A 144,179-nucleotide genomic window follows, 5' to 3' on the forward strand; every position below is an offset into this window, starting at 1 on the left:
AAGCAGCAAGGAGTAGCAGCTGAGGTGGTGGTGGCAGCAGCAGCAGTACATGTTGGCAGGCAGCAGCAGCTGTACGGAACATGAGGTATGCAGGCAGCAGCAGAGGCATCAAGGAGGCAGAGGCATGATGAAGGCAGCCACAGCAGCCTTACGGAACATGATGGTAGGCGGGCAGCAGAAGTGGCATGATAGAGGCAACAGCAGTCGAACAGATTATGATAGTAGACAGGCAACATGATGATAGGAAGGAAGGCAGACAGACAGCAACAATGGTAATCTGGGGCACCGCTAGCAAGGCCAGATCTATTCATCGGCCTTAGCCAAAGAAGTGTGAAAATCCTCCCCAATCCAGACTTGGTTCATTTTGACAAAAGTGATATTTTGGACACTGGCGGAGGATAACTTGGACCGTCTGGGTATCACCACGCCCCCTGTGGCACTAAAAAGTCTCGCCAAGATGACACTGGAGACTGGGAGAGAAAGAAAAAAAGAGTGTACTGTGCCAGTTCGGGTAACTGTTCCAATGTGAAAAAAAATCACATATGGCCACACAATAGTAAAGTATATGCAAATCTACTGTGAGCCAGCCATTTTTTTTCAGTTTTGCATACCTAATCACTAATTGCATCCCCGATATTTGTTATCACTGCTCCAATCAGCCTGCCCATAAATCCATGGGTTTAGAGAAGAGGATATACGCCAGAGACAGGCCAGAGTGTAGGTAGCATTGGACATTGAGCGGGAGGTCTCGACTTTCTGATTTGCCTCAACCTGGTGAAACACATTTTAAAAACTGCTCCATCATGTTGAGGAGGTTGAACAGGCTGATACTGCTATGGCTTCTGCTGCTTGTGGTAGCAGGAGGTAGATGATTCTGCAGAGAGGGGTCTCCTTTTCAGACATGCTGGTGACAGGTGGCTGCTTGCCGAAAGCTGCGTACACAGTGTTTCCTGGTAATAACCTAATTTGGCCTCTGTTGGTGGGAGATAAACATTTCCCCATTTTCCTTTGATACCGAGGGTATAAAAGCATGGCTTCCCAGTAATCATACTTTTTACTTGAGGTCAATAATACTCCTGCGAGTATACAGCTTGCCATTCTAGCCAGCGTGCCTGAGGAGCCAGTTTTTTCCAACTACGCCCTGAAACGAATTCTCCTCCATTTGAGTTTCTCCTTGTTGGTCTCCAATAACTACAAGGCAGACACCATGATGCGTTAGCTGTTCTTCCTCAGTTGCCCCCTGCTGTATGAGTGTCAGCGTCTGCTCTAAGATAAATATGAGGGGAATGAGGGACAACTGCATCATGAACGGCATGAGATGCCCGACATGGAAACAACACATGCTCCCTGCTGAAGCGGTCTGGTGGATGACTAAATCATTCACAGCTTTATGCTACTCATACAGACGCTCTAGCATATGCAATGTTGAATTCCAGCGAGTTGGAATGTCATGGATTAAGCTGTGTACCTGCAGACTATTTTGTCGCTGCAAGTCCAAGAGTGTGTTCATCACCATGTAAGTATGGCTGAAAGTATCCTGTTTATTGCCAGCACCTTGCATATGCCAGTGTATTTTTGTAAAAAGCATTGCACGAGTAGCTTAATTATGTGTGCCATGCAGGCTCCCCCAGTTCAGGGTGGCTATTATGTCCTGGCCATTGTCACTGACCACCTTGGCCAGTTGGAGTCAGTGGGATGTTTGCTGGTTGATGTACTTTAGCAACTGCTCACCTGTGTGGCTACTCTCGCATAGGTTGATTAGCTCCAACACAGCATGACAACGCTTGACTTGACAAATAGAAAGGAGGGGGAGAGGGAGCGATGCTGTGACCTGCTGCTGTTGAGGACTGGAGTGTGTCCATGAAGGAAGAGGTTGATAAATAACTGGTGTGGGAGCCAGCCCGACACAAACGGGGGTGAGGGGTTAAAAAAGACCTGGCCATGTTGCTGGGGTGCTGGTTTGCAGCTTCCAGAAAAGACATTGACCCAGTGGGCCGGGAAAGACATGTACTGTCCCTGCCTGTAACAGCTGCTCCAGTTGTCTATCATGGCATGCACCTTGGCATGCAATTGCAAAGAGTGGCCCGCTTTCTCTGCCACGTGAGAGTACAAGACACTACTTAGTGGTACAGCAGTGACTGCTCCTCTTGACCAGATGGGGGTTCAGCTCGTAGACAAGATGAGTGCTAGTTGCGAAAAGTTTTTTTATGGCCACACATTCCGCTATGGATGTCTCATGATGAAGCAAATGACAAGAAAGAGGAGGAGGAGTCTTAGCATAAGAAAAAAAAGCTGATGATGATGACAAGGACACTGTATTGCTTTGGAATGTGGGTTGGCTGCCACAAAAAGGACTAGGAGAAGGAGGATAGACTTGTTCTGATTGGGAATGTTGTCCAATTGTATTTTCCTAAAGAATCCAGTGATGCCGTCTCTTGTGCTGCAATATAGCTCTGGTACCTATGTTTGTGTTTGAACGACCACGGCTTATTTTAATCCTGCAGATCTTACACAAGCTGTGGTTTTGTGTGCCAGCCTTATCACTTCAGATATAAGGTCCTGGAAAAGGATATACACATAGTGCTAACCGTATTTTTGGTAATATTAATAGTTTTTTTTAATGTACTTACAAGATATAAAACTTGCTTTATTCATATAAAACTTCATAAATTCTTATAGCCCTGAGAGCTATGAGATTTTATGAAGTTTTATATGAATGAAGCAAGTTTTATATCTTGTAAGTACAATCCCTATTAATATTACCAAAAATACGGTGAGCACTATGTGTATATGCTTTTCCAGGACCTTATTGCTGAAGTGAGGAGAGATATGTAATATCTAGAGGAACACTCGTCATTGACGAAAGGTTCCTAACATTTGGACCTGGAGTACCCCGAGGGCTAGAAAACATTGCGTAATCTCACAGATTTATATGAAGAGAGACTTTGTGGGATTACACATCACATGTAATTATCTTTTAACCTTAGCCAAGACTGCGCGGAACTATTTTTTATTTTTCTGGTTTTACAAGTGGAGTTTTGGGATTACTCTTTATTAGTTCCTGCTGCAACTGGCACACTCTAATTAGGATATTCAATTAACCTGGATCAACCTGGATTTCCAGATGCCGGTGCCTGATGCAACAGAATAAATCCTGTATTTTGAGAATCCATAAGGCCTCTTTCACACGGTCAGTAATTGTAAGCCAAAAGCAGGAGTAGGTTCAAGACACAGATGAGATGCAAATACTTCCATTACATTTTATCTGTTTTGGGCCCACTTCTCTTTTTGGCTTACAAATACTGATCAAGTACTGATGGGAAATACTGACCAAATACTCACCATGTTAAAGAGGCCATTAAAGTCTTGAATGCAGGACTTTTTTCCCATGTTATTTCAGATGTAAATGGCCACAACGGATGCAAATTGAGCATATGGCCTGTTTCAAACTTTCAGTATTTTGCATCAGTATTTGGAAGCCAAAAGCAGAAATGGGTCCAAAACACAGAAGAGATGCACACATTTCTATTACATTTAATTTCTGTTTTGGACCAACTCCTTGTTTTGGCATAGAATTACTGATCAAATACTGTCTGAAAGAGTCTTTATGGATTTTCAGAATATCGGCTTTGTTTTTTTTTCCAGTTTTCTGTTCTTCTGAGGGCTCAGTGGTGCGAACACAGCCTTACTGCCACTGCTGCCACCCTCCCCACTCAGTCATGGGGCCACTATTGTCACTGTTACTGCCACCCTCCCCACTCAGTCATGAGACCACATTTGGCACTGTTACTGCCACCCTCCCCACTCAGTCATGGGGTCACTATTGTCACTGTTACTGCCACCCTCTCCATTCTGTTACAAGGCCACTATTGTCACTGTTACTGCCACTGCTGCTGCCACCCTCCCCAACTCTTTCATGGGGCTACAAGTTGAATCTTGGGGCACTGCTCGGTTAAGTCCACTGTGATAAATCAGACCTGACTGTAACAGTGACCTGTAATACTGACACACATTAAATCTACAGCTTACAGAAGGGATTAAAAAGCATGTGTTTGGACTGCCACAATATGCATTAAAATACCTTTTTTTCTGCACTACTTTACTGGCACTACCTCCATTTCTTTATTTTGTTCTACTAAGGAGCCATTGCACTACAAGGTTTTCTGCTTTACTGAAGGGTGCTGTATGCTTTTCTTATTGTTTAACAGAAGGGATTAGCTATAAATCTTGGTGCAATGCACAGTGATTTAGACGGTGATAAATTATAACTGTAAAACTAACGACATAGTACCTACAGAATCAACAAAATAGAGAAAATCCGGCTCTTGAACAACAGGAGACACTTTATTTAGCGGTAAAACGTCCAATCCTCATAGGCAAGGGTATAGTCAACGCGTTACGGACCTTCGTGTATCAGTCCTTAATCATGACGTCATGATTAAGGACTGATACACGAAGGTCCGTAACGCGTTGACTATACCCTTGCCTATGAGGATTGGAAGTTTTACCACTAAATAAAGTGTCTCCTGTTGTTCAAGAGCCGGATTTTCTCTTTTTGTTGATTTGCTGTCACGGCCATGTCGAGGCTGGTACCGTGCTCACCACAGGTGCAGCAGGTGAGAGCTGCTCAATCTTCTCATTTACTCCCAGTACCTACAGAATGGAGCAACTATGAATGTGGGTGCACTAGAACGTAATGCGCACGGCGATATACTCTCCCTGCAGTTTAACTTCCAAGTCTTCATAATAAGATTGGGCCACCAAGTGGGATGAATATGATTAGGCAGAGTGGCCTGGGTATACCTGTCTTATCACAATTCGTGACAAATTAATTCGTAACTAATCACATTTTTTGTCAAAGTTCAGTAAATCGACTGAACTGACTTTTTCAAAACTTCACTCATCTCCATCTAAATAATAAGTGTGAGTTTGGCCCTATAGAGAAGATATTTTTGTGCCATATTAAAGCCACTGACAATCACTTTAATGGCTGCAAAATATTTGAATTAACATTCAATTGGTTGTATTAACAGGTCATTTATTTTCTACATGATTCTAAATGAAAACAAATGCTAAAATAATAAACTATGAACGTCAGTCACAACAGAAATAGACTTAAATAAAAGCTATACAAATAAAAGTTTCTTTTATAGGCACAAAAAGCTAGTCTAGATCAATTGTTTAAAATGTAATTGCTCTATAACTTACCATATACTTGGCTATTGTGTGCTTTTAATTTGTGCTATTTTCATTAAGATTCCAGAGCACAGTTTTAGGCTATCTGCCATCTTTTATTGCTTTAGTAAGCGTGTTGAGTTCAGAAATAGAAAAGTTAACCATTTTACCATTTTTGATGTTTCCAGAGACCACAAACAGAGGACCGTGAGAACATTTTCATTAGTGTGCTGCAATGGATCTGTCTGTCCTGGGAAATCTAAGCTGAATATACCCCGTTCCTGGGAAGTTGGCCAAAAGTTGTTAGTGTTAACCACAAAGGATTTAAATCCCCCACGCTCCATAATCCGCAGAGGGCCATGATTGTGTTTTCTAAGTTGGAATGTGATATAAAGAATTTCAAATGATTTACATAAAGAATAGTGTCATCTCTAAGCTTACAATATGGGATAAAAGCTGTGATGTTTGGTGAGATATATTAATGCCTTGTATTAAGTTAAGTAAACTGTTCAGATTTATTTGCAACTCATACCAATCAGATCTACAGTACTTAAATTATTGATCACATAGAATCCTCTCTAGTTATATGTAGTCAACTGTGTAATATTTTTTATTGAAATACTATTCATTGCTAATCTAGTAATTTTATACTGTGAAAACTGTTGTGCATCGCAAACCGCTGTTTTTCTATGGTCATTTCTTTTTTTATGTTGGTTAACTTCTGGTTTTCCTTCTGAATAATATTTAATAATTAAAGATTTTAAGTCTGAAAATGTGTTGGCCTTCTTAGTAGAAAAAAAACCTAAAAATCTGTGAAGAATAGAGGGACGATCTACGGATTTCCAGTTTGTCAAAATTGGAATATGTGATAGATATTAATAGTGACAAAACCCAGATGTTAAGTTCTTTCAAGATAATTCTGAGCTTCACATAATTTGTCTAGTCAATGAAATATCTCATTTAAACCAACCTAAAAAATAAATAAACATTTTTATGCCCCCTAAATTCTTTAATAGTTTGCAATTTGGGAATGGCACCAATTATATCTATGGTGGTGAATGACTCCATATATATTATCTAGTTTAACCCTATACTTTAATTATTTTTTATTGTGTGTACAGTATATTTTCAAACATATACTTTCATTTGAGAACGTTTATTCCTCAATTACTGCAGTCGCTGTATGTTTTCCCTGTGGGTATCAGTGATATAGAATATAATTTTTTAACTATATATACTTGTTTTTTTCATTTATCTGGGATCACTCCTCTCCTTGCATTGCTGTGTATTAACCCCTTCCCTGTGTATTAACCCCTAGCGGTTTTCAGTTTTTTGCTTCCTGCCTTCCCAGAGCCATAACTTTTTTTTGAGGGCTTCTTTTTGCAGGACAAGTTGTACTTCCTAATGCCACCATTTAATATTGCAGGGTGGAATTTCAAAAACCAAACGCAATTCCACCACGGTTTTCCAGGTTTTATTTTTACAGCATTGACTGACTTGTGCTCTTCATTCTCCAGGTCAGTACCATTACAGCCATACCACATATGTGTCATTTTCCATGCTTTTTAATACTGGAAAAAAAATTGAATTTTTTTTCCCTTTCATCGCCATATGACCCTATAATTTTATTATAGTTATGTTTGTGCGAGGGCTAATTTTTTTGTGGGACGATCTGTAGTTTTTGCTACTACTATTTAGATGTGTGTATAACTTTGATCACTTTTTATAAAAAAAAATTTGGGAGGCAAAGTGCTGAAAAAATGGCAAATCGGACATTAAATTTTTTTTTTCCATTACGTCATTCCTCGTATGGTATATATATATTTTTATATTTTAATGCATTGCATGCAGCGGGGAGATGGGGTGATTTTAATTGTAATAATTCTTTTATATTTTTTTTACCTTTTTTTTTTTTAAACTTTTTATTAGGTCCCCAAGTGGATCACAACATGCAATCATCAGAATGCAATTTGTATAGGGTAATGGGATTTTTTCCATTATGCTATACAGAAATAGGTATATTACAGTTCAGTGCTGCCATCTGCTGGTCTGAACTGTAATATACAAGAAATAAGCTTGGAAGCCTAATAAAGGCTCATTACTTTGAATGAAAACCTTCCCCAATCTACATTGGGGGAAGGCGTTCCAGTCCGTGAAGCATGTGCTTTAGGCTTCTCAGATGTCGTGGCCACATTTGACCACTGCATCTGAGAGGTAGAATGTCCGTGATCAGCATTTCCGCCAGTCGTGGACATTAGCCTCGGGTGTCTGCTGTGTGAAACTGTTTGGTATATTAAAACAGCGTAATGAAAAAAAAGAAATCAAAATGGCCAATTCAATTTTTTTTTTTTTAAGTGATCAAAAAATCTTACAAACCTCAAAATGGCATTAATAAAAACAACTGATCACTTCCCCAAAAATGAGCTCTCCTACAGCTTCTTAGATGTAAATATAATGGGGGTCAAAATGTGTAATCTAAACGGCTTTCAGTAAATTTCCTCTGGTACAGTAGGCCTCTAAACAAGTTTGTTACTTAAAGGGGTGAACCATTACTAAAGTTATTTGTCTCAGCAGTTGTTTGACATGTTTTCTCACTGGTTTAGTAATCTGTACTTTATCATCATTCTGACCTTGCTGTCATGGAAATCAGCTCTCCAAGCAGCGGCTTCCTGATGATCCTGTGACAGACTTGTGTTTACACACAGCAGCCAGTTTATGGAGGCACATTTGCAAAGGGGGGGGGGGGGGCAGCCTGACCTAATAATGAGACAGAGTATGTGTATCAGACTACCTCAAGCAGTGTAGTCACAGGTCACAGCTCTGCTTGATGTACATAACATTTTTGAGATCATGATTGGGCAGTCACTTTAAGTAGCATTTGTACAATAAGAGATTTTTTATATTTTTATATCACTAATACTACTAATAAAAATATGTAAACATGGCAACTGCTACTTAAGACAAAATAAAAACGAATAAAACAAGCTATGAAATAGAATAAAAAAACATTTATTGCTAGGACATTTACACTTTATAATATGAATTTCAAAATTGAGCTTCATAAACCTACAAAGCACATATTGCTTGATGTTCACATCCAGTAAGCCTATGCTTGTCTCGTAACAAGTACATTCTAGGGAACAAAAGTAGAAACACATTCTAGCGGTGATATTATAGCTGACAAGTTCTTGGTGACATACATGTTATGCAGAATTGCCTGTACTGCAACATTATACCATATAATAAGAGATATCAACATAATTACATAATCACTTGCTGTTTCTGAAAGACTTTCCAATTAAATACCTCTACAAACTGAAGAATCAACACAGTAACATAAATACAAATTATTTTTGGAAGCTGCTTATTTTATCAGTTTTTGGCAAAACCAGCAGGAAGACTTTGTTAAATTTCTATATGCATAATCTCTGACACTGACTACATATAGATAATAATATTCAACAAAGCTTAACATTTATAAATTACTATTTTTAAAATATACTTTCTTTATAGCATGCAGGTAAACATGTATTTATTTGTATATATAGAAGTGTCAAATATTATAAATAGATATAAGATCACAAAAATATATTACACTAACAAATGAAGACCAGCTTTAATAGGGTAATTTTCAACAAACACCCAAAATCTATCACCTTATTATTTAAACATAAGAGTATAGTGTATCATAAAATAAGGTACTTTTCATGTTTACAGTACAGTTACAACCTATATTATAGTCCAGAGCTACATCCACAATTCTGCAGACTTCAGAGCTTAAATAGTCTGATATTCCTTGATTATTCAATGCTGTACAAAGCTAGTTCTGGGGGGTTTGCATTCTGAGAAGTGGTATCTGTACACCAGACACACCATATAGTTATCTGAAACTAAATGTGCTCCTTCCCTACAAAGTTTAGCTAAGTCTACTTTAACACTCGTGTTTTGGCTTTCCATTTGTGAGATCTGTTCAGGGCTCTCACAAGCGGTCCAAACAGATCATTTTGCATTCTAAGTGGAAAAGGATCCGCTCAGAATGCATCAGTTTTCATCAGTTGAGTCTCCATTCCGCTTTGAAGACGGACACGTTTTGGTGTCTGTCTGATGAAACTGAGCCAAATGGATGCGTCCTGGCACACAATAATGAATGTAACTTTAGACTATAATACAGCCTGTGACTGTGTACCAGTATATAATATATAACGTAAAAAGTATTTACAAAAGTATTCAACATTTTATACAGATTAGATACTGTTTATCTAAGGTAGGGTGCAAAGGACTAAGGCTTTTAAATAATCTTGCAGTTGTAAAGTTAACCATACACATTAGATGTATATCAGCCACAACTAATGATTTTGGTGGGACCAGCCAATCATCTACTAAGGATGGGGCTCCCCGGACTCTCCCCAGGAAGCAGGGATCAGGAAAGAGAAGGATCGGGCTAAAGGATTATTTTGTTCTCAAAGAGATAACCTACTGCCAGAGGTGTTTGGCATGGCTCTCCCTCCTCAGGACACACGCATGCATGTTTATGGAGGGGTTGGGAGAGACAGTTATATTGGATGCCTAAATGTTCTTAACTGTAAACTGAAGGGTTTATTTATATTGTATATGACTAGCACCAGATGAATTAAATGTAGAAAAACTGATAAATAACAACATAACCTTAGTTTAAATTTAAATTGGGATTTAGAGATACGTTTGAATTGATTTCTTACTAACTTTGCCTCTTTTTTGGCAACCTAAATATATATATTTTCCATTAAGAGTGTATAACTGAAACTGATTACACAGAAGGAAGCATTTCATATGCTTAGAATGTACAGATAGAACAATGTAATAAAAAAAATCAATATAAAGAAACAATATAAAGCTAAACATTCAACAATTCAAATTGGTGTGATTTCTAAAATATAGGAAAATGCTAAGAATATTGTACATAACCTTGTATGTATGCGGGGTTACAGTGGATATTAAAAGTTAAACAGATCATAGCAGGTATCAAGATAAATGGACAGTTCCAAGGATAGTAAGAAAAATAGTGGGCTTACATTAAGATTTTTGTGTTTTGGAATATAAAATGTGTACACTCAATAAAATATACTGTCTTGCCTAGATTACATTGTCCATGGGGGAACAACTCGATCTAAACTCATTTACCATAAATGAGTGGAGCATGGGGACTTTTAACGCTCTGATGCTTCACCTTTCCCTGCAATGCCTAGTCTAGCAGTGAGCCCAGTGACGTCACCGGCACTAATGGACGGTCTTTAGGTGTTTACAGGCTAGGGCAATGCTAAAGACCACCCATCAGAGTCGGTGAAGTCATTGAGACCACTGCTTGGCGGAAGCCCCAGCTATCAGTGTCCAAATAGGAACAAACAGCCCTTGTCCAGCACAATGCAGCGCAGGGCAAGGGGGAGCATCAAAGTATAAAAATCTCAGATGTTCCACTCATTCATGGTGAATGAGTGCAGATAGGGTTGTGTCGGGGTTCAGGTCTGAATCCGGACAACCCCTGTAACATATTCCATACAAAATAAGAGATTTGTTTTAGTTTCTCTTTTTTTCTCACTGGGTAGACGTCAGCTTTGTTTTTTGTACTGAACTTTATATACTATAAATTCATCATGCCTGTAGTTTGTACACTGAAAGGACTAATGTTTCTTTGTAGGTTCATATTTTCTATTTTTGTAAAGTGAAAGATCTCAGTGATATGATAACTATGACAATAGTTTGTTGATTATCTCTTTGTCTTTATATGAATCAATAGAGCAAAAAAAAAAAAATATATAATAATAATTAGTTCATATCAATAGAGTTTTACTTAGATTTTAGACCTGCTAACTTTTTAATACTGTGAATTTAAAGAAAATGAAAACGATGTTACATAACTTAAAAATCTGGATTGGATAGGGCTTTGTTCTCAAACTTTAAATATGTAACATTGTTAAACATATTTTTTTATAATATTAGTTTCAACAGTGAAAACATTTTGTTTTGCCAAAATCACATTTTGAAAATTAACATAAACATAATGCAAATACACCACCAACAACCAATATCTACCCGACATATAACCTTATTGAACATGAATAAATACTTCTAATTTTAATAATAATATCTAGCTTAGAGGAGGCAGCTTCCATATCTGATCTCTAGAGCCCATTTCTGTGTGCAACTAAGCAATATTGTGATTTACAAGCACGCTGGAATGGAGATGGTACTTAAGAATGTCATTTTAAAGGAAGACAATGTCATGTAAAGAAAGTCTGATACACAATATACACAACAAGAATAGATAAAATTGGTCTATTTAGTTTTGCTGAAATATAAATCCTCTGCCGGCTTTGTCTGGTACCAAGTCTTGGTCAACATATCTTGATCTAAAGCCTCAAGAAAATAACAGATTCCTGGAATTTCAGCTGGAAAGTTTGGTGGAAGATCTTCTCTTGATCGAGGTATAAATTGAAATCCTTTAAAATCTTTAAGCAAGCTGGAAGAATATTTAATAATAAGAATCACAAAATAGTATGCATATCATATAAATACTATAATGTTCACCAGTGACTAGTACATAATGTTAGTGTTTGCAAAGCAGTGTGCTCTCCTTGATTACATCTCAGGGACAAATTTCATATTGGCAGGCATAGGTGAAACTATAGCCATAACACTTGCTATGGGATCCAGAGGTGAAGGGAGCGCAATCACGTACATAGGTAATAACAATATGATAGCTTTATGCTATAATGTAGATTTTCTGATGTATGGTACTATTATGCATACTTTTGATTACTGCTACTTATTCTGCTATTTCACTCTCTTACAATAGGTGGTGGGAACTACATCTTCTTTTGCTATGGGGCCTTATGAATTATACTTACACCCCTGTTGTTAGAGTAATCTTTTCTTGTAACCTCCAAGAATTCCTAATCATACAGTATTCTTTTCAATTTACAAAATGGAGAATGTGAGGGTACAGGAGTGAGGATGGAGTTCCTGATATCCCCATCTTACTACGGGTCCTTTCCAGAGGCAGGCAAATCCCTTACTTGTTTTGTTCTTGTCATTGGACAACAGATTCTATTGTGATGTTGTCCAGTTTGTGTGGGATCAATAAGGAAATTACTTCATTAAAAAATATAAAGGTTATAGAATATGATTAAGGCCTTTCTTTCTAAAGGCAGGGGCGGATTGGTCATAGACCTTACAGGAAAATTTCCCAGTGGGCTGATGTCCAGGGAGCTGCCTGTGCCTTCCTCACGGGTGGCCAGTAGAAGTTTTTGGGGATGTATTTTGTGCTGCTGGCAGTATTTTATGATGGGCTGTGGTATTTTGCTCTGTTGGGGTGGAATAATGTTCCACAATATGGTATTGCTGTCCCCTCTACTTGTGTTGCCCCTGCCTTCCATGAATTTGGGCCCAAGTACAAAATGGGGCCACTTTTAGTATTTTTTGCAGGGCCACTTTAAGTTCCTAGTCTGCCCCTGCCTAAAGGACTATCCAACAACCCAGACTATGTGATCACATTGCTACTATTAGGTCCCAGGAATTTTAAAGTACAGATGTAGATAAACTCGACTCTGATAACACAGTGTCACAGTGTTATCTTGGTTATCTCGTGACAAAAGCCATTGAAATCCATTGAAAAATTAAGTTATCTTTTCCTTGCCATTATTTACTTACTGTGTTAACCATCAAGTTTAGCTTATAGTTACATAGTTAATACGGTTGAAAAAAGACATAACTCCATCAAGTTCAACCAAGGGATAGGTGGGGACGCGAATCCCAGAAGGAAGTGAGACTCAGATTTCTACACATTTTCATAAGAATTAATGTTGTTTACTTTAAAGAATTTATCTAAACCCTTTTTAAAACTGTCCACGGTTCCTGCTGTGACCACGTCCTGAGGAAGTCTATTCCACAGATTCACAGTTCTTACCGTAAAGAAGCTTTGACGCTTCTGGAGACTGAACGTTTTCTTCTCCAGTCGGAGGCAGTGCCTCTTTGTCTTTTGAGGGCATTTTACATGAAACAGTTTTTCACCGTATTTTTTGTATGGCCCATTTATATATTTGTACAGGTAATCCTGTCCCCCCTTAGACATCTCTTCTCAAGACTAAAAAAATTCAATTATTTTAATCTTCCTTTATAACTAAGACCCTCCATGCCCCTTATCAGTTTACTCTGTCTCCTCTGTATTTTTTCCAGCTGCAGAGCGTCCTTTTTATGGACTGGTGCCCAGAACTAAACTGCATATTCCAAATAAGGCCGCACCAACGCTTTGTAAAGTGGTAATATCACATCCCTGCCCCGCAAGTCCATGCCTCGTTTAATGCATGACAATATCAGCTGATTGACATTTTATGCTGTTATTCAATCTATGATCTACAAGAACACCCACATCCTTCTCTATAAGTGACTCCCCCAGTGTTACATCACCAAGGACATACGGAGCACAGAGATTATTACTACCAAGATGCATAACTTTACAGTTATCCACATTGAACCTCATTTGCAAGTTGATGCCCAATCACTCAGAGTGTTCAAGTCAGTTTTCAGTTTATGGACATCTTCCATAGACTGTACAGTACTACACAGCTTAGTGTCATCTGCAAAAATAGAAATGGTGTTATTAATCCTGTCCTTAAGATCATTAATAAATAAATAAAATAATAGAGGACCTAGCAATGAACCTTGGGGTACACCACTTATAACATTCTGAATAGGAATCATTGACCACAACTCTCTGGACATGGTCCTTCAGCCAGTTTTTACTCCAATTACAAACTATACTTTCCAAGCCTATAGACCTTACTTTACCTATTAAACGTCTATGAGGGACAGTATCAAAAGCCTTTGCAAAATCCAAAACACTACATCCACAGCCGTCCCTCTGTCCAGGCTACTACTCACCTCCTCATAAAAACAAATCAGGTTAGTCTGACAATTTCTGTCCTTGGTAAACCCATGTTGGTTATCACTTATAATATTACAGTCACATACTCCTGTATATAGTCCCTTAACAGTCCTTCAAACATTTTACCACAACAGAAGTTAAACTAACTGTTCTATAATTACCTTGTTCACATTTACCTAATTTAACTTATCTTGGACCATATCTACAGTTAGCCAATTGAGTATATTACTGGATGTACTAACAGCCCCAGCACCACACCGCTCCTTTCTCTTCTTTTGTATATACAGAGCTATAAAACCCATTTAGTAACTCTTCCCTTTACTTGTCTTCAGTGACTAACCCCCCTTTACCATTATTTAGGGAACCTACCTGCTCAGACATTGTTTTTTTAGCATTTATATATTAAAATAATTTTTGGGGATTTGTTTTGATCTCTTTTGCCACCTGCTGTTCGTTTTGTATTTTTGCTAATTTTATCTCCTTTTTACAGATTTTATTAAGCCCTTTTTAAACTTCAAACGCTACAGCTGACCCCTCAGATTTGTATTTTTAAATGTCCTTTTTTTAGTAGCTGTAAGCAGTGAGTGGGTTTAATTTTAGCAGTTTATATTTGATACCTAAAGGAATAAAAATTTTACTGCAATTGCTCAATATGAATTTAAAGCTCTCCCATTTATCCTCAATATTATTGTGTAACAGTAGCTGCTCCCAGTCTATGCCCTGAAATGCTGCCTTCAACCCAGGGAAATTAGCCTTTTTAAAATTCAGTCTTTGCTCTGCCTGACAGTTTCCTTCTTATAGTTTAGGGGAATATAATTATATTGTGGTCACTATTACCTAGTGTTTCTCGAACAGTAACATTTCCAACAAGCTGTGCGTCATTAGAAATTGCCAGATCCAACAGAGCATTGCCCCTAGTGTTGCCTACAAACTGGCCCATAAAGTGGTCCTGCAGCAAGTAGAGGAATTTTCTCCCCTTTGCGGTTGAGGCAGGATCATGACCGCAGTCAATGTCTGGGAAGTCAAAATCTCCCATTTTGACCACTGTGCCAGCCTGTGCAGCCCGCTCTATTTGGTTATACAGTTGCGTTTTTATCTCCTTTGTGATGTTAGGGGGTCTATAGCTTGCACCAAGTATTATTTTTTATGTGTTTATATCCCTTTGAAATTCCACCCATAAGGGTTTAACATCCTCACCCATAATTGCCTATTTCACACTTGTCATCAGATCACTCCTCACATACAGGCAGACGCCACCACCTTTTCTATTGACCCGGTTTTTCCTAAATAGTGTAAAACAGTCAATATTTACAGCCCAGTCATGCGAAGAGTCCAACCATGTCTCAGCCACACCAACTACATCTATGTAACATAGACTCCAGCTTCACCATTTTGCTAGCTAGACTTCTGGCATTTGTGAAAATACATTTTAAAATTACTATTACTTGTAAAGTGAATATCTGGGATTTTTGGGTTACCTTGGTTGATGTTTGTATGTAACAGGTTCTTGTTACCAGCATTTCTATATTTCATCGGTGTATAGTTCTGCCCAGTCTTCTCCCTACTTTCCTCACTAACCACAGCACCCACTTAATCCCCACTGTCCCCTACTATATCCCACTCTCTATCTACACTTTCGACCCCCTTATTAGTATGATCCTCCACCCTCCCCCAGATCCTAGTTTAAAAGCTCCTAGTTTTTTTCGCCCAGGGCAGTTGCACCCTCCCCATTAAGGTGGAGCATGTCGCTACTGTACAGCCAGTAACCGACTGAGAAGTCGGCCCAGTTCTCCATGAACCCAAACCCTTCCTGCACCAGCTTCTGAGCCACTTATTTAACTCCCTAAGCTCCTGTTGTCTCTCTGGTGGCGCTCGTGGCACTGGAAGTATTTCTGAAAACACTATCTTGGAGGTCATGGACTTGAGCTTCTCTCCTAGTTCCCTAAAATCATTTTTAAGGACCTTCCATCTCCCCCTTTGTCATTGGTGCCAATGTGTATCATGACCGCCGGGTCTTAAACTCGGGTCTTAAACCCCACTTATTCAGAAGCCCACTTAGTACAGCAAGCCCAGTGAGAGCTCTGCCTCTATATATTGTTACAGATTAAAATACAAACAAAAAGTTTACCTATATGTTGTAGGGCTGATATTTATCTTTCTTGGTATACTGCAAGATTCAAACTTATTGGCAAGTGTAACATTATTTCCAAAAAGGCAGTAACGTGGCATTCTTACACCTACAACACCAGCAAAAACTGAACCAGAGTGCAGACCTATGCGCATCTATAAGAGAAAAAAGAAAGACAAAACTACTGATAGTCATTACAGCTATAAGCATTTTGTATTAACAAAGCAGAAAATATCAGAGACACTTGGGCAGATTTACCAATCTAAAATGCACAAGACTTTTGGCTTAAATTGCAACAAAAACTGGCACATATGATGTGCGCTTTATTTATTATGTGTTTTAGAAGTTTTTGTGCCTCACTAGACAGTTTTGAAAGTGTCTAGAAAATGGGAGCATGGTTAAGAGGATTCATAAAATAAGCCACATTTATTAACCCCTTTACGATTGCCATACGGCTATTTACGTGCTATTTCCACATACCCCGTGCAGATAGCATGTATATAAACGTCATGGTAGCTCTTTAATCCAAGCTCTGCAAAGCGCTTGGATTAAAGCTTCTGCCCCTGAACTGCTGCCGTCACGGACAGCGTACAGTCCAGTAATGCCGACAAGGGACCAATCAAAGTGGTCCCTTGTCGGCGATCGCTCCAATTGGTAAGTCTATGCAGACTAACCAATCGGGTCGAGGCAGTGTAAAAATGCCGGTTTCAGGCTCTGATCTGCACTCTGCAGATCAGAGCCTGAAATCAGGCATCTGCTGATTTGTGCCCCAATCGCCGTGCCCCTTCTGTGCCGGCCGTGCCCCTTCTGTCCTGGCCGTGCCCCTTATGTTCTGACTGTGCCCCCTCTATGCTGGTCGTTCCCCCCCCTTTCCAGCGCTGCCTTCATTTGTGCCTCCTGCTCTCTCTCTCTATATATATATATCACATGATCCATCCCGTCTGATAAACACCATAAAAAAAATGAAGTCAATGGGGACCCGAGCTTTTGAGCACTAAAATGGCTGTTAAAATGTCATGGAAAGAGCTAGAGGGCGGCAAAAGGCAGCAAAATGTGCTTAAGAGCATGGCAAATGCTCTGCAAACAAATGTGGATAGGGAAATGAATTAAAAAAGCATAAAAGACCTTAAAAAAAATTAAAATTAGGAATGATGTAGGAGGAAGAGGTTGAGGAGGCGGTGAATGGGTGGATGTGGCCGTTTAGGCTCATGTGGCGGTCTAGGTGGAAGCGGCGGCGAAGGAGGAATAGGTAGCCAACACAGATGTGTGTTATTTTGAATTTTTACATAGGGGTATCCCCCAAAATATTGGGACATATATATAAAAAAAAAAAAAGGAATAAGTGCACTTGAGTACAAGGATGGATGGTTGAGGCTGTTAGAACTGTCTATTCTGCACAAGGTACAGACAAGTCCTGAGGGATCTAAGCCTGATTAATTTTAATGAACGTGAGCTTGTCCACGTTGGCTGTGGACAGGCGGCTGCGTGTGTCTGCAATGACGCCTCCTGCCGTGCTAAACACACGTTCAGAGAGTACACTGGCTGCAGGACAGGCCAGCACCTCCAAGGCATACAGGGAAAGCTCTGGCCATGTGGACAATTTGGAGACCCAGAAGTTGAATGGGGCAGAAGCATCAGTCAGTACGTGTAGTCGTGTGCACAGGTACTGTTCCACCATGTTGTTCAAATGCTGCCTCCTGCTAACACACTCCATATCAGCAGTTGGGGCCAGTTGTTGCGGCGAGGTGACAAAGTTTTCCACATGTCAGCCATGCTAATCCTGCCTTCTGAAGTGCTGGCGCTGACACAGCTGCGTTGGCGACCTCTTCCTCCTCCCCTGCCTTTGCCTTGTACTTCCACTTGTCCCCCGGCGTCAATCGGGAATGCTCTCAGGAGCGCGTCTACCAGCATGTGCCTGTAGTCGCGCATCTTCCGTTCACGCTCCAGTGAGGGAATTAAGGACGGCACATTGTCTTTGTAACAGGGATCCAGCAGGGTGGCCACCCAGTAGTCAGCACACGTTAAAATGTGGGCAACTCTGCTGTAGTTGCGCAGGCACTGCTGCATGTAGTCGCTCATGTGTGCCAGGCTGCCCAGAGGTAAGGAGAAGCTGTCCTCTGTGGGAGGCATATTGTCTATCCTCTTTCTGAGCCACTTCTAAAAGACTGGCCTGAAAGTGTTAGAGATGACCCCTCTTCCTCCTCCTCGTCCTGGGCCACATCCTCTTCCATCATCGCCCTAGGTGTTTTCTCAAGGAGACATAGAAGTGGTATTGTAACGCTGATAACGGCGTCATCGCCACTGGCCATGTTGGTGGAGTACTCGAAACAGCGCAACAGGGCACACAGGTCTCACATGGAGGCCTAGTCATTGGTGGTGAAGTGGTGCTGTTCCGCAGTGCGACTCACCCGTGCGTGCTGCAGCTGAAACTCCACTAAGGCCTGCTGCTGCTCGCACAGTCTCTCCAGCATGTGCAAGGTGGAGTTCCACCTGGTGGGCACGTCGCATATGAGGCGGTGAGCGGGAAGGCCGAAGTTACGCTGTAGAGCAGACAGCCGAGAGGTGGCAGTATGAGAACGCCGGAAGCGCACACAGACAGCCCGCACTTTACGCAGCAGCTATGACATGTCGGTGTAGTTGTGAAAGGATTTCTACACCACCAAATTCAGCACATGCGCCAGGCAAGGGATGTGCGTCAAACCGGCTAGTCCCAGAGCTGCAACGAGATTTCACCCATTATCGCACACCACCAGGCCGGGCTTGAGGCTCACTGGCAGCAACCACTCGTCGGTCTGTTGTTCTATACCCCGCCACAACTCCTGCGCGGTGTGGGGCCTGTCCCCCAAACACATCAGTTTCGGAACGGCCTGCTGATGTTTACCCCTGGCTGTGCTGAAGTTGGTGGTGAAGGTCTGTCGCTGAACGGATGAGGAGGTGATAGAAGAGGAGGAGGAAGCCGAGTAGGAAGAGGAGGCAACAGGAGGCAAAGAATGATGCCCTGCAATCCTTGTCAGCGGAAGGACGTGCGCCAAACAGCTCTCCGCCTGGGGCCCAGCCGCCACTACATTTACCCAGTGTGCAGTTAGGGAGATATAGCGTTCCTGGCTGTGCTTACTCGTCCACGTATCTGTGGTTAGGTGGACCTTGCCACAGATGGCGTTGCGCAGTGCACACGTGATTTTATCTGATACTTGGTTGTGCAGGGAGGACACGGCTCTCCTGGAGAAGTAGTGGCGGCTGGGAACGACGTACTGTGGGACAGCAAGCGACATGAGCTGTTTGAAGCTGTCCGTCTCCACCAGCCTGAATGACAGCATTTCAAAGGCCAGTAGTTTAGAACTTCTGGCATTCAGGGCCAGGGATCGAGGGTGGCTAGGTGGGAATTTACGCTTTCTCTCAAAGCGTAAGCAAGCAAAAATATGTATTTCTGGCCTAAATGTGACAGTCACTTATTCACGTCTTATCCAGATGTGCAGTATATCAGAGTTTTTTTCACCCCAGTAACCAAAAAGCCGTATTTCTGGCCTAAATGTGACAGTCACTTATGCACGTCTAATCCCAGATGTGCAGTATATTATAGGGTTTTTTCACCCCAGTAACCAAAAAGCCGTATTTCTAGCCTAAATGTGACACTCATTTATACACGTCTAATCCCAGATGTGCAGTATATTAGAGGGTTTTTTCACCCCAGTAAGCACAAAGATGTATTTCTGACCTAAATGCGACACTCACTTATGCAAGTCTTATCCCAGATGTGCAGTATATCAGAGGGTTTTTTCACCCCAGCAACCAAAAAGCCGTATTTCTGGCCTAAATGTGACAGTCACCTATGCACGTCTAATCCCAAAAGTGCAGTATATATTAGAGTTTTTTTTTTACCCCAGCAACCAAAAAGCCGTATTTCTGGCCTAAATGTGACAGTCACCTATGCACGTCTAATCCCAAAAGTGCAGTATATATTAGAGTTTTTTTTTTTACCCCAGTAACCAAAAAGATGTATTTCTGGCCTAAATGTGACAGTCACTTATGCACGTCTTATCCCAGATGTGCAGTATATAAAAGGTTTTTTTTACCCCAATAAGCAAAAAGATGTATTTCTGGACTTGCAGACATGCAGATAGCCTATGCTGGTGCACTATCGTTGCATAAAATGGCTGCTGATTATGTATTGATATTGACAAACTGAAGTAAAAAAAGTTCGTTTTCAGCAGTAGTTGGCTCAGGGCAGACTTAAAAAAATTCTGCACTGCACCCACAAAACACATTTGTAGATCGCTGAGTAAAAAAAGCAGTTTTTGATAAGATTTCTCCCTGATCTCTCCCTCACAGCAGCTGCAGCCTCTCCCTACACTAATCCGAGCAGAGTGACGGGCGGCGCTACGTGACTCCAGCTTAAATAGAGGCTGGGTCACATGGTGCAGTTGGCCAATCACAGCCATGCCAACAGTAGGCATGGCTGTGATGGCCTTTTGGGGCAGGTAGTATGACACTTGTTGATTGGCTGCTGTGCAGCCTTTCAAAAAGCGCCAAGAAAGCACCGAACACCGAACTTCTATGTAAATGTTCGGGTTCGGGTCCGGGTGCCGAAAAACCTAAAGTTCGGGTTCGCTCAACTCTAGCCCCTACATAAGAAAATCGTAAAAAAAATAAAAAAAAATATGGCTCTCAGAAAATGGAGACACTAAAACATAATTTTTTTTGTTTCAAATATGCTATTATTGTGTTAAAGTGAAATAAATAAATAAAAGTATACATATTAGGTATTGCCACATCCGTAACAACCAGCTCTATAAATATATCACATGATCCATCCTGTCCGATAAACACCATAAAAAGAAAAAAACTATGTGTCAAAAAAAGCAATTTTTTCTCACCTTACATCACAAAAATTGCAACACCAAGCGACCAAAAAGGCTTATGCCCCCAAATATAGTACCAATTAAACCGTCACCTCATCTCTCAAAAAATTAGACCCTACCTAAGACAATCAGTTAAAAAATATAAAAAGCTATGGCTATTAGACTATGGAGACACTAAAACTTTTTTTGTTTCAAATATGGTATTATTGTGTAAAACTTAAATAAGAAAATGTATACATATTAGGTATTGTGACGTCCATAACAATCTTCTCTATAAAAATGTCACATGACCTAACCCCTCAGGTGAACACTGTAAAAATAAATAAATAAATAAAAACTTCCAAAACAACCAATTTTTTGGAAGTAAAAAAGTGTGTAATATGCCAACTTGTATCAAAACTATCACACACTGTACACTACAGTATACACTGTGATAAACTTGGCCCAATTTGGCCCATATTCTGTCTGACAGGTCTAATTTTATGTTCTCAACATTTTAATCCCTATTAATAAATATGTCCCATTGTTTTCTAAGGGATGTATTACACCAAAAGATTATCTGACAGATATCTAACCAATCATTGGTCAGATGGCCTATTACACACACAGAACTTTTGTTATACACACCAACTATTGTTCTGATCGGACAGATAATGGTCAGATAATTTGTTGGTGTAATACAGCCCTATGAGATGTTGTTTTCTAAAACTGCCAAATAGAAGTATGGATTCTGATGACTTAAAAGTGTCTTTATATGAACTGACCTTTATGGGTTCACCATGAGGAGACGTGACTTTATCTGAGAGTTCCATCATTTTTAAAGCCATCAGGGCAACTTGAAAGGCATGTGTGTCACTATCCTTATGCAGCCCCCCAGCCACACAATAAGCATCACCAATAGTTTCCACCTATAAAAATAAAATGAAATAATTCAATGTCAATATTGGCTATAATGCACCATACACAAGCATATGTTTATTGTGCTTGACCAGAATAATAAGACAATTATTTTCTGTAAGCAATAATTTCAGATAATATGCTCAGAACATATTTAACCCTATGATCCATATATATATATATATATATATATATATATCTATAGATATAGATATATATGTTATATATATTAATTAATCATACTATACTAAGATAATATAAAAATTGTGCAATAGAGTTTTAATGACCCTTGATTGGTTCTTCCTCCAGTGAATGAAATTGCAACACCAACAAGGACAAGCCATAAGGATGTAAAAATCGAGGAAATAGCAGGTGTTGCTAAAATCTGCAGATGATAGCTCCAATTTTTGGCATGTACGAGGGGCATCAAAGCCAGACTGAAAACAAATGTTTTTATTCACATGAAACCTCAAAAACTGCATTTAGTTGTGTGGGATGATTGCGCGATGCCTCCTTTTCACAAACATGCCAGTTATCGCTACTGTCACAAACTGAAAGGGACAGAATCCTTGAACTCAAAGACCTTGATTTATTACTTCAGCGGATCACTACACGCCTAAACAAAAAAGGCTGGGTATGACAGTTGTGGGGGTATCTGTGGAGGATGCTGTGTTGTGGGGGTATCTGTGGAGGACGCTGTGTTGTGGGGGTATCTGTGGAGGACGCTGTGTTGTGGGGGTATCTGTGGAGGACGCTGTGTTGTGGGGGGATCTGTGGAGGACGCTGTGTTGTGGGGGGATCTGTGGAGGATGCTGTGTTGTGGGGGGATCTGTGGAGGACGCTGTGTTGTGGGGGATCTGTGGAGGGCGCTGTGTTGTGGGGGGATCTGTGGAGGACGCTGTGTTGTGGGGGGATCTGTGGAGGACGCTGTGTTGTGGGGGGATCTGTGGAGGACGCTGTGTTGTGGGGGATCTGTGGAGGACGCTGTTATATGGGGGATCTGTGGAGGACGCTGTTATATGGGGGATCTGTGGAGGACGCTGTTATATGGGGGATCTGTGGAGGACGCTGTTATATGGGGGATCTGTGGAGGACGCTGTTATATGGGGGATCTGTGGAGGACGCTGTTATATGGGGGATCTGTGGAGGACGCTGTTATATGGGGGATCTGTGGAGGACGCTGTTATGTGGGGGATCTGTGGAGGACGCTGTTATATGGGGGATCTGTGGAGGACGCTGTTATATGGGGGATCTGTGGAGGACGCTGTTATATGGGGGATCTGTGGAGGACGCTGTTATATGGGGGATCTGTGGAGGACTCTGTTATATGGGGGATCTGTGGAGGACTCTGTTATATGGGGGATCTGTGGAGGACGCTGTTATATGGGGGATCTGTGGAGGACGCTGTTATATAGGGGATCTGTGGAGGACGCTGTTATATGTGGGACCTGTGGAGGACGCTGTTATATGGGGGATCTGCGGAGGACGCTGTTATATGGGGGACCTGTGGAGGACGCTGTTATATGGGGGAACTGTGGAGGACACTGTTATGGGGGACCTGTGGAGGACGCTGTTATGGGGGACCTGTGGAGGACGCTGTTATGGGGGACCTGTGGAGGACGCTGTTATGGGGGACCTGTGGAGGACACTGTTATGGGGGACCTGTGGATGGCACTGTTATGGGGGATGTGTGCTATGACACATAGGGCCATGAGGGGGGCCAGCATAAGACATATAGCATCTTATGATGGTCCCCCTCATGGCCCTATGTGTCCCCTCATGTGTCCTAAACTGCGCACATAACTGGCTTTGTGTGTAAAGTATTTTACTAGTGTGTGAAACAATCTCTCTCCTATTGATGACAGGTCCGGCCACTGTACTCACTGTCACTATGAATGCACTGCAGCGAGCGGTAGAGAGCTGGCCGGCCAGTCACTTAGTAACGCTCCCCCCACTTCAGGAAGCAGGAGTGTTACTAAGTGACGTCAGTCACGCGCTGGCCGGCCCGTTCGCTGCTGTTCGCTGCAGTGCATTGCATTCATCGTGACAGTGAGTACAGAGGCTGGACCTGTTATCAATAGGAGAGAGCTTGTTTCACACACTAGTAAAATACTTTACACGCAAAGGCAGTTATGTGCGCGGGGCCCCTTTATATATAATCACAGCATTTTCGGGTCGGCCAAATCGCCATATCGCATTTGCCGCTTATCGCGATTCGATTATTTTTTCGATTTATTGTGCAGCCCTAGCGCACAGTGATCTATTCTGTACTGCAAGTGAAATTGGACATCACATCCTATGTTTAGGGTAACAAACAATGTCTACACAAACCATCAGAAGGTGTTTTCTGTCCTCTTCAGGAATGAGTCCCTGCCATAAAGAGGCCTTCACAAAGGAATATCACATTGGTTCTATTTTTCCAGGATTATGGCGTGGGGTGGGATAATGGACAGTAGCTGGACCCCTCTAGTCTTCATTTCAGGTACACTATTAGATCAGCATTACAATGATTTTCTAGTGGAACCAGTGGTACGGACATTTCTCCAAAGTGCCAGGACAACACCAGGCTGCATATTGCTCAAGCTACCGTGAGCAGCCTGTATGGCCTAAACATGCTACTATAGCCTTCATCGGCTCTAGAACTGTTTCCTATCGAGCTTGTCTGGGACATTATTGTTTGGCATTTACAAAGGGAGCTGCCATCATTAGATCTTGATAATTTACGTGCCCAAGTCCTTTCAGCATGGCAGAGCATTCCTCAGACAACCATTAATAACCTGAAGTAAATGTGAAAGGAGGGGGCACACCAATTAATACAAGTAATCTAAAGAGTGCAAGAGGGTGGTTAAAAAAATGGTACAAAACAAGCCTGACCCAAGGGAGAGTCACAAGAACCACCCTATACATGCACATCCAACAATAGCCATGTATTAAAATATATATAAAGTTTATTAGATTGGTGTGCCTAATAAACTTTATATATATATTTTAATACATGGCTATTGTTGGCTGTGCATGTATAGGGTGGTTCTTGTGACTCTCCCTTGGGTCAACCATTAATAACCTCACTGACAGCATGCTAAAGTATGTAAGTGTATGTATTTCTGCATGTGGCACTCATACTTGATACTTAATAAATCGAGATGCTTTAAATATTTTGTTTCCATTTTTTATCATTTGCATATCATTAACATTTCTCTCAATCTGTCATTTTCATAATTCCACCACTTTTCCTTCTTGGTGTTGCAATTTCAATGTCGAGGAGTGTATATGTGTCTAAATCACATGTTTCGACAAGTGAAATTAGATATGTAGTGAGATAAATTTGTCATTTAAAGGTTATGGACACATTTTGGGACACTATTTTTTACTTAAATTAATGTATTTTGTTTTTTATTAAAATGTTTGCACTATTTGGCTTCTACAACCTCGATGCATCATAGCACATAGGGGCACATTTATTAAAACGCTGGTCTTAATAAGCTCCTGCACTGGTGGTAGATTGCCAAAGTTATGTAGAGCCACTGGCCTCTACATAACTTTGGCGTATCCACCGCTCATTCTAAATGTAAGACCGCTTCCTTTCTGTCTTACATTTAGACCATTTTCTATGCCTAAACCAGGTGTAGAAAATGATAAATAAGACGGGCCTCCCGACTGTCCCCTTCCCTGCCCATGCCACAACCCCTTTTTTAGACCTGGTCTGAGCATGGAAGAAGTCGTAGATTCTGCCACAACATGGTGCATGTTGTTCGTAAATTACTGTTCGTAAATGACCCACATAGTAGCCACAGAATCTCGCTCACAGTAAAATCAATCAGAGACTATGCCTCATGGGTCAGTCATTAGCCCCTCTCTCTCCTCCGTTAAACGATTTTCTAAGCTGATTTATGACCAAAATGTTTTTTGGCCACAAAGACATGGATTTAAGTAATAGGCGTTCATAGCCTTTAAAGATTTATTTTTGGAAGGTCACTCACTTATTACTCACTAAAGTTTATCGACAGTCATGGGAAGCAAAGTAATGTTCAACATTGGCAGGCATTTACTAGAGGTCTTATTCCACTATTGTGGCGTAAAAAAGTAGCAAATTATGGCACACACCATATTTGTGCAATCATTTATGATTTTTTAAGCTTCTCTGCACTTTTCCAAAGAGCTTATAAAATGGGCAGGGCTTAGTGCAAAAGGCAGGGCTTATGCCAGAAAGTGGCATAAATCATACCTGAAGTCTAAGCCAGACTGTAGCCGAAGTAGACTTCAGCATCTGGCGCAAGACACGGCAGGGATGCACTAATTTATTAAGAGGGATCTGCCTCTTAAATTAGGTGCATCTCAAGCCAGTGCAGGGAGATTAAGACTGGCTTATAGGTACACCAGTTATGATAAATGTCCCTCATTATGTCAAATGTTAATGTCAATTCTGGTAAACCTAATATGAATATTACAGAAAGTATGATTTTATGTAAGTAATAACAGAAATATTTGATAAGGTTCCACAATAGCTCTGAAAAAGCTGTCATGGCTTCCATGACGGTATGACAGACATAAATATCACTTGTTTTAATTTTTGCGTTTTTTATTGAATAGAATACCTCAGTATTATATTATGTCTGTCAAAAAGAAAGTAAAACGTGACTAAAAAGTATAACTAGACCTAAAGGTAAACAGAATCTTCATGCAAACGATGACTGGTTGCACTGTGTGCCTTTGCTAAATAAAAAAATGAGGCCCAAAAACTGCACAATACCTTAATCTCCTTACGCACACTTCAGATATATATCACTGGATTTGAAATCGTGGGCATATATATATATATATATATACTTACATACATAAAGGGTGGGCCATTTATATGGATACACCTTAATAAAATGGGAATGGTTGGTGACATTAACTTCCTGTTTGTGGTACCCTCTTCTCCCACTCTTCACACACTGATGATGTGTTTCCCTCTTTATGCACTGAAGCTGGCACGTTCCCTGAGTTTTTCCAGCAAGATGGTGCACCACCACATTATGGGTGTCAGGTCCGAGAATTCCTAGATGAACAGTTTCCTGGAAAGTGGATTGGATGTCGGGGGCCAGTTGAATGGCCCCCAAGGTCTCCCAATCTGACCCACTTAGATTTTTATCTTTGGGGTCATCTGAAGGCAATTGTCTATGCTGTAAAGATACGAGATGTGCAGCACCTGAAACTACGGATACTGGAAGCCTGTGCTAGCATTTCTCCTGCGGTGTTGCTATCAGTGTGTGAAGAGTGGGAGAACACATTTTATAAGTGGTCAGAAACTTGTAAATAACTCATGAAAGAATAAAGTTACGTTAAAACCAAGCACACCATTGTTTTTCTTGTGAAATTCCCAATAAGTTTGATGTGTCACATGACCCTCTTCCTATTGAAAAAACTAAAGTTGGATTCAAAATGGCCAACTTCAAAATAGCTGCCATGGTCACCACCCATCTTGAAAAGTCCCCCCCCCCCCCAACATATACTAATGTGCCACAAACAGGAAGTTAATATCACCAACCATTCCCATTTTATTAAGGTGTATCCATATAAATGGCCCACCCTGTATATACAGTGGGATGCGAAAGTTTGGGCAACCTTGTTAATCGTCATGATAAATCATTGGTTGTTACGATAAAAAATGTCAGTTAAATATATCTTATAGGAGACAACACACAGTGATATTTGAGAAGTGAAATTAAGTTTATTGGATTTACAGAAAGTGTGCTCCAATTGTTTAAACAAAATTAGGCAGGTGCATAAATTTGGGCACCACAAAAAAGAAATGAAATCAATATTTAGTAGATCCTCCTTTTGCAGAAATTACAGCCTCTAAACGCTTCCTGTAGGTTCCAATGAGAGTCTGGATTCTGGTTGAAGGCATTTTGGACCATTCCTCTTTACAAAACATCTTTAGTTCATTCAGGTTTGATGGCTTCCGAGCATGGACAGCTCTCTTTAAGTCACACCACAGATTTTTAGACATATTCAGGTCTGGGGACTGAGGTGGCCATTCCAGAACGTTGTACTTGTTCCTCTGCATAAATGCCTTAGTGGATTTTGAGCAGTGTTTAGAGTCGTTTTCTTGTTGAAAGATCCAGCCCCGACGCAGCTTCAGCTTTGTCACTGATTCCTGGACATTGGTCTCCAGGATCTGCTGATACCGAGTGGAATCCATGCGTCCCTCAACTTTGACAAGATTCCTAGTCCCTGCACTGGCCATACAGCCCCACAGTATGATGGAACCACCACCATATTTTACTGTAGGTAGCAGGTGTTTTTATTGGAATGCTGTGTTCTTTTTCCTCCATGCATAATGCCCCTTGTTATGGCCAAGTCACTCAATTTTAGTTTTATCAGTCCATAGCACCTTATTCCAAAATGAAGCTGGCTTGTCCAAATGTGCTTTAGCCCACCTCAAGCGGCACTTTTTGTGCTGTGGGCGGAGAAAAGGCTTCCTCTGCATCACTCTCGCATACAGCATCTCCTTGTGTAAAGTGCGCCGAATGGTTGAACGATGCAGTGACTCCATCTACAGCAAGATGATGTTGTAGGTCTTTGGTGCTGGTCTGTGGGTTGACTCTGACTGTTCTCACCATTCGTCGCTTCTGTCTATCTGAGATTTTTCTTGGTCTGCCACTTCGAGCCTTAACTTGAACTGAGCCTGTGGTCTTCCATTTCCTCAATATGTTCCTAACTGTGAAAACAGACAGCTAAAATCTCTGAGACAGCATTCTGTATCCTTCCCCTAAACCATGATGGTGAACAATCTTTGTCTTCAGGTCATTTGAGAGTTGTTTTGAGACCCCCATGTTGCTACTCTTCAGAGAAAATTAAAAGAGGAGGGAAACTTACAACTGACCCCCTTAACCCCTTAGCGCAGAATGCCGTGGGATGCATTGCCAGAATGCATTCCGCCGTACATGCACGGCGGGATGATTGGGCGGGCACCGGAGCGGTGTGCGCTCGATCACTGCAGGGGTCCGGCAGTCCCTGGTAGCCGGGCCCCTGCTGTATCCGCCGGCGGATTAACCCCTTCTATGCCGCGGTCCGCGCTGACCGCCACATAGATGTTGTTTGCGGCAGGTGAGTGATCGCATCGAGTCTCCGCGCTGCTGTGGCGGGGAACCGATGCGTGACAAGGCAGCCAGATGCCGTGCAGAGGCTGCCCAATGCCCTGCACGGCATCAGGAACCGCCTTCTACGGGAGCCGAGCCTCAGGCTGGGTCTCCTAGGCAACCTGTTAGTGTATGACTCAGTGTCATACACTAACAGGCAATGCATTACAATACAGATGTATTGTAATGCATTGCAGAGGGGATCAGACCCCTAAAAGAGTGGGACAGAAATAAAGTTTAAAAAAAAAAATAAGTTAAAGGGAACCTGTCACCGGGATTTTGTGTATAGAGCTGAAGACATGGGTTGCTAGATGGCCACTAGCACATCTGCAATACCCAGTCCCCATTGCTCTGTGTGCTTTTATTGTGTAAAAAAACTGATTTGATACATATGCAAAAGTCCCTGACTCATCTCACGTACAGGACTCATCTCAGGTTAATTTACATATGTATCAAATCAGTTTTTTTACACAATAAAAGCACACAGAGCTATGGGGACTGGGTATTGCGGATGTGCTAGCGGCCATCTAGCAACCCATGTCCTCAGCTCTATACACAAAATCCCGGTGACAGGTTCCTTTTAAAAAAAGTGTTTTGAATAAAAAAATTAAAGTTTTAAGTAAAAAAACAAACAAACACGCCCCATTCCCCTGATTTTCTAATAGAAAATTGAAAGAAAAAAAAAAAGAAAAACTGCACATACTGTATTAGGTATCGCCACGTCCGTAACGAACGGCTCTATAAATATATCACATGATCCACCCCATCCGATAGACACCATAAAAAACAAAAACTGTGTATAAAAAAGCCCCCAAAAATAGTACCAATCTAACCGTCACCTCATCCCGCAAAAAATGAGCCCCTACATAGGACAATCGCCCAAAAACTGAAAAAACTATGGCTCTAAGACTATGAAGACACTAAAACATTTTTTTTGTTTCAAAAATGAAATCATTGTGTAAAACTTAAATAAATAAATAAATATTTATATATTGGGTATTGCTGTGTCCGTATTAACCTTCTCTATAAAAATATCACATGACCTGATCCCTCAGGTGAATACCGTAAAAATGAAAATAAAAAACGGTGTAAAAAAAGTTGTTTTTTGTCACCTTACATTACAAAAAGTGTAATAGCAAGAGATCAAAATGTCATACGCACCCCAAAATAGTGCCAATCAAACCGTCATCTCATCCCGAAAAAAATGAGACCCTACCCAAAATAATCGCCCAAAAACTGAAAAAACTATGGCTCTCAGTCTATGGAGACACTAAAACATGATTTTTTTTGTTTCAAAAATGAAATCATTGTGTAAAACTTACATAAATAGAAAAAAAGTATATATATTAGGTATCACCGCGTCCGTAATAACCTGCTCTATAAAAATATCACATGAACTAACCCCTCAGGTGAATACCGTAAAAAATAAAAACGGTGTAAAAAAAGCCATTTTTGTCAACTTAGATCACATAAAGTGTAATAGCAAGCGATCAAAAAGTCATACACACCCCAAAATAGTGCCAATCAAACCGTCATCTCATCCCGAAAAAAATTTGCCCCTACACAAGACAGTCGCCCAAAAAATAAATAAAACTATGGCTTTCAGAATGTGGAGACACTAAAGAATAATTTTTTTTTTTCAAATTCTTTGTTATGTAAAACTGAAACAAACAACAACAAAAAAGTAGTCATATTTGGTATTGTCGCGTCCGTGACAACCTGCTCTATAAAAATACCACATGATCTAACCTGTCAGATGAATGTTGTAAATAACAAAAAATAAAAATGGTGCCAAAACAGCTATTTTTTGTTACTTTGCCTCAGGCCCCATGCACACGGCCGTTGTTCACAGCCGTGTGCGGGCCGTGGAACCGCGGCCTGGATCCCTCCTGAGAGCAGGAGCGCACGGCGTCACTGGTTGCTATGACGCCGTGCGCTCCCTGCTGCCGCCGCAATACAGTAATACACTGGTATGAGCTATACCAGTGTATTACTGTACTGTGCTGGCAGCAGGGAGCGCACGGCGTCATAGCAACCAGTGACGCCGTGCGCTCCTGCTCTCAGGAGGGATCCAGGCCGCGGTTCCACGGCCCGCACACGGCTGTGAACAACGGCCGTGTGCATGGGGCCTCACAAAAAGTGTAATATAGAGCAACCAAAAATCATATGTACCCTAAAATACTACCAACAAAACTGCCACCCTATCCCGTAGTTTCTAAAATGGGGTCACTTTTTGGGAGTTTCTACTCTAGGGGTGCATCAGGGGGGCTTCAAATGGGACATGGTGTCCAAAAAAACTGTCTAGCAAAATCTGCCTACCAAAAAACGTATGGCATTCCTTTCCTTCTGCGCCCTGCCATGTGCCCGTACTGCAGTTTATGACCACATATGGGGTGTTTCTGCAAACTACAGAATCAGGGCCATAAATAATGAGTTTTGTTTGGCTGTTAACCCTTGCTCTGTAACTGGAAAAAAAAAATGTAAAATGGAAAGTTTGCCAAAAAATGGAAATTCTGAAATTTCATCTCTATTTGCCAATAACTATTGTGGAACACCTAAAGGGTTGATGACGTTTGTAAAATGAACGTTTTGAATACCTTGAGGGGTGTAGTTTCTTAGATGGGGTCACTTTTATGGAGTTTCTACTCTAGGGGTGCATCAGGGGGGCTTCAAATGGGACATGGTGTCCATAAAAAGTCTAGCAAAATCTGCCTTTCAAAAACCGTATGGCATTCCTTTCCTTCTGCGTCCTGCCGTGTGCCGTACAGCAGTTTATGACCACATATGGGGTGTTTCTGTAAACTACAGAATCAGAGCCATAAATATTGAGTTTTGTTTGGCTGTTAACCCTTGCTTTGTAACTGGAAAAAAATTATTAAAATGGAAAATCTGCCAAAAAAGTGAAATTTTGAAAATGTATCTCTATTTTCCATTAATTCTTGTGGAACACCTAAAGTAACAAAGTTTGTAAAATCAGTTTTGAATACCTTGAGGGGTGTCGTTTCTTAGATGGGGTCACTTTTATGGAGTTTCTACTCTAGGAGTGCATCAGGGAAGCTTCAAATGGGACATGGTGTCCAAAAAAACAGTCTAGCAAAATCTGTCTTTCAAAAACCGTATGGCATTCCTTTACTTCTGTAAAATCAGTTTTGAATACCTTGAGGGGTGTAGTTTCTAGAATGGGGTCATTTTTGGGTGGTTTCTATTATGTAAGCCTCACAAAGTGACTTCAGACCTGAACTGGTCCTTGAAAAGTGGGTTTTTGAAAATTTCTTTAAAATTTCTAGATTTGCTTCTAAACTTCTAAGCCTTGTAACATCCCCACAAAATAAAATGTCATTCCCAAAATGATCCAAACATGAAGTAGACATATGGGGAATGTAAAGTAATAACTTTTTTTGTAGGTATTAGTATGTATTATAGAAGTAGAGAAATTGAAACTTGGAAATTTGCAATTTTTTTTTCAAATTTTTTGTAAATTTGGTATTTTTTTATAATTTTTTTTTAATTATTTTTTTTTTTACTTCATTTTACCAGTGTCATGGAGTACAATATGTGCCGAAAAAACAATCTCAGAATGGCCTGGATACGTCAAAGCATTTTAAAGTTATCACCACTTAAAGTGACACTGGTCACATTTGCAAAAAATGGCCTGGTCCTTAAGGTGAAAATGAGCTCGGTCCTTAAGGGGTAAAATACACTTTCTCATAATTGGATTCACCTGTGTATGTAGGTCAGGGGTCACTGAGCTTACCAAGCCAATTTGAGTTCTAATAATTAGTTGTAAAGGTTTTGGAATCAATAAAATGACAACAGTGCCCAAATGTATGCACCTGCCTAATTTTGTTTAAACAATTATAGCACACTTTCTGTAAATCCAATAAACTTCATGTCACTTCTCAAATATCACTGTGTGTGTCTCCTATATGATATATTTACCTGACATTTTTTATCGTAACAACCAACGTTTTATACAGGAAAATCATGACGATTAACAAGGTTGCCCAAACTTTAGCATCCCACTGTATATATAGGATCGGTCATTAATCCCTCGGTTGACTGGGAGATTTTTTCGTTTTTTGCATTTACGTTTTTTTCTCCCTGTGTTCCAGAAGCCATAACTTTTTATTTTGCAGTTCACATAGCCATATGAGATTGTTTTTTGAGGGACAAGTTGTACTTTCTAATAGCACCATTTCATATTGCATACAATGTAGTGGGAATCTGGAAAAAAAAATTCCATCGCCATATTCTGACCCCCATAACTTTTTTATAGTTATGTTTACAGGGATGAGTGAGGGTCATTTCGTTAGTTTTTATTGATATCATTTTGTAGTGTGCATGACTTTTTGGTAACTTTTTATTCTTTTTTTTTTTAAGTGTTCACTCTACAGGATAAGGCTACTTTCACACTAGCGTTCGTCGGTCCGCTCGTGAGCTCCGTTTGAAGGAGCTCACGAGCGGACCCGAACGCAGCCGTCCAGCCCTGATGCAGTCTGAATGGAGCGGATCCGCTCAGACTGCATCAGTCTGGCGGCGTTCAGCCTCCGCTCCGCTCGCCTCCGCACGGACAGGCGGACAGCTGAACGCTGCTTGCAGCGTTCGGGTGTCCGCCTGGCCGTGCGGATCCGTTCAGACTTACAATGTAAGTCAATGGGAACGGATCCGCTTGAAGATGTCACCAATTGACTCAATCTTCAAGCGGATCCGTCCCCCATTGACTTTACATTGAAAGTCTGAACGGATCCGCGCAGGCTACTTGCGCACTTGCGAATTTTTTTAAAGTTATTAATGCAGACGGATCCGTACTGAACGGAGCCTCCGTCTGCATTAATATGAGCGGATCCGTTCAGAACGGATCCGCCCGAACGCTAGTGTGAAAGTAGCCTTAATATGCTTATATTTTATTAGTACAGGTGGTTTGGGATGCAGCAGTGCAAATTATCTTTATTTTATTTGTTTACTTTTATTATGAGGAAAGGAGGTGATTATAATTTTTATATTTTTTAAAACATTGAACATGCAATGGTTAAATCACTTGTCCCATAGACTGCAATCAATTAACATTGCAGCCTATGAGACATTCAATACAGGCAGGGCTCTACAGGAACTATTGTTGTGGTAGCATCAGATCCTTCAGAGGGACTGAGTCTACCACAAGGAATGAACGGCTCCCCTGATCACAGTGCTCCTGGGGAAAGCCGCCTCAGATGCCCTGCTCCCAACTGATCATGGCATCTGAGGGGTTAAATGTCTAAGATCGGCGTTATCACATTATTGGCAGCCAATAGCAAGTCGCGATTGAAACGAGACCCCCAGTGTCACCCACTATGCTAGGGTGGCACATCCCCGTTGCGGCCTGCTATTGGCTGATCCGCACAATGTTGAGATGCACCAGCAGATTTGCAGGCATCAGGAACGGCGGGGGTGCTGGGTAAGTATAACCTGTATGAGGTGGCTGGGCATTTTTGGGGGCATTATAGCGGTTGGATAACCCCTTTAACATTGTTATCCCAGAAACCACAGCACACAAAAGAAGTAAATATAAAAATTATATATTCATTTATTTATCCATCCAGCAAACAAATACAACCTCAGCCAACGTTTCGGTCCGTTCATTGGACCTTGTTTACAGCCTGGAGGGCTAGATTGCGCTGCTGGAGAAAGTGGCTAGATTGCGACGCTGGAGAAACAAAGTCCAGGGAGTGGACTGAAACATTGCCCAAGGTTGCATTTGTTTGCTGGATAGATACATAAATTAATATATAACTTTTATGTGTACTTCTGTATGCTGTGGTTCCTGGGATAACAATACTTGGAATATTTTGTACTGCTGAGCAGACATACCGAGTCAGTGTGCCCAACCATAACCTTAAAGAGGACCTTTCACCGATTATGACATTGTGAACTAAGTATACAGACATGGAGAGCGGCGCCCGGGGATCTCACTGCACTTACTATTATCCCTGGGCGCCGCTCCGTTCTCCCGCTATTCCCTCCGGTACCTCCGGCCACTAAGTTATAGTAGGTGGAGATTTCAGTCACTAAGTTATGGTAGGCGGAGTCTGCCCTTGTTCTGCTCTAGCGCTGGCCAATCGCAGCGCAGAGCTCACAGCCTGGGAGGTTATTTTCTCCCAGGCTGTGAGCTCTGCAATGCGAATGGCCAGCGATACAGCAGAACAAGGACAGACTCCGCCTACCATAACTTTTGCAAAAAGAAAAAATCCAGGAAAAAAAGGGTTAAAGGAGTTATCCAGAAATGGATAATGATGACCTATCATTATCACATCGGCAGGGATCCAAATCCCAGCAACCCCGCAGATCAGCTGTTTCAGGGAGGGGCTGCGCTCACCAAAAATCTGGTGAGCACAGCCGGCTGTCGGCAGCTCTCTAACCACAGCGCTGTACATTGTACAGCTGCTGTGATTGGTATTGCAGCTGAGCGCCATTCACTCCTGAGCTGCAACTAGGCCATGTGACCGATGTGCGGCAACGTCACATGGCCTAGGAAGAGCCTCTTCTAAGAGCTGATCAGTGGGGGTCCTGGGTGTTGGACCGCTGCCAATCTGCTATGGATAACCCATTTAATGGAAAAATGTACCTTTGAAAAGGATAGCCAAACATGATGCGAATAGGCACTTATCTGTATAGTACTATTGGCACAAACAATAACTGAAAACTGTTTATTAGTTTAGTAAAAAATAAATAAAAAATTATATATAGTCAAAAACAGTTGATGGAATTACTGTGCCCAACTGAGCAGGCACTTATAGGGACAGTTCTTTCCCATTATTTACCTGCTCATCAGTGGAGGTAAGAGCTGCATTTACATGGGGACGAGCAATAATTACTGCTATATATGGTTTTCATTGTTTCTGGGTAGCAGATGGCTGTTTACACAGAACGATCTGCTGCTCAGAAACGATAATACAATGTGCTGTATGAAAGACCATTTCACCTGATGAACGAGCTGTTTTCTTCTTTATCAGGTGATCGGCAGCACATTCAAATGGGCCTATTACACAGCGTAACAATGATTTTGCTATTGAGAGAAAAACATGTGATTTTTTACTAAAATTAGCGCGCTGATTCCAAATATAAACTCGGAATTTGCCTGACACGTCTAGATTTTTAGTTATACATGCAAAGACTATTCAGTTATAATATTAATGCATTATCTTAGAAATATTCCAATGGACATGTCCAGACCTGTTCGGACGCACTAAGTATATAAGGCAAGCTGGACAGATTTTGATAAAGTGATCTGTTATAGTGCTATCAGTTTTGAAACTTAAGATGGATAAACGCAAATGTGTTAATGATCCAGACAATTACTGCTACATATGTGGCAAATACACCACTTATGATCAGTGCAAGAATCTGACAAAGCAAATGCGTCCTGCTTACAAGTATTTCTTTGACTGTAAAATTGGAGATCAAGATAAAAGCTGGGTACCTCATGTTTGTTGCACTGTGTGCTACTCTGAGCTAACACAGTGGTTGAATAGTAAAAGGAAAGGAATGGCTTTTGCAGTGCCTATGGTTTGGTGTGAGCAGAAAAATCACCATTCAAACTGTTACTTTTGCATGACTAAAATTGCCGGATATTCAAAGAGAAACAAGTCACAAATTGTGTATCCTGACTGTGAGTCTGCTCTTAAACCATGTAGAGAATCCAGTGCCTGCCCCTCCCACAGCAGGAACGGCAATTGAAACAGATGGTTCTGATCCTGATGAAGAAGAAAATGTTGATTGTCATAATGTATTTCCTGATCCAGGACAACTGGAGGGGCAGCCGCACTTGCTGAGCCAATCAGATTTAGATGATCTGGTAAGAGATCTGTCATTTTCTAAAGAAAAGTCAGAACTGCTAGCTTCTAGACTTCAGGAATGGAATTTGCTACGATGAGGCACCACAACTTCACACTTTCATCATCAACACACCAAGTTAGCTGCATACTATGCAATGGAAAGCGATGTCTGTTTCTGTGCTGATGTAAATGGTCTTATGATGGACTTAGATGGTACACATGTTCCCGTTGAATGGAGGCTATTCATAGACTCTAGCAAAACAAGTTTGAAAGCTGTCTTGTTGCACAATGGTAACGAAAAACCATCTGTTCCATTGGCTCATGCGGTTGGAATAAAAGAGACCCATGCTTCTATGGAGTTACTTTGAAAATGATCAAATACTCAGAACTGTGGGGTTTTGCTCTGGTAGCGGACGCAGTATAGAGGCAACAACAAGTTCTTTGGATCAAACAGTTCAGTGTTTTATTCACACTTTAGGGAAGTGACAAAACAAGCAGCCATAATCAAACAAAAAGTCACCTTGCGGTGTTGGTGGTAATTCACACCATGTGGCAATTCTGCCTCAAAGAGTCCTTGACCATAGCAGCCCCAAGCTGTTTACACAACAGATAGCAAGCCTTCATCCAGATACAAGGCTCCCAGATCCCAACACAGAGACCTGGCTTCTGAGCCCAGCTGCCTATTTAAGGACTGGAATCATGGATAGGTGTGCTAGAGAGCCATGTGAGTGGTAGCTGCAATCCACGGCAGTTAACCCCTCAGGTGCGGATGGCAGCTACTTGTCATAGAGGTTCTGTGCGGCTATAAGATTCTGCAGCCAGCTCCCGTCTCCTGTTAAATTTGAATGAATAAGTGAGTTAACATAATTGGTAGCACAGTACCTCTTCTCCTAGAAAACCTGGCTGCAGGCTGTCTTCTGTACAGGTTTCCCTATCTTTCCACAGTTTGAGTAAATTCACATGGTAAACCTCCTCCGGTTTTTGCCGCCCTCGCTGGTGTACCTTGCAGTTTACATCTTCAATTTACTCGAGTACCTCGTAGGGCCCCTGCCACCTATCCAGGAACTTACTGTCCACAGTCGTCACCAGAACCAGAACCTGATCACCTGCGTTAAAGATCCGGACCCAAGCCTGTGGATTATATACCCGACTTTGGGCTCATATGCTCCCTAACAAGAGGCAACACTGTTTCTATCTAATCTTGTATCTGGGTAACGTACTCGGTGACACTTTTATGTGAAGTGGGTTGTTGTTCCCACGCCTCTTTGGCCACATCCAAGAGACCACGAGGGTGTCTACCATATAGCTGTTCGAAGGGTGAGAACCCAGTAGAGGCCTGGGGTACCTCTCGCACTGTGAACATGAGATAGGGCAGAAGGAGGTCCCGGTCCTTGCCATCTTTAGCCACCACCCTTTTCAACATATTTTTTTATGTTTGGTTAAACCTTTCTACCAGACCGTCCGTTTGCGGATGGTAAACGGACGTCCGTAGTTGTTTTATGTGCAGCAACTTACAGAGTTCCCTCATCACCTTAGGCAAAAAAAGGGGTCCCTTTGTCGGTCAGAACCTCTTTAGGTAGTCCAACTCAGGAAAACATCTCCATTAATTCCTTAGCTATGAGTTTGGCCGAGGTATGTCGCAGTGGCACTGCCTCCAGGTACCAAGTGGCGTAGTCAAGAATGACTAAGATATGTTGATGCCCTCTGGCGGACTTCGGTACTGGGCCTATGAGGTTCATAGCTATTCGGTCAAACGGTACTTCGATAATGGGCAGAGGCACTAGGGGACTACGGAAATGTGGCTGGGGGCTAGTTATCTGGCAGGTCGGGCAAGACTTACAAAACTCTTCCACTTCTTTGAATATGCTGGGCCAGTAAAACCACAGTACAGTACGATCCTGAGTTTTCTGCAGACCCCCGAGAACGTGTTGGTGGGCTAGATCTAATACAAGCTTGCGATAAGCCTTGGGGACCACCAACTGTTCAATGGGCTCACCCTGTAGTTGGTTTACCCAATACAACATATCCTGTTGAACCACAAAACGGGGAAACACTGACTCTGCCCCAGGTTGTTCTGGTTCACCATCTACTATTAACACATTTTCTGGGCACGGGATAGTATTGGTTCCCGACATTGGGCGGTACCAAAATTATCCCGGATACCATGAGGTCTGCCAATTCAGGACCTGGTGGCAAGTCCTCCATGTCTCCCATCATCACACTTAGCAGGGTTGTCTCCGCCTCTTCCACTGCTGGCCCTTTGGTCTCAGGTTCCCAGGGTACTGGTCTCCCCCCTGAGCCAGGCCACTCTGCTAGGTGCCCCCTGTGTCATGGGTATCAGTCACATAGCAGGCCACAGTGCCGGGAAGCCCGGGAGGTCTCTCCCTATTATGAGTTCATAATGTAGATTTGTGGCGACAGCCACCTCGTGGGTCCATCTACCGGCCATCTTAGTTATGCAGATTATCATAAAAATAGGAGACCACTACCTGGCGCTGCTGGCATATAGGTCAGTCCTTAGGTTTAGTAATATTATTTTATTAAAGTCAACGCGTTTCAAGGGCGGAGTGCCCCCTTCGTCAGGACAATTTACAGAATACGTATTCTGTAAATTGTCCTGACGAAGGGGGCACTCCGCCCTTGAAACGCGTTGACTTTAATAAAATAATATTACTAAACCTAAGGACTGACCTATATGCCAGCAGCGCCGGATAGTGGTCTCCTACTTTTATGATAATCTGCATACCAATTTTCCTTGAACTATCGAGACAGGAAGAGGCCCAGGCAGCAGCACGGCATCCCCTGAAGCTGGTGGGGATAGATACCAGCTAAAGCATATATAGCTGTTGTGACTCCTCACAACAGCATTCGGTAAGCGAATTACGCACCTAATATTATACTGTTTATAAGGCGGTACCACACATGAGGCGCTGTGTTTTTTGTCTTTTTCTTGGCCACCTTAGTTAGAGATACCAGCGCGGTGGGGTCGTTTTTTTAAGTCTCCGTGGATGCACATCACCCCGACTTTCCGGCCAGTATACTCAGGGACCGCACCAGGGTAGCCCTTACTAGGGTCACCAGACTCCCTGAGTCCAGCAGAGTTTCCGCCGGAGTGTCTGCCACGTCCACCTGGCACAAATGAACTAGAGACTCTGGGGTACCTGTTGCACACAGCCTCCTGGCATATAGCGACTGACGGTAGCCATAGTGTGTCCATGGGCTCAACCCAATGGGGACTGTCCGCCCTTACATGGCCAGGCTCCTGACACCGCCAGCAGACTATCGGAGCCAGGTCTGCCGTGGGTACATCCCGGGCAGGTTTTACCGGCTCAAATCTCTGGGCCTGGGGTGGAGATTTCAGGGGTTTCCCGATCCCTCCCGACAGAACCTTCCTTTAGATTCCTGGGAGCTTCATAGCGTTCCACCAGGTCCACCATCTCAAGGGCTTTGCCAGGAGACACCTGACCAATCCAGTGCTGAAGAGGGTATGGTAAAGCCCTCTAGAACATATCGCCTAACATACCAGCATAGCAGTGGGACTCAGCAAGTTAGGCTGTAGCTATTTTTGCAAGAAGTGAAGTAAGTTATAATACTGGGTCTTGGAGGCTCAGCCCGGTTGAACCCCCACTGATGCACCCGCTGGGCCCGGACAAACACATTCATCCCCAGTTTTGCCAGAATTTCACCCTTGACTTTCTGGTAGTCGGCCGCTTGATCGTCCGGCAAGACGAAATACACCTGCTGGGAATCGGATGCCAGGAACGGAGCGACGACAGCCCACTGGGTAACTTTTCCCTGATGGCCACTTTCACGTACATCGCCAGGTAGGTTTCGATGACGTCTGCGGGGGTCATCTTAGGAATCGCGGCACGGACTGCTTTCCGGGCATCGTGGACGCTAGGGGTTGCTCCTGCTGTCTGCAAAGCCATCACGTGTTGTAGCAGCAACTGGTTAGTCTCCTGCTGTTGTTTATTAGCCTCGCGTTGCTGCAGGTTTGTCTATCGCTGCTGCAGATTAGCCTCCATGAGGGCCTTCACAACAGCCTCCATTTTGTCGTGGGGCACTGGTTGTAATACAGCTGGTTTAATGTACGACATACAACCGTGCCTGAAAAATGCAGAAACCCAAAAAATTGGCGTTCAGGTAGGGGTGGGCGATATGGCCTAAAATCTATATTGCGATATAATTTTAAGCACGTGCGATATGCGATATATATTGCGATATATTGTTTTCTATATTTGGGGGGGGGGTGTTTAAACTTTTTTTTTTTTTTACTTTTTATTTATTAACCTCCTCAAGGGCTAGAACCCTTGTCATATTCACCCTAATAGAGTAGGGTGAATAGGACTTTACACTCTCCCTGCTGCTCTGTGCATAGTGCACACAACAGCAGGGAGCTGATCCCCCTCCCCTAATCAGTGCCATCCACAGATCCCCCTGCCCTAATCAGTGCCATCCACCGATCCCCCTGCCCTCATCAGTGCCATCCACAGATCCCCCTCCCCTAATCAGTGCCATGCACAGATCCCCCTCCCCTAATCAGTGCCATGCACAGATCCCCCTCCCCTAATCAGTGCCACACACAGATCCCCCTTGCCTAATCAGTGCCACCCACAGATCCCCCCCCCTAAACAGTGACACCCACAGATCCCCCTCCCCTAAACAGTGACACCCACAGATCCCCCTCCCCTAAACAGTGACACCCACAGATCCCCCTTCCCGACGCTCTCAGGAGCACATTTATAAACTAAACAGTAACTTTAACTTTAATCAGCGACTCTTTACTTGTATACCGTACTCTGTCTTAGCTCCGGTAACAGCAGGCAGTGCGGGCGGCGCTCACTCACTGACGTCACGCGCCTGCGCCGCCTAGTGGGAGGAGCAGGCGCGTGACGTCAGTGAGTGAGCGCCGCCCGCCCGCACTGCCTGCTGTTACCGGAGCTAAGACAGAGTACGGTATACAAGTAAAGAGTCGCTGATTAAAGTTAAAGTTACTGAGTGGCGTGGCCCTGTATATTCTAACCCCCAGGCAAGCGTCCCTGTCACCATGGGAATGCCTGGGGGTTAGAATATACCATCGGATTTGAGTTTTCACGCGCTCACTGAGATCGTGAAAACTCAATGATTTACTGTCAGTCCCTCCCCTCCTCCTCCTCTTTTGTCATTGGTGGTCAGCGGCAGCCGCACACAGCGGGGAGGGACTCCCTCCTTCTCCACTCGGTGCCGGCTCAGGAGAACATGGTGCGCGCAGAGAGCGCGATCATATCGTGGTCCGGCGAAATAGGCGATATGCTCAAAATCCATATCGTGGCACAAATTTATATCGCATATCGTCTATATCGCCCACCCCTACGTTCAGGCCAGCCTCACTAATCATGCGCGCATCCTCCACCAATTGTTGGGTTTCGCTCTGGTAGACAGGATTAGCGGATGCAGTATAGAGGCAATAACAAGTTCTTTGGATCAAACAGTTCAGTGTTTTATTAACACTTTAGGCAAGTGACAAAACAAGCAGTCATAATCAAACAAAAAGTCACCTTGCAGTGTTGGTGGTAATTCACACCATGCGACAATTCTGCCTCAAAGAGTCCTTGATCATAGCAGCACCAACCTGTTTTCACACCAAACAGGTAGAACACAGAGACCTGGCTTCTGAGCCCAACTGCCTATTTAAGGACAGCCAGGTGCTGCCAAAACCCGGACCGGCATTTAAAATCTGGTCCAGTATTTGACTTACCTGGCTGTAAATCAGCCCAGCAGCACATGCTGGGAGGAAAATACCTGTTCCCAGACAAAACCTCTCACTGTGTCACAGAACATAAATGGAAAATGTGTGACCTGAAAGTGGTAGCACTGCTGCTTGGCCTACAGTTAGGGTACACAAAGCATATGTGTTTCTTGTGCCTATGGAACAGTTGTGATGACAACAATCATTACAAAATTAGACAGTGGCCTCTCAGAGTCGAGCACACAGTTGGTCAGTACAATGTACAACACAAATCACTGGTCAATCCACTTCAAGTTTTTCTTCCACCACTTCACATTAAACTTGGTTTAATGAAAAATGTTGCAATTGCACTTGATCGTGATGGAAATGGTGTCCAGTATTTGAAGGAGAAGTTTAGCACACTGAAAACTGGTCCCCCGAAATCAACAAACTAATGACACATTCAGAACAAAACAAAACCCTCTGGAACTTGCAGCTTGGGATGCATTTGTGCTAGTAGTGCAGAACTTCCTTGGGAACAGACAAGCTGTAAACTACGCTGAATTAGTAGACAACATGCTTACAGCATATGAACAACTTGGCTGCCGAATGTCACTGAAAAGTGCATTTCTTACATTCCCATCTTGACTTTTTCCCACCCAATTTGGGACACGTAAGTGACGAACTTGGAGAGCGGTTCCATAAAGATATTTCTACAATGGAGAACAGGTATCAAGGCCGCTGAAATCCCAACATGATAGGGGACTACTGCTGGTTTTTGCAATGGGAAAATATGACCGTTTACAAACACAAAAGCAGATGCCTCAAGCACTTTAACAGTACTGGGCCTTGCTCAAGTAAGACTTTTAAACTGAAAAACTAGACTTTTTGAAATTTTGTTATTCCATTACATTTTCATACACTGTTTACTAAGTAAACTTTGATGTAGGCAATTGTTGGAGTAAAACTCGTTCTGTTCAAAATTATTCAGTGCTTTCCAAGTGATTAATTCATTTAGGCATACTTATGCAAAGCAAAATTTTGTGACGTGTTACAACAATTCTGACTTCGGACTTGTAATCCGCACACTCAATTTAGTATAGGACAAATGGTTTTTGCCCAGTAGCAGACAATAACTTTTCTTTTGTTGCATGGTGTTATTGTAGTAAAATGGTGGAAATCCACCTTAAGCAAACTTCTAACCATCATCAAGTCCTAAAGCACTGTAATTCAAATGAATAGAAAACCATGAGGAACAAGGTGAGTCTGCTAAAGAGGATTCTTCCTTAGAATCCTCCGATATGCCTAGTAGGGGGAAACTTAAAGGGAACCTGTCACCAGTTTTATGGTGTCCTAACTAAGGGCAACATAAATAAGTGACTGATTCTCTTAGCGAAATGCTGAGTCACTTTCTTTAATTGACCCAGTCAATCTGCCAACATCTTGTATTGAAAAGCTCCATCTGATAATGATGAGTCATGAATATTCATGAGCTCCTGACTCTCCCCACCTACCGGCTGCAGATTGACAGTTTGTTTCCATATGAATCAGCAGCAGGTGGGCAGGGGAGTGGCTATAGCTCTGAATTAAATATACGCTGGACTCAATGACATCACGCCAGACTCGAATCAGCTCATTAGCATGCGGCATGTGGCATCTTTGTGTGTATATTATGAGGTAACCATCTGTCACACCAGTAAGTGAATACATCTAAGGCACTTTTTAGTAGTTAATGATTGTATATAATTAGTTATATTATAATCAAATATCCACATGACAGGTTCCCTTTAAGTATATAAATTAAAATAATAGCATTACTTCTTTTTATACATAATGATAACTGCTCATAAGGAAACACAAAATAACAAGCTAGAGTTATAGAAGGGAAAAGATAAAGCCTTCAGTTCAGACTACGACATTCTTTCATGGCAAAAATAATCAGTAAAACATTACCTTATAGACGTCTAGTTCTCCGCACTGGAAATCAAAAAGTGTGTAAAGTTCATTCAGCATGGTGATAACTTGCATTGGTGAACAATGAGAACATATTGCTGTAAAGCCCACAATATCAGAGAACAGCATGGTTACGTTGTTAAACTTCTTGGCTTTCACAGTTTGTCCCTGCCACAACTGCTGAGCCACCTCACCAGGAAAGATTGAAAACAGAAGGTCAACAGTTTTCTTTTTCTCCTCTTCTAAAGCTTGGTGGGCACATTCCAGGGTAGCCTTCAGTTTTCCTAACCTCTTTTTCAGTCCATCTTGAGCTCTGGCCTGTTCTCCTATTAGTACCACATCTCTCAGAGCATTGTGGATTGGAATATCTGACAGGTAGAGACCTCTTCCTGTGAAATCTTCTAATCTATCTACACAGGGGGAGCCCAGAAACAGAATAGAGTTTGATTCAAAAACATAGATCATCTGGCCCTTCAGATTCATTGCCTGTAACTGCACAAGAGAAAAAAAAAAAAACTTTAAAATGCTACATAGATTTCACAGTGTTTTCACATAATGTATGCAGTTTCTACATGTCATTTAGTTATACTATTGGGCCATTTGGCCTTATTTATCTTTTACAGTACCTGGGTTGCAACATGCCCTTTGACACAGAGCTGTATTAAAAATATGTACAGTACAGAGCACATTAAAATATTTTGTATTAAACAGTATAAGAAATAAAGAAAACATAATTAAAGCATGCTAACAGCTTTTACTAATTTGACTAGGAGCCAGGACAATCTAAATGCAGCTCTAGGTAATAACCTTATTATACTACAGAAATTTTAAAAAAGCACACCTGGAAAACTTAATGCGATTGAGCTGAGAATGACAAAGTATAAACACGTAGTGGTGTTGGTCAATGATCACCCAACCAAGGTGGTGCACCCTTACTTTTAGGTTCTCCAGCAGGGTATATGTCCAGGCAAAGTCACATTAATACTGGGTGGCTGTCACGGACGGTGTACAGGAAACAAGGCAAAGCAACATGTAAAAATGACTCGCTGGATCCAAAAGCTAAGGAACCAAGGGAGACCCCTGCAGGAGACCTGGCACTTTCCCTGGCTGCTCAGCCTATGCAAAGATCCTAATGGTGGAGGTTTGCATATCCACGAACCTTGACTATAAAGCCCTGAGCACCCTACAATAGTGAGGGGACACGACCACCGGCTCCCTACACAAGATACGGAGGGAGTCAGGGTCACCTGGGATCCAGCAAACAGAAAATAAACGATAAAGGTACAACACTTAGCTTTGTAGCAGACAGGAGAACAAGGTCAGCATGCACACACACTCCAGGAAGAAGTATAAGCCGCCCAGAAAAGCATTCTGGGGAGGAATTTAAAGGGAAGCAATTAGTCCAACACATGACAGCTGAGAGAGGCTAACGAGAGGAGGAATTGAATACCACAACACAGAAACTCAAGGAGGAGGTTCTGAAAGGCCTCTGTCAGAGCTTCTCAGCTGTCTGGTTGTGACAGTACCCCTCCCTCTACGAGTGGACTCCGGACACTCAGAACCCACCCTCTCAGGATGGGACCTATGGAAAGCCCTGATGAGACGAGAGGCCTTAATGTCCGTCACTGGGACCCACATCCTCTCCTCAGGACCATACCCCTCCCAATGAACAAGGTACTGAAGAGAACCGCGGACAAGACGAGAATCCACAATCCTAGAGACCTGAAATTCAAGATTCCCATCTACCATAATCGGAGGAGGAGGCAAAGGCGAGGTACAATGGGTTGAACATAAGGTTTCAATAAGGACTTATGAAAAACATTATGGATCTTCCAAGTCTGAGGAAGATCAAGACGGTATGCAACAGGATTGATGACAGACAGGATTTTGTAAGGCCCAATAAACCTAGGACCCAACTTCCAGGAGGGAACCTTCAATTTGATATTCTTGGTAGACAACCACACCAGATCACCAACATTCAGGTCCGGACCAAGCACACGTCTCTTATCTGCCACACGCTTATATCTCTCACTCATGCTCTTTAGATTATCCTGAATCTTTTGCCAAATAGATGACAAAGACGAGGAGGATCTGTCCTCATCAGGTAAACCAGAAGACCCCTCTCCCGAGAAAGTCCCAAACTGTGGATGAAACCCATATGCACCAAAAAATGGTGACTTATCAGAGGACTCCTGACGACGGTTATTTAAAGCAAACTCAGCAAGGGACAAAAAAGAACACCAATCCTCTTGATTCTCCGCCACAAAACAACGCAGATATGTCTCCAGATTCTGATTGACGCGCTCTGTCTGGCCATTCGACTGCGGGTGGAAAGCAGAAGAGAATGACAACCGAACCCCCAAGCGAGAACAGAAAGCCTTCCAGAATCTGGAAACAAACTGCGTGCCCCTATCAGAGACTATGTCTGAAGGAATACCGTGCAATTTGACAATGTGATCAATAAATGCCTGCGCCAGCGTCTTAGCATTGGGCAAACCAGGAAAAGGGATGAAATGCACCATTTTGCTAAAACGGTCCACCACCACCAGAATCACAGTCTTCCCCGAGGAACGAGGCAGGTCCGTTATGAAGTCCATGGACAGATGTGTCCAAGGACGGGAAGGAATGGGTAAGGAAAGGAGAGGACCTGATGGCCGTGAATGAGGGAATTTGGCACGAGCGCAAGTCTCGCAGGCTGCCACAAAACCCTCAACCGACTTACGAAGCGCAGGCCACCAGAATCTCCGAGCGATGAGATCCAGTGTGGCTCTTACCCCCGGGTGCCCAGCAAGGACCGTATCGTGGTGTTCTATAAAAATCTTGTGTCTTAAAGCGAGAGGCACAAACAACCTCCCAGGAGGACAAAGATCAGGAGCCTCTGACTGGGCTGCCTGCACCTCTGCCTCCAATTCAGGAAAAAGAGCAGAGACCACCACACCTTCAGCTAAAATGGGACCCGGGTCTTCAAAATTCCCGCCTCCCGGAAAACAACGTGACAGGGCATCTGCCTTCACATTCTTAACTCCAGGGCGGAACGTGACAACAAAATTAAACCTAGAAAAGAACAAAGACCATCTGGCCTGTCTCGGGTTCAGACGCTTGGCTGACTCCAAGTAGGCCAGATTTTTATGGTCAGTAAATACGGTAATAGGGTGTCTGGCTCCCTCTAGCCAATGGCGCCATTCCTCAAAAGCCAACTTGATGGCCAACAATTCCCTATCTCCCACATCGTAATTTCTCTCTGCGGAGGAGAGTTTTCTTGAGAAAAAGGCACACGGTCGCCAATTGGCAGGAGAGGAACCCTGAGACAAGACCGCCCCCACACCCACCTCAGAAGCATCAACCTCAACTATGAAGGGTAAAGAAACATCAGGTTGCACCAAGATGGGAGCGGAAGCAAAACTTTCCTTGATATCAGAAAAAGCCTTACGCGTCTCTACTGACCAAGAAGAAAAATCTACCCCCTTTCTGGTCATATCAGTGAGTGGTTTAACAATAGAAGAATAATTCAAAATGAACTTCCTGTAATAATTGGCAAAGCCAAAAAACGCATCAGCGCCTTCTGATTCTCAGGAAGCTCCCACTCAAGCACAGCGTGGACCTTCTCGGGGTCCATGCGAAAACCAGAAGCGGAGAGAAGAAACCCCAGAAATGGAATTTCTGGAACCGCAAACACACATTTTTCCAGTTTCGCATATAATTTATTCTCCCGCAGGATGAGCAAGACCTGACGTAAATGTTCCTTATGAGTTTTGAAATCGGGAGAAAAAATCAAAATGTCATCCAAATACACCAATACAAATTTTCCCATCAAATGATAAAAAATGCTGTTCACGAAATGCTGAAAAACGGCTGGGGCATTCATCAAACCAAAAGGCATAACCAAATTTTCAAAATGGCCCTCAGGGGTATTGAAGGCCGTCTTCCATTCGTCCCCTTCTCTGACCCTGACCAGGTTGTATGCCCCTCTTAAATCTAATTTGGAAAAGATTTTAGCCCCAACAACCTGGTTAAATAGGTCCGGGATCAGAGGAAGCGGATAAGGGTCATGAATTGTGATATTGTTCAGCTCCCTGAAATCCAGACAAGGTCTTAAAGAACCATCTTTTTTCTTAACAAAGAAAAAACCAGCGGCAACAGGTGACTTCGAGGGTCGTATGTGTCCCTTTCTCAGACTCTCAGAGATATAAGCACGCATAGCGATCCTCTCAGGTTGGGAAAGATTGTATAAACGAGATTTAGGCAGCTTGGCGTCTGGGATGAGATTAATAGGGCAATCGTACTCCCTGTGCGGGGGCAAATCCTGAACTCCACTCTCAGAGAAGACATCCGAAAATTCAGAGAGAAAAGATGGTACAGTCTTAGTAGCAACCTCAGAAACAGATGTCATGAGGCAATTCTCTCTGCAAAAGTCACTCCAACCATTTATTTGCCTCGCTTGCCAATCAATGGTGGGGTTATGCTTAGTGAGCCAGGGCAGCCCCAACACCAGAGGGGTAGGTAAACCGCTAAGGACGAAACATGACACATCCTCAACATGAGCATCACTCACAATTAAACGGATATTGTGAACTATGCCCTTTAATGATTTTTGAGAAAGTGGAGCGGAATCGATAGCAAAAACAGGAATATCCTTTCCCAAAGTGCGCACCTGGAAACCATGAGTTATCGCAAATTGATTATCAATGAGATTGACCGCTGCTCCACTATCCACAAAAATCTCACAAAAAATGTTCTTGCTCCAGGACAAAACGGGAACTACAAGCAAATGGAAAACCTTCAATTTCCGCCTCAACCCTGCCAATAGTAACAGACGGAACATTTTTAAAAGATTTTTTCCTGTTTGTTTCTTTATTACTCCCAGAAAACTGCCTGAATCTCCTAGAGGGACAAATATTTGCCAAATGATTTATACCTCCACAACAAAAACAAACCCTCCCATGCGAGCTGAATCTTCTATTGTCAGAAGCAATCAACCCCAGCTGCATGGGCTCCTGCTCAGAAGGGGCTGACGGCGACTGAGACCCCTGCGCACAGAATGGGACCGCTGCACTGTCCTGGGACTGAGTATGACAGGAAGGGGACATCTCTCCTCTCTCTCTAAGACGCCTGTCAATATGAACGGCCTGAGACATAGCAGAGTCCAAAGAAATAGGCCTCTCATGAAAGGCAAATGCATCTTTCAATCCCTTTGAAAGACCATGGCAAAATTGGCTTCGGAGTGCAGCATCATTCCAACCAGTATCAACTGCCCATCTCCGAAATTCTGAGCAGTATATTTCTGCGGATTGTTTACCCTGGCATAATAGACGTAGTTTAGACTCAGCCAGAGCAATACGATCCGGATCATCATATATCTGACCCAGGGCTAAAAAGAATTCATCCACTGAACGGAGAGGCCGTGCCCCCTCCGGCAGCGAAAAGGCCCAGGACTGAGCGTTACCTCTGAGCAGCGATATAATGATCCCCACCCTCCGTTCCTCATCACCAGAGGAGTGGGGAAGAAGGCGAAAATGGAGTTTGCAAGCCTCTCTAAAACGCACAAAATTCTCACTACCCCCGGAGAACGTATCCGGGAGCGAGATCTTAGGCTCAGAACAAACTCCATGAACGCAAGCTGAACCGGTCACTTGAAGCTGAGAAAAAGTCTTACGGAGATCAGCTACCTCCAATGAAAGACCCTGGAAGCGTTTAGCCAAAAGTGAAACCGGATCCATGCTTGAGACGGTTATGGCGGCTTATAATGTCACGGACGGTGTACAGGAAACAAGGCAAAGCAACATGTAAAAATGACTCGCTGGATCCAAAAGCTAAGGAACCAAGGGAGACCCCTGCAGGAGACCTGGCACTTTCCCTGGCTGCTCAGCCTATGCAAAGATCCTAATGGTGGAGGTTTGCATATCCACGAACCTTGACTATAAAGCCCTGAGCACCCTACAATAGTGAGGGGACACAACCACCGGCTCCCTACACAAGATACGGAGGGAGTCAGGGTCACCTGGGATCCAGCAAACAGAAAATAAACGATAAAGGTACAACACTTAGCTTTGTAGCAGACAGGAGAACAAGGTCAGCATGCACACACACTCCAGGAAGAAGTATAAGCCGCCCAGAAAAGCATTCTGGGGAGGAATTTAAAGGGAAGCAATTAGTCCAACACATGACAGCTGAGAGAGGCTAACGAGAGGAGGAACTGAATACCACAACACAGAAACTCAAGGAGGAGGTTCTGAAAGGCCTCTGTCAGAGCTTCTCAGCTGTCTGGTTGTGACAGTGGCATCACTCCTTGTTGCAATACAGGCAGCCACTCTGGCATGGTAACGGTCATAAAGATGCTGGATATTCTCCTTTGGTATGTCATTCCAAGCTCTTTCAACTTGGATTCGTAGTTCAACCAAGGTGGTTGTTTGCTGCTGTACATGGGGAATCAGCCCATCCAGTCCCAGACATTGGAGAGATCTGTTAACTGAGCTGGCCCGGGAGCTGCTGGGTACCCTGAAGAGCATGTTGTGTAGTGTGTCCTGGGCATACTAAAGGCTAGTCAACGTTCCCTCCACACGTACCATACAGGAACAGCCATGGTAGCTAATGGCACCCCACACCAAGACACCTGGTGTTGGTCCTGTTTGTCTCTGAACTATGCATGATGGCAGTTGGTACTCCCCAGCCCTCCTGATGCTGCCATCAATGGCACACAATAGTGTTCAGTGATGAAAGCAGGTTCTGCCTCATTACTAATGAAGGCCTCATCACAGTTTGCTTACTAGAGAGCCTACTGCCATCTTGCATAATTCAGAGAAACATAGGACTAACACCAGGTATCATGGTGTAAGGAGCCAATAGCTACCACGACTTTGACCAGTCTTCAGTATATCCAGGAAATCGTGGAACCAGTCCTATTGCCTATTTTGACTCAGTTAGGAGACTTGGTGGTCCAACAAGATAACACTAGCATACAACACTGCATGCATTACACAACATGTTCTTCAAGGTATCCAGCAGCTCTCTTGACCAGCTTGGTTGCCAGATCTCTCTGCCATCGAGAATGGCTTGGACTGGTTGGTGCTCAACTAAGGCTCCAAGTTGAAAGAGATTGGAATGACATACCACAGAAAGATATCCAGAATCTATCTATCTATCTTACTCTGCTCATGCTTAAAGGGTTACCACTTTCTAAAAGAAAAGTCACTATAATACCCTAAGCCCATGCCCCCTCATGTCTTACCTGAGCATTTCAGTTCCGTGCCCCCGCTGCCAATAAATGCAGTTTGTAAACAGCAGCAGATGGCATCCAGGGCAATCATGATGGTTACATTATTAACCCATGTGATTGCTGCCCTGGACGCATCCTCTTGCACTGAATGCATTTAACATCTGTGTGTATATATTTATTTTGAGCAGTATCTGCGTATGTCCTGAATGCTTTCATCCCAGGTGCAGAAATGGATGAATGAAGGGCAGCAGTTAATTGGTTAATCATGTGACCATATCCTGATTGCCATGGTGGATGCCAGTGGCTACTATACACAAACTAGATTCAGGGACACTGAAGAAGGACACACTAAATCAGGGTGCTCAAGGAAGACATGAAGGGGTTTAGGGTTTCCTATGCTAGTGCCCGAATGTTAGGGTGTCAAAGAGCTTTTTTAGCTGATTCATTTGAATGGAAAACAGTCAAGATAAATCTGATTTGTTTAGATCAATTCACTGATCTTTAATGGTGCTTACAGACGCACTCTTATGTGTGGCTGGAAGAATGCAGATATTTACATTTATTTATACTGTATGTAACAATCTAAAAAAAAAAAAATCTGCATCACTCCTCAGCCATGAATAAAGCTAATAGGATAAAGTTAGAACTTCTTTAAGAGATGAAATGGGTAAATATTCATTCTAGATTTTCCTTTCCTCAACAAAATGTAGTCAAGCTAATTAATCCAAGGAACCAAAAGAATGTTTTTAGATGAGGTAAGAAATAATGAACAAAATCAGCCTTAGGCAATGTTCATAAATAGCATATCTGCTGCAATGTAGAGTATAGTTTCCCCCGGGTATTCCTGTTACCTCCCACACTCCAAAAACATACTGGCAGGCGGATTTTCTTCCCTAGAAATTGGGTCCTATAATAAGGGACGAGCACATTCAGAAATCAGCATGATTGATAATATACCAAGTTGATCGCGCTCGTTTAAAGGACCTTTCATACGGCTGATGCAAACTGAAAGGCTTGCATATCATATACTTAGGGGGTCATTTATTATTCAGAAATACGCCTATAAATTTACTTAAATTTAGACTGCCGCTGGATGCACGAAGTTATGTAGAGGCCTGCGCCAGATATAAGGGTTATTAAGACCAGCATCTAAAACGCCGGTTTTAATAAATGACCCCATTAGTTTGTATGCATTCTGGTCCGGTTTGTTGTGTTGCCATGCTGGAAACAAAATCGCTTCAGCAGCGTTTTTGTGTGTGGCATGGGAAACTGAACAATCCAGATCCGGCACAAAACCCATGTAAGGGTGGGTTCTCATTGGCGTATTGGAATTCCATTACAGGTTCTGTTATAACAGAGTTATAACGGAATAAAACAGAATTTTAGGACGGAAAGCAAACCGTCATGATCAGTTTGTACCATTTCTCTCAGAGATCAGTTATTTTTGACAGGAGAAAAAGTACTGTATTTTTCACCCTATAAGGGCTCGTGCACACGACCGTATGTATTTTGCGGTCCAAAAAACGGATCCGCAAAAAATACGGATGACATCCGTGTGCATTCCATATTTTGCAAAACGGAACAGCTAGCCCTTCATAGAATAGTACTATCCTTGTCCGTAATGCGGAACGGAAATACGGACATATGACACGGAAAGAAAATACGTTTGTGTGCATGAGGCCTAAGTTGCAACTGCCCATAAGACACACCTAGGTTTTAGAGAAGAATAAGAAACAAACATTTTTCATTATACCTCAAATCAGACCCCCCAATGTTAATCAGACTTCAGCTCAGAGCCCCAATCAGACTCTCAATGTTAATAAGACCTTCAATAAGACCTCAGATCAGACCCCCAATGTTAATAGGACCCCAATAAGACCTCAGATCAGACCCCCCAGTGTTAATAAGACCCAAATAGGACCCTCAATCAGACCTCACCTCAGACCCCAATGTGAATGACCCCCAATCATACCTCAGATGAGAGCCCCAAAATGAATAAGACCCCCTTCATTCAAACCTCAGATCATACTAACAATTTGAATAACCCCCAGACCTCAGATAAGAGCCCCAATATGAATAAGACCCCTCCATTCAGACCTCAGATCAGACCCCATGATCAGAGCAAACACGATTAAAAAAAAAATCTGCCTACCTCTCTGCTGCCGCTCCTAGGATCCAGCTCGCTTCTTCTTTCTGCTGCGTGCTGTGACCCGAGACGCACATCGTAAGGTCACAAAGCGCCGACCTCCTCACGCTGTGTGCAGTCACAGAACAGCGAGCAGTCATGGATCAGGAAGCCATGAGTAGAGAGCCTGGTGAGCAGAGCCTTCACCGCTTCTCGATCCTCCTGTACTAATAAGCACTTCCATAATGGAATCACTGATTAGTATTCGCCCCATAAGACGCAATGACATAAAAGTGCATCTTATAAGTGCGTCTTATAGGATGAAAAATACAGTACTTTTTCTCCTGTGAAAAATAACTGATCCCTGATGGAAGTGACGCAAATTAATTGAAACTGATCATAACTCCTGCTCAAGATAATGGATGTTTTTTTTTCTGTTCTTCTGATGGATCAGAAGAATGAAAAGCTAAACGGTGATGTGAACGAGGCCTTATTAAGTGTTCTTGCATGGCAAGACCTCTTACTGTTATCTCACATATATATATTATTATTATAGCCAAATTTACTACCCTAACTCCTCCCACAGTTTTTACACTACTTAGACAGTAATATACCGAAACGTGCGGATTCTTCCCGATTGGTGTGCTATTACTTTGTGGAACGTTTTGCTGAATGGTTCACGAAATATCGACGTTTTTGTGGCGAAATTGGTCCCATAGGAATGAATGGCGAAATGTTTAAAACTAAAGTGGGAGCTGACAAAAGCTAGAGTGGGAGCTGAAAAATCAGGACATGATTTCTAAACTGCCACCACTCCTTCATTTTCAGGCCCACCTACACAAATCTTATGTCAAAACGTTCAGCTATCCCTGCTGCCACTAAAAATGTCCACGGCTAAGCCATAGTCCTGATAGTTTTCACAATATGACCATCTGATATGGTTCACCTAATGCAGCCTAGATTTCTCACTATACCTCTGGCTTTTGCAGAGACAGGGACAAAGTCTCACCAAAATGAAATTGCTCTGCTCTGAATCGTATCTAAGGGCAGTAAAAGACTGATCAGTGACACAACAATTCTGTCCTCTAATTCACACTGCAGGTTCTCAGGGTATTTTCCCTGCTTCCTGTTAGTATGAGGTTTACCTTCTCGGTTCTTACAAGCAGGAGGCGGGGGAAAGGAGTTTGAACCAGCATCTCATATGATACACTGTAGATTCTGCATACAGCACACACCGACAGTCAGGGAATCTTATATCTCTGCAACTATTTATAACAAAGGCTCACCTACTATATCACTGTACTCATGTTCCCTTAGATAAGGCAGAAATGATATCTTCAGCAGAACTCTATGCATGGGGGTTCATACACAGCAGGGTCAGACTGGGAACTTAAAGTGGCTGTGGAAAAAAAAGCTAAAAGTGGCCCCATGTTGTAGACAGGTCCAAACTGACAGAAAGTGGGGGCAGCGCAAATCGGCAGGGCTAGCCTAAGTAGATGCAGCCAAAACAAATAGGGTCAGCAATACCACAGAGCAGTACAAAATACTGCCCCAGAAGCTGTCCATCTGTGGTGACAATCAATCATTGCCATGTTCTGTCCTCCTCCTCCTACAATTGTCTCTAACTGAGGCCGAATAGATCATACGAGTGTATTACTGTAGTGCAGCGGCGGCATGAAGCGCACGGCGTCAGAGCAACCAATGGCGCCGTGCGCTTCTGCTGTCAGCAGGATGCCAGGCTGTGTTCCACGGCCGTGTGCATTCATCCTAGGAAATAGAGCAGAGAGCTGAGGTGAGACGAAGGCAGAGCACCAAGCCAGCCATACCTTCAGCATGCTGCCTGGAATTCCCCTATTGCAGTATGCTCCAAGTGGCCAAGAAAAGAAGAAAAAAAAAAAAATACCTGAATGCCATTCCAAGTCGTCATCTCCAGAGCAGGCGATGGGTCTTTTCCAGTATGTGGCCTGAGACACTAGTTTCCCTGTTAGAGTTGTCACAATACAAAAATTTTGATTCAGTTTCGATACCAAGAAAAAGTACTGCGATACTCGATACCACGCAATTTTTTTTTATTCTATTACGGCCTCATTCACACGACCGTTGTGTGCATCCGTGGCCGTTGTGCCGTTTTCCTTCACGGACACATTGACTTTCAATGGGTCCGTGGAAAAATTGGAAAATGCTCCGTTTTGCAGCCGAGACCGTGATCCGTGTATCCTGTCCGTCAAAAAAATATGACCTGTCCTACTATACTGTAGTTCACAGGAAGTCAGCCACACTGGACAAAATGACCTGAATACACAGAAGATCAAACCCAGCACTGGTGGTCAGACTGGGATAACATGACACAGCTGCCCAAAATGAAAGGGTTTAACAAGTAGGGATGGAAATGAACTGGGTTGAAATTACATAGCTAGAATATTGCTGGAGAGTTAGGCCCCTTTCACACGGGCGAGAATTCAGCACAAGTGCAATGCGTGAGGTGAACGCATTGCACCCGCACTGAATATAGACCCATTCACTTCAATGGGGCTGTGTACATGAGCGGTGATTTTCACGCATCACTTGTGCGTTGCGTGAAAATCGCAGCATGCTCTATATTGTGCGTTTTTCACGCAACGCAGGCCCCATAGAAGTGAATGGGGCTGCTTGAAAATCGCAAGCATCCGCAAGCAAGTGCGGATGCAGTGCGATTTTCATGCATGGTTGTTAGGTGACTATCTTTATTATTTTCCCTTATAACATGGTTATAAGAGAAAATAATAGCATTCTTAATACAGAATGCATATTAAAATGTCCATTGAGGGGTTAAAAATAATAAACCGATTTAACTCACCCCATCCACTTGATTGCGTAGCGGATCTCCTCTTCTTTCTACTTTCTTTAGGACCTGGCTAAAGGACGTTTGATGACGTCACTGGCATCCCCACGGTCGGTGCCCGTGCATTGCGGAGCGCAATTTGCAGCACGTGCACGACCAGCAATGACCTTAGTGTATTTGTTTGAAATATACATGTTATTACTTATGATGTACCGTATTTTTCGCCGTATAAGACGCACTTTTTCTCCCCCCTCAAAATGGGGGGAAAATGCCCCTGCGTCTTATACGGCGAATGCTGTCAATTTTACATCGCAAGCTGCGATGTAAAGCGAGCGGGGACTCGGGGAGAGACTGGGAGGAGGAGCTGGGGCCGGCAATAGCGGCGGGATGGTGCAGTCACTGTACTATAGCCCCGCTCCGCCGCTATACTAATATAATATGTCATATTCAATTAATGGTTATTAAATATGCCCCTTTATGCCTAATAGTACCTTAAATCCTTAGCGCTTCAGTAGTATGCAGGCCGGGCGGGCGGCAGCGTAACTCCCTGATGTCACGTGCCTGCGCCGCCTACTTTATGAATGAAGCAGGCGGCGCAGGCAAGTGACGTCAGTGAGAGACGCGCCGCGCCGGCCGCCCAGCCTGCCGGCATTGTACTGAAACGCTTAGGATTTAAGGTACTATTAGGAATAAAGAGGCATATTTAATAACTATTAATTGAATAAGACATATTATACTAGTATACTGGAGCGGCGGGGGATCTGTGGATGTCACAGTTATGGGCTGGGAGGGTCTGTGGATGACACATGTATAACAGTGCCATCCACAGATCCCCCCCCCCTGTAACAGTGCCAGCCACAGATCCCCCTGTAACAGTGCAAGCCACAGATCCCCCCATAAGTGTCCGTCATCCACAGTTCCCCCAATAACAGTGTCCGTCATCCACAGATCCCCCCATAACAGTGTCTGTCATCCACAGATCCCCCCATAACAGTGTCCGTCATCCACAGATCCCCCCATAACAGTGTCCGTCATCCACAGATCCCCCCATAACAGTGTCCGTCATCCACAGATCACCCCATAACAGTGTCCGTCATCCACAGATTCCCAGTAATAGTGCCATCCACAGACCACCATTAGTTCCAAACACACAGCACACCTTTTGGTTAAAAATATTTTTTTTCTTATTTTCCTCCCCAAAAACCTAGGTGCGTCTTATACGCCGGTGCGTCTTATACGGCGAAAAATACGGTAATTTGCTTGCTATATTGATTGATTTGTAACACGCATACAGGTGATGTCCTCTGTAGATTTACAGCTATGCCCTTTTAGGGTTAACCTCACGCTCCTCCTTAAATAGGCTGGCACACCTGTCTGCGTCGTACAGGTGGCCAGAAGAAGCACATTCGTCCGAAACGGCCGTTGCTGCCCTTCGCCGCTCAGACGGCTGTTTGCTGTGAAGGCTCGTCTACCTCAGCCCTGCTATGTCTGCATGTTTTTTGCTACCGCAATAAAGAAAGAGATGAAGACACCCTGCAGCTGGTGAGTGCCTCTGATTTTTCTATTTTTTTCTTCTGGTGGATTGTATTCTATCGAAAATATACTTAAGTAGGCACCACCGCAAGCTGGCATATTATCCCGGTGTACACAGAGGACTATTTATGTGCTTATCAGCGATTTATTGGGTGTAGTGCCGTCTGAATTTTTCTTCTGTTTTGGTGAATTATATGGACACACCTTTAAATCGCCACAGCTGTGTCTTTTTATGATGTCTGAAGACGTGGTCCCGGGTTTGAATGAGGGCAGAGAAGGGCCAGACGCCTTCTTTACGGAGTGTAACTCCAAAGATAATCTACAGGCAATCAGTACTAAGACCTTGGAAATGAAGATTTCCCAATTAGCCGACAAAGAGGTACGGCTGTTTTGGTCAGTCAATTCACTGAAATTGTACAAAGATAGCGGGAGAGTACCATGCGGTCTATGCATATATAAGGAGCTAGCGCAATATGAAGATGATATGTCATTTAATCTGGAATGGAAAAAACTACACATGGACTTTTCTATGCAAATCTTAAACATGGTTCTACGTAGAAACGAACAGGAGTATGAAACGGTTAATGATGCCCTATTAAAGGCAAAGGAGGAATTACGTACACGCCTAACGGAGAATCAAATACAAACCTTTGATAAAAAGCTGAACAGAAGGTTGGTCATTACACAAACAGAAATAAAGGAGAATAAAAAGGATACATTTCTGCTGGATAAAAATGACTGAGACTGGGAGAGTATTTGATTGGGGAAAAAGGAGACAGCGTAGAAGACGTCCACAAAGAAGAAATAGAACGGATTTTTGGACAACCGACTCTGATTCCAGCGCATCGGATGACCCCAATATATCAACCTGTTATTTGATAAAGGCAAATATTTATGCCGAAACGCGCGTCACATGGGTGACGAATAAAGAAGTCCCTTTCAGCAAAGAAAAAACGGAGTGCTGGTCTTTCTAAATATATATCTTGAGGGATCCGACCTACTGACCGCGCACCCGGACCTTAAAGAAAGCGCAGTGCCGTCCATTTGTCTTGTATTTATACGTCCCTTTAATGTTAGTCCAGGGGTATTTAAAGCCATACGGTGGTTACGGAACCACCCTGGTATTGTAGTAAAACCTGCAGACAAGGGGGGAAACATTGTGTTGATGTCCCTTGAATATTATAGATCAGAAGCCTTAAGGCAGTTAGAAGATATAGGGACGTATCAAAAACTACCCAGTGACCCCACCTCCATCTTACAATTACAATTGAAAGAGTTGCTACAAAAATACATAGATATTGGCTTTCTTGCTAGCACTAGTATTGAAAAATTTGTACCAACGTATCCCAAAAAGCCCTCATGGTATTTTTTGCCAAAGATACATAAGTCACCAACCCGACCCCTGGCCGCCCTATTGTGGCGGGGATCGGGTAGGTGACAGAACCTTTGTCGAAATACCTTGATTGGCTATTGAGACCGGCGCTGAAAAAATCAGTCACTTATCTAAAGGACACCAAGGATTTTCTCCTGGCACTGGAGGATCTATAGTGGCAGAGTGATTGGAACCTGGTGTCATTAGACGTAGAAAGTTTATATACCCGCATTCCCCAACATGCGGGAGTAGAGGCGGTCGTTGATATGCTTAATTCTACTGATAAGGACAAAGTCTATGTCCAATTTGTGGAAGAAGCACTACTCTTTGTATTGGGCAACAATACTTTCAGGTTTGGACAACAATGGTATCGGCAGGTACACAGCACGGCGATGGGGAGGCCAGTGTTGTGTACCTTTGCCAATATATACCTTAATAACCTTAAGAGCAAATATGTGTTTAATATAAAAAATCCCTTTTTGATCAACATACAAATGTTTTTGCGCTACGTGGATGATGTCTTCATGGTGTGGAGGGGAACTCGTGCTCTATGTGAGGAGTTTGTTTCCTATTTAAATCGCGAGAATGACATGAACATGCGCTTCACCTTAAATTTTGGAGGGGAGACGTTCGATTTTCTTGATGTTCGTGTTATTATAGGTGATGGGGAAATAGTCACAGAGGGTTATCGAAAACCCACTGCCTCTAATTCCCTTCTACACCATGGAAGCTTCCATCCACGTAGCGTAAAAGAGGCTATACCCTATGGACAATTTACACGGCTAAGACGTATTAACAGCAGAAGGGAAGGTTACATAAGACAGGCCACTGAACTCAAGAATCGTTTAGTGAAGAGGGAATACCCTTTGAAAATGCTGGATGAAGCATTTGTTAGGGCGGATAGAAACACACAGTACGAATTACTACATCAAAGTAAGAAAATGGAGGAGGATGATCGCTTTGTGTTTGTATTTAAATATAGCCTCATGGCCGATTCAATAAAAAAAATCTATTAAAAAATGAGAGTAGTCTAGATAAATTTACGGACAAAAAAAACTCTCATCGCTTTCCGAAAAACCCATACTCTGAGGGATCAGTTAGTTAGTAGCCGCATGAAATGTGAACAGAACCCAGATCAATGGCTAGGCGTTAAAAAACCTATAGGGAATCATCGCTGCGGTAATTGCTCCTTCTGTGGATATATCCTCTGGGACAAGATCCTATATATAGGGGGTATATCACACAGAATGAGACAATTCTGCACATGTAAGACCACGTACGTTATCTATTTAGTCAAATGTAGGCAAGACAATTACGCCCATGTTAGAGAGGTTCCGGGAACACCTCAATTCCATCAGAACGAGAAAAGGCTGCCCCCGCCCTGTAGGCAAAAACATGGGGGAGATAAAAAATGCCTGGGTTTTGCAGGACTTGAGGTGGTTCTAGTAATGACACAAGGAGGTGATAGGCATCGCCTCCTATTACAAAAAGAAGCGTGATAGATCATCCGTACGGATGCAATGGGTCCCTTAGGCCTTAATGATCGCAATGACCTTAGTGTATTTGTTTGAAATATACATGTTATTACTTGATTGCTATGTTAATTGATTTGTAACACGCACACATTTGATGTCCTCTGCGGATTTAGATCTATGCCCTTTTAAGGTTGACCTCACGCTCCTCCTTAAATAGGCTGGCACACCTGTCTGCGTCATACAGGTAGCCGGAAGAAGCACATTCGTGCGAAGCGGCCGTTGTTTGTTGTGAAGGCTCGTCCGCCTCAGCCCTGCTATGTCTGCAGGGCTGAGTGCCGCTGATTTTTCTATTTTTTTCTTCTGGTGGATTGTATTCTATTGAAAATATACTTAGGTAGGCACCACCGCAAGCTGGCATATTATCCCGGTGTACACAGAGGACTATTTATGTGCTTATCAGCGATTTATTGGGTGTAGTGCCGCGTGAATTTTTTTTCTGTTTTGGCAATTTGCAGTCTGCAGCATGTGCACGACCAGCACACGTTCGTGTGCAAGAGGACTTAGTCTTATGTGCAATAAAATGCTGGAGTGCTGTAACAGCAAATACAGGGGCCACAAAGTCTTAGAAATGGGCAGGTAAGGAATACAAACACTACAGGATTTTTGTTTCTTACTAGAGCCATCCTTTAACCATAAAAAGTAAAAGATAGTATGCTACCACAGTTAATGATGTGACATACAGTTTCATCAGGTGCTGTGCTATATCCTATCTTAACATGTCAAACGAAATGCCATCAGCCTTTCAGCAGTGAATTCTGCCAGGAGACAAATAATCACTTGTCTAGAGAATAAACTGTTCCAAAAACTGGAATGCTGCTCCAAAACTTTCATTATGAGTGAGAAGAATATTAGCATTTTCTGACTAGCAGTCATGTAACGTCATTTTCATAAATCTATTTAATAACTTATACCCATCCCCCCCCCCCCAAAAAAAAAAATCTGCATACATTTTAATAAACCTAGAAAAGAAAGTCCTTTTAAGCTTTACAACAAAAAATCTGTCACATTTCATTACAGCCTGTATGTATCAAATCTAATGAGGTGCTGAATTATGGTTTTAATGGTCAGTACTGCAATGAACCGTGAAACTCAGCAGAGCCGTATTACTTTGGCAAGGAATTAGGAGTAAAGTCGCCACTTAACATTCACATATTCCATATACTCTCTACACCATCTACGAATTTGTGCCTTCCCTACACAAGTATTTTTAGTTAAAAACAACTCACTATACTTATTTTTTAATAAAAAGTGGTGAGTAATGAATGAAGGAAGTATAGCTTCTGTGATAAGGTGGACAGTACGGCAAGGTGTGTATATCCCACTCAGATACCTCAGCTGGGTGGGATAGCTAAAATCCGGGATGCAATAGTCTCAGCAGCACGTAGGTTACTGAGACTGAGTTGTTTTTGGTATATTCTGGGCTGGATTTTAGCTGGATTGGCAGATGGAACTGGAAGTCGGATCTGCCAATCCACACCCTTCTAGGACGGGTGTTCCTTTGGTCCAGAGAGGATCGCAGGTGAGGTCTGCGATAATCTGACTGGGATAAAGCTCCTCCCAGGGTGTCAGTTAGGGGGAGTGTGTTATCCGGGAACAGACACCTGCAAAGATTTCGAGTGGTCTCAGCCGGGTAGGCTGAGGGACCACAAGGCTAAGTGACAGCCTGTAATTTGCGGGATGCAGTAACGCCTGCGGTACAAGGGTCACAAGGCCAGAGTCGGGAGGACTGCTGGGCCACAATCCCCCAAAGGGACTTGTATTTGTACAGCATGGGGGCTGGAGAACTATTTGGCTGGGAAAGCCAGGCCTTATGCTAGGTATGAATTGTAACCTGTGGTTTAGTCAGGGCTTTAGTTAATGTGTTTAGGTAGAGCCCAGACGGGCAGGCTTCTGTTTTATACTGTTTTTGTTGGTGCTTATGTCGCAATAAAGCACAGTTTTTATATGAAAAATAAGTGGTCTGAGAAGAAGTCTGTAACCGTGACCCCGGAAAGAGATATAACCCTCACATTTCCTAAGACAAGATATCAATATGCACTGTTTTTGCTCTTATAAATATCATTTATAAGGCTGTAAAAAACAGACCTACAGTAATGGTGATCAGTCTGAAATATCGTGGGGCCTCTCAAATGCCAACCTTAAAGGGGCTGTGCAGAAATATATATTGATGAACAATCCTCAGGATAGATCATCAATATGTCATCAGCTCCGACACCCCAGCTGATCCGCTATTTGAAGAGGTGGTACCGCTCCATGCACATGCTGCTTCCTCTTCATTATACCACGCATCGTCTTCCTAGTCATTACACTATGCGTCATCTTCCTTGGGTATTTGGGGGCAGCCAATAGCAGCCCTGCATGTTGCAGTGCGACACCATAGACTGCCATCATAAAAATTGTCGCGCGACATTGGTGCAACAAAATGTCGCGCAACAAATGTCGTCGTGTAGACCTAGCCTTATAGCGCTTACTATTTTTCCTGGGTGGAGCTCAGTTCGCCTGCTGTGTCCCTGTGAAATTCTCCTGCCTGGTATGCTAATTAATAGCATCAGAACAGGGAGGAGGAGATGCCAGGGTTTCTCAATGGGCGTCTCCTTCTCGCCGGCTGGGCTGTGGTCTAATCACATTGGAGAGCGTCACAGCCAGGGAGAACGTGATTTTTTTTTCTCCCTGGCTGGGACGCTCTCCGCTGTGATTGGACCGTGCTGCAGCCAGGGAGAAGGAGACGCCCATTGAGAAACCCTGGCAAAAGGGTAATTACATGATCAGCACAAAATGGAAAGTGAAAGCATTAGTCACACAGTTAGAAAAACAATTTTCAATTTTTTCAAACCTTTTACGACTGAACACCTCAATCATTTTAATAAAGGCCAATTGAAAATATGATTTTTACCCAAAAATAAGTTAAATGCAATCAGAAAAAAATACTCCAAAAGGTGTACATAGCCTTTAAAATTGGCACAAAAAGAACCACAAATGATAAATGTCCCCCATAGTTTTTTGTAAAAACAGTGAGGCAGATTTACTAATGGGATCTTACTTTACACTGTCTAAGAATACTAATCACAGTCTTAATATTAGTCCAAATTACTACTCTGGCGCATGGAACTTTGTAAATTTGGAGTATCGTAAATCCTGCTCCAGATTAAGGTCCCTTTCACACGAGTGAGTTTTCCGTGCGGGTGCAATGCGTGACATGAACGCATGGCACCCGCACTGAATCCTGACTCATTTATTTCAATGGGTCTGTGTACATGAGCGTTGTTTTTCACGCATCAGTTCTGCGTTGCGTGAAAATCGCAGCATGTTCTATATTCTGCGTTTTTCACGCAGCCCTGGCCCCATAGAAGCGAATGGGGCTGCGTGAAAAACGCATTGCAACCGCAAGCAAGTGCGGGTGGGATGCGTTTTTCACTGATGGTTGCTAAGAGATGTTGTTTGTAAACCTTCAGTTTTTTATCACGCGTGTGAAAAACGCATCAAAACGCATCGCACCCGCGCGGAAAAAACTGAACAACTGAACGCAATCGCAGACAAAACTGACTGAACTTGCTTGCAAAATAGTGCAATTTTCACTGAACGCACCCTGAACGCATCCGGACCTAATCCGTCACGCTCGTGTGAAACCAGCCTTACACTAGAAATTCATCCACACGCCCCAAAAAATTCTGTGCACTAAAAATTTTGTCTTTGCACCAAAAAAACTGTATAGTCTAAGGTTACGCCTTCTAAAAGTTGGCGTAGTTTCACAGAAGTGCATTTAGGCCATGCCCCTTTGCCATGGGTCAACAAGGGATAATTCAAAAGAAAAGTATATTGAAAATTGCTTGTTTAAATTCACAGAAAACCCAAAAAGCTTATCATACAGGTAACGATTTTCTCAGGGAACAGATAAAACAAAGGGGGACATTTATCAAATTAGATATGTCAGTCGAAAAATTTGTCCATGTGCCAGAATTTTTTCTGTGCACCGAAAATTTTGTCTGAGCACCCAAAAAATTTATAGTCTATGTTTACGCTATCTAAAAGTCGGCATAGTTTGTAATGGGGCAACATTGCAACTTAAGAGCTGAACCCGTATATAAGCAATTTTGTATTATTTTTCTATATATATATGAGTGGATCATAGGAGTATATGCTACATTGCATAGTACCCACTTCCAAAACAGCTTAGGGCAGCTCTATACACTGCCCCTTTGTGTCAGTGACGTCACCGGGCTCACTGCTAGGAGGAAGTCTCTTTCTAGCATAGTGATGTGAAGCCGGTACGTCACCGGCAGTAAACAAACAGACTTTGTGCTGCACGATGGATAGGTCATCAGTATTTAATCCCCTTTAAGGCTACTTAATGACTGAATTTTACACAGAATTATATTACAAAAGTGAAAGCTACATCTAAAGAGTACAACATCCTATTAAATCCTATATGAACAGATAAGATCATGTAACAAATTATATAAGCTATTTTAAATTAGCTACCATTTGATTCATAGCAATTGTTAATAAGTGCAGCACTTTCATTGACTAAACCTTATTATAACGATTAGTTCATAATATAAGTGCTATATTTTCATCAAAAGATGCAGTTGAAAAAGTTAATGGGAAGTTGCAGAGGTAAAGCCAACACCCGTAGTAAGTATAAGGTAAAATATTACTGTGTCTCACCTTTGATGAATTCTCAATTGTGTTCTCTGATCTTATAACTCTTATAGTGAATTGCATATTCAACATAGTCATTATCCCACTGAACGTACTGCTTATTTTAGGAGAAAGGATTTCAAAGTATTCCTCAAAGTTTGATTTTCCAGGAATTTCCTTTCTGTTTAGAAGTCTCTTAACTCCATTACCAACCTGTAACATTTTCATGTCTGTATCAAACATGAAATGAAAAGGAAAGGTCTTGCAAAAGATGGAGGCTGGAATGACCACGTATGATTGTGGTTTGCAAGGAGATAAAGAAGGTTTTGTATTTTTGATCTGCACAGAATACAATATATAAGGTTCCTTGATAAAGTCACTTCCATCGTTGACACGTTGTGGAACCAACTTCACTTCCACTTTAGTTTCATACAAAGTATATGCTGCTGCCTTAATTATTCCAGGTAGAATGAGAGTAGTAATTTTGTTAGGAAAAAAATAATATACGTTTAGGAACTCTGGATCTTTTTCAAGGCACAGAATTGACCCTTCTTGAAGACCACCACCATCTTGTGGTCGGGATTGCCCACACTGCTTCAAGTGGGTGCTAAAACTGTTCAAAAAATCTTTCAACGTCCCTCCAACAACCTCCAAAACATGTTCATCTTCTTCATAACATATTTTGAAGAGCTCCTCACCTAGAGATGCTTTAATATCTTCTACAGGAATACCTAGAATGAGAAAGGTAAGGTTAAATGCAATAGCTATTGTTAGTTTTAACAGTCATGAAGAAGGACATAATCAACACAATCAACATCTTTTTGTAATAAATACAACCCCAGTGATCAGCTAAAGGTGGCCACACACATTAGATCAGTGATGCCCAACCTACGGAAGCTGCGTCATGCAGTGCAACTCCCTGGAAAAAGTCTAAGGCGTACCAATACGCCTTAGACTTTTCCCCCACATTCATCAGCGCAGTGAGCACTGTGAACTGCACAGGTAGCGTAGCGATGCTGCCTGTGCCTGAAATAACCAATAGCAAAGCTCCTTACAGCAAAGAGCTTTGTAATTGGTTGGAATAGGCCCGCGATACAGGACTGGTCAGGCAGGGGAAGCTAGAGGAAGCTGGAATGAGGAGAGGCCGGCTCCAGGGGTGGCTGTAGTAAAGAGAGCGGGGGGCGCTGAGAAACATGACCGGGCCACTGGAGAGGTAAAGAGCCGCGGACTCATGTGACTGGTCCCCGGTGAACCTGCTCCCCCCTCCTCCTATCACCTCACTAGTGACCCTGCTCCCCCTCCTCCTGTCATCTCACTAGTGACCCTGGTCCCCCCTCCTCCTGTCACCACACTAGTGACCCTGCTCCCCCCTCCTCCTGTCACCCCACTAGTGACCCTGCTCCCCCCTCCTCCATCACCTCACTAGTGACCCTGCTCCCCCTCCTCCTGTCATCTCACTAGTGACCCTGGTCCCCCCCTCCTCCTGTCACCACACTAGTGACCCTGCTCCCCCCTCCTCCTGCACCCCACTAGTGACCCTGCTCCCCCCTCCTCCTGTCACCCCACTAGTGACCCTGCTCCCCCTCCTCCTGTCACCTCACTAGGGACCCGGCTCCCCCTCCTCCTGTCACCCCTCACTAGTGACCCTGTTCTCTCTCTCCTGTCACCCGACTAGGACCCTGACTCCACATCCTCCTGTCACCAACTAGTGACCCTGCTTCGCCTCCTCCTGCCTCACCCCACTAGTGACCCGTGCTCTTCCCCATCTCCCTGTCACCTCCACTAGTGTACCCTGGCTCCCCCTCCCTCCTGTCACCTCACTAGTGACCCTGCTCCCCCTCCTCCTGTCACCTCACTAGTGACCCTGCTCCCCTCCTCCTCCTGTTACCTCACTAGTGACCCTGCTCCCTCCTCCTCCTGTCACCTCACTAGTGACCCTGCTCCCTCCTCCTCCTGTCACCCCACTAGTGACCCTGCTCCCTCCTCCTCCTGTCACCCCACTAGTGACCCTTCTCTCCCCTCCTCCTGTCACCTCACTAGTGACCCTGCTCCCCCTCCTCCTGTCACCTCACTAGTGACCCTGCTCCCTCCTCCTCCTCCTGTCACCTCACTAGTGACCCTGCTCCCTCCTCCTCCTGTCACCCCACTAGTGACCCTGCTCCCTCCTCCTCCTGTCACCCCACTAGTGACCCTGCTCCCCCCTCCTCCTGTCACCTCACTAGTGACCCTGCTCCCCCCTCCTCCTGTTACCCCACTTGTGACCCTGCTCCCCCCTCATCCTGTCACCCCACTAGTGACCCTGCTCCCCGTCCTCCTGTCACCCCACTAGTGACCCTGCTCCCCCTCCTCCTGTGACCTCACTAGTGACCCTGCTCCCCCTCCTCCTGTCACCCTACAGGGAAGAAGCTGAACAGATTCCACTGACTATGATGGGATCCATTCAGTTTCGGTTCGGGATCCTGTCTTTTTACTGGACACAAGTGCTGCATATAAGGATTTTTTGTCTGGTCTTTCGACAGAATCTGCAACAGAGGCTCCAAACGCAGCCTCCAACACAGATTTAAAGGCCTATGTATTTTGTATTTTAGCAATGCTCACACGTGCCCCCTCACAGTGCATCAGGGGTCAGTACAGAGATCTCTCCCATCATCTATTTATCCCCAGGACTGTGATTGTGACGAGGGGACATCCTCTGCCTCTGGAAGAAAAGAAGGTTTGTACACAAACATAGAAGAGGATTCTTTACGGTAAGAGCAGTGAGACTATGGAACTCTCTGCCTGAGGAGGTGGTGATGGTGAGTACAATAAAGGAATTCAAGAGGGGCCTGGATGGATTTCTGGAGTGTAATAATATTACAGGCTATAGCTACTAGAGAGGGATCGTTGATCCAGGGAGTTATTCTGATTGACTGATTGGAGTCGGGAAGGAATTTTTTATTCCCCTAAAGTGGGGAAAATTGGCTTCTACCTCACAGTTTTTTTTTTGCCTTCCTCTGGATCAACTTGCAGGATGACAGGCCGAACTGGGTGGACAAATGTCTTTTTTCGGCCTTATGTACTATGTTACTATGTCTAGAGCGGCCCTCAGACAAAAAATGGTTGGGCACCACTGCACTAGATGAAAGATGGCCAAACTCTGTACTATACATCTAATGTGTATAGGATGTAATCATCCTCCCGAAAGCAGATGGAATTCAACTTGCCCAATCCTTTAGATCTCAAGGAAATAAGCCACCACCACAAGTATCTGGCAGTGGCTTATTCACTCTCCCTACTGAGAACACATGCTTACCAGGCCAAGATGCGTGCACATGTGTACTGGGGGAGGTTTAAATGTTCCACCAAACAAATGTTCTGCAGTTTGGGATTCTCAAACACCCTGGATTAGCTGTTGTGGTCTGTATTTCTAAATGTATTATCATATATTAGTGACCATTCAAATCTTTAACTGGGCATATGGAAAGGGCTAAACTTAGACAATCCATTTCAAGAATGGCTAATTTAGTACACAAATAAGATAGTATTGCATATGAGTTAAACAAGGCCTAAAGTGGCTCTGTCATCAGGATCAACCCTATTAAACCAGACATGGCTGGCAAAGCTAATCTTGCTGATTAAAACTATACATTTGTTTTGTCTGTATGTTAAAGAGGACCTTTCACCGATCCTGACATTGTGAACTGAGGCTGGGTTCAGACCTGAGCGTTTTACAGCGCGTTCCTACGCGCTGTAAAACGCTCAACAGGCAAGAACCAATGATTCCCTATGGGAATGGTTCTCACCTGAGCTTTTTACATCGCGTACGATTGCGCTGTAAAACGCCCGACGCCCAAAGAAGTACAGGAGCTTCTTTGGGGCGTCTTGTCGCGCGTTCCCGTACATAGACTTCAGCGGTAACGCGCGACAATGGGCGTTCGCTTGTCTCTGTATGCGCGATTGCAAACACCCGTACAATCGCGCATACAGAGCATACGTTCAAGTACGCTCAGGTCTGAACCCAGTGCAGTATACAGACATGGAGAGTGGCGCCCGGGGATCTTGCTGCACTTACTATTATCCCTGGGCGCCACTCCGTTCTCCCGCTATGCCCTCCGGTATTTTCGGTCACTAAGTTATGGTAGGCGGTCACTAAGTTATGGTAGGCGGAGTCTGCCCTTGTTCGGCTGTAGGGCTGGCCAATCGCAGCGCAGAGCTCACAGACTGGGAGAAAATAACCTCCCAGGCTGTGAGCTCTGCGCTGCGATTGGCCAGCGCTACAGCAGAACAAGGGCAGACTCTGCCTACCATAACTTAGTGACCGAAATCTCCGCCTACCATAACTTAGTGACCGAAGATACCGGAGGGCATAGCGGGAGAACGGAGCGGCGCCCAGGGATAATAGTAAGTGCAGTGAGATCCCCGGGCGCCGCTCTCCATGTCTGTATACTTAGTTCACAATGTCAGGATTGGTGAAAGGTCCTCTTTAAATAGCTGCTGAGAAATCTGTGTTTTTATTCATATGCAAATGAAAAGTTTGAGCATCAGGAGGCAGGTTTGAATCCTTTGAGCACTGCTTTATAACACCCCCTGTGCTCTGCACACTCCCACCTCCCCTTGATTGACAGGGCTAGACATGCTGAGGGAAGAGCTGTATCCTAGCATGTACATATCCTTTACACTATGTACTATAGCTTCACCACAATGAGATCTGCTTAGAAAGCTAATGCACATATTACGGCTTTATTCACAAGCATAATTTCTGATTAGAAAGACACCAGTAATATGTGCTAGCTTTTTAAGCATAGAAAAAACATGCATCTCTATGTGGTTATGCTATAGCTTGGTGGTAAGTTTACGGTTTTGCATGTAGAGAGGGGTGCTCTCAAGCAAACATTGATCTATGAAGATGTGGGGGGTACTTGGGAAGAGATGGCGACCTGGGGGGAGAGACACTATGATTGACAGCTTTCCCCGTACAAACATGTAAACAGAGATTGCTCCCAATCATTCATAGGACCACCCACTGGACTCCTAAGCATACAATGAAATTCTAATGAATAAAATACAAGTTATACAAATTCTTTTTCCTCAAAACTATATATCCATCTGCTCAGCTCCTCTATAATATGCTGTTTGCATTTTGGGCTCATTGTAACAGGTTTCCTTTAACTTGCCAAATACAGCTACCTACAATACATTAATCTGTTTTTTATCTCTGCTCAGTCATCAGTGATGGAAAGCCGGTAATTTCTGGGAGCTTTGTCTTCCTGTGATAATACTGTCGTGGTCCTCTTATCTATCCTACTGCACAGTAGGCGCTCAATACAAATGACAGCATATGTTATTCTCGTAAACAGTCCTTTGCTGCCCTATGCCTGTACATACTCTATACAAGTCAGCAAATTGCAGCACCATGGAGCAGGGGCTTGTCTATAGAGACAATATCTTTCATAATGCAGCCCCTGGGGCAATCAACTGATTCTCCAGGGCCCCCAGGGCAATCTGCCAGGAGAAGTCATGACCAGCCAGACATTTCCTCTGCAGCAATAGGACTGACGGACAGGAGTTCTTCTCATGAGACAACCCCTTTAATAAATCAGCATGCCCCCCCCCCCCCCCCCCCCTGTAACTGATGCTTTGTATGTTCTTCTATATATAAAATAAAACACAAAATGGAGCTTATTTATGGAATCTAATGCAAAATTGAAGTGAATGTTTGGCCCACAAACAGCCAGATTCCAGTTAGTTTAGCCTAGGAAGTCTTCGGTAGTTGATACAGCCAACACATCTTGACCCAGTATGGTCTCTGATGGTTACATTTTGTGCAGAAAATATTACCTGTGGCAATTGATTGGTCTACAACGAGTTTTGCAAAGTCCTCTTTCTCAGCAATTTTTCCACATACTGGTAAAGCAGGCAGCTTGAAAGTAACACACGTAGATCTGCAGACAGAACAATGAGGTGTAGTAATTAGAATCAGTACAATGAACACGTGACAAATATATGAATGTGAACATGAATGTGCCAAACTGTTCGACTGTATTATTTTACAAGTAACACTAATTGATATTAAATTAGAGTTGTTCATTTGAATTGTGTATTCCACCCTTGGCTGAAAAATATTTAAGTGAAGAAATACACGTCTGTAGGACAGAGCCTCAACCTGAGAATGAAAGGGATGCAAAGCAAAGCTAATGTAGCACTGTGTCCCTTCCACAGTTTTAGCCTTGCACAGCGTTGCACTGACCACAAACTGTGTAGAGAATTGCAGCATAGCCTCATTCAAGTAAATGGGGGGACATTACTACTGGAGAGGCACTGAGTGGATATTACTACTGGCGGGACACTATTACTGGGGGGGGGGGGGACATTATTACTGGGGGGCACAATATTACTGGGGGGGGGACATTGTGGGGATGACATTACTACTGGGAAGGCACTGTGGGGCATATTACTGGCAGCACTTGGGATAGTATAAGAGGCATTACTGGAGTCAGCAGGGAGTATTAATACTGGGGCACTATAGGGGGATTTTTTTGTACTGGTGCATTATTATTATTGGGGGCATTATTATTGTTGGAGGCACTATAGGAGACGTTATTAATACTGAGGGCACTATATGGACATTTTTAATAGGTGTACAATGAGGAACTATAGGGGCATTTCTATTACTAAGAGCATTTCATTGACTATTTCTGGGGGCACTACACAGGCATTATTACTGCAAGCACAATGGGGTTATTATTACTATTATTACTGGGATATTTTAGGGGACATAATTATTACTGGTGGGCAATATAGGGGGCATTATCATCGCTAATTGCACTATAGGGGCATTATTACTAGTGGGTGCAATGTACAGGCATTATTAATGGAGGCATTTTAGGGGGCATTATTACTACTAGAGGGGCACTATATAGGAATTATTATTCATGGAGACATTTTAGGGGGCATTATTACTACTATGGGCACTATTTTCTCAGCAGTATAGTATTTGGGGGCATTGGGGACAACTGCAGACACAGTATTGGGGGTGGCAGCAGGATGTGTCACTGTTGAGCAGCAGGATGTGGAGTTCGCGTTGAGAGGGCAGGGAGGATGATGAAAAAGTGAGGAATCTGAGATGTCTGTGTGGCAAACTCTGCAGAGAGACGATGTGTCTGAAAACATTTATCATGGCTGTCTGAGATAAACAGAGAAAATGAGGAAAGAGGTTGTGTACGAAAGTAAAAGGTATGTAGTGCTGCATTCTCCTATATGTTTAGTAGTGCTGTGCAGGTACTATGTGGATGTTAGAGCTGGCTCGCTGCTCTGGCCCCAAAATACTATCTTAGCAGAACCAAATACACAGGATTTGGTTCTGCTGGGACAGTGTATTGTGCTGCACTGTGGTATTTGGTTCTGCTGGGGCAGTATATAGTTCTGCACTATACTATTTGGTTCTGTTAGAGAAGTATCTAGTGTTGCACTGTGGTATTTTGTTCTGTGGGACAGTATATTGTGCTGCACTGTGGTATTTTGTTTTGCTGGGTCAGTATATTGTATTGTGCTGTAGTATTTGGTTGTGCTGGGGCAGTATACAGAACTGCACTGTGCTATTTGGTTCTGTTGCAGAAGTATCTAGTGTTGCACTGTGGTATTTTGTTCTGTGGGACAGTATATTGTGCTGCACTGTGGTATTTTGTTTTGCTGGGTCAGTATATTGTATTGTGCTGTAGTATTTGGTTGTGCTGGGGCAGTATACAGAACTGCACTGTGCTATTTGGTTCTGTTAGAGAAGTATCTAGTGTTGCACTGTGGTATTTTGTTCTGTGGGACAGTATATTGTGCTGCACTGTGGTATTTTGTTTTGCTGGGTCAGTATATTGTATTGTGCTGTAGTATTTGGTTGTGCTGGGGCAGTATACAGAACTGCACTGTGCTATTTGGTTCTGTTGCAGAAGTATATAGTGTTGCACTGTGTTATTTGGTTGCGCTGGGGCAGTATACTGCACTATCTGGTTGTGCTGGAGCAGTATATTGTAATGCACTGTGGCATTTGGTTTTTCTGGGGTAGTATATTAAACCACACTGTAATATTTGGTTCTGTTGGAGTAGTATCTAGTGTTTCACTGTGGTATTTGGTTCTGCTGGGGCAATATATTGTACTGCACTGTGGTATTTGGTTCTGTTCGGGCAGTATATTGTACTGCACTGTGGTATTTGGTTCTGTTGGGGCACTATACAGAACTGCACTGTGCTATTTGGTTCTGTTAGAGAAGTATCTAGTGTTGCACTGTGGTATTTGGTTCTGTTAGAGAAGTATCTAGTGTTGCACTGTGGTATTTGGTTCTGTGGGACAGTATATTGTGCTGCACTGTGGTATTTTGTTTTGCTGGGTCAGTATATTGTATTGTGCTGTAGTATTTGGTTGTGCTGGGGCAGTATACAGAACTGCACTGTGCTATTTGGTTCTGTTGCAGAAGTATATAGTGTTGCACTGTGTTATTTGGTTGCGCTGGGGACAAGAATAGGACCTATTTTTTTGCGGAAACGGAAGCACGGATGCAGAAGTGCGGATCCGTAAATGCGGACAGCACATTCCGGCCCAATTGAAAATGAAAGGGTCTGCACCCGTTCTGCAAAATTGCGGAACAGATGCGGACCCATTTTGCAGGACGTGTGAATGGCCTTATAGGGGAAGTTCAGTTCTGGCGTCTTATGAACAAACAGGGTTGTTACAGCCAGTCTAACCCCGTTAAAGACTAGGTCTTCACATCATATGAAAGACTGAAAATCACAATGCTATACCACTTCAGTTATTTCCTATTTGGGAAAAAAGTCACACGTGAACTTGCAAAAGTTCCCACTGTGTCTAACTTCTAGTGATAGCTGCAAGGTGGCTTATAATTTCCCCGGAGGGATTGATTGGAGTCACATCATAACTCAAATTTTATTGCAACTGTCAGTCATCGTGTAGCCTTAGCCACCTGATAATATATTATAGAATTTCCATCACTCTACCTTCATGCTAGAATTGAAAATGGTTTTCATGATGTTAAGAGTGATTTCTCACCCCACCAAATCCTAATCACCTGGGATCTGGTGAAGACAAGAGCCAGTATTTGTATTACTATGCGCAGATGACTAAGTAAATTATGAGAGTGCCCTGCGCAGCAGACAAGGCTGTCTTGTCATATAGAAATGCCTTACTGCAGTCAAGTCTGAAACATCTCAGTAGAAGACAGCACAATCTCCCCACTCCAGGTCTCATTTAAACACTAAAGGCCAAGGAATCCCAGGACTAAAAGGCAGCATTTGGTTGAATCATATAAGAAATGACTAGATGAGACTTTGGATGTCTTTCTACCTTCCCTGGAATGAACTTTTTAGCCAGTCACATACTTCAGCTGGCACGTTTCTTATGGGAATATCATAATATTCAAATAACAATTTCCACCAAGTTGAAGGGCGTCTGTCAGCAGATTTGTACCTATGAAACTGGCTGACCATGCTTTTGTGTGGTCCCATGTTCATATGTGCCTGCATTGCTGAGAAAAATGATGCTTTAATATATGAAAATGAGCCTCTAGCAGCAACAGGAACGTTACCATTACTCCTACAGGCTATGCTATGTCGCACCCTCTGCAGTTTGATTGACAGGACTAAAGATTGAAAATGTAATCATGTCTGGCCCTGTCAATTAGAGTGAAGAGGACGCGGCAGTTGCAGAGAAAGCAGAGCCTCTAGGTGTAACGGAAACGCCCCTATTGCTCCTAGAGGCTCATTGGCATATGTTACAACTTGATTTTTCTCAGCAATGGGGGCGCGCATGAACACAGATGCCTTCAGCTGTCATACGCACAGGCAACAGGTCAGCTAGTTTTATAGGTATGAATCTGCTGACATATGCCCCTTAAAGGGACACTGACAGGCCTTCTGAGCATAATTAGCTCTTTATATGCCCCCCTAGGTCTTATAATAAGTTTCCAATTCATATAAGTATTATCCCTGTGCGCATTGTAAAACGTTAAAAATAATCTTTATAATCACCTGTCCTTTCTGCCCAAGGGGCGTTCTTTGTGCCACATTTGTGCCCACCCGCATCCCAACTGCCGGATCCTTAGACACGCCCATCTCATTAGTATTCACTTCGCTGGGCGGTATTTTCCTGTCCCCGACATTCGGAGATCCTGCGCATGCGCCCGGCACCCTCGCTCGTCGGGATCACATTGCGCCAAGTGAATACTAATGAGATGGGCGTGTCTAAGGATCCGGCAGTTGGGACGCGGCTGGGCACAAATGTGGCACAAAGAACGCCCCTTGGGCAGAAAGGACAGGTGATTATAAAGATTATTTTTAACGTTTTACAATGCGCACAGGGATAATACTTTTATGAATTGGCCTGTCAGTGTCCTTTTAAAGGAAATTGAGAAACTTAAAGAGGTTGCCCCATTTCAAGAGGAAACCTGACAACTCAGGGGATCAACCAAATATAGAAAATATGATTATCTGACAGACCCCACACCGCTCTGTCTTCCCAGTCGATATGAAGTCACTGCTTCAGCAGAGAAAAGATAAGTAAACATCTATTCTTTACTGCAGGTCAATCCTCTGAGTTGTAAGGGTTTTCACCTGAAACCAGACACCCCCGCAGAAGACCAACAGTACAGTTGTTTTATAATATATCTTAGCAGGAAAAAATACCTTGTTCTAGAGTTATCAGCTGATTTCTTACTTTCCCACTTTTCTAAACTAACTTTCTCTCTCTGAAAATTGTGACACATCCATCTTGTGCAATCAGGACGGTGTGCCTGTTCACTAAAGGATTAGATTACATTATCATAGACGTCTATGGGGAGGAAGTGCAGAAGGAAACAGAGATATACACATCACAGGAATGCTTCAGTGAATTTCACACCTAATAGAGTTATATCCCGAGTGTTTTTCCACAGCCGTACTGTCCATTACTTACAGCATAGGAAATGTTGTACAGTATATGTGCTTCCTAATTAGTGACAGGAAACAGGATCTGCTGACTGTGTATTCTGCATCTACTCTTCACCGAGCAGCTCAGAAACAACTGATAATTAAAAAGGCAGCATGCAAAGGAGAAAACTGCTAAAAAAATGTCAGATACATCTCACATATGGTCAGACGTGGTGCTAATACTGATGTATACAATTATTGCAGATTATTTTGAAATGTTATCTGAAATGACTGGTACGATTTACATTTTACGGTCTTGACTGCTGAGTGGTACATTTGATTTTGTAAAAGCCCTTACTTATTGTCTTTTCACTCCCCTTCCCACACACTGGTCTGCCCAATTACAGTTTGCTGAGGCAGGAAGGGACCATACTGTATTGAAACAACTGTGTTTGGACTATGTGACTTTAGAGGGAGGAGCTTTTGAGGTGTTTTTTTTAAGGCTGCAATTGAGCTACAGTCACAGTCATGATCTTGTTTTAAAGCTGCCAATATATGCTTTAAAACAAGATCAGGATTCTGCTGCCGTAAAACCCCCAGTGAGGGCTACATACATATCAACATGGATTCTATATGTGGAATGCTTTGTTGTATGGCAGAAAGCACCACAATCCTGGTCTTGTTTAAAAGCTTACATTTTCAGCTCAAAAGCAAGATCAAGATCGCAGCTAGCCTGAGATTTTTAAAGCAGCCTTCCCCCCTCAGCTGGTTGTGATCTCAGCCAGTGTGATAATGGAGAAGGGGGTCCAGAAGAGATATAGATCCTGTATTCCTGTGTGAATGTACATGTCCCAAGTGGGGGGGGGGGGCACCATGGGCTTCTGTGCATGTTAATAATCCCCCCATCAATCAGACAGCATACATGTTCTCTGATTAGAACATATGGAGGATTTTTTTCACCCAGAAAATGTATGAGAAGATCACGGCATCAAATAAGTCGTACCGAACACTTGTACCTCCCCCCCCCCCCCGACTCAAATATCAATAGAGTTTCCATTTACACTGTCCCTATCGTGTCCATATCTGATCTTTAGCATAAAATTGTCATGCCCTGCTCAGGTTATGTGCGGAGGTCTGCCAGGTTAGCAGCACGTGTGTAACCTTTTGTTTTTGTTTTGGAGTTGAGCTGTATCCGCCTCCCTTCAGGTGCACTGGGTGAGGTCGTTAGTATGAGTTTAAATTACGCCCACTTCCAGTGTCCTGTGCGGGTTATAGCTTCTGTCTTGTTCAGAGGAAGGAAGGATTTGCTGTTCCTGCTCAGTAACAAGATAAGTCGGTTTTGTTTTTCTTGTGGTTGTCTGTCTAGGCTGTTAGACGCCTGTCCCCTCCAGGTCCTGAGGGAGCAGGCTGCCTCTTTCCCCCTTTCACCATCTTAGGGATTTTAGCGAATCTTCAGCTTAGGCACGCGGACACGTTTATTCCCACCTTTAGGGTCTGAACGTGGGCATAGAAGTCTAGGGAGAGCTGGTAGGGATTTGTCATGAGGTGACCTTTATCCCCAGCTTCTTGCCTAGACACTTGTTTGTGTGGTCTTCTGTGTATCTTGTATCCTGTCCAGCGTGACAAAAATATGCACAATACTTCTGTAGCAATACCCATTACATGCTGCAGTAATAGTAATAAGAAGTATTTTATACATAATTTTAAACAAGACAGGAAAATTAAAGAAAAAGAAGTGTCGCAAAACACAAATAAACAAAACATTAGTGTCAAAAAACAAAGCCAAACCACCAAAAGCACACCCCTTTTTCCCTTGTAAACTTGGCTGGTATTTTCTGGTGGGAAAGGAGGCAACTCTAGATAACACATATAATACATACATTTGCCATCATCATAATTGTACTGACCCACAGAATAATGTTATCATGTTACTTATAGCACTCAGGGAACTTTGTAAAAATAAATCCCTCCAAATAAATGTTGAAGTTGCTGAGTATCAACATAGTAATCAACAAAAGTTTTTTAATACATTATATGTACCAGAAAATGGTTCCTATAAAAACTACAACTGTTCCTCCAAAATTCAAGGTCTCATACAGCTAAATTGAAAGAAAAAGTTATGACTTTGAGACCTCAGAGGAAGAAAAATATTACTCTGGTCTCGAGGCTAAAATCAGACATGTTACTAAGGGGTTAAAATGGAGTTGTGCGGCAGTATATTTATTTGAGACTTTCGTGTGACTGCCAGGTGGTTAAATCACAGATGATTCCAGTGGACAGTGCGCAATATCTGCTGCACCACTAAGAGTTGTCTATGAATTGCTACAGAATAAGGTACTAGAAAACTACTCTCCAGTCATAACCTGAAAAATTATATTTACAGGTAAGTCAGTACCTACTGGAGGTGATTGTCTGCTATCTTTTTTTCTCAGATCTTGCTACTTGGCCCTCAGCTTAGATGTGATCTAGGACTACAGTGTAGCTGCAGTGCCTACAAGGAGTCTAAGGTAGTCTGGGTCACACCCTCTGTTTCATCAATGGATCACACTGCTGTCCTCTCCCCTCTTGTCCTGTAGCCCTGCCTCCTCAGACTAGCTTCTGTGTATAAGCACACATCTATCACAGGCTCAACAGAGAGATTGCATGGAGAACTGATTTATATTACAGCAAGGACAGAAGGATTATAGAGAACAGATTACTAAACAATCATTGAGAAACGATTAACAGCTAACTGATGCACACATATTGAGGAGAATGACTCTTAGTAATGAGAAGCCTGGTGTATTGCTAGAATTAGGCTCCTTAAGACTTAGCATTAAAGTAGCTGTCCGCTTTTTATTATTGATTACCTATCAGGATAGATCATCAATATCAGATCGGCGGGGGTGGACAGCTGTTTGAAGAGAAGGCAGCAATCATACGAACTCTACCTTCACTGCTCTGTTTACCTCCTTGTCGCAGCAGTTGCAGAGGTGAGCAGATGTAATTACAAGTATGACGTCCCCATTAACTTCTACGTTCAAGTGAATACTAAAGAGCTGTCCCATGTCATTTCATGTCCCACTTTTTTTTTTTTTTATGAAACACCTGTGAGGACAAAGCGCTAATTACATGCCTCGAAAAATCCATAGAGGGCTATCACTTTCAAAATGGATTCACCTTTCGGGGGTATACTGGTACCTCAGGGTCTCGTGAAATGCAACATGGTACCAAAAAACATTCCAGTGAAGTCTTCCCTCCGAAAGCAATATGTCACCCTTCCCTTCTGAGCCCTCACGTGTGCTGATACAGCAGTTTATGACCACATATGGGGTGTTGCTGTATTCAGGTGAAAATGGCTAAGAAATTGTGAGGTGCTTTTTCTCCTATTACCCTTTGTGAAAATGAAAGAATTGGAGTTAAATCAACATTTTATTGCCCCAAAAAATGTAATATTTCATTTCATGGCCAAGTGTTTCTAGATTCTGTGAAATGCCAGTTGAGTCATAGAACTCACAAAATGGGGTAACTTTTGGGGAGTTTTCACTGTAGGGGTATCTCATGGTCTCTTCTATTATGACATGGCACCCAAAAACCATTTCAGCAAAATCTGCCCTAAAAAAAGATATGGTGCTCCTTCCCTTCTGAGCCCTCCCATGCCCCCCAGCAACTAATGACCACATGTTTTTTTTTTTTGTAAACTTCAGAATCAGGGGTATAAATATTGAGGTTTGTTTTACTGTTAACCCTTCCTGTCTTAAAGGAAAAGTGGATTAAACCGGAAAATCTACAAAATAAAATTTAAAAATTTCACCTCCATTTTGCTTTAATTCCTGTGGAACACATAAAGGGTTAACACAGTGTGTAAAATGAGTTGTGAATAATTTGAGGGGTGTACTTTCTAAAATGGGATAATTTCAGGTTTTTTTTAAACCATTTTAGCAGCTATATGCCTATACAAATGTGCAATGGGCCCTGAAATATTTTAAAATAAAATCTGTGCCCTGAGAGAAACTGGGTGAAATTTCCTTTTGGGCCCTGCCATATGTCCCAACAAAGGACTAGGGCCACAACGGGAATATTTCTGAAAATGGGAGATGTAGGGTGATAAAATATGGGGTGCATTTCTTCATTTTTATAAGCAATGTGTAAAAAAAATCTGTCATTAAAAAGGACACATTTGTAGAAAAAATAAAAATTTGTTCACTTGCTTTTTTAATTTCTACCCAAAAAAACTAACACTTTGGAACCAAAATACTCACTACACCATTAGGCCTCTTGCAAACGGCCGTATGCCCTCCGAGATATATACGGTCCATGAGTGGGCCATATGTATTGTGCACATGGGAGCACAATACATCACAGATTACAATGATGCTGTGCACACCGGGCCTCCTGCACTCACATGATCTTATGAGTGCAGGACAATAGTCCCGCGGGCGGCCCAACAATCACAGCATCATTGTAATCTATGATGCTGTGTGCTCCCGTGCGCACGATCAATGCCACTCTGGGACATATGGCCCGCTCACCGACCGTATATCTCGGAGGGCACATACAGTCATGTGCAAGAGGCCTTAGATGAGTATGCTAAGGGTTCTAGTATTCAAAATGTTGTCACTTTGGTGATTTTCAATCATTCTGACACCTGTGTGCCTCCGCAAACTTGGTTTGGTGCAGGAGAACATACTGTATTTCAAAATTTAAAAAATTTAGTTAAAAGTAAAAAAAAATTGTAAGCCATCTAAACTGTTCAAAAATGTAAAACGTTTTTTCAACAGTGCTTCTAAAATAAAGTAAACATATGGAAATATATATCTGATAACATTTTGTATAGTATGTATGTAGATATGTGACATATTGCAGTTAAAGATAAGAAAAATGTTTTTTTTAATCACCATCAATTTTTATGTTTTTAGTAAATATATGCAAATTGTATTGGTCTAATTAGTCTAATAAAGTACAACATGTGAGGAAAAAACTACCGGTATGTCCGAATTGGCTGTGGAATATATTTAATTGCGTTTTCAGGCCTGGTCATTAAAGGGTTAAAATATCATTGGAAATAATTTGTGTGGTGTGTATAGGGAGAAAAAAAAACCTCTCCATCTAGCTAAATTCCAATGCAAATTGCGGAAGGCACACGGGCAGCTTCTGTTTTTTGCAGATCCGAGGTTTGCGGACTGCAAAAAAACGAAACGGTCGTGTGCATGAGGCCTAAGGGACATACACTCCCATTATTTTTCTTGCAAAGTATGATTGTTATTAGATATTCATTCACACTCCTGTAATTCATCTGTAAGGTTTTTATTTATTGAAAAAAAGAGTGTCAATATATTTAAGTCACTTTTTTATGCAAATGTTTTTTTTTTTCAATACGTAGCTTGTTTTAAAGAAGCTGTACAGGTACTGTTTTTAGCCAACAGAAGTCAATGGGTTGAATTTAAAACGCATGTTTCGTATTTGTCTAGTTTATGTACACACATTTGTTCATCAGTATCTCAGCAACATTAGAAAGGCAATAAAACAGCTGAACATCTTTTCAAATAAATAAACAAAAATGGGTAAAAAAATTGGCAACTTATAGCAAAAAAAAAAAAAATTGATACAACACAGAACCAAGAAACAAATCGTACGGCTTTGTTCACATCACCGTTCAGCCTTTCCGTTCTCCTGTACCGTTTAGGGGCAGGAGAACGGAAAGGACGGATAAGCACATAACTGACACCAAACTGAGTCAAACGGAGCCCTTAGGACCCCATAGACCAGTGTTGGCGAACCTATGGCACAGGTGCCAGAGGTGGCACTCAGAACCCTCTCTGTGGGCACCCCCACCCTGGAAAAAATCTATGGTGTACCAATATGCCTTAGACTTTTCCTGCCATTCATCAGCGCATTGCGAACTATGAACAGCGCAGGCAGTGCACTGAATGTAGGCAGGATATTATAGCTAAGTGATAAAGTACATGGAAGATATACTATATTGGACTGTAGTATTTATGTTAACTTGCTATGTTGGCACTTTGCGATAAATTAGTGGGTTTTGGGTTGTAGTTTGGGCACTCTGTCTCTAATAGGTTCGCCATCACTGCCATAGACTATAATGGGGTCCGTTATGTTTCCGCTCAGAAGATGATTTTTAAGCGGAGACAAAAGTCCTGTGTGCACAACTTCTGTCTCCGCTTAAAAATCATCTTCTGAGCGGAAATATAATGGACCCCATTAAAGTCTATGGGGTCCTCAGGCTTCATTTGACTCAGGTTGGTGTCAGTTATGTGCTTATCCGTCCTTCTGCCCCTAAACGGTACAGGAGAACGGAAAGGCTGAACGGTGATGTGAACGTAGCCTAAAATGAATTCCATTTGTCTGAACTGCATTTTTATACGCAAGTTTAAGGGAGTACTTATGCATGCAGATCTGGGAAGAGTTCCTTAATTCTATCAGCTATCTTAAGGGGGTTGTGCAAGAATGGGGGAGTTTATGTCAAACTCCCCCACTTGACTGGACCTGTAAATGAAAGATTACTTGCATGCTTCCTGGAGTTGGCTCTCAGCTCCTTCTCCTCCGTGCATGAGATGCTCCACTGGGCTTCCTTGCTGTAAATATCCGATTTGATATCGCTGCAGGCAATCCCTGGCCGAGGTGGTGGCCAGCTTCCCTTCCGTCATGACAAATGGTCACATGAAGCAAAGGGATCCAGTCTTCGTCGTGGGCAGTGATCGGCTCCGATGATATCAGATGTTTACAATGAAGGACCCCAGCAGAGCATCAGAGGAGAAGGAGCTGGGAGCCAGCGCCAGGAAGCAGGTAAGTCATCTTCCTTTTACAGGTTAGGCTTAGGCGGTTAGGCACCAGAAACCAGGACTGCTGGGCTTTTTAATTTTGTGAAATATCACGTTCAATAGAAAGGGAGAATTCAACAGTATGTGCAGTATATGAAAAACTCACACATTAGATATACACTTCGGACAGAGAGGTCAAGTAAAAGAGGGATTCATTTTTTGCATGCCACAACAAACCCTTTGATACTGTTCCAACACATAACATGCCATCACGTAGATGATTATTCATTTCATTAGATCCACAATAATGCTTATGAGGCAGCTGCAAAATATTGCAAGCACTCACCATGCCGGCCGCTTTTTAATATGATTAGTTTTAGCTCAGATGGTTCTGAAAGACAGGTCATTATTTGGAGAATTAAGAGGACTTTTACAGGACTATTTATATCCTGGCTGTATACAACAAAAACGCTAGGGAACAGAAGGCGCACGGGGAAGGTCTGAACTCTGCGTCCTGGAATGCCTTCATTGCCAAAATGAAATCAATCTAGGCCACAGCCAATAGAAAGAGTAATTGTAGCTTACCTGGTGGTCGGGTACTTTGCCTTCAGTCTTGAAACTGTTCTCTGAAGAGCAAGATTCAGCCTTTCAAACTGCAAAACAGGCATTAGTGCAGATAAGTGATATCATCAATGACACGCTGGAAAGTAATTTTTGGCTTTTTTTTTATTAGCACAAATTAGGGTGGGTTTACTTCACGTTTTTGTCATGCTTTTGACATACACAAAAAAATGTATACATTAACCCCTTCCCAATATGTCAGGTCTTTAAAGATGGCGCCCACTCCAGAGCGGAGTGAGCGCCATAGCAGCCGGTTTCTTGCTGTTTCAATTATTGCGATCGGGGGTAATGGCGACCACAGACAATTATCCCTTCAAATGCCGTGGTCAAATGTGACCACAGCTTGTAAGGGGGCTAAAACCCGGAAGCGAGTGTTTGCGGGTCAGGTGCACTTTTCCCGAGAGATATCGGGAAAATAATGAGCCTGAGGCTGAGTTCACACGGGCGAGATTTCCGCGCGGGTGCAATGCAGTAGGTGAACGCATTGCACCTGCACTGAATCCTGACCCATTCATTTCAATGGGGCTGTGCACATGAGCATTTTTTTTCATGCATCACTTCTGCAATGCTTTAAAATCGCAGCATGTTCTATATTCTGCGTTTTTCACGCAGCCCTGGCTCCATAGAAGTGAATGGGGCTGCGTTAATAACGCATTGCATCTGCAAGCAAGTGCGGATGCAATGCGTTTTTCACTGATGGTTGCTAGGAGATGTTGTTTGTAAACCTTCAGTTTTTTATCACGCTCGTGAAAAACGCATCAAAACGCATTGCATCCGCGCGGAAAAAACTGAACAACTAAACGCAATTGCAGCCAAAACTGACTGAACTTGCTTGCAAAATGGTGCGAGTTTAACTGAACGCACCCTGAACGCATCTGGACCAAATCTGTCACGCTCGTGTGAACTCAGCCTAAGGGTCCATTCACACGTCCGTTTTTTCTTTCCTGATCTGTTCCGTTTTTTCAGGAACAGATCTGGACCAGATCTGGACCCATTCATTTTCAATGGGTCCTGAAAAAAATCTGACATTGTGCTGTCCGTTTTTTTTCAGGACCCATTGAAAATAAATGGGTCCAGATCTGGTCCAGATCTGTTCCTGAAAAAACGGAACAGATCAGGAAAGAAAAAACGGACGTGTGAATGGACCCTAAGGCTTCATGCACACGGACTTTTTTTTGCGGTCCGCAAAAACGGTTTCCGTTGTTCCGTCATCCGTGTCCGTTTTTTCTTCCGCGGGTCTTCCTTGATTTTTGGAGGATCCACGGACATGAAAAATGAAAAAAAAAATCTAAGTCAAGTTTGCCTTTGAAATGATAGGAAAAAACGAACACAGATCACGGACACGGACGCGGATGACAATCTTGTGTGCATCTGTGATTTTTCACGGACCCATTGACTTGAATGGATCCGTGAACCGTTGTCCGTGAAAAAAATAGGACAGGTCATATTTTTTTCATGAACTGGAAACACGGATCACGGGCACGGATGCCAAACGGTGCATTTTCCGATTTTTCCACGGACCCATTGAAAGTCAATGGGTCTGTGGAAAAAAACTGAACAACGGCCACGAATGCACACAACGGTCGTGTGCATGAGGCCTAAGCCTGTACTACGCTTACAGGCTCATTATTAGTATATCCCAGTTCAGGCCAGCAAGTGGCAGCACTGAATCGGTATATAGCGATTTCTGTACAGAACAATGGAACAAATTCCATTATCCTGTACAAGTTGCAATCTCACAGTTACAAGTTATTATCCACTTGGGCACCTAGCAAAATGTTTAAAAAAAAGTTTTGAAAAATATAAATATATATATATATATATATATATATAAAATTTCAAATCACCCTCTTTCCCTAAAATCAAAATACACAATTTAAAAAATAACATCATGGGCATTACTGCAGGCAAAAACACCTGTACTATTAAAATCTAAAAAAAAAAGTTATTCCATACGGTGAATGGAATACAATTTGACAAAATAAAGCAGCGCTCACCTGTGTGCATAATTTACGAAGCACGGACACGTCCAGAACAAACACGAACAAACTTGAAGAAAAAAGTTGAAGTCCAGCTTCTAAAACGTTGTATTTTATTTTCTGCGGTTTAAAACTTTTTTCCAAAATCAAACAAGGTACAAAGTCTACGCCTTTCGGACCTCACAATCCTGGTCCTTACTTATGGTCAAGTTTTAAACCGCTGAAAATAAAATGCAACGTATTAAAAGCTGGACTTCATCTCTTTTCTATACGTTGGAGTGACAGAAAAAATAAATAAAGATGGCCAATTCACAGTTTTTGTCATCACTATCTCCCCCAAAAATTCCTACTGACCTGGAGAAGTCAGTTTTACCCCACAGTGAACGCCGCAAAAAAACAAAAAAAAAAACTGTAGTGGAATTGCATTTTTTTGTTTCAAATTCCATCATATTTGGATTTTCCCACTTCCCACTACATCGTATGTAATATTAAATAGTGGCATTAGAAAGTACAACTTGTCCCGCAAAAAACAAGCCCTCATAAGGCTAGGTGAATGGCTCTGGGAGGGCAGAGAGCGAAAAAGGAAAATGCAAAAATTGAAAATCGCCACATCAGGAAAGGATTAACGGATGCCTCAGACTGGTGCCATACTGTGGCATCCATCATCATAGAGTTCCATTTTTAAAACAAAGATATACGTTAATGCATGCGGTTTTTTGCAGGACCCTGCAGGATGGGAAAGTGTAGTGTACCACGCCTTTCCATCCTGCAAAGTAAAGCAAAAAAACGCATACATTAGCTAATACATTTTTTTACAATGGAACTCTGGTGGCAGATGCCACAGTATGGCACCAGTCTGAGGCATCCGTTAATGTATACGCTTTTTGTGTATGTTAAACGTATGACATGAACACAATTAAACTCACTCTTATTGTCTTAATAACATAAGCTGTTTCCTATTATTAGTAACAATTTAATGCATTTCTTACTGCACAACACACAACTATTCGGTTTATTCAGTTTATTACTCTCTACATTACAAAATGAGAACTTGTTCTGATGAAACATGGAGGTTGTCATGGCTGATATGTGATACAATATGCCCGAGTATATCTACTAGAGAATTAGGAATTTGTTAGGGTGGCACTTGTTTGGTCAGAAGGACAGTGGGAGAGGACCTTGCTACTGACATTATTTCTCTCTTTGATTATTTAGAATACATACAGTACGGCGCAAATGTTTTAGACAGGTATGAAAAAATACTCAAACTAAGGCTACATGCACACGACCGTATGTGTTTTGCGGTCTTCAAACTGCAGATCTGTAAAAAAAAAATGTCATCCCTTTTTTTTGCAGATCCACTGTATATGCCTATCATTGTCCACAAAACGGACAAGAATAGGACATGCGCTATTTTGCTTTGCAGAATGGAACCATGGACAGCGGGCGCGGAAAACAAACGGTTGACTATCAGCATTTTTTAATAGCTCCATAGAAATGAATGGGTCAGCATCATATCCGCAAAAAAAACGGAACGCACGCGGACACAAAACACGTTCATGTGCATGTAATCTAAGAATACTTTCTATAATAGAAGTGTTTAGGGTTGTTGCGGGTAATTAAATATCGATACCCAATCGATACTTTTGTCCCGGTATCGGTTCGGTACCGGAATTTGCCTTTTATCGATACTAGGCTGCGCTACTGCGCAGTCCAGTATCAGAGAGCATGGAGAGTGCTGCTGTCAGCGCGCGCCATGTTCCCTCAGCAGCACAGGGGAGAAGGAGTCTCTCGCGCCCTCCCCCTGTGCCGCCGCTGCCAATGAGGAGAGAGGGGCGGGCGCACTGCGCTACCAATGATAATTAACGTCTAATACAGATACAGGAGGCGGGTGCGGCTGCAGAATCACGTAGCCTGCACCCGACCTCTGTGACAGGGAGCTGGGTGTCGCACCTGGATCGCAGCGCCCTGTCATAGAGGTCGGGTGCAGGCTATGTGATTCTGCTGCCGCAACCGCCACCTGTATCTGTATTAGACGTTAGTTATCATTGGTGTCGCAGTGCGCCCTCAACCCCCCCCTCTAGTATTAGAGTAATTGGTGGCGCAGTGCGCCCTCGCCCCCTCAACCCCCCAGTATTAAAATCATTGGTGACAAAGTGTGCCCCTACCCCTCAACGCCCCAGTATTAAAATCATTGGTGGCAGTGGCCACAGGATCCCCTCCGCCCCTCTTCATTAGTGGTACAGTGGCAGTTGTGCTCGGAGCCCCCGCAGTGTAATCCTGGGGCTCCAATCGGTTACCATGGCAGCCAGGACGCTACTGAAGCCCTGGTTGCCATGGTAAGCTCCCTGCTGCTGTGTGCACAAAGCACAGAACAGCAGGGAGAGTGTAAGATCCTATTCACCCTAAGAGAGCTCTCTTAGGTTGAATAGGACAAGGGATTAAAAGATCCCAGGTTCTAGCCCCTAAGGGGGGAAATGGTTATTAAATAAAAAGTAAAAAAAAAACACACCAAAATATTAAGTGTAAATCACCCCTTTTCCCAATTTTACATATAAAATATATAAACAATAAATAAATAAACATATCACATATCGCCACGTCCGAAAAGTCCAAACCACTAAAATATTTTAAAAAATCTATGCGGTGAACCCCGTAACAGAAAAAAAAAAAAAATGCGTGATTCCCCATTTTTTTTTGTCACCTTGTCCCCCCCAAAAATAGAATAGGACTGTTCGATTATGGGCCGGACGTTCCATAAAATGCGGAATGCAAGCGGCTTTTTTGGGCATTTTAATTTTTTTGAGTGGTATCGCGTATTGCAATACTTTTTTATGGTATCAAAACCGAATAAAAATGTTGGTATTGCAACAACCCTAGAAGTGTTAATAGTTTTTTTTTAATAAACTAACAGTCAAAAGTGAATGCAAAAATTAGAAATCTAAATTAAATCAAAATTTGGTGTGTTTCTCTTCATGTAATAACAGAATCCATGATGTTCAGATCACAGCCGTATCATCACTTCCAGGACTCCTTGTTCTTTACTCTAAAGATAGTTCTTAATGTCACTGACTAAATGTTTGGGGTCGTCGGCATGCTACCGAATAAATTTGCCTTCCTGATGGTATTGCATGATGGATAAGTATCCTGACCAAATCTCCAACTCCATTTACTGAAATGCAGCCCCAAACTTGCAAGGAACCACCTCAATGCTTCCCTATTTCTTTCAAACACTCATTATTATACTGCTCTCCAGCCCTTTGACGAACAAATTTCATTTTGTTATAGTCATATATTTAAAGTTTTGACTCATCAGTCCAGAGCACCTGCGGCCATTATTCCGCGCCACAGTTCCAATGTTTCTGTGCATAGAAGAGTCACTTGGCCTTGTTTCCATGTTGAAGGTTTGGCTTTTATGCCTCAATTCTTCCATGAAGACCACTTCTTCCCAGACTTCTCTGAACAGTAGATGGGCGCACCTGGGTCCCACGGGCTGTGCCAGTTCTCATCTGATGGCACTGCTGGACATAGTAACATAGTATATAAGGCCGAAAAAAGACATTTGTCCATCCAGTTCGGCCTGTTATCCTGCAAGTTGATCCAGAGGATGGCAAAAAAAAAAAAAAAACTGAGGTAGAAGCCAATTTTGCCCACTTTAGGGGAAAAAAAATTCCTTCCCGACTCCAATCAGGCAATCAGAATAACTCCCTGGATCAACGACCCCACTCTAGTAGCTATAGCCTGTAATATTATTACACTCCAGAAATACATCCAGGCCCCTCTTGAACTCTTTTAGTGAACTCACCATCACCACCTCCTCCTCAGGCAGAGAGTTCCATAATCGCACTGCTCTTACAGTAAAGAATCCTCTTCTATGTTTGTGTACAAACCCTCTTTCCTCCAGACGCAGAGGATGTCCCCTCGTCACAGTCCTGGGGATAAATAGATGATGGAAGAGATCTCTGTACTGACCCCTGATATATTTATACATAGTAATTAGATCTCCCCTCAGTCGTCTTTTTTTCTAAGGCCTCATGCACACGACCGTTGACTTGACTTTCAATGGGTCCGTGGAAAATTCGGAAAATGCACCGTTTTGTAGCCGAGACCGTGATCCGTGTATCCTGTCCGTCAAAAAAATATGACCTGTCCTATTTTTTTGACGGACAACTGTTCACGGACCCAGTCAAGTCAATGGGTCCGTGAAAGAACACGGATGCACACAAGATTGGCATCCGTGTCTGTGATCCGTGGCCGTAGGTTACTTTCATACAGACGGATCCGAAGATCCGTCTGCATAAAAGCTTTTTCAGAGCTGAGTTTTCACTTTGTGAAAACTCAGATCCGACAGTATATTCTAACACAGAGGCGTTCCCATAGTGATGGGGACGCTTCAGGTTAGAATATACTAAAAGAACTGTGTACATGACTGCCCCCTGCTGCCTGGCAGGTGCTGCCAGGCAGCAGGGGGCAGACCCCCCCCTCCCCCCTGTAGCTAACACATTGGTGGCCAGTGCGGCCGCCCCCTCCCTCCCCTGTAGTTAACTCGTTGGTAGCCAGCCCCCCCCTCCCTCCCCTGTAGTTAACTCGTTGGTAGCCAGCCCCCCCCCCCTCCCTCCCCTGTAGTTAACTCGTTGGTAGCCAGCCCCCCCCCCCCTGTAGTTAACTCGTTGGTAGCCAGCCCCCCCTCCCTCCCCTGTAGTTAACTAGTTGGTAGCCAGTGGGCCCCCCCCCCCTCCCTCCCCTGTAGTTAACTCGTTGGTAGCCAGTGGGCCCCCCCTCCCTCCCCTGTAGTTAACTAGTTGGTAGCCAGTGGGCCCCCCCCTCCCTCCCCTGTAGTTAACTCGTTCGTAGCCAGCCCAGCCCCCCCCCCCTCCCTCCCCTGTAGTTAACTCGTTGGTAGCCAGCCCCCCCTCCCTCCCCTGTAGTTAACTAGTTGGTAGCCAGTGGGCCCCCCCCCCTCCCTCCCCTGTAGTTAACTCGTTCGTAGCCAGCCCCCCCCCTCCCTCCCCTGTAGTTAACTCGTTGGTAGCCAGTGGGCCCGTCTCAGACGGATCCGCTCTGAACGCAAGTGTAAAAGTAAAGGGACTCCTGACTTTACATTGAAAGTCAATGGGGACGGATCCGTTTGCAATTGCACCATATTGTGTCAACGTCAAACGGATCCGTCCCCATTGACTTGCATTGTAATTCAGGACGGATCCGTTTGGCTCCGCACGGCCAGGTGGACACCAAAACGACTTTTTTTTTCATGTCCGTGGATCCTCCAAAAATCAAGAAAGAGCCACGGACGAAAAAACGGTCAGGGATCATGGACCCCGTTTTTGCGGACCGTGAAAAAATACTGTCGTGTGCATGAGGCCTAAAGTGAATAACCCTAATGTTGATAATCTTTCATGGTACTGTAGTTGCCCCATTGTAGTTATTACTTTTGTTGCCCTCCTCTGTACCCTCTCCAGCTCTGCTATGTCTGCCTTGTTCACAGGAGCCCAGAACTGTACACAGTACTTCATGTGTGGTCTGACCAGTGATTTGTAAAGTGGTAGGACTACAGTATGTTCTTATCACGGGCATCTATGCCCCTTTTGATGCAACCCATTATCTTATTGGCCTTGGCAGCAGCTGCCTGGCACTGGTTTATACAGCTTAGTTTGCTGTTCACTAAAATGCCTAGGTCCTTTTTCATGTCAGTGTTACCCAGTGTTTTACCATTTAGTATGTACGGGTGACTTGAATTATTCCTTCCCATGTGCATACCCTTACATTTGCCAGTGTTAAACCTCATCTGCCACTTCTCTGCCCAAGCCTCTAATCTATTCAGATCCCTCTGTAGCAGTGTACTGTCCTCTTCTGTGTCAATTACTGTACACAGTTTAGTGTTATCTTCAAAAATTTATATTATACTGTGCAAGCCTTCTACAAGATCATTAATAAATATATTGAAGAGAATAGGGCCCAATACTGACCCCTGAGGTACTCCACTAGTGACAGCGACCCAATCTGAGTGTGTACCGTTAATAACCACCCTCTGTTTTCTATCACTGAGCCATTTACTTACCCACTTTTAATGGGGAATTAACTTTTACATTCTGCATTTCAGTTTATTTTCTTCAGTGAATACAGTGGAGAAAAGAATATTTAATCGCTTTGCTTTCTCCTCAACGCTCTCTGCAACATTCCCCCTCATTATTCTGCAAAGGGCCGGCACCTTCAGATTTATACTTTTTACCATTTATATAATTGAAAAACATTTTAGGGTTAGATTTGCTCTCTTTGGCAATTAATCTCTTGGTCTCTAGTTTGGCTGCTTGTATTAGTTTTTTATATATTGTATTTTTTTCCTTATAGTTTTTCAGTGCTTCCTCCCCACACTCCTGTTTTAGTGATTTAAATGCTTTCTTTTTGTAATTTATTGCTTTCTTTACAGTTCTGTTTATCCAGATAGTTTTTTTCTTGTTCCTTACCCTTTTATTCATATAAGGTATGTACCTCTCACAATTAGATTTTAGTATGCTTTTAAAAATATCCCATTTTGTGGCTGTATTTTTATTTTTGAGGACTTTGTCCCAGTTAGTTAGGTCTATGGCCTCTCTTAGTTGGCTAAATTTAGCTTTTTTGAAATTTGGTATTTTTGTTCCTCTCTGAAGAAACACTGTTTTGAATGATAATTGGAAGGTTATTACTTTATGGTCACAATTTCCCAGGTGTCCCCCGACCTGCACATCTGTTGTTCTGTCAGGTCTATTGGTTAATCCTAAATCCAGTATGGCCGTCCCTCTAGTCGGGTCCTGAACCAGTTGGAAAAGGTAATTGTCTTTGGTTATTGCCAAGAACCTGTTTCCTTTATGAGATGTAAAGGTTTCAGTTTCCCAGTCTATATCTGGGTAGTTGAAGTCCCCCATAATAACAACCTCATTATGATCTGCCGCCTCGTCTATCTTGTTTAGTAGCAGATTTTCTGTGGACTCTGGTATATTAGGTGGTTTATAATAAACTCCTATTAGTAATTTATTATTGTTTTTAGCTCCATGTATTTCTACCCACAATGACTCCACATGTTCATGTTCCTCACTTTTATCTTTCCGGAGTGTGGGCTTTAGACAGGGCTTTACATAAAGGCAGACCCCTCCCCCTCTCCAGTTTTGGCGATCCTTTCTTAACAGACTGTAACCCTGTACATTAACTGCCTGGTCATAGCTATCATCCAGCCACCTCTCAGTTATTCCCACTATGTCATAGTCCTCCTCACACATCGCTAATTCCAGTTCCCCAGTTTTATTAGTAAGGCTTCTGGCATTTGTATACATAAGAGGTTTATGTATATTTTGTACCCTACACTTTTCCTTCTGAGCTGTTCTAGTCCCTCCTTCCATTCCTTCCCCAGTCCCATTACCTTGCCCCCGGTCTCTATCTGCACTATCTTCCCATCCTATAATGTAATTACCTCCTCCCCATTCCCTAGTTTAAACACTCCTCCAACCTTCTATCTTCTTCCCCAACACAGCTGTGCCTTCTCCATTGAGGTGCAGCCCAGCCCTACGATAGACCCTGTAGCCAACAGAGAAGTCGGCCCAGTTCTCCAGGAACCCAAACCTCTCCTTCCTACACCAGTTCTTGAGCCACTTGTTAACCTCCCTAATCTCCTGCTGCCTTTTTTGTGTGGCTCGTGGTACCAGTACTATTTTGGAAAATACTACCTTTCAGGTCCTTGCCCTAAGCTTTTGACCTAAATCCCTAAAATCATTTTTAAGGATGCTCCACCTACCTCTAACTTTGTCATTGTCTGATTTCGAAGAGAAGTAAGCATGATGTGTCTTTCATTTGCTGCACTAAGTTTCCTTGGTCAACCACTGTGTCCTCAATGTGGTCAGGATTAATGGTGCCCTTATTGCTGAGAAATATAGGCAGATACATATCCATCATCACAGTCTTCTGAGTTTTCTGATTGACTCCAAATTTATTCTTCAGGAGGAAAAATGACCCAAAACTATACAAACAATGTAATTGCCAATTATCACAAACATGGACTTATAAAATAGCTACCTGGTGACATCAAAAGCAAGGCTTGTTTACTTGAACGAACACCTCTTCATGAAAATGTACTTCTTGGGCAGGAATAAGTGGAACTGTTAGGGAAATGGCTGCAACCAATAAATGGACTGGAGCCCGACTCCAGCTTTAAGGGCAACGTTTGGAGATCATAGTATCTTCTGATATCCAGTGCCAACCCTTGTATGGCAAGATAAAAGCAAATTATGTATACAATGGCCCCACTTTGCATCATACTCCATCCCTGTGACACAAATGGTGTCCATACTTTCTATGGTCAGACAGCCCAGGGTCAAGCGAGGGACCCAGAGCTTTCTACAACTGCATATGTACTTATTACATAGAATAATGTACACTGAAGTTAAAAAATAAAGCTATATCTAGTTGGATAAAAGAGATAAAAACATTATTTTATTATTTTATTTTTTACAGTAAATATATTTAACATAATTAAATACCAATGTGACTGTAATAAACTGTGCAAGTGACTTTTAATATAATTTATGATGACAGGTGCAGATTAAATAATTAATTCATTTATACAAATGTTTATGTATTCCCTTATGTAAACTGTCACTTTCAAAACCCGTTAAACAAGAAGTAATATATTATGACAGGTAGATTTACATGATGCTATACAGCAGTGAAGATATTTTTGCATTTTCAGAATTTAAAAAGAAAGTGGAATAACGATATCTGTTACAAACTACTGTATGAGACATACGTGTTATTTTTTAATACTTTTTTAAATACTTTCTAACAATTATACATGTAACCAGGTGGCGTAACTACAACTGACCGAACCCCACAGCAAATTTTTGAATGGGTCCCGCTTCGCCTCAGCAACTTCTTCGCAACCCCAACTCATGTGCAACCTCCACTCCTGTGGCTACTCAAGATTGAGCTCTCAGACGAGGCCCAGCAGCTGGTCCGTCCGTTTCCTACAGTGTTACTGTATATAATGTTATAGTATAATGAAGTTGAGGGGGCCCTGACAAGCAAATCTTTTAGTCCTCCTTCTGAGGGGGCCCCTTGTTGGTCTGGGCCCTAAAGCAGCCGCTTCCCCTGCTTTCCCTAGAGCTACGCCCCAGCACATAACCCTTGCATGATTTAAGAGAAACCCACTTCTGGATTTCTGAGACGGACTCGCTACATGGGCACATATCTAACTGTAGTATGCTTTTGGGTGATACTTAAAGGGAATCTGTCAGCAGTTTTGACCATATTAACTGTTAACGGCACTAGTTAGTGGATGGAGAGGGCAGAGCCAACTATTGTGATGCTTTTATCATGAAGAGTAGTGAGAACATGAACTTTTATTCTGTCAGATTCTACTCATGCAAGTGCACTGGAGGTGGAGCTTCATTGTAACGTGCACTGAGCTGCTTCACAGGCCCTACATCTGCTCTGTGTGTCAGATATAGCATCTAATCAAGAGACCAATATAGCTGTCATTCAGAGCAGAGGCAATTGGTAGTAGGGTTGTTGCGGGTATCGAAATTTCGATATGTTTGTCCCGGTATCGATACGATACAGGGATTTCCATTTTTTTAATACTGGCCTGCGCTTCTGCGCAGTCTAGTATCTCTCAACATGAGCGCGCTGCTGTCAGCACGCTCATGTTGCCTCAGCAGCACAGGGGAGAAGGAAGCAATCTCTCCCTCCCCCTGTGCTGCCGCTGCCACCAATATGGAGAGAGGGGTGGAGGAGGGGAGGGAGCACTGCGCCACCAATGATAGTACTTCAGACTTTGTTAAGCAGCAGGCTACACATAGCGGCGCCCCCAGGGATGTCCCAGCACTTACTATTATTCCTTGGCGACGCTCCGTTCGCCCGCTGTGCGCCTGTGCCCCATTACAGTCTCCTGCAGTCCTGCTCCATATGCTAATTACTGCACCGCCCCGCCGCAATTGCCGGCCCCCAGCTCCTCCTCCTAGTCCCTCAGCCTGCGATGTAAAACTGTCAGCATTCGCCCCATAAGACGCAGGGGCATTTTCCCCCCATTTTGGGGGGGGGGGAGTGCGTCTTATAGGGCGAAAAATAGGGTAAACAATAAATAAATAAACATATTACATAGCGCTGCGTTCAAAAAGTCCAAACTATAACATTTTAAAAAAATATCTCCTATGCGGTGAGCGCCGTAACAGAAATAAATAAATAAAAACCATGCGATTTCGCCATTTTTTAGTCACCTTGTCATCCCAAAAAATAGGTTAGGACTGTTCTATTATGGGCCGAACGTTTCATAAAATGCGAAATGCACGCGGTTTTTGGTGGGTTTTTTTTGCGTGGTATTGAGTATCGCAATACTTTTTTATGGTGACGAAAGCGAATCAAAATGTTGTTATCGAAACAACCCTACGCCGATCTGATCGGCGTAGCGTTGTTACGATACCAAAATTTTGATTCGGTTTCAATTTGGTGACTAAAAATTTAATTTGGCTCCTAAATTTTTCAGTTTAGGAGCCAATGGCTACTAGGTATTTTTTTTTGTCTGGAGCACTGCCCCCTTTCCCCATTTTACATAACAAATATATAAACAATAAATAAATAACGCCACGTCCGAAAAGTCCAAACTACTAAAATTTAAAAAAATCTGCGCGATTCGCCATTTTTTAAAATGCGGAATGCACGTGGCTTTTTTGTTTTATTTTTTTTGCGTGGTATCGAATGGTATCGAGTATCGCAATACTTTTTTATGGTATCGAAACCGAATCAAAATTTTGGTATCGCAACAAATCTAATTGGTAGTGAAGCCGTTCAATGGAGAGAGCGCTTCAAAGTGAAGTTCCACCTCTAGTGCACTTAAAGGATATGTAAACCTTTAGAGGCTATTTTCTTTATGATTGCATGCTGCTCATGTTTGGTGGTTAAATTTTTTTTTTTCAATTGGTCTTCATTAAAAATATTGAGCTGTTCTCTCACAATGGGTTAACTGTTTATCTAGCTATATGAATCGTACTTTTTACTTTCACTTTGTGCCGTCTCTAATAACCCTTTTCTCTAATTTACTAAGAGGTCATAAACACCGGAGCCACATTCTTATCATTAAGATAACAGCTGAGCTATAATGAGTGTTTATAATGTCAGAGAGCAGAGATAAGGAGTCAGATTAGCTGGCTGACGGAGCAGAGAGAAAATTCAGATCCCTCTATTAGAGCATCTCAGCCCTGTAAAGTAAAAAGGGTTCCATATTTGTAATAAAGACCAATTAAAAACATGGTCAATAAAGGTGTACATAGCCTTTGATGAGCACCTGTCAGCAGGTTCAAGCCTGTTAAACCAGGCATAGTGTCTAGTAGGGTTAATCCTGCTGAATAAAATGATACCTGTTTTGTGAAGAACCTGTTTTTCGAGAAAAAATGACTTTTATTCTTTATGCAAATAAGGGCTTTGGTGCACCTAAGGTAGAGGCCTAGCCTCTCGGAACACCTCAGGTCCTCAGGTTTCCAGCGCTGGCCACACTCTGCAGTGCATTGAAGCCCTCATTTGCATAGAGTGTTGACATGTCCCTAAGTGGCATATGACCCAGCAGTGCTAGTTGGGGACATGTCACCAGTGAGGCCTTTGATTGTAGCAGTGAACGTAAACTCATCTGACAGTTTATCTGTAGGGGACAGCAAGGACTAAGACTGAACCCTTGGTGCTGGAACAGAGCAGCGAGTGAGTGCCTTTTCTGTTCTGTATAGCACTGTCCAGGGCATAGGGAAACTGGACAAACCTTTTAAACAGCATCTGTCAGCAGATTTGTACCTATGAAACTGGCATCCTGTTGCGTGTGCATTTGTCAGCTGATGGCATCTGTGTTGGTCCTATGTTCATATGTGCCTGCATTGCTAAATTATATATGCAAATGAGCCTCTAGGAGCAACGGTGGTGTTGCCATTACACCTAGAGGCTCTGCTTTCTTTGAAACTACCGTGCCCGCTGCATTTTGATTGAAAGGACCAGGCAGTAGAACATCATCACACCTGGCCCTGTCAACCTAAGCGGAGAGGACGTGGCAGTTGCAGAGAAAGGGGCGGATTAAGTGCATGATAGGCCCGGGGCTGTCTACCCAACTTGGGCCCCCCCCCCTCCATTTTAGTTTAGTTTATTTTTTTTTGTATGAAGAGGCTGCGGTGCTTTATGAGCGCCACAGTCTCTTCTTAGGCCATATGGCATCTTCAGACTAAAAAAAAATACCCCAAATTGGGTCCTAAACTGAAAAATTTGGTCGTCAAATTTAAAATACATATAATTGTAATAAAAAAGACATGGAGGAGAATACAGCACCACATACCTGTTACATCCAGTGACATCTCCTGTCATGTAGACCTTCTCTTTCCTCTTCTCCTCCATTTGACCCAGACCACCATGGCAAATTCTTTTAGCCGCATCTCGTCTCTACAGTTTGTAACACAGACACGTTAGATTTCTAAATTTTTCCATCAACCTCCTCATCCTGGTGTCCCCACAGTGTCATCCTGCCACCCCCAATACTGTGCCCGTTGTGCTCCCCAATGCCCCAGGAACTATACTGCTGAAAAAATAGTGACCCTGATAGATATAATTGGGGTAATTTATCAAACTGGTGTAAAGTAGAACTGGATTTCCAAAACAGTATGAAAGGTGGAATCTGATTGGCTGCTATGGGCAACTAAGCCAGTTCTGCATTACACCAGTTTGATAAATTACCCCAAATGTTCCTATAGTGTCTACAGCAGTTATAATGTCCCCTAGAGTGCCCCCAGTAATAATACCACCCTCTATTGTGCCCTAGGCAATAATCCCTGTATAGTGTCCCCAGAAATAATAGAATTGCCCCTACAGTGCCTCCGCAATAGCAACACCCCCATATAGTAATTTCCACCACACTGCCCCCACATAGTAATCCCCCCATAGTAATTTGCCCCCACACAGTAATTTCCCCCAAACTGCCCCATATAGTAGTTTGCCCCCACACAGTAATTTGCCCCACACTGCCCCCACATAGTAATTTACACCACACTGCCCCCACATAGTAATTTCCACCACACTGCCCCCACATAGTAATTTGCCCCCACATAGCAATTTCCCCACACTGTTCCCACATAGCAATTTACCCACACTGCCCCCACATAGCAATTTTTCCATAGCAATTACCCCACACTGTCCCCACATAGAAATTACCCCACACTGTCCCCACATAGAAATTACCCCACACTGCCCCCACATAGAAATTACCCCACACTGCCCCCACATAGAAATTACCCCACACTGCCCCCACATAGAAATTACCCTACACTGCCCCCACATAGCAATTTCCCCCACAATAGTTTCCCCCACACTGCCCCCATATAGAAATTTGCCCCACATAGTAGTAGTCCCTCCCATAATAATTTGCCCCCACACTGCCCCATCTAGTAATTTGCCCCCACACTGCCCCATCTAGTATTTTGCCCCCACACTGCCCCATCTAGTAATTTACCCCCACATAGTATTCCCTCATAATAATTTGCCCCCACACTGCCCCTACATAGCAATTTGCCCCCACACTGCCCCTACATAGCAATTTGCCCCCACACTGCCCCTACATAGCAATTTGCCCCCACATAGCAATTTGCCCCCACACTGCCCCATCTAGTAATTTGCCCCCACACTGCCCCATCTAGTAATTTGCCCCCACACTGCCCCATCTAGTAATTTGCCCCCACATAGTATTCCCTCCCATAATAATTTGGCCCCATACAGCCCCCACATGTAATCGATAAATCTTCCCTAATGTCCTCCCCCCCCCCCCCAAGTAGGCAAATGAAATAAAAAAATAAAAAATGAACAAAAAATGAAAAGATAAATACTCACCTATGTCCAGGGCCAGGCGCTTGCTCGCAGAGGAAGGCGCGTCACAGTGCTGCGTACCGGCACAGGCGCGCGATGACGTCATCATGCACGCCTGCGCCGGGATTTCACTACCGCATAGGCCTCAGGCCTACAAGGCCTGAGGCCTATGTGGTGAATGCCGGTGATCGGCGACGGGACAGGGAGCTATGCGCTCCCGTGCCCCCGCCGCAGTATGCGGGCGTTCGGGTCAGCGTTGGGCCCCCCAGCGGTGCTGGGCCCGGGGCTGCCGACCCGAACGTCCCTATTGTAATCCGCCACTGCTCATTGCTCCTAGAGGCAAATTTGCATACATTAAAACATAATTTTTTTCAGCGGGCATATATGAACATGGAACCAACATAGATGCCTTCAACTGCCAAGTGTACAAGCAACAGGTCAGCCAGTTTCATAGGTACAAATCTGATGCCCATTAAGGAGCAGAATCTGGCAGTTTAAGGTTTCATATTTACACTACTCCTGGTAATCTCCCCAGTATTACCTAGTGCTGTCAGCAGTTTAGCATGTTCAAAACTGCTAACAGATTCTCTTTAAAGTGCAGTGCTCCAGACTAAGGCCTCATGCACACGACCGTTTTACTATGCATTCTGTATTCAGAATGCTATTATTTTCCCTTATAACCATGTTATAAGGGAAAATAATACAATCTTCAGAACATCAATCCCAAGCCCAAACTTCTGTGAAGAAGTTCGGGTTTGGGTACCAAACATGCACGATTTTTCTCACGCGAGTGCAACGCATGACAATGTTTTGCACTCGTGCGGAAAAATCGTGCATTTTCCCGCAACGCACCCGGCTCTTATCTGGGCAAAAAAACTGACGCCCGTGTGAAAGAGGCCTAAGTGTTTTTTTTTTTTTTACTTACTATTAGCCCCCTTAGAGGCTGGAACCCTTGTCCTATTCACCCTTAGGCCCCTTTCACATGGGCGAGATTTCTGCGCGGGTGCAATGCGTGAGGTGAACGCATTGCACCCGCACTGAATCCGGACCCATTCACTTCTATGGGGCTATGCACATGAGCAGTGATTAACACGCATCACTTGTGCGTTGCGTGAAAATCACAGCATGCTCTATGTTGTGCGTTTTTCACGCAACGCAGGCCCCATAGAAGTTAATGGGGCTGCGTGAAAATCGCAAGCAAGTGCGGATGCGGTCCGATTTTCACGCATGGTTGCAGTCTATTCACTGTAATAATAAAAATTACAGAATGCTTAGTAGAAGGTCAATTGAGGGTTAAAAAATAAATAAAAATGAACTCACCTCCTCCAACTGATTGTGTAGCTGCCGGTCTCCTGTTCTTTCTTCAGGACCTGTGGTGACATCACTGTGCTCATCACATGGTACATCACATGATCCATCACCATGGTAATGGACCATGTGATGAGCTCAGTGACGTCACCACAGGTCCTTTGACAGGTCCTGAAGAAAGAACAGGAGACCGGCAGTTACGCAATCAATTGGAGGAGGTGAGTTAATTTTATTTTTTAACCCTCATTAGCACTGCACCACCAATGTTTATTATACTGGGGTGTTGGGGCGCGCACTACGCCACCAATGTTTATTATACTGGGGAGGGGGGGGGCGCACTCCGCCACCAATGTTTATTATACTGGGGGGGGAGCACTGCGCCACCAATGTTTATTATACTGGGGGGGGTGCACTGCACCACCAATCATTTATATGTTTATTATAGTGGGGAGGGGGGGCGCATTTCGCCATTTGTAAATTCTAAGTCGCATTGGCGACCATTTTGGTCGCCATCTGGAGCCCTGAAGTGGCTTTCCCATAACCACCATTTATTCCTATGGATAGGTGATAAATGCATGATTGCTCGGGGTCTGACCACTAAGCCCCCACCACTCCATTTATTTATATATACAACTGCTGAGTAACGTGCTAGGTTATCTTCCATAGTATTGAAAAGAGAGGTGGTTTTGCATGACACTACTGCTCCAGTGACACAGGTATACCTGCAGTCGGACCTCCACCAATCAACATTTATCACCTATCCGTTCCATAAGTCACAAAAGAAAACCCTCTAAAAATATCTGTATTGTTTATATGTTAACATGTTTGTTTTATTTTAATGGTAAGGAATATAAGAATCCAATAAATCTCTCTTAGGCCTCATGCACATGACCAAACGTTTGCATCTGCATTTTTTGCAAATGGGATACAGACCCATTCATTTCAATAGGGCCATAAAAGATGCAGACGGCACCTCATGTGCCGTCCGCATCCGTATGTCTGTTCCATGGCCTCTCAAAAAAAAAAAATAGAACATGTCCTATTCTTAAAAAAAAAAATTGGGCATGCCCTCCGCCCAGGATCCGTGCTTTGCGGATCCGCAATTGGGCCGGAAAACAGATACAGTCGTGTGCACAAGCCCTAAGGTCTCTGGGTCTTGGTGTTCATGCAAATGATAGTTTTGTTGAACAAAGCCAAGAAATATTGCATCTTGGTGAGAATTTCTCATAGATATACAGCACCTGACAGAGCACACAGATATAGTAAGACTGGGGTTACATAGAAACATAGAATGTGTCGGCAGATAAGAACCATTTGGCCCATCTAGTCTGCCCAATATACTGAATCCTATGAATAGTCCCTGGCCCTATCTTATATGAAGGATGGCCTTATGCCTATCCCATGCATGCTTAAACTCCTTCACTATATTTGCAGCTACCACTTCTGCAAGAAGGCTATTCCATGCATCCACTACTCTCTCAGTAAAGTAATACTTCCTTATATTACTTTTAAACCTTTGCCCTCTAATTTAAAACTGTGTCCTCTTGTGGTAGTTTTTCTTCTTTTAAATATTCTCTCCTCCTTTACCGAGTTGATTCCCTTTATGTATTTAAAAGTTTCTATCATATCCCCTCTGTCTCTTCTTTCTTCCAAGCTATACATGTTAAAGGGAACCTGTCACCGGGATTTTGTGTATAGAGCTGAGGACATGGGTTCCTAGATGGCCGTTACCACATCCGCAATATCCAGTCCCCATAGCTCTGTGTGCTTTTATTGTGTAAAAAAAACGATTTGATACATATGCAAATTAACCTGAGATGAGTCCTGTACCTGACTCATCTCCCATACAGGACTCATCTCAGGGTAATTTGCATATGTATCAAATCGTTTTTTTTTACACAATAAAAGCACACAGAGCTATGGGGACTGGGTATTGCGGATGTGCTAGCGTCATCTAGCAGCCCATGGCCTCAGCTCTATACACAAAATTCCGGTGACAGGTTCCCTTTAAGGTCCTTTAACCTTTCCTGGTAAGTTTTATCCTGCAATCCATGTACTAGTTTAGTAGCTCTTCTCTGAACTCTCTCTAGAGTATCTATATCCTTCTGGAGATATGGTCTCCAGTACTGCGCACAATACTCCAAGTGAGGTCTCACCAGTGTTCTGTACAGCGGCATAAGCACTTCACTCTTTCTACTGCTTATACCTCTCCCTATACACCCAAGCATTCTGCTGGCATTTCCTGCTGCTCTATTACATTGTCTTCCCACCTTTAAGTCTTCTGAAATAATTACTCCTAAATCCCTTTCCTCAGATACTGAGGTCAGTACTGAGGTCACATATACCAGTCTAAAGTCTGTCGGCATAAATATTCTGCCAATCCATGCACTGGAATTTGAAATCTATGCTAGCTATCAGCTGGAGTAGATTTCACCTATTATGCATGTTTCTGGCGTAAATTATAGTAAATACTGTGCAAGTTCATGTTCTCCTCCCCCTAACTTCTTTCACTTTTCTCTTTCTCGCCAACCTGAAAAGTGTCAAGACAAACACAAAAAGTCTCAAATTAAGACACAAATATGGCATGAGCCATTATATGCAACCTTTTTTACGGCACAAAAGTGGCATAAAGACTTTAATAATTCTGCCCCTCGGTGTCTATGGTGCTTCAGGAGACTCCACCGTCTTCTGCGCACATATCTGCATGTGTAAGTGGCCTTACTAAACCCAGTTTCTCTAGGTGTGTAATCCGTGGTGACAGTCCAAGCAAGAGAAATAAGGTGACATCCGTGTAAGGTAGAGATCTCTCCTTTGTTTAGTTGGATTCTAAACTAGTCAGGCCCGCTGTCACCAATCATAAAATGAAAGCACTGCTGAATTCAGTACTATTAACATACAACCCCAATTCTGAAAAGGTCGGCCCAGTTTTCCATGAACCCAAACCCTTCCTTCCTGCACCAGCTTCTGAGCCACCTATTTAACTCCCTAAGCTCCTGTTGTCTCTCTGGTGACTCTTGTGGCACAGGTATTATTTCTGAAAACACTACCTTAGAGGTACCAAACCTGAATTTGGGAAATGGTTCTTTACAGTAGAAATCAATTCATGAACTTCAGCTCATCAGAGCCGATACATTCTAATACTGTACGGGGCACTCGCTCCGTACAGGATTAAAACAAAGTTCTATGCGATTCGCTCATCCCTAGCAACCCCATATGCCAGGCCCAATCTACTTACCTGGCTCCCCGCTTCCTGTGCCGCTTCTGGTCCCTGCACTGCCGCAGCTGGTTCTCCCTGTGGCGGGGGCGGAGTTCCGGCAGTGCACGGCGAGAGGTAGCCGGACTAAAAGTACTGCATGTCGTACTTTTAGTCCGGCTGCCTCTCGACGTGCGTTGCTGTGCTGCCGCCGGAACACCGCCCCCGCTCCCATTATAGTCAATGGGTACGGAGCAGCAGTCCAGGGGCACACGTGAACAAGCGGCAGGATGGATCCGACAGGCTGTTCACCAGCCGGAACAGCCTGCCTGACTAACCTTCCGTTAATGTGAAAGTACCCTTATTTTTAAAATATAGATTTTGTAAGAATGGAATTAACTGTTAGGGCTTTGTTCACATCACCGTTCAGCCTTTCCGTTCTCCTGCTCCACTCAGAGGAAGATCTTTGAAGCGGAGATAAAAGTCCTGCATGCGCTACTTTTGTCTCTGCTCCAAAATCATCTTCTGAGCATAAACCTAACGGACCCCATTATAGTCTATGGGGTCCTTAGGATCCGTTGGGCTCAGTTATGTGCAGAATCCGTCCTTTCTGTTCTCTTGCCCCAATAACGGAGCAGGAGAACGGAAAGGATGAACGGCGATGTGAATGAAGCCTAATACAGAAGTAACAAAGTAACATCATGGCACTAATAAATATGTGTTTTGCTTAATCTCTACAGTCAAGCATGTTGTTCAGGAGGGTAATGTGGCAAATATTAACATCATTACTTTCTTAACAAGAGAGGCAATGTAATTACCAAATTGCATAATCTGCTGTCTAGTGTTACACATCAGAAGGAAAGAGAACCAAACAAGAGGTAGGTAATTAGTATTGTAGACAAGGACGACAGCAAAGGAGGTCATTTCATATCTTTTTATATACAGATCTTTAATTGTTTTTCCATCAAAAGCTTTAAAAAAAAAAAGAAAGAGAAGACAAAAGAAAATAAGAAAAACACGGAATATAGGAGTCACTTGGAACATATAGACAAATGTCCAATTATCACATAAACTAAACTACATACTGTAAAAGCATCATAGCTTTAGATAAATGGATCTGCTGTTTTCCAGAAACTCCGCCACCTCTGTCCATTGCTTGTCTTTGGTATTATAGCTTATTCCCAATAAGGAGAATGGCAGTGCAATAGCAGACACAACCCAAGGACGGGTGCACCACTGTTTCCAGATAGCAGAACCATCTTTCATACATCTGGACAACGCCCTTTTATTTTACAACAGTTTTTATTGTTTTGTATGTTATTTTAACTTGCTGTTTTATATTATGTAAGGAATGTAATATCTGTAAAACCCATTAAGGACATTGCCATTTTTCACCTTAAAGGGGTTGTCTCACTTCAGCAAATGGCACTTATCATGTAGAAAAAGTTAATACAAGGCACTTACTAATGTATTGTGATTGTCCATATTGCCTTACTAGCTGGATTCATTTTTCCATTGCATTATACACTGCTTGTTTCCATGGTTACGACCACCCTGTAATCCAGCAGCAGTGGTCGTGCTTGCACACTATAGGACCTCACTGAGGACTGTCCTCACTGATGGCAGAGACCATGGGAGAGTGCATAGGCCAGCAATTTTTCCTGTAGTGTGCAAGCATGACCACCACTGAAGGATTGCAGGGTGGCTGTAACCATGGAAACAAGCAGTGTATAATGCAATGGAAAAATGTATCCAGCCAGCAAAGGAGGCAATATGAATAATAAAAATATATTAGTAAGTGGCTTGCATTAACTTACTGTACATAATAAATGCTATTTGCTGAAGTGAGACAAACCCTTTAAGGACCAGGCCACATTTTGGAAATCTGACATGTGTCACTTTATGTGGTAATAACTTTGGAACACTTTTACTTATCTAAGCCATTCTGAGATTGTTTTCTCGTGACACATTGTACTTTATGAGAGTGGTAAATTTGACTCTATATAAATCACCTTTTTTTATAAAAAAAAAAAAATCCAAAATTTACAAGAAATTTGGAAAAATTTTAATTTCTCTGTTTTTTAAAAAGATAGTGATACCCCAATAAAAAAAGTTATGACTTTACATTTCCTATTTGTCTATTTTATGTTGGCACCATTTTGTAGATGTCATTTCATTTCATTTTTTGGGGATGTTAAAAGGCTTTTAATTGTAGAAGCAATTCTTAAAATTTTTAAGAAAATTTCCAAAACCCACTTTTTAAGGACCAGTTCAGTTATTAAGTCAATTTGTGGGGCTTATATAATAGAAACCACCCATAAATGACACCATTTTAAAAACTACACCCCTCAAGTTATTTAAAACTGATTTTACAATATTTTCCCTGTAACATAGGAAGGGTTAACAGCAAACAAAACTCAATATCTATTACCCTGATTCTGCAGTTCACAGAAACCCCCCATATGTGGTGGTAAACTTCTGTACAGGCGCACAGCAGGTCACAGAAGGAATGGAGCGCTGCATGGTTTTTGGAAGGCAGATTTTGCTGGACTGGTTTTTAGATGCCATGTCCCATTTGAAGCCCCCTGATGCACCGTACAGTAGAAACAACCAAGTGACCCCATTTTGGAAAATACGGGATAAGGTAACAGTTTTATTGATACTATTTTTGAGCACTTATATTACATTTTTTGTGAGGCAAGGTTACCAAAAATGGCTGTTCTGGCACAGTTTTTATTTTTTGTTTTTTTACAATGTTCATTTGACAGGTTAGATCATGTGCTATTTTTATAGAGCAGGTTGTTACGGTTGCGACCATATCAAATATGTCAACGTTTTTGTTTGTTTGTTTCAGTTCTACACAATAAAGCATTTTTGAAAACAAATCAAGCCATTTTTTTTTATTTTTCTGCTGATCATCTTGTGCGGGGTCTCGTTTTTGCAGGAAGAGTTGACATTTTTATTGGTACCAATTTTGAGTACATAAGATTTTTTGATAATTTAATATTAACTTTATGGGACAAGTTGACCCAAAAATTGGTTGTTTTGGCACCGTTTTTTTTTTTTTTTTACAGCATTCACCTTAAGGGGGTAGATCATGTGATATTTTTATAGAGAAGGTCGATACGGACATGACAATACCTAATACCTAAATTTTTTCAGTTTATTTCAGTTTTACACTTTAAATAAAACAATAAAATATTTTGGTGTCTCCATTTTCTGAAAGTTTTTATTTTGGTTTTTATTTACGGCATTCAACTTAGATCAGGTGATATTTTTATAGAGCAGGTCATTACGGACATAGCAATATCTAATATGTTTATTTTTTTGGTTTTACACTTACACAATAAATAATTTTTGTAAAATAATAAGGTTTTTGCATCTCCATTTTCTGAAAGCCATATTTTGGGGTTATTGTCTTAGGTAGGGTCGAATTTTTTGCGAGATGAGGTGATGGTTTGATTGGTACTATTTTGGGGTACATATGACTTTTTTATACCATTTTTGGGAAGTGAGATGGACAAAATTTAAATTCCATTTATTTTTTTTCTTTATAGAGTAACATGATCTGTTATAGATCAGGTCGTTACTGACGCAGCGATACCAAACATGTGTAGTGTATTTTAATTTTTAACCAATTAGAAATGTGCAACTATAGGAAAAGGTTAGACATCTGTTTTATTTTTTTTTACACTTTTTTTTTTTTTTTTTAGAAGATCCAGTGGGTCTGATGCCTCTACAATACACTGCAGTACACTGTATAGTGTATTGCAGTGTATTGTGAGTCACACTAAGCCTGATCAGGCTCCTGCCTGGATGCCTGTGAAGGCCTACAGTTGCCATGGTAACCAGCAGGATGCTGCCCTTTTACAGACTAGGGCAGCGTTAAAGCCCGTCCATTAGTGCCGGTGATGTCACCTATGCTGCCTAGCAGAGGCATGGTACGTCACCAGATCTGCAGAAAAAGCCCTTACCCTGCGCGATTTAGCGCAGGACAAAGGAGAGCATCAGATCAGCTCTGAACCTGGACAACCCCTTTAAAAATCAGTTTTGAGGTCAACATGGCTTACATAAACATGATTCCCACTGGTCCCCTGATCATCATCATTGTGTTTTGTTTTGTTTTTTACAATCCATCCCCCATTGTTCCAAAGTTATGACCACCAATACCTTTTGGCACTCTATGTGCTAACAGAGAGCCAGGGTCTATGGGGGAAAAACCAGGCTGTGGGAAATCCAGTTCTTGCTCCTCTGCTTCAAATGCCATTGAATACTGGAACTTGGTTTTCCCACAGTCTGGTTTTGCAATATTAGTTACACCACGTGATATCACACTGTGCTGCTGTATCGCTGTCCTATATCATATGTCCACGGAACAGAGAGCGGTCTATGTCCCTTTTGGACCTTGGCGCTCCATTAGCATAGATAGCTCCAAAAGTTATTGGGGGCCGTAAATATAGAACAAGGGGACAGACTGTAAAAACAAACACTGCAATGATCAGGGGTCCAGTGGGAATCATGGTATGTAAGCCATGCTGATTTTAAAACTGATTACAGGGATTTTTTAAAGGAAGTGTTTAAGTCATCAGTGGGACCTTGTGGTGCCTCAAGTTCCCAGAGTGCAGATTTAAAGCATGCTCTGCATGAAAATTCAGATACCTATCATGTCTGCCTAGAAAGCACCAAGTAGTTGGGGATGTCATTACTTCCAACACATGCCCATAACGTTGTGTCTCGTGTCCATAACAGCCTCCCTCTATCAGTTCAAATTCACATTAAGGGAACTGCATGACTTCGGGAAGTGTCCTGATGAGATAACCCCTTTAGCAGAGAATGTCATTAGAATGTGGATCGTATCACTTTAATAATAACATAAAGACGTGTACTAAGAACGTGTAGGAGATTTTAATGACTCATCCACAGATCAGCTGTTTGAAGAGGCCATAGCTCCAGTGTGCACTGCGGTGTCTTCCTAGGCCAGTGGCGTTAGGTTCATTGGTCACATGTCCATAACCAGTGGTGGCGAACCTATGGCACGTGTGCCAGAGGTAACACTCAGAGCCCCCTCTGTGGGCACCCGCACCCTGGAAAAAATCTATGGTGTACCAATATGCCTTAAACTTTTCCTGCCATTCATCAGCGCAAGGCGCACTATGAACAGCACAGGCAGCACATTGAGTGCAGGCAGGCGGTTATATCTAAATGATAAAGTACATGGAAGATATACTATACTGGACTGTGGTATTCAGGGCAACTTGCCATGCTGGCACTTTGTGATAAATAAGTGAGGTTTGTTTTTGCAGTTTGGGCACTCGGTCTGTAAAAGGTTCACCATCACTGCCCTAGACGCAGCTCAGTCCTATTCAGGATGGCACTGAGTTGTGATACCAAACATAGATGTGATATAATGGACAGCTGCAAGGAGGCAGTGGCGCTCCCCACAATGCAGCGGTCTCCTCAAACAGCTCGCCCTGTAATCCATCAGTGGTGGTCATGCTTGCACACTACAGGAAGAAGCACCAGCCTATGTGCACTCCCACTGTCCTGGCCACTAGAGAGGCTGGTGCTTTTTCCTGTAGTGTGCAAGCACGACCACCACTGATGGATTACAGGGTGGTTGTAACCATAGAAACGAGCCGTGTACAATGTGATAGAAAAATTAACCAAGCCGGCAAAGGAGGCAATATGGACAATCACAATACATTAGTAAGTGTCTTGTATTCAAGTTCTCCACCATTTGCTGAAGTGAGAGTACTCCTGTAACATCTATTTCTGCACACCAATAAAGGGGTGTCAGTCACTGAGTTACTCTGCCCACTGCATTTACATGCTGACAGTAAGCAGCTATCTGAATATATGGCTTAGGCTACTTTCACACTAGCGTTTCTATTTTCCGGTATTGAGATCCGTCATAGGGTCTCAATACCGGAAAAAACGCTGTTTTGTCCCCATTCATTGTCAACGGGGACAAAACTGAACTGAACAGAACGGAATGCACCAAAATGCATTTCGTTCCGTTTGGTTGAGTTCCCAGACCGGAGAGGAAACCGCAGCATGCTGCATTATTCTTTCCTTCATGGGATGTGGAGCAAAACAGATCCGGCATGAGCCCCAAAGCAAGTCAATGGGGACGGGTCCGTTTTCTCTGACACAATCTGACACAATAGAAAACGGATCCGTCCCCTATTGACTTTCAATGGAGTTTATGACGGATCCGTCTTGGCAATGTCCCAGATAATACAACCGGATCCGTCTTGGCTATGTTAAAGATAATACAACCGGATCCGTTCATAACAGACGCAGACGGTTGTATTATTAGTAATGGAAGTGTTTTTTGCTGAACCCTGCCGGATCCAGTAAATACGCTGGTGTGAAAGTAGCCTTAGACATTAAGCTGACATTTCTCCCAAAACTACATTTCCATCTGAACGGCTCATTGCCTGCTGCCTGACGATCAGAGGAGAGAAGACCATGAGAAAAAGTATTCTAGATTGTCTGAAAGCAAGAGAGCAGAGGTAAAGGATGGCAAGGTTCACCATAGATGTCCAGTATCTAAAGCTCTTCATTCATCAGTCAAACTGATCAGATATATAGTCCAGCAAGGAATGAGCCTGTGACTGTGCAGAGTAACTGTAGGACAGACATGATCCTGTGTTACTACTCACCAGAATTGCCAACCGCCTGTAGATTTACAGACAGTCCGCAAAAACAGGGTATTTTTTTCTGTCATCCGTGAATTACCTCACGTATTCACGGCGCATGCGGATTTGTTGCTGCGGCCGCTGTGCTGCAGTCAGCCGCAGGCCTCTTCCAGCCCAGCCTTTAGCCTGAGTTACTTCCTGGTGCAGCTCTGTCCCGGCACAGGCGGCGTACCGCGTGATGACATCATCTCACACCGCCTGCGCTAGGATAAGTAACTTTGGCTGCAGGCTGGCCTGGAAGAGATGCGTACCCTGCATCATGGAGTCACGTCAGAGAGCAGGAATCAGGTAAGTATTTCTTTTTTTTTCTCTTTTTTTCAGCATAGAGATACAGACCAAGGGGGTTATATAGGGAACTATTAACACTACTGGGGCCACTACAGGCATCATATAAACTACTGGGGTACTATAGGGGAACATTTATACTGCTGTGGGCACTATAGGGGGCCAGTTATACTACTGGGAGCACCTTAGGGGGCCATTTATACTACTGGGGGCACTATAGGGGGCCATTTGAACTATTGAGGAAAAAATAGGGGACCATTTAAACTACCGGGGGCTCTGTGAGGTGCATATAAGTTACTAGGTGCATTACAATTGCTGTGTGCTCTATGGGAGTTTTATAATTATCGGAAGCACCCTTTCTGGGAACACTATAGGGTCTTTATCAACACACGTATAATACTGTGACTGTGTATCCATAGGAAAGTGACACCACCCTGTTACTACACACAACACGTTGTATATGGTATATACTTTGACTGTGCAGTGTATCTATAGGAAAGTGACACCACCCCGTTACTACACACAACACGTTGTATATGGTATATACTGTGACTGTGCAGTGTATCTATAGGAAAGTGACACAACCCCGTTACTACACACAACACGTTGTATATGGTATATACTGTGACTGTGCAGTGTATCTATAGGAAAGTGACACCACCCCGTTACTACACACAACACGTTGTATATGGTATATACTGTGACTGTGCAGTGTATCTATAGGAAAGTGACACAACCCTGTTACTACACACACGTTGTATATGGTATATATACTGTGACTGTATCTATAGGAAAGTGACAGCACCCTGTTACTACACACATGTTGTATATGGTATATACTGTGACTGTGCAGTGTATCTATAGGAAAGTGACACAACCCTGTTACTACACACACGTTGTATATGGTATATATACTGTGACTGTATCTATAGGAAAGTGACAGCACCCTGTTACTACACACAGCATATGGTATATATACTGTGACTGTGCAGTGTATCTATAGGAAAGTGACACCCCCCCCCCCCGTTACTACACACAACATGTTGTATATGGTATATATACTGTATCTATAGAAAAGTAACACAACCCTGTTACTACACACAACACGTTGTATATGGTATATACTGTGACTGTGCAGTGTATCTATAGGAAAGTGACACCACCCTGTTACTACACACAACACGTTGTATATGGTATATATACTGTATCTATAGAAAAGTAACACAGCCCTGTTACTACACACAACACGTTGTATATGGTATATACTGTGACTGTGCAGTGTATCTATAGGAAAGTGACACCACCCTGTTACTACACACAACACGTTGTATATGGTATATACTGTGACTCTGCAGTGTATCTATAGGAAAGTGACACAACCCTTTTACTACACACAACATGTTGTATATGGTATATATACTGTGACTCTGCAGTGTATCTATAGGAAAGTGACACCACCCTGTTACTACACACAACACGTTGTATATGGTATATACTGTGACTGTGCAGTGTATCTATAGGAAAGTGACACAACCCTGTTACTACACACAACACATTGTATATGGTATATACTGTGACTGTGCAGTGTATCTATAGGAAAGTGACACAACCCTGTTACTACACACACAACACAATGTATATGGTATATATTGTGACTGTGCAGTGTATCTATAGGAAAGTGACACCACCCCGTTACTACACACAACACGTTGTATATGGTATATATACTGTGACTGTGCAGTGTATCTATAGGAAAGTGACACCACCCCGTTACTACACACAACACGTTGTATATGGTATATATACTGTGACTGTGCAGTGTATCTATAGGAAAGTGACACCACCCTGTTACTACACACACAACACAATGTATATGGTATATACCAGTGATGGCTAACCTTGGCACTCCAGCTGTTGTAAAACTACAACTCCCAAGATGCCCCCCTTGCTTGGCTGCTCTCAGAACTCTGTAGAAATAAATGGAGCATGCTGGGAGTCGTAGTTTCACCACAGCTGGAGTGCCAAGGTTAGCCATCACTGGTATATACTGTGACTGTGCAGTGTATCTATAGGAAAGTGACACCACCCTGTTACTACACACAACACGTTGTATATGGTATATACTGTGACACCACCCTGTTACTATACACAACACGTTGTATATGGTATATACTGTGACTGTGCAGTGTATTTATAGGAAAGTGACACCACCCTGTTACTACACACAACACATTGTATATGGTATATACTGTGACTGTGCAGTGTATCTATAGGAAAGTGACACCACCCTGTTACTACACACAACACGTTGTATATGGTATATACTGTGACACCACCCTGTTACTATACACAACACGTTGTATATGGTATATACTGTGACTGTGCAGTGTATTTATAGGAAAGTGACACCACCCTGTTACTACACACAACACAATGTATATGGTATATACTGTGACACCACCCTGTTACTACACACAACACGTTGTATATGGTATATACTGTGACACCACCCTGTTACTATACACAACACGTTGTATATGGTATATACTGTGACTGTGCAGTGTATTTATAGGAAAGTGACACCACCCTGTTACTACACACAACACATTGTATATGGTATATACTGTGACACCACCCTGTTACTACACACAACACGTTGTATATGGTATATACTGTGACACCACCCTGTTACTACACACAGCATGTTGTATATGGTATATACTGTGACACCACCCTGTTACTACACACAGCATGTTGTATATGGTATATACTGTGACACCACCCTGTTACTACACACAACACATTGTATATGGTATATACTGTGACACCACCCTGTTACTACACACAGCATGTTGTATATGGTATATACTGTGACACCACCCTGTTACTATACACAACGCGTTGTACGGTATGTTGTATATTCCCAATGTTCTGTCACAGCAGTGATATGAGCTCAGATATTGGAATTACAGGTGGTTTGGTATTTGCTCTTTATAATATCAGAGTCTTCACTAAACGTCCACTTTCAGTCCTTGATTTATCTGCAAAATTATTAAAAACTAAACAAAAAAAAAAACACTATTTACCGGTACTTTCTAATTTGTCTTATCTACAACTGGAAAAGTTGGACGACGAGCATTATAGCTGCCATCTTAGCCTCTTCCAGGGGTTGATGCCCATCTTTTGCATTGAGTTATCAAACAATATAGGATGAGGGGCGTCTAACAGGTTGGACATTCAGAAATATGATGAAGTATGGTATAGCGCCCCTCTCCCCTAGTAATTGCAATGGCAGCCACACTGCTTTGTATCGCACCCTATATACCAAAAACAATCGCTAAATACAATTCTTTTTATAATTTGATAGATTGGCTGATATTTACTGGTGATTGTTCTCCTTTTTTCATGAAATGCTCATTATTTTGCAGCTTGAATGGGTTTACCTATAGCAAAGTGTCAGCCTGCAAGATGAGCCTCCACGTCCTCTCATCACTAGGGCATGAAATGCCAACATTTATCAGAAGCTGCCAATCTTCAGACCCGGACTACTCCTTCCCCCGACGACTGCACGGCAGTGTGTAATGTATGTCACAGCCGACAGGAAAAAACATATGGAAAAATCCCTGGGCGTATGGTGGAAAAACAAAGTGTGACCCAGGTAGTGAAGATAGAGCCGAGCTGGCATTAGACGCCAGCACATACCGTACCTGGCATGGAGAAGAGAAATAAACACCCTACGTTTCCATGCTGCGTGTCGCACCGTAAAAATGCTAATGACTGCGGGGCTGCAAAATAACGTCAAATACCACTTATGCCAACAGCAGTGCGTCACTAGCTGCGTCAGTCCTGGCACTGCTGCGGGCGCAACAATGTAACAAATCTCCGTGTGTTTACAATACAAATATCCAATGTAAAGACATATAAATAAACAGGAGCGGTGCCCATGGTTAGTCACACCCTGCCCATCCACATACATGATGCCCAGCTGGACGGCAGGCAGATCTATAAAGGATCATGTACGTGGGATGTGCCAGTTCTTTATTTAATTTTTTTAGTCGCTTTGTAGTTTTTCTAACTTCATAAGAATACGGCGCTAATAACAATAGTGCGATTATTATTACGAGTGCGCCGTATAAACCGCACCCCTTCCTAATAGTCAAGGCGCAATACGGTAGACGATTATTTCACGGTCCCGTTTTTACGCGGAGTGGCACCATAAGGAATGACACAGGACTACTGTATATTACTATTTGCTTAGTGCCCTGCCCTACTGGCAGTGCCAGGGAAGATGCCATGGTTAGGTAGCCCCACACAGCAAGAGGCTGTTCTGACACCTGACAAAAAGTGTCCTTCCCTGTGCTACCTGGGAAGAAAGCGATCAGCTGTGACATGTCCAAGTACCGGAAAGTGAGCAAAGAGCTGTGCGACATTTTAGTGGTACACCACAAGCACACCTGACTAGCGCATTGTCGCAAGTGTAATCTGTCACCCGCCACAGACAGGGCACCCAGGGGCGACACAATTCTCCAAGTCGCGCCATTCCTTCAGACTCAAAGCAACTTCCAGAGGACAATTTGTGGACGCGTCCCCCCCACAGTGTGCGCCTTTTACCTCAGGGAACATCAACTTGCGGAGGCTCTCGGCTAAAGTGTGCAGATAGACCCTGGTGCGGCTGCTCTTCCTCTGCGGCGGCTCCTCCTGCAGCCTCCTCTGCCGGACAGTGGTGTCCGTGCAGATAGGTGGCGGTCCGGCGGCCGCGGCACTGGCGGGCACCTCGTCGTCCTCCGAGCCCTGGCTCTGTGTCAGCTTAGAGAAGGGACATTCTCCAGACAGCTTCAGCTCCTTGAGCTTGGTGCAGAACATGCTGGCGGCTGCGGTGCCGCACCTCCCCGGGCTTCAGGTGCTCTTCTCCTCTGGAGGAACCGCAGGACTAGCGGGAGCCGGACCCGGACCCCATGACAGGCTCAGGAAGGGTTTCATATGAACGGCTGCTGGATGTGGCGGGGAGGAGAGGACTGGGAGAGGAGGAGGCACCGGGGAGGCTGCAGCAGCCACACACCACCCTCTGCACTTTCTGTGGGAGACTGGCTGGTGTCACCAGACGCAGGCTGGATAGCTGCCACCACAGGTTGTGGGGCTCACACCTTCCTCACACAGCCGGACTCTCTCTCATTACATGGCTGCTACTGTAGGTCAGAGTCTGGGAAAGCTGGGTCCTAATTCTCACAGGGGCTCATGCACACAAACCTATTTCCATATTTTTTTTTTTGTGGCCCGTATGCAGAACCATTCTCTTCAATGCGGCTGTGTGCATTCCGTGTCCGCATGGCCGGCTGTGTGCATTCCGTGTCTGCATGGCCGGCTGTGTGCATTCCGTGTCCGCATGGCCGGCTGTGTGCATTCCGTGTCCGCATGGCCGGCTGTGGGCATTCCGTGTCCGCATGGCCGGCTGTGTGCATTCCGTGTCCGCATGGCCGGCTGTGTGCATTCCGTGTCCGCATGGCCGGCTGTGTGCGCATTCCGTGTCCGCATGGCCGGCTGTGTGCGCATTCCGTGTCCGCATGGCCGGCTGTGTGCATTCCGTGTCCGCATGGCCGGCTGTGGGCATTCAGTGTCCGCATGGCCGGCTGTGTGCATTCCGTGTCCGCATGGCCGGCTGTGTGCATTCCGTGTCCGCATGGCCGGCTGTGTGCACATTCAGTTTCCGCATGGCCGGCTGTGTGCGCATTCAGTGTCCGCATGGCCGGCTGTGTGCGCATTCAGTGTCCGCATGGCCGGCTGTGTGCGCATTCCGTGTCCGCATGGCCGGCTGTGTGCATTCCGTGTCCGCATGGCCGGCTGTGTGCATTCCGTGTCTGCATGGCCGGCTGTGTGCATTCCGTGTCCGCATGGCCGGCTGTGGGCATTCCGTGTCCGCATGGCCGGCTGTGTGCATTCCGTGTCCGCATGGCCGGCTGTGTGCATTCCGTGTCCGCATGGCCGGCTGTGTGCATTCCGTGTCCGCATGGCCGGCTGTGTGCGCATTCCGTGTCCGCATGGCCGGCTGTGTGCATTCCGTGTCCGCATGGCCGGCTGTGGGCATTCAGTGTCCGCATGGCCGGCTGTGTGCATTCCGTGTCCGCATGGCCGGCTGTGTGCACATTCAGTGTCCGCATGGCCGGCTGTGTGCGCATTCAGTGTCCGCATGGCCGGCTGTGTGCGCATTCAGTGTCCGCATGGCCGGCTGTGTGCGCATTCAGTGTCCGCATGGCCGGCTGTGTGCGCATTCAGTGTCCGCATGGCCGGCTGTGTGCGCATTCAGTGTCCGCATGGCCGGCTGTGTGCGCATTCCGTGTCCGCATGGCCGGCTGTGTGCATTCCGTGTCCGCATGGCCGGCTGTGTGCATTCCGTGTCCGCAAGGCCGGCTGTGTGCATTCCGTGTCCTCATGGCCGGCTGTGTGCATTCCGTGTCCGCATAACCGTCTGTGTGCGCTTTCAGTGTCCGCATGGCCGGCTGTGTGCATTCCGTGTCCGCATAACCGTCTGTGTGCGCATTCAGTGTCCGCATGGCCGGCTGTGCGCATTCAGTGTCCGCATGGCCGGCTGTGTGCACATTCAGTGTCCGCATGGCCGGCTGTGTGCATTCCGTGTCCACATGGCCGGCTGTGTGTATTCCGTGTCCGCATGGCCGGCTGTGTGTATTCCGTGTCCGCATGGCCGGCTGTGTGCGCATTCCGTGTCCGCATGGCCGGCTGTGTGCCCATTCAATTTCAATGGGGCTGGAACGGATACAAATCCACATTTCCTGGATCCGCATTTTCGGGATCGGAATCCGTTTTTTCAGGATCCGTTCTTTCGAGATCCGCAATTTCGTTCCTGAAAAAGATAGAACATGTCCTATTCTTGTCCGCAATTGCGGACCAGAAAAGGCATTTTCTATTATAATGTCTGTGATGTGCGGTCCGCAAATTGCGGATCGCACATTGCAGGTGTCCGTGTTTTGAGGATCCGCAATTTGCGGATCCGCAAATCACTTAAGGGCGTGTGAATGGACCCTTATTGGAAGGTTTTTGGGGTTTTGACATCACAGCATTCAGCATAAAAATGATATGACATTCTTAGTCCTCCTGCACACAACCGTTTTTTTTTCTCCGTTTACTGGCCGTTTTTTTTTGCGTTCCGTATATGGTCCGTATACGGAACCATTCATTTCAATGGTTCTGCAAAAAAACTGAATGTACTCCATATGCTTTCCGTTTTTCCATTACGTTTAAAGATAGAACATGTCCTATTATTGCCCGCAAATCACATTCTGTGGCTCCATTCAAGTCAATGGGTCCGCAAAAAAACTGAACACATACGGAAATGCATCCGTATGTCTTCTGTTCCCATTCTGTTTTTTGCGGAACCATCTATTAAAAATGTTATGCCCAAACCAATTTTTATCTATGTAATTACTGTATACTGTATATGCCATACGGAAAAACAGAACAGAAAAAGGGAACAGAAACAGAAAAACAACGGAAACGGAACAACAGATTTGTGAAAAACGGACCGCAAAACACTGAAAAAGCCATACGGTCGTGTGCAGGAGGCCTTATCCTGGGGCTCAATACGCATACAGTGATACCAAACTTGTATTTTTTTTTTTTGTTTTACCACTTTAAAAAAAATTAAAACCTTTGAATAAATAAAAAATTTCTTTGCATCGTCACTTTCTGACAGTCGTAACTTTTATATTTCTGTCTACAGAGCTGTATGAGGACTTGTTTTTTTGCGGAACAAACTATAGTTTTTTTGTACCATTTTTATGGTAAGTACGACTTTTTGATCACTATTACAAAAAGTCTAAAAGGTGACTAAGAGATGGCAAATCGTGTAGTTTTCATTTTTCCCGTTACGGCGTTCACCACACAGGAATTTTTTTAAATATTTTAATAGGTCAGAAATTTTTAGATGCGGCGATTCCTAATATGTTTATTTTGATATTGTTAATATATTTTTATATGTCAAATTAGGAGAGGGGCGGGATTTAAACTTTTAATATTTTTTTAACTTATTTTTTACTTTTACATTTTTTTTAGGTGGCTAGAACCTGGGATCTTTTGATCCCTTGTCCTAATAACCCTAATAGAGATCCATGGTAACTGATCAGAGCCCCGCGATTTAATTGCGGGGTCTCCGATCGGAAGGCAGAGGGAGCCGCATCCCTCTGCCCTACATCACAGATGCTGCAATCGGTGTTGATCGCAGCATCTGAGGGATTAAATGACAGGGTTTGGCACAATTGTGGTTCCCCGTCATTGCGGCTGGGTGCCTGCAGTATGATACAGCCGGCACCCACTGCATATGGAGTGGGCTCACATTACCTCAACCACCGGAAAGTCATGGTGGTTGACGGGGTTAAAGTATACGTTGGGGGGAAAAGGATGCAAAAGAGCAGTACAGCACGCTTTTCCAGTATGGTTTGTTTTACAATAAAACCCTATAGTGACGGATGCCACTGTATGACGTCCGTTTAGCGTATACTTTTGTGACAAAAACATGATGTGAACCCAGTATTATAAGCAAAAGTTTTTTTTTTTTTTTTTTTTTGCTATTTGCGGCTTTAGACTCGTAAACTTAGTTGTCTAGACCTGCACCAGATTTATCACAGGGGCTCAGGCTGGAGGATAAAGCTGGTACAGGACAGACACTTTTATCATCCATCACACGACACTTCCCTGTTTTTGGAACTTTTTAAATGGCTCTTGCAACAAATTTTGTCACAAGTGGCGTTTCTACTCTGCACTCGCAATTTTCCCAAAAGGGAAATGCCAAGGGAGGGGCCTGGCACATTGCATTTCATTTACAACAGTTTTTTGGTGTCAACAAAGACAGAAATGTACCGCAGCTCGGAATTGCCGTAGATTTTTGTTTAGGCGCACAGACTGCCGGAAGATGCTCCTAATATATGATGAGGCCTGTGATTCGTCATAAATTAGGCACATTCCCTACAACAGAGCAGGGAATATCATAGACTGGTGTAAAACACTGGTCTAGGATAAATCTCCCACTGTACCAACTATTGGTTGACTTATTTTGAGAGAATTGTGACGCAATTTTGGTGCAAAATGGTGCATCTTAGACTATGCCCCTTTCCCAAAAAGCTCTGCCTCTTTCTGATAAGCCCCAACCCCTTTTAAAGGGTATGTCAGCAGATTTGTACCTATGACAATTACCAATGGAAACCAATAAGATTCCACCTTTCAATTTCCAAAGGAGCTCTAAAAAATGAACGGTTGAATCTGATTGGTTGCTATGGACCAGTTTTCCAATTTTGATAAATCTCCCCCATGGAGTGGGTATTTTTACTACAAAAAGTGCATAAAAAATTGCAGGAGCAAAAAGTGGCACAAAAATGCCATTAACCCTTTGTACCCAAGGCCAGTATTCACCCAATTTTTTTAAAATCTGACAATTTTGGAATGCTTTTACTTATCCAAGCCATTCTGAGATATATATCTTTTTGTGACACATTGTACTTCATGACAGTGGTAAATTTGAGTCCATATATTTTACCTTTATTTATAAAAAAAATCCCAAATTTACAGAAAATTTGGAAAAATTTGTAAATGTCAAAAAAGAGCCAAACGTTTCCAAAAATGTGGAAAAACACCCCTTATGTGGTCATAAACTGCTGTATGGGCACACGGCAGGGCGCAGAAGGGAAAGTGCATCATATGGACTTTGGAGGGCAGATTTCACTGGGATAATTTTAAGTTGCCATGTTGCATTTGAAGACCCCTTGATGCAGTAAAAACTCCCAAAAAGTTTCCCCATTTTGAAAAATACGGGATATGGTGACAATTTATTGGTACTATTTTGGGGTACATATGATTTTTGATTACTCAATATTGCACTTTTTGTGAGACAAGGTAACTAAAAATATTGCTGTTCTGGCAGTTTTTTTTTTCTTTTATTATGGAGTTCACCTGACAGGACAGGACTTAAAGAGCATTTTGTTATGGACATGACGATACCAAATATGTGTCTCCATTTTCTGAAAGCCATATATTTTTTTATTTTTCTGCCGATCATCTTCTGTAGGGGCTCCTTTTTTGTAGGAAGAGTTGATGTTTTTATTGGTACCATTTATGTGATCTTTTTTATATAGCCGCTCGTTATGGACAGGTTGATATCTAATATGTCTATTATAATAATTTTTTTTATCAAAAATCGCTTGATGAACGGATAGGAGCACTTTTTTTTGTTATTGTAAGCTTTTTTATTTTTGGCAGACCCCGTGGCCTTTGCGAGGTTGCCATGACGGCCATTGGCCACCTATCACTGCAGCGCATGTGGCTGATGGAGTGACAGAGAGAGTCCCTCCCTCTGTGATCCTCTTATATGCCACGTTCAGCATTGATTGCGGCATATAAGGGGTTCATTCACTGGCATCGGCATTTACAGCGATGCTGGCGGATACAGCAGGGGCCCAGCTATCAGTCACAGCCAGGGCCGGCGTTGGGGGGGGGGGCAAACTGGGCAATTGCCCTGGTGGGCCCCCGTCACCAAAGGGGCCCCCTTCCAGTCAGTGGTGGATGACGTTCAGGTTGGCAGGCCCAGCACCGACCCGAATGCCCACATACTGCGGCTGGGCACGGGAGCGCATAGTTCCTTTCCCCGCCGCCGATCACCACCATAGGCTTCGGGTCTAGTAGGCCTGAGGCCTATGCGGTATTGAAATCCCAGCGCAGGCGTGCACGATGACATCATCGCGCACTTGTGCCGGGACGCAGCACAGTGAAGTGTGAGCGCCTGGCATGTAGGTGAGGTTTTAGCTTTTAGGTTTTTTTATTTTTTATTTTATGTGCCAATTTTGGGGGATATGGGGACACACACAGGAGGACATGTGAAGAGACAGTACATCGGGGGAAATTGCAGTATGGGGCAAATTACTATGTGGGGGGAAAATATTATGGTGGGATTACTGTGTGGGGTCAAATTATGGGAGGCAGTGTGGGGTACACTACTGTGTGGGGGAAATTACTGTGTGGGGTAAACTACTGTGTGGGGGCAAACTACTATGTGGGGCAGTGTCGTGGAATTTACTGTGTGGGGCAAATTACTATGTGGGGGAAAATACTGTGCGTGGGGGCAAATTACTATGGGGGGATTACTATATGGGGGCAGCGTGGGGGGCCTTGCTATTGGGGAGGCACTGTAGGGGCAATTCTATTATTTCTGGGGACACTATACAGGGATTATTACCTGGAGCACAATATAGGTTGTTATTATTATTACTGGGGGCACTCTAGGGGACATTATAACTGCTGTAGACACTATAGGGACATTTGGGGTAATTTATCAAACTGGTGTAAAGTAAAACTGGCTTAGTTGCCTATAGCAACCAAATAGGATCTCACTTTTCATTTTTGACAGCTCTTTTGGAAATCCAGTTCTACTTTACACCAGTTTTATAAATGACCCCAATTATGTCTATTATGGTCACTATTTTTTCAGCAGTATAGTACCTGGGGCATTGGGGGGCACAACAGGCACAGTATTGGAAGTGGCAGAAGGCTGACACTGTGGGGACACCAGGATGGGGAGGTTGATGGAAAAATTTAGAAATCTAACATGTCTGTGTTACAACCTCTGTAGAGACAAGTTGCGGTTGAAAGAATTTGTCATGGCGGTCTGGGTCAAACGGAGGAGAAGAGGAAAGAGAAGGTCTACATGACAGGAGATGTTCCTGGATGTAAGAGGTATGTGGTCACTATGACATGTAGAAAGTGTTTTTAAAGAGAGTTACACTTTAAAGGCTATAATTGTTTGTCTTTCCAATCTGCTTCTTTTTTTTTTAGTTAAAAGGTTTACCTGGGAATTTGATATGGATGGTCTATCCTCAGGATAGGTCATCTCAGTATCAGATCAGTGGGGATCCGACTCCTGACACCCCTGCTGATCAGCTGTTTGAAGATGCCACGACGCTCACCAGAGCTCCGGTGAGCAGTGCGTTATCTTTATAGTTTACCAAACACAGTGCCATACATTAGACAGCAGCGATGCTTGGTAATGCAGCTCATCTCCTTTCACTTGAATGGGACTGAACTGCAACTAGGCCTTGTGACCGATATACAGTGACATTACTGGCCTCCCAACAGTTGATCGGCAGGTGTCCTGGGAGAAGGACGCCAGATGATCTGATATTGATGACCTATTCAAAAGATAATTTTATACACTTTGCTGGTACTGTATTACACTGCAGTTTTTCTGCACGAGAATCTGCGTGGAATAACCATGATTAATCCGCAATCAGTGCAGACAGGCTATGTGTGAATGTGTTGTTTGTGCAATATTTCTTTTGGGGCCACACTTTGTCTAAAACCGCCCTGATCACAGCCATGCCTTTGGATTAATTGGGTAGTCACTTCCTGCTGTGACGCACTAGGACGTCACATGTCAGGAAGGGGTTAAAAATCTATGTGTGAATCCATATGTGTGAACCCACCCTGAGAGTTCCTACACACATAAATTTAGTCTGACAACTAAAAAAATCATTAGTTTATTTTCTTTACTTTTTATCCACCAGTGTTTTTTGCCTCTGTTTGTACCATTTTTTATAGTGTTTTTGGTAGTTCTAAACGAATCGAAGTTAACAAAGCGGACTTCGATCTGAATTTCAGGAAAAATTTGATTTATCACGAAGCCAAATTTCCTTGTACTTTACATCGATTGTTCCTGAAATCGCAGGAAAAACGCAAAAAAATACTTACTCACCTCCACTTACTCACAATCCATTTGCTGTCAAAGAGGCCGTCGTGGTCATCTTGATTGAAGAAAACGTGATAAATCTGGCCAGGTGCGGTGATGTTATCAATGATGACAACACATAAATGAACAAAACTGACTTAAAACTTTCCCCTCATGATAAATTCCCCAAAAAAGTTAAAGGTTTTTTTGCATGTTTTTACTTACTTTTTGGCTTTTTTGAGGCAAAATTCCAACTCCAAATATTAGCTGAAAATTTACGGGAATTTTGAAATGCAGACCACACACGTGGTGTTTTCTTGTATTTTTTCATTTGGGGTGTGTCTTTTTGTGTGATTTTTTTTTATATATATATATATATATAAATTATGAATTTTTGCATGGGATCCAAGGGACAAATTAGCCATGTGAACATACCCTAACCCTAAGTTCACACCTGAGCGTTTTACAGCGCGTTCAAACGCGCTGTAAAACGCTCAACACATGAAAACCAATGCTTCCCTATGGGAATGGTTCTCACCTGGGCGTTTTACAGCGCGTACGATTGCGCTGTAAAACGCCCGACGCATAATCAAGTTCTTGAGCTTCTTTGGGGCGTTTTGACGCGCGTTTGTGGCCATAGGACACTGCAGTCAATCACACAAACGCGCGTCAAACGCGTGTTTACTATTACAAAAAATGTGCATAAAAACGTGCGACAAAAAGGCGCGTAAAACGTGCGTTTGAGAAACGCTCAGGTGTGAAAGCAGGGTAAGACCACTTGCACACAGGAAGATTATGGTTAGTACTATACGTCAATGTTTATAAGACAAAATCGGAAGTGCAACATAAGGGCTCATGCACACGACCGTTGTTGTTTTGCGGTCCGTTTTTTTATGGATCCGTTGTTCCGTATCTGAGGTATTTTTTTCTCTGATTTACGTCCTCTTCCGTTCCATTATTCCACAAAACATATCCATATGGTTTCCATATGCGATCCGTTTTTTGTGGATCGGAAATGGAAACAGTAACTTATTAATCATCAAACACATGAGCAATATGGGCTAGGCATAGCATTTCTACAGTATGGATCTATGAAATACTGATGACATACGGATGTGTCTCGTGTGCGTTCCGTATTTTTTGCGGACCCATTGACTTAAATGGGGCCTCCGACCGTGATTTGCGGACAATAATAGTACATGCACTACTTTTTTCCGGAACGGAAATACGGAAACGGTGGGCACACGGAGTACCTTCCGTGGTTTTTGCAGACTCATTGAAGTGAATGGTTCCGCATATGGTCCGCAAAAAAAACTGAACAGAAGCAGAAAGAATATATGTTCGTGTGCATGAGCCCTAAAGCATATAGCCACACAATGATTTTGACATGAATATGCAACATAACATGATGTGGATTTAAAATCCTCACCGCAGGTGAATTTATGCTGCAGACTTTTTTGCAGTGTGTGGATGAGATTTCTTACAATATCATTCACTTTGCTGGTACAGTAAAACATTGTGCATTTGCCATATGCAAATTCACAGCTTATATGCACACCGTGTGGGTGTGCACATACAGAGAAAAGTTTATCCAATACATTCCAGAACTGTAAGGGTTACATTGTATCCTAAATCAATATCATGCTATGCAACCCCGGCAGTGCTGGAAGGTCAGTACAGGAGCTGCCTCATTCTCACGCTACAACTTTAATGTGTGGAACTTGCTTGTCTGAAAGGGGCCTAACTCCAAACTCACAGAGACCCCTCATCACTCCCCATTGTTTTTAGCATTTTTATTATTTAAGACTCTAGGCATACAACACTTCTGTATTGTCAACCAATTCTGTTATGTTGGGCTTGTTGTGTTATGTGGTTGTTACACCCCTTCAATGTACTGTATCTATCTATATTATTGTTGTGCTCTTATTATTTTAGGCTCTGAAACTGGGAACCCATCCAAACAAAATAAAGCAAATATGCAGGCTCAGGCTGGCCCAGAGGGGAACAGGGGAATCCCCCGGTGTGCCCCTGTCATGAAGTACAATGTGTCACAAAAAAAAAACAATCTCAGAATGGCTTGGATAAGTAAAAGCGTTCCAAAATTGTCAGATTTGCAAAAAATTGCCTGGTCTGGAAGGTGAATACTGGCCTTGGGTGCAAAGGGTTAATGGCATTTTTGTGCAGGTTTGTGGCACTTTTTGCTCCTGCAATTATTGGTGCACTTTTTGTAGTAAAAATACCCACTCCAGGGGGGAGATTTATCAAAATTGGTCTAAAGGAAAACTGAACCATAGCAACCAATCAGATTCTACCTTTCATTTTTCAGACCTCCTTTGGAAATTGAAAGGTGGAATCTGATTGGTTTCTATTGCCAACTAAGCAAATTTTCCTTCACACCGGTTTAGATTAATCTCCCTCTAGATGTTAGCTTAAGGTCTTTGGGAAATATGAAACGCAGGACATGTGTTTTTTGTCTTAATTGTTTCTTTTAAAAAACACAGCATGTTCTAATTCTTGCCATTTCGTTTTTTTCAGGTGTATTCCATTCACTTCAATTACTCTGCAAAAAAGCGTCCAATTGAAACGCCGGCCAGTACAACGCTGCATGCTCAGTTTCTGTCTGGCGCCATCATTGTACAGATGCCGAATCTGTGCACTGAAGTGCTGTGCACATATATCAGTTGTGTCTGAATCACTGGCGTAGATATAGGGGTCGCAGCGGTCGCACGGGGCCCCCTCAAGCCAGGAGAGCCACAGTAACCCCCATCCCTCCCCATCATTGGTGCAGCGGCAGTTCCGATCGGAGTCCCAGCAGTGTCCTGGCTGCCATGGTCAGTTAGTCAGCAGCATACTTACATGCGCTGTGGCCGCCCGACGCTCTTTCTTCTTTTAACTCGTCTCAGGTCTGTGCGGCGCATTGCTATAAGCATAAGCATCTACATGAAATAAAAAGTTATCCATCCCAACTGGCCCACCAATGAGGGGCTGAACATATAGTGTTAGGTACATGCACTCCTGGTCGAATTGGTCACATATGACTACATTCCTCTAAGTCCCTGCATTGAGGATATTCCTGTACCAAATACCCCGACAGGAATACAGATTAGCATACACTCCATGGAACTATCGAACAGTGGTTGCTAACTCTAGCAACAGCAGACAGTTTACTACAGGAGACAAATACATATAAACTTTCTCTACCGTAATCTGACAGTTTTTAATTATATTCCCTTATTAGAATTTGTGTTTCACAATTTTTACTAATAATTAATTAAGATATATTTTTAATATCAGTTAGAGACCCCTACAGGGATTCTTTTGGTCTTATGACCGCTTGTTATATTCATATTAGGTATTGCCACATCCATAAAGATCTGCTCTAGAAAAATATTAGATGACCTAACCCTTCAGGTGAACGCTGGAAAAATAAATAAATAAAAACTGTGCCAAAATTACCAATTGTTTGGTCACCTTGCCCCATAAAGTGTAATTATGAATGATCAAAAAATCCTACTATAAGGGTGCATCAGGGGGGTTTCAAATGGAACATCGCATCTAAAAACCAGTCCAGCAAAATATGCCTTCGAAAAAACCATATGGCGCTCCTTTTCTTCTGAACCCTGCCGTGTGCCCTTACATCAGTTTACAACCACATGTCTGGTGTTTATGTAAACTGCAGAATCAGGGTAATAAATATTGAGTTTTGTTTGGCTGTTAATCCTCTATGTGTTAAAGAACAAAATGGATTAAAATGGAAAATCAGACAAAAAAGTTACATTTTGAAATTTTATCTCCATTTTCCTTTAATTCTTGTGGAACATCTAAAGGGTTAACAAAGTTAGTAAAATCAGTTTTGAGTAACTTGAGGGGTGTAGTTTCTACAATGGGGTCATTTATGCGGGGTTTCTACTGTGTAAGCCCCACATAGTGACTTCAGACCTGAACTGGTCCTTACAAAGTAGGTTTCTGAAATTTTCTTAAAAATTTTAAGAATTGCTTCTAAAATTCTAAGCCTTCTAACGTCCTAAAAAAATAAAATGACATTTACAAAATGATGCCAACATAAAGTAGACATAAGGGGAATGTTAAGTAATAGATATTTTATGAGGTATTCACTTTCACGTTTTTAAAGCCAAGAAATTGACATTTTTAAAATTGCGAATGTTTCTAAATTTTTTCTAGCATTTTTTCATAAATAAAGGTGAAATATATTGACTCAAATTTGTGAATATAATGAAGTACAATGTGTTACGAAAAAACAATCTCAGAATGGCTTGGATAAATACGTGTTCCAAAGTTATTACCGCATAAAGTGACGCATGTCAGATTTGCAAAATATAGCCTGGGCAGGAGGGAAAAAACTGGCCTGGGGTAGAAGGGGTTAAAATCATTCCCCATAATAAAAATAAACAATGAAATAATAAAGATCATAGGCATCGCCATGTCCCAAAATGCCTATGCTACTAAAATATAAACCTATTTAGCTCAACACTGTAACAGAAAGAAATAAAACAAACACCCAATTCACTGTATTTCCACTGCTTCACCTACCAAAATAAAATGTAAGTGTTTAAAAAGTCATACACACCCCAAAATAGTATCAATAAAAACTATAGATGATCTTGCAAAAAATGAACCCTCACACAGCTCCTTAGACATTGCTATAAAAAAGTTATGGGGATCAGAATTTGGCGATGCAGAGGAAAAATGCATTTTTTTCCCCCAATTTTTTTTCAGCATTAAAAGACAAAAAAAATATATAAATGTGGTATCACTGTAAGTGAACTGATCCAGAGAATGAAGCTAACATAATTTTACTGCATTGGGAACGCCGGAATGAAACCATGGAACTATGTATTTTTTTTCCCAATTCCACCCGATTTGGAATTTTTTTCAGTGTGCCACTACATCAAATGCAATGTTAAATGATGCCATTAGAAAGTACAACTTGTCCTGCAAAAAACAATCCCTCATATGGTTATGTGAACAGAAAAAAATAAAAAGTTATGGCTCTGGAAAGGCAGGAAGTAAAAAACAAAAAAGCCTGGCCAGGAAGGGGTTAATCAAGATGCACACAGTTAATTTTATGGGGGATTTATCTTGACTGGTGTCTGGTACACCGCTCTATGATATCCCTTCCACTGCTGGAGGATGCACCTAATTTATGGCAAGGCGCAGGCAGTCCGTGCACTGAAACTAAATTCTACGTCAGCTTGGAGCTGTCATAAATTTCTGTCTTCACTTATGCCAGAAAACTGGCCCTGCCCTTTCCCTACCCTAGCTACCCTCCCATTTCGGAAGGTGGTGTAGAAATACCTTTTGCAGCAGAATTTTCTTGCAGTAGCATCAAGTTACAAACATGTTACAAGGGCTCTTTTGTTTTCAATAACACACAGACGTTTTACTGGCTAGGGCAGCGCTAAATCCCGCTCATCAGTGCCGGTGACATCACCGGGGTTCCTGACAGCCCTATGGAGAGCCCCGGTAAGTCACCGGATCTCCCAAAAATGCCTTTGCCCTGCGCGATTTAGCGCAGGGCAAAGGAGAGCATCAGAGCATGAACTGCTCCGATGCTCATGTCAGGGGGGCTGCCAGGGTGAAAATGGAGGTATGTCCGCGTTTAGCTCTGAACCCGGACAACCCCTTTAAGCTCTTTTTACATTAAGCTAAATAAGAGGAATAGTAATAGTTTAATGTGAATACGTTTTGGTATGTTTTATCAAATGACCCCAAATCTTCATTATACAGGTGAAACTCGGAAAATTAGAATATCATGCAAAAGTCTATTTATTTCAGTAATGCAAATTAAAAAGAATTGCATTAATGCAGCTTGAAATTAGAATTTTGTGAAAAGGTTCAATATTCTAGGCTCAAAGTGTCACACTCTAGTCAGCTAATTAATCCATAACCCCCTGAGCAAAGGGTACCTCAAAATAGTGACTTTGGGGTTCCATAAGCTGTAAGCCATAATCATCCAAATTATAACAAATAAAGGCTTGAAATATCTTGCTTTGCATGTAATGAGTCTATCTCGTATACTAGTTTCGCCTTTTAAGTTGCATTACTGAAATAAAAAAAGCGTTGCACAATATTCTAATTTGTCGAGTTTTACCTGTATGTTAGCATAAAGAGAGTCTAGTAGGATCGGATGTTTGGGGGAAATTGGTTAACATCTGAGTTGTTTTTTATATGTTAAGCCACATTAAGCTCCTCAAAAAACAAGCTTAATGAAACTCATTTGCCTTGTGGGTAACCAAAATCCATGAAACTTCCTGGATAGGTTTGGGAAGCTGAGTTCTTAGGTTGTGCAAAATTTTAAGGCAATTGATTGAGGTTTAGGCACATTATTGTACATTAAGCTCTTTTTACATTAACCCCTTAAGGACATAGGGCGTACCGGTACGCCCTATTTCCCGAGTCCTTAAGGACCAAGGGCGTACCGGTACGTCCTAACTTAAAATCTTAATTCCGGCGCCGCTGGGGTTAATCGGAACGGGATTTCGGCTGAAATCATTCAGCCGGCATCCCGTAACAACGCAGGGGGGGGTCATTTGACCCCCCGTATCGGCGATCGCAGAAAACCGCAGGTCAATTCAGACCTGCGGTTTGCTGCGCTTTTTGCCGTTTCTGATCCCCGCGGTCCCTGACCGCGGGGATCAGAAACTTCAGAGTGCCCGAAATCAATATTGTTAACCCTCCCCTGCACCCCTGCACGATTTGATGGCGGCGGGTGGTGCAGGGGGGGTGTCGCATGCAGTGGGGGCGTTGCGGGAGGCGGGCGGTGCGGCAGGCGGGATCGCGATCCCCCGCCCGCCTCCCATTGCATAATCGTTGGTGTACAGTGGGTATACCAGGGTGCCAGCACATTGCTGGCACCCTGGTATAAACGGCTGACATCGTTGATGCGATGTCAGCCGTTTAACCCTTTCCATACAGCGGTCCGTACGGACCGCTGTATGGAAAAGGTTAACAGTAAGAGGGAGCTCCCTCCCTCTCCGATCGGGGGGCTGCTGTGCCTTTGCAGCCCCCCGATGGGAGAAGGAGAGAGCCCCCAGACAGCCCCCCCAGAACCCCGTCCTTACCCTTCCCCGTCTGCAAAGTTCTGACCATAACTGAGCAGACGGGGAAGGTTCCCATGGCAACAGGACGCCTGATCAGGCGTCCTGCTGTCCATGGTGCTGAACAGATCTGTGCTGAAAGCATAGACCTGTTCAGTGTAAGTAAAATACAGTGCAGAAACCTATATAGGTTCAGTTCTGTATTTTACAGACATCAGACCCACTGGATCTTCAAGAACCAAGTGGGTCTGGGTCAAAAAAATCAAATAAAAAGTGAAAAAAGTTAAGATAAAAAAAAAAAACATTTATCACTGAATAAAAATAAAAAAAATAAAATACACTACACATATTAGGTATCGCCGCGTCCGTAACGACCTGATCTATAAAATGGTCATGTTACTTTCCCCGCACAGTGAACGCCATAAAAATAAAAAAATAAAAACTATGAGAAAATTGAAATTTTGCCCACCTTACTTCCCAAAAAAGGTAATAAAAGTGATCAAAAAAGTCGCATGTACGCCAAAATAGTACCAATCAAACCGTCATCTCATCCCGCAAAAAATGAGACCCTACTCAAGATAATCGCCCAAAAACTGAAAAAACTATGGCTCTTAGACTATGGAAACACTAAAACATGATTTTTTTTGGTTTCAAAAATAAAATCATTGTGTAAAATGTACATAAATAAAAATAAAGTATACATATTAGGTATCGCCGCGTCCGTATCGACCGGCTCTATATAAATATCACATGACCTAACCCCTCAGGTGACCACCGTAAAAAAAATAATAAAAAAAACTGTGTAAAAAAAGCAATTTTTTGCCATCTTACGTCACAAAAAGTGTAATAGCAAGCGATCAAAAAGTCATATGCACCCCAAAATAGTGCCAATCAAACTGTCATCTCACCCCGCAAAAAATTAGACCCTACTCAAGATAATCACCCAAAAACTGAAAAAACTATGGCTCTTAGACTATGGAGACACTAAACAATTTTTTGGTTTTCAAAATGAAGTTATTGTATAAAACTTACATAAATAAAAAAAATTGTATACATATTAGGTATCGCCGCGTCCGTGACAACCTGCTCTATAAAATTACCACGTGATCTAACCTGTCAGATGAATGTTGTAAATAACAAAAAAAAAAACATGCCAAAAAAGCTATTTCTTGTTACCTTGCCGCACAAAAAGTGTAATATAGAGCAACCAAAAATCATATGTACCCTAAACTAGTACCAACAATACTGCCACCCTATTCCGTACTTTCTAAAATGGGGTCACTTTTTTTGGAGTTTCTACTCTAGGGGTGCATCAGGGGGGCTTCAAATGGGACATGGTGTCAAAAAACCAGTCCAGCAAAATCTGCCTTCCAAAAACCGTATGGCATTCCTTTTCTTCTGCACCCTGCCGTGTGCCCGTACAGTAGTTTAGGACCACATATGGGGTGTTTCTGTAAACTACAGAATCAGGGCCATAAATAATGAGTTTTGTTTGGCTGTTAACCCTTGCTTTGTTACAGGAAAAAAAATATTAAAATGGAAAATCTGCCAAAAAAGTGAAATTTTGAAATTGTATCTCTATTTTCCATTGAATCTTGTGCAACACCTAAAGGGTTAACAAAGTTTGTAAAATCAGTTTTGAATACCTTGAGGGGTGTAGTTTCTTAGATGGGGTCACTTTTATGGAGTTTCTACTCTAGGGGGGCATCAGGGGGGCTCCAAATGGGACATGGTGTCAAAAAACCAGTCCAGCAAAATCTGCCTTCCAAAAACCGTATGGCATTCCTTTCCTTCTGCGCCCTGCCGTGTGCCCGTACAGTAGTTTACGACCACATATGGGGTGTTTCTGTAAACTACAGAATCAGGGCCATAAATAATGAGTTTTGTTTGGCTGTTAACCCTTGCTTTGTAACTGGAAAAAAAATATTAAAATGGAAAATCTGCCCAAAAAGTGAAATTTTGAAATTATATCTCTATTTTCCATTGAATCTTGTGCAACACCTAAAGGGTTAACAAAGTTTGTAAAATCAGTTTTGAATACCTTGAGGGGTGTAGTTTCTTAGATGGGGTCACTTTTATGGAGTTTCTACTCTAGGGGTGCATCAGGGGGGCTTCAAATGGGACATGGTGTCAAAAAAACTGTCCAGCACAATCTGGCTTCCAAAAACCATACGGCGCACCTTTCACTCTACGCCCCGCTGTGTGGCCGTACAGTAGTTTATGGCCACATATGGGGTGTTTCTGTAAACAGTAGAGTCAGGGCAATAAAGATACAGTCTTGTTTGGCTGTTAACCCTTGCTTTGTTAGTGGAAAAAATGGGTTAAAATGGAAAATTAGGCAAAAAAATGAAATTCTCAAATTTCATCCCCATTTGCCAATAACTCTTGTGCAACACCTAAAGGGTTAACGGAGTTTGTAAAATCAGTTTTGAATACCTTGAGGGGTGTAGTTTCTTAGATGGGGTCACTTTTATGGAGTTTCTACTCTAGGGGTGCATCAGGGGGCTTCAAATGGGACATGGTGTCAAAAAAACTGTCCAGCAAAATCTGGCTTCCAAAAACCATATGGCGCACCTTTCACTCTACGCCCCGCTGTGTGGCCGTACAGTAGTTTATGGCCACATATGGGGTGTTTCTGTAAACAGCAGAGTCAGGGCAATAAAGATACAGTCTTGTTTGGCTGTTAACCCTTGCTTTGTTAGTGGAAAAAATGGGTTAAAATGGAAAATTAGGCAAAAAAATGAAATTCTCAAATTTCATCCCCATTTGCCAATAACTCTTGTGCAACACCTAAAGGGTTAACGGAGTTTGTAAAATCAGTTTTGAATACCTTGAGGGGTGTAGTTTATAGAATGGGGTCATTTTTGGGCGGTTTCTATTATGTAAGCCTCGCAAAGTGACTTCAGAGCTGTAGTGGTCCCTAAAAATTGGGTTTTTGTAAATTTCTGAAAAATTTCAAGATTTGCTTCTAAACTTCTAAGCCTTGTAACATCCCCAAAAAATAAAATATCATTCCCAAAATAATTCAAACATGAAGTAGACATATGGGGAATGTTAAGTCATCACAATTTTTTGGGGTATTACTATGTATTACAGAAGTAGAGAAACTGAAACTTTGAAATTTGCTAATTTTTCCAAATTTTTGGTAAATTAGGTATTTTATTATGCAAAAAAATTAATTTTTTTGACTTTTTTTTACTAGTATCATGAAGTACAATATGTGACGAAAAAACAATCTCAGAATGGCCTGGATAAGTCAAAGCGTTTTAAAGTTATCACCACTTAAAGTGACACTGGTCAGATTTGCAAAAAATGGCCTGGTCCTTAAGGTGAAAATGAGCCCGGTCCTTAAGGGGTTAAAGAGGACCTCTCCCAGGAGCTCAAGTTCTCGCGCTCGGTCCGGATGTCTACAAACTCAAGTTCTCGTGAGAACTTGAGCTCCTTCTCCCTGGCTAAGAGCAATTGGATGCGCTCACTGCCAGGGAGAAGATAACCGCGCCACCAGCATGATCTGCCATATGACATCAAAGCACCCTAACAAGTGGGCCGAACTCCTGGGTCCACAATCTGGGTGTACGGGTCACACCACTGCCTCCTCTTCCCCTGTGTTACTCACTGCTGGCCAATCCCCTGTAGAAGGCGCAGGCCCGGATGCCCCTCGCCTTGCACCTGGACCTTCACATGAACCATCAGAAACAACATCCACTTCCCTGTCCCTAGTGAAGGTGCGCCGCGTGTGTGCCCATTTCCGTAAGTCGTCCACAGCTTCAGCCGGTCTTTCAACGCTGCAGCAGCGCTTGCGGCTTCCAGATCACCGACTCTTGCGCGACATGAGCACGCGTTGGCACTCTACGTTCCACATGTTGGCCAGGCTTTGTTAGCAGCAGAGGGCAGTTGTGCAATACCAGCTGCAACATGGTCGTCGCCTTTCGAGTCAACTGCCACTATTCACAATCGAGGAGTGGGCATTGATGTCAGACCTCTGTGAGGTTTTAAAAGACTTTGATGAATCAACACAGATGGTTAGTGGCAATGACGCTATTATCAGTGTAACCATCCCACTGATGTGTCTGCTCAAACGATCGCTGCTCACAGTTAAGAATGACGCTCTAAATGTGGCAGACGAGGAAATGGGGGAGGACATTATACAGGGTGATAGCCAGCCCATACTCAGTTCTTCTTCTCAGCGCAAATTGGACCATGAAGAGGAGGAGCTGGAGACAGTTGCCTCTGCTACAGAGGGTATTACCCATGGAACTTTAATTCCATCTGTTCAGTGTGGATGGGCAGAAGAGGAGGAGAAGGAGATTCATCCTGATGTCGACATTGACGTCTTGCCTATTGGTACTCTGGCACACATGGCTTACTTCATGTTAGGCTGCCTTTCCAAAGACCCTTGTGTTGTACGCATTTTAGATAACACTGATTACTGGGTGTTCACCCTTCCCCACCCCCGCTACAAAGAGAACTTCTCATCTCTCATTCCTCTGGTGGAGAGGACGAGCAAAATAGTGCAATACCAGAAGATCCTTGTTTGAAAATTGCTCCTAAATTTCCCATCTGACAACTCTGGCAGAAGAGTCCGTACTTCCTTGGCCAACCGAGGAGGGGAGACAAGGGGAACATACGGCATTTCCAACAGAGGCAGGGCAACACTCTCCAAAGACTGGGACAGTTTCATGACACCCCGCCAGCACCCTCACTCTGATGTGCGGCCTACTGCCACAAGGAGAGAAAAATTTTGGAAGATGGTGAAGGAGTACATAGCAGACCGTGTCAGTGTCCTCAATGATCCCTCAGTGCCTTACAACTACTGAGTGTTCAAGCTGGACAAGTGGCACGAACTGTCGCTCTACCCTTTGGAGGTGCTGGCCTGCCCTGCTGCCATCATTTTGTCTGAGCGTGTATTTAGTGCTGCTGGTGGCATTATAACAGATAAGTGTATCCGCCTGTCAACTGAAAATGCTGACAGGTTGACTCATATAAAAATGAACAAGTCCTGGATTGACCATGACTTCTCAACTCCACCAGAGGAATGCTGATGAACATAAAGGCACTTTACATGTGTTGGTTTTTAATGTAGCTAATAGACTGTATTCCCATGCACCCCTTCCACCACAAACAAGGGTATATGGTTGAATTTTCCTTTTTTCCTCCTCCTCCTCTTCCGTCATATCAACATGCATTGCTTATTCGTCATATATAATGCCCTCGCATATAAGGCCTTCAAATATCATTTTTTTAGAGGGTTCGCTCACGAGCAGGCCCTCACATCTAATTGTTTAGAGGGTCCACTCACCAGCAGGACCCTCGCATCTAATTTTTTAGAGGGTCCGCTCACAAGCAGGCCCTCACATCTAATTTTTAGAGGGTCCGCTTACCAGCAGGCCCTCACATCTACAAACCGGATTCCCAAAAAGTTGGGACACTATACAAATCGTGAATAAAAACTGAATGCAATGATGTGGAGGTGCCAACTTCTAATATTTTATTCAGAATAGAACATAAATCACAGAACAAAAGTTTAAACGGAGAAAATGTACCATTTTAAGGGAATAATTGTCACGGAAGGTGTACAGGAAACAAGACAATGCAAAATGAATATATGACTCACTGGATCCAAAACTAAGGAACAAAAGGGAGACCCCTGCATAAGACCTGGCACTCTCCCTGCTTGCTCAGCCTATGCGAAAATCCCAATGGTGGATGATCGCATATCCACGTACCTCGACTATATACCACCTGAACACCCTACAATAGTGAGGAGACACGACCACCGGCTCCCTACACTAGACACGGAGGGAGTCAGGGTCACCTGGGATCCAGCAAACAGAAAATCACTAATAAATGTACAGCACTTATCTTGTAGAAGTCTGGAAAATAGGATCAGCATGCACACACACTCCAGGAAGTTGTATAAGCCGCACACTAATGCATTATGGGGAGGAATTTAAAGGGATGCAATCAGTCCAACTACATGACAGCTGAGAGAGGCTAACGAGATGAGGAACTGAAATTCAAAACAAACAAAACTCAAGGAGGAGGTTCTGAAAGGCTTCTGTCAGAGCTTCTCAGCTGTCTGGTTGTGACAGTACCCCTCCCTCTACGAGTGGACTCCGGACACTCAGATCCCACCTTCTCAGGATGGGACCTATGGAAAGCCCTGATGAGACGAGTGGCCTTAATGTCCGTCACTGGGACCCACATCCTCTCCTCAGGACCATAACCCTCCCAATGAACGAGGTACTGGAGAGAACCGCGGACAAGACGAGAATCCACAATCCTAGAGACCTGAAATTCAAGATTCCCATCAACCATAATCGGAGGAGGAGGCAAAGGCGAGGGTACAATGGGTTGAACATAAGGTTTCAATAAGGACTTATGAAAAACATTATGGATCTTCCAAGTCTGAGGAAGATCAAGACGGTAGGCAACAGGATTGATGACAGACAGTATTTTGTAAGGCCCAATAAAACTAGGACCCAACTTCCAAGAGGGAACCTTCAATTTGATATTCTTGGTAGACATCCACACCAGATCACCAACATTCAGGTCCGGACCAGGCACACGTCTCTTATCTACCACACGCTTATATCTCTCACTCATGCTCTTTAGATTATCCTGAATCTTTTGCCAAATAGAAGACAAAGACGAGGAGAATCTGTCCTCATCAGGTAAACCAGAAGACCCCTCTCCCGAGAAAGTCCCAAACTGCAGATGAAACCCATATCCTCCAAAAAATGGTGACTTATCAGAGGACTCCTGACGACGGTTATTTAAAGCAAACTCAGCAAGGGACAAAAAAGAACACCAATCCTCCTGATTCTCCGCCACAAAACAGTGCAGATATGTCTCCAGATTCTGATTGACGCGCTCTGTCTGGCCATTCGACTGCGGGTGGAAAGCAGAAGAGAATGACAACCGAACCCCCAAGCGAGAACAGAAAGCCTTCCAGAATCTGGAAACAAACTGCGTGCCCCTATCAGAGACTATGTCTGAAGGAATACCATGCAATTTGACAATTTGATCAATAAATGCCTGCGCCAGCGTCTTAGCATTGGGCAAACCAGGAAAAGGGATGAAATGCACCATTTTGCTAAAACGGTCCACCACCACCAGAATCACAGTCTTCCCCGAGGAACGAGGCAGGTCCATTATGAAGTCCATGGACAGATGTGTCCAAGGACGGGAAGGAATGGGTAAGGGAAGGAGAGGACCTGATGGCCGTGAATGAGGGACTTTGGCACAAGAGCAAGTCTCGCAGGCTGCCACAAAACCCTCAACCGACTTACGAAGCGCAGTCCACCAGAATCTCTGAGCGATGAGATCCACTGTGGCTCTTGCCCCCGGGTGCCCAGCAAGGACCGTATCGTGGTGTTCCTTAAAAATCTCGTGTCTTAAAGTGAGAGGCACAAACAACCTCCCAGGAGGACAAAGATCAGGAGCCTCTGACTGGGCTGCCTGCACCTCTGCCTCCAATTCAGGAAAAAGAGCAGAGACCACCACACCTTCAGCCAAAATGGGACCCGGGTCTTCGAAATTCCCACCTCCCGGAAAACAACGTGACAGGGCATCTGCCTTCACATTATTAACCCCAGGGCGGAACGTGACAACAAAATTAAACCTTGAAAAGAACAAAGACCATCTGGCCTGCCTCGGGTTCAGATGCTTGGCTGACTCCAAGTAGGCCAGATTTTTATGGTCAGTAAACACGGTAATAGGGTGTCTCCCACATCGTAATTTCTCTCTGCGGAGGAGAGTTTCATCGAGAAAAAGGCACACGGTTGCCATTTGGCAGGAGAGGAACCCTGAGACAAGACCGCACCCACACCCACCTCAGAAGCATCAACCTCAACTATGAAGAGTAGAGAAATATCAGGTTGTACCAAGATGGGAGCGGAAGCAAAACTCTCCTTGATATTAGAAAAAGCCTTACGCGCCTCTACCGACCAGGAAGAAAAATCTACCTCCTTTCTGGTCATATCAGTGAGTGGTTTAACAATAGAGGAATAATTCAAAATAAACTTCCTGTAATAATTGGCAAAGCCCAAAAAACGCATCAGCGCCTTCTGATTCTCAGGAAGCTCCCACTCAAGCACAGCGCGGACCTTCTCGGGGTCCATGCGAAAACCAGAAGCGGAGAGAAGAAACCCCAGAAATTGAATTTCTGGAACTGCAAACACACATTTTTCCAGTTTCGCGTATAACTTTTTTCTCCCGCAGGATGAGCAAGACCTGACGTAAATGTTCCTTATGAGTTTTGAAATCGGGAGAAAAAATCAAAATGTCATCCAAATACACTAATACAAATTTTCCCATTAAATGATAAAAAATGCTGTTCACGAAATGCTGAAAAACGCCTGGGGCATTCATCAAACCAAATGGCATAATCAAATTCTCAAAATGGCCCTCAGGGGTATTGTAGGCCGTCTTCCATTCGTCTCCTTCTCTGACCCTGACCAGGTTGTATGCCCCTCTTAGATCTAATTTGGAAAAGACTTTAGCCCCAACAATCTGGTTAAACAGGTCCGGGATCAGAGGAAGTGGATAAGGGTCACGAATAGTGATACTGTTCAGCTCCCTGAAATCCAGACAAGGTCTTAAAGAACCATCTTTTTTCTTAACAAAGAAAAAAACAGCGGCAACAGGTGACTTCGAGGGTCGTATGTGTCCTTTTCTCAGACTCTCCGAGATATAAGCATGCATAGCGACCCTTTCAGGTTGGGAAAGATTGTATAAACAAGATTTAGGGAGCTTGGCGCCTGGGATGAGATTAATAGAGCAATCGTACTCCCTGTGCGGGGGCAAATCCTGAACTCCACTCTCAGAGAAGACATCCGAAAATTCAGGGAGAAAAGGTGGTACAGTCATAGTAGAAACCTCAGAAACAGATGTCGTGAGGCAATTCTCTCTGCAAAAGTCACTCCAACCATTTATTTGTCTTGCTTGCCAATCAATGGTGGGGTTATGTTTAGTGAGCCAGGGTAGCCCCAACACAAGAGGAGTAGGTAATCCGCTAAAGACGAAACATGACACATCCTCAACATGAGCATCACTCACAATTAAACGAATATTGTGAACTATGCCCTTTAATGATTTCTGAGAAAGTGGAGCGGAATCAATAGCAAAAACAGGAATATCCTTTCCCAAAGTGCACACCTGGAAACCATGAGTTATCGCAAAATGATTATCAATGAGATTGACAGCTGTTCCACTATCTACAAAAATCTCACAAAAAATGTTCTTGCTCTCTAGCGCCACCCTAGCTGGCAGGACAAAACGGGAACTACAAGCAAACGGAAAACCTTCAATTTCCGCCTCAACCCTGCCAATAGTAACAGATGGAACATTTTTAAAAGATTTTTTCCTTTTTGTTTCTTTATTACTCCCAGAAAACTGCCTGAATCTCCTAGAGGGACAAACATTTGCCAAATGATTTATACCTCCACAACAAAAACAAACCTTCCCATGCGGGCTGAATCTTCTATTGTCAGAGGCAATCAACCCCAGCTGCATGGGCTCCTGCTCAGAAGGGGCTGACAGCGACTGAGACCCCTGCGCACAGAATGAGTCCAAGGAGATAGGCCTCTCATGAAAGGAAATGCATCTTTCAATCCCTCTGAAAGACCATGGCAAAATTGACTTCGGAGTGCAGCATCATTCCAACCAGTATCAGCTGCCCATCTCTGAAATTCTGAAATTCACCTGCAGCGAAAAGGCCCATGACTGAGCGTTACCCCTGAGCAGCGATATAATGATCTCCACCCTCCGTTCCTCATCACCAGAGGAATGGGGAAGAAGGCGAAAATGGAGTTTGCAAGCCTCTGAAATGCACAAAATTCTCACTACCCCCGGAGAACGTATCCGGGAGCGAGATCTTAGGCTCAGAACAACGGAAGCTGAACCGGTCACTAGAAACTGAGAAAGAGTCTTACGGAGATCAGCTACCTCCAATGAAAGACCCTGGAAGCGTTCAATCAAAAGTGAAACCGGATCCATGCTTGAGACGGTTTTGGCGGCTTATAATGTCACGGAAGATGTACAGGAAACAAGACAATGCAAAATGAATATATGACTCACTGGATCCAAAACTAAGGAACAAAAGGGAGACCCCTGCATAAGACCTGGCACTCTCCCTGCTTGCTCAGCCTATGCGAAAATCCCAATGGTGGATGATCGCATATCCACGTACCTCGACTATATACCACCTGAACACCCTACAATAGTGAGGGGACACGACCACCAGCTCCCTACACTAGACACGGAGGGAGTCAGGGTCACCTGGGATCCAGCAAACAGAAAATCACAAATAAATGTACAGCACTTATCTTGTAGAAGGCTGGAAAATAGGATCAGCATGCACACACACTCCAGGAAGTTGTATAAGCCGCACACTAATGCATTATGGGGAGGAATTTAAAGGGATGCAATCAGTCCAACTACATGACAGCTGAGAGAGGCTAACGAGATGAGGAACTGAAACTCAAAACAAACAAAACTCAAGGAGGAGGTTCTGAAAGGCTTCTGTCAGAGCTTCTCAGCTGTCTGGTTGTGACAATAATATGTTGAATCAGAATTTCATGGTGTCAACAAATCCCCAAAAAGTTGGGACAAGGCCATTTTCACCACTGTGTGGCATCTCCCCTTCTTCTTACAACACTCAACAGACGTCTGGGGACCGAGGAGACCAGTTTCTCAAGTTTAGAAATAGGAATGCTCTCCCATTCTTGTCTAATACAGGCCTCTAACTGTTCAATCGTCTTGGGCCTTCTTTGTTGCACCTTCCTCTTTATGATGCGCCAAATGTTCTCTATAGGTGAAAGATCTGGACTGGAGACTGGCCATTTCAGTACCCAGATCCTTCTCCTACGCAGCCATGATGTTGTGATTGATGCAGAATGTGGTCTGGCATTATCTTGTTGAAAAATGCAGGGTCTTCCCTGAAAGAAATGACGTCTGGATGGGAGCATATGTTGTTCTAGAACCTGAATATATTTTTCTGCATTGATGGTGCCTTTCCAGACATGCAAGCTGCCCATGCGACACGCACTCCTGCAACCCCATACCATCAGAGATGCAGGCTTCTGAACTGAGCGTTGATAACAACTTGGGTTGTCCTTGTCCTCTTTGGTCCAGATGACATGGCGTCCCAGATTTCCAAAAAGAACTTCGAATCGTGACTCGTCTGACCACAGAACAGTCTTCCATTTTGCCACGCTCCATTTTAAATGATCCCTGGCCCAGTGAAAACGCCTGAGCTTGTGGATCTTGCTTAGAAATGGCTTCTTCTTTGTACTGTAGAGTTTCAGCTGGCAACGGCGGATGGCACAGTGGATTGTGTTCACTGACAATGGTTTCTGGAAGTATTCCTGAGCCCATTCTGTGATTTCCTTTACAGTAGCATTCCTGTTTGTGATGCAGTGTTGTTTAAGGGCCCGGAGATCACGGGCATCCAGTATGGTTTTACGGCCTTGACCCTTACGCACAGAGATTGTTCCAGATTCTCTAAATCTTCAGATGATGTTATGCACAGTTGATGATGATAGATGCAAAGTCTTTGCAATTTTTCTCTGGGTAACACTTTTCTGATATTGCTCCACTATCTTTCTGCGCAACATTGTGGGAATTGGTGATCCTCTACCCATCTTGGCTTCTGAGAGACACTGCCACTCTGAGAAGCTCTTTTTATACCCAATCATGTTGCCAATTGACCTAATTAGTGTTAATTGGTCTTCCAGCTCTTCGATATGCTCAAATTTACTTTTTCCAGCCTCTTATTGCTACTTGTTCCAACTTTTTGAGGATTTGTTGACACCGTGAAAATTTGAATCAACATATTTTTCCTTTAAAATGATACATTTACTCGGTTTAAACGTTTGATCTGTCATCTACGTTCTATTACAAATAAAATATTGACATTTGCCATCTCCACATCATTGCATTCAGTTTTTATTTACAATTTGTTTAGTGTCCCAACTTTTTTGGAATCCGGTTTGTAATTATTTAGAGGGTCCATTTACCAGAAGGCCCTCACATCTCATTTTTTAGAGGGTCCACTCACCAGCAGGCCCTCACATCTAATTTTTTAAAGGGTCCGCTCACCTGCAGGCCTGCAACTCAAATCTCTTACAGGGTCAGCTCACCTGCAGGCCCGCAATTCAATGTGAATGAGGCCCTCTTTTATGTGATATACAGGTTGCATCAGAGTGCCTCTTCCTTGTAATTTTTGGCAGCACTTGCACTTTATATACAAGTAAATATACAGGAAAGAATGTTTTCAATCAATTTTTCCTATAAAATAGTTTTTTACTTTGATTTTGTGTGTAAAACCTTAATTGTGGGCATGGTGATCACTTTAATCCCTTTTAAGCTGCATTAGCAGCAGCATGGTGATAACAATTAGTGGCAAGGTGACATGGTGTGGAGATGGCAGCATGAGGAGGCCACATAGTGGCACAATGACTGAGTCTGGATAAAAGACTAAGGCCACAGATTGCTTAGAAAGATGCAGATGGAAACAATCTGTGGAGCTGTATCACGGTTACCTGCAGATTAATGCAGACCAGGGCCGTAGCTATAGGGGAAGCAGGGGAAGCTGCAGCTTTGGGATCCTGACCCAGAAGGGGCCCATCCAGGAGGAGAAGGACTAAAGGATTTGGTCAGGGCCCCCTCAACAGTATTAAACAATGAAATTATATACAGTGACAGTATAGACAGTGTATAAAACGGATGAAACAGCTGCTGGCCCTGGTCTGAGAGAGCGATCTTTACTAGCCACAGGAATAGGGGCGACATGAAAGGAAGGGGTTGCTAAAAAATTACTGTGGGGTGGAGCCCCATTTAAAGATTTGCTGTGGGGCCCAGTCATTTCTAGCTACGCCACTGATGCAGCCCACAAAAGCAAGTTGGATTTATCGATTACAAAAGCTTAATTAGATTGTGGGCCTGGTGATCACTTTAAGGCCTTTTAAGCTGCATCAGCAGCAGCATGGTGCTAAAAATAAGT

The 144,179-nt window shown here is 43.2% G+C and overlaps 1 protein-coding gene across 2 annotated transcripts; it reads right to left on the minus strand.

Annotated features, from left to right (window-relative positions):
- Nucleotides 1-8,168: 8,168 nt before the first annotated feature.
- On the minus strand, nucleotides 8,169-116,459 carry GUCY1A1 (guanylate cyclase 1 soluble subunit alpha 1). 2 transcript variants are annotated; one of them, XM_044300186.1, is made up of 8 exons: nucleotides 116,009-116,458; nucleotides 84,048-84,115; nucleotides 71,632-71,735; nucleotides 65,842-66,545; nucleotides 44,578-45,069; nucleotides 21,847-21,990; nucleotides 16,224-16,378; nucleotides 8,169-11,671 (listed from the first exon to the last, which is right to left on the minus strand). In XM_044300186.1, exons 1-8 carry the CDS (start codon nucleotides 116,258-116,260, stop codon nucleotides 11,488-11,490), a joined length of 2,103 nt encoding a protein of 700 aa, XP_044156121.1. In that variant the 5' UTR covers nucleotides 116,261-116,458; the 3' UTR covers nucleotides 8,169-11,487. The 2 variants fall into 2 exon arrangements, with proteins under 2 accessions (XP_044156121.1, XP_044156123.1); XM_044300188.1 differs by lacking the exon at nucleotides 16,224-16,378 and having other exon boundaries at nucleotides 11,535-11,671; nucleotides 116,009-116,459.
- Nucleotides 116,460-144,179: the final 27,720 nt, after the last annotated feature.

The sequence above is a fragment of the Bufo gargarizans genome, chromosome 1 (assembly GCF_014858855.1).
Source record: "Bufo gargarizans isolate SCDJY-AF-19 chromosome 1, ASM1485885v1, whole genome shotgun sequence".
Lineage (NCBI taxonomy): Eukaryota > Metazoa > Chordata > Amphibia > Anura > Bufonidae > Bufo > Bufo gargarizans.

What these genes read in the sequence shown, in the direction of transcription:
- GUCY1A1 (XM_044300186.1), bottom strand. Translation starts at nt 116,260, where the DNA reads ATGTTCTGCACCAAGCTCAAGGAGCTGAAGCTGTCTGGAGAATGTCCC. An exon ending in GCAAGTTGATGTTCCCTGAG is followed by an intron (nt 84,116 to 116,008) that starts GTAAAAGGCGCA and finishes CCTGTTTTGCAG; the next exon opens with TTTGAAAGGCTGAATCTTGC. An exon ending in AGACCAATCAATTGCCACAG is followed by an intron (nt 66,546 to 71,631) that starts GTAATATTTTCT and finishes TTCTCATTCTAG; the next exon opens with GTATTCCTGTAGAAGATATT.